Source organism: Zalophus californianus, chromosome 17 (genome assembly GCF_009762305.2).
Source record: "Zalophus californianus isolate mZalCal1 chromosome 17, mZalCal1.pri.v2, whole genome shotgun sequence".
Lineage (NCBI taxonomy): Eukaryota > Metazoa > Chordata > Mammalia > Carnivora > Otariidae > Zalophus > Zalophus californianus.
This window is the reverse complement of record NC_045611.1, coordinates 50,096,040-50,210,962: the sequence shown is the minus strand read 5'-3', so window position 1 is coordinate 50,210,962 and position 114,923 is coordinate 50,096,040. Positions and strand designations below refer to the sequence as shown.

Here is a 114,923-nt window from a genome sequence, read left to right as displayed (position 1 = left end):
TTTCTGTGCTGATTTCTTCCCCTTCATTTTCTTGCCTTTTTTCTGGAATCTTCATTATTTGGATGTTGGACCTTCTGAGTTCAGCCTTCAATTTTCTTATGTTTTCACTACTATTTTCCAGTCCTTTGTCAATGTCCCCTTACTTTCTAGATTCCCTTGACTTTAATCCTTCTCTTAAAATTTAAGTGTCATCTGTAATTTTGTTTTTTTTTTTAAAGATTTCTTATTTATTTATTTGAGAGAGAGAGAATGAAAGACAGAGAGCACTAGAGGGAAGAGGGTCAGAGGGAGAAGCAGACTCCCCACTGAGCAGGGAGCCCGATGTGGGATTCGATCCCGGAACTCCAGGATCATGACCTGAGCCGAAGGCAGTCGCTTAACCAACTGAGCCACCCAGGCGCCCAGTGTCATCTGTAATTTTGAATTCCCAAGAACCTTTCTTGTTACTTAATTATTCATTCTTGGCATACCCTCCAGCCCTTACTTTATAAATGCAGATATTTACTGTTATCTCGCAAAGTATTTCACAAAGTATTTAGTTACAGGTGTTTTGTGATTCTTTTGTAAGCTTTCTTGTTTTTTTCTGTATAATGTTTGTTTCTTCTGGGCTTCTTTATTCAGTCTGATCTCTCTTTTTCACAGCAGAGGTATGTTAGTTTCCTATTATTGCCGTAACAAATTACCAGGAACATGGTAGCTTAAATAACACAGATTTATTATCTTGTAATTCTTGGGTTCAGAAATCAGAAATGGGGACCTGAGGGGATGATTGAGCCAATTTAGGCCACTCACCTTGGCCTCTGAGTGGCTGCCAGCATGACCAGCCAGTGGCAGGGCATCTAGCAACTGCTGTGGGCTGAGAAGTGGGAGGCTGAGAAGGTGTCGGAGGCCTACAAGCAAAAGAACTGGAGGCCGAAGCAGACCAAAGAAGCTCAGACTGAAACTGAACAGTACTGCCTGCAAAGAGAGAAGGAGTTCAAGGCCAAGGAAGCTGTGCTCTGGAGTGGAGAAGGAGACGCAGGAGAAGATGACCATCCTCCGGCAGAACAGGGATGAAATCCTGGATAACTTCTTGGCCTTCATCTGTGACATCCGGCCAGAAATCCACGAAAACTATTGCATAAATAGAAAGGGAAGGAAGGAGCAGCTCTGCACGTGGCTTGGCATTTTATTTATTTTTTAAGGTTTTATTTATTTATTTTAGGGGCGGGGAGAGTGTGAGCCTGGGAAGGAGCAGAGGGAGAGGGACAAGCAGACTGTGCACTGAGCGGGAAGCCCGATGCAGGGCTCGATCCCATGACCCTGAGATCATGACCTGAGCTGAAGGCAGACACTTAACCCACTGAGCCACCCAGGCGCCCTCCTTTTCCAGTTTCTAGAGGCTGCCTGCATTTCTACCAACGATCTGTTTATGATGAGTTAGGTATTCTCTGAGATGATACAGGTTTTCTCTACCTTGCTCCTCACTTCCTGCCGAGTCCCCACCAGCAGAATTGTTAACATCGATACTTCTACTAACAGTCTGTTCAAGGCAATCGAGGCTTTTCCTATTATCTTCTCAACATTCTTCCAGCCTCTGCCCATTGCCCAGTTCCACATTCCAAATCCACATGTTTAGGTATTTGTTGCATTGACACGCCACTTCCAGGAGCAAAGTCTGTGTTAGTTTCCCATTACTGCTGTAACAAAGTATCACAAGCTCGCAGGCTTCAACAGTACAAATGTATCATCTTACAGTCTGGAGGTCAGGCATCTGACATGGGTCTCGTGGAACTAACATCAAGGCGGTGGCAGGGCTGAGCTCCCTTCTAGAGACTCTAAGGAAGAAGCTCTCTCCTTGCCTTCTCCAGCTACTAGAAGTTGCCTACATTCCTTGGCTCGTGGCTCCTAACTCCCTCTTTCACTTATAAGGACTCTTGTGCCTACACGGGTCCCACCCAGATAATCCAGGATGATCTCCCCATCTCAGGATCCTTAATCTAAATCATGTTCGCAAAGTCCTTTCTGCCCACATAAGACAGCAAAGGAGAAGAAGTAAACGAGGAGACAGGAGTCCCTGCCCTCGAATTCAAACACTGTCTGGACCTTTGAATGAAATTAATCAGTGATTACTACTTTTGTTGGAGGTGTGCTAATGATAGAGTGGTTATGTTTTTACAGAGTCTTTACTTTTAGAGATTTATTATGAAATACCTATCGTAAAATGATACGGTGTCTGGGATTTGCCTCAAAATGTTGACTGGGGGAGTGATGTGGGTGTAGATGAAGCAGGATCAGTCCTCATTTGACAATTAATGAAGCTTGGTGGATGTGGGTCTTCCTACGGTTCTCTCAACTTTTGTGTCCATTTGAAATTGTCCCTAATAAACAGTTATAAAATGACCGTGATACTAGATATTAGCTGATACTCTAGTGGAAGAGTCAGACGATAAATAGAATAATAAGCACAAAAATAATATCTCAGGTGCTGATCATTGTTATGGAAAAAAAAAACAAATCAGGTGAGGCAGATATATTTTTGCACCTGATTGGGAGGTATAGTCATTTCCTGTGGCTCCTGTAACAAATGACCCCCAACTCAGTGGCTTAAAACAACACACATTTATTTTCGTACAGTTCTGAAGGTCAGAAGTCCAAAATCAGTTTCACCAGCTGAAATCCAGGTGTTGGCAGGGCTGCGCTCCCAGAGGCTCTGCGGGAAAATCCATTTCCTCGCCTTTTTCAGCGTCCAGAGCTGTATTCCTTGTATTCTTTGGCTCTGCCCCCTTCCTCCATCCTCGGAGCCTGCAATGTAGCATCTTGATGCTGTTATGTTGCCTCTGTCTCTGTCCGGCCGTTGGATCTCCCCCCTTATAAAGACATCTGTGATTACACTTAGGGCACACCTGGATATCTCAAGCGCCTTGACTTCATCACACCTGCAAAGTCTCTTTTGACACATAAAGGAATGTCCACAGGTTCCAGAGATCAGGGCCTGGAGATCTTTGGGGACCACTACTCAGCCTACCCAGGGAGTAATGCAATTTAAATGAGTAGTCAGGAAGGTCTTGCTGAGGAAAGGACCTTTATGGAAGGCTTGAGAGAGGTGAGGGAGGAAGGCATGCAGAGATCTGGGGAAAAAGCCTTCCAGACAGAGGGACCAGTGACCACAGGGGCCTGGAGAAGGGTCTGAATCATCCCTCCCTCCTGGTGTTTATGCCCTTGAGTAACCCCTCCCCTTGCCCACGGGCTGGATGTAGGGATGTATTCTTTTTGTTTTAAGATTTTTAAAATGTATTTTGAGAGAGAGAGCACAAATGGGGAGAGAGGCAGAGAGAGAATCTCAAGCAGACTCCATGCCAAGCTCCATCCCATGACCCCGAGACCCTGAGATCAGGACCCAAGCTGAAACCAAGGGTCAGACACTCAACCGACTAAGCCACCCAAGTGCCCCAAGGATGCTTTCTAAGAAACGGAATACAGCAAAAAGTGACGGGCTCTCACTTCTGACATCAGATTAAAAAAGAAAGTGACTTCCATCTTCCTCGCCTCTCTCTTGGGCTCCTCTTGCTTCTCCATTGGATGAAGTGGGCTGCCTTCAGAGGTGCCTGTGTGGCAGGGACCTGCAGGTGATCCTGGCCAACAGCCAGCAAGGAAAAGAATCTTGCCAGCAACCACCTGGTGAGCTTAGCGGCCGATCTACAGAAACCGTGAGATAATAAATGCTGTTGTTCTCCACCATTACACTTGGGGGTAATTTGTTGTACAGATGAGCCGGCTCCTGCAGGTCTGGTGCCTGCGTGGAAGAGCCAGGAAGCCAGTCTGGCTGGGAGGAGTGGCTTGGGGGCAGGGGGAACAGTGAGAAAGTACGTCAGGCAGGTGGCAGGACGCTTACTACGATGCGACTGGCTCACGTCAGTCCAATACCCAATTTCATTTTCTTATATTCTTGGTTTTAAGATGTTCTTCCTCTCTTCCCCCTGCTTGAACAAAGTAACCATGGACAGGATGGGGGAGCCCAGAGAAGGTGCCTGACCCAGCCTGGGGGGGGTTAGGGAGGGCTTCCTGGAGGAGGGGATGTCTCTGAGACCTGGAGGAGAGAGGAATGGCGAGGCAGGGTAAGGTGGGGGTGATGGCGCTGCAGAGACAGGACACCACTGGAGACAAGTAAAAAGCAGAGGAGTGAGCAGCAAGATGGGGCTAGCTGCTGCATGGTGAGTGCAAACAGTGGGAAGGCATCACCCTGATTTACTCCTGTCCGAGATCACGTTGTGCAGGTTTTCCCCATTTTATCCTCCTTGGACGTCATACTGCAAGGAGTATCTGTGTGTGTGTGTGTAGCTTTGGTTAAGGCTCAGGGTCATGTCAGCAGCCTCACTAATGCTCAACACCTGTCTCCACCATCCACACCACTATGAATCCTTACTAGCTCCCTAGGACCTATTTTTAGAGACTTTGTCTAACTTTGGAAATATGTCCTCATTTGTATGACTGTGTAATAAATGTCATTTGTTGAGATAAGCACCAATCATCCTCATCCCACACCTGTCCCAGCCCTGCTTACTTTGGGTCATCACCGTCGGGATGGTTCTGTCTCCTCCACTGGACTATGCACCCCAGGAGGACAGGGCTGAGGCTGTCTCGGTGACCACTGGGTGCCTTTGGCTCCCCAGCTCAGGATGTGTACAGGGCTCAGGTAATACAGGATGAGTGAATGAATTAACAAATGAGAGAAAGAGAGGGAATTATGAAGGAAGTCACAACCTTAGGTGGCCCACTGCCTCCCGCTTTCTGGCTCTCTCGCTGAGCACGATGGTTGTATCAACGAAGCTCCTTCTCTAATCCTGGCTAAACAGAGAATTCGAGCCTCACTCTCCTTCTCTGCCTAGATCAGCTCCAGAAACTATCATGCACACAGACATAGACACACAGACACTGGAATAAAATGGGCTTTGGGCAACTCACCTCACCTGTCTGAGCCTGCTCTTTCATCTGTAAAATGGGGATAATCAAAGCATGTGATTTATAGGACCGTCATGAGGATTCAATGACATCATTCTCTCCGCTACCCTGGCCTTAGCCACAGACTGGCTCTGCTTGCCAGTCTTAGTCCTTCCGGTTCATGTGTCACAAGGCACTCCAAGTGACTTAGGGGTTCAGAATGCAAATTTGACCATCCCCCTGCCCCCGCTCATTCACCTCTTCAACAAATATTTATTGATTCCCCACTGTGTGCCAAGCACAATGGCAAGGACCACAGATGTAGGAGTGAGTAAAATGGACAAAATCCCTGCCCTTATGGAGCTGACCTTCTAAACTAAATAAGTCGAATATTTAATATGTCAGATGGTTAGATGGATTCTGAAGAAGAACAAAGCAGGGGAGGGAGCTACAGTGGGTAGCATATGAGTTTGTGTGTGTGTGTGTGGGGGGCGGGCTTGAATTTAATTTGGTGCCACTGAGAAGGTGACACCGGAGCAAGGACCCGAAGGATGTGATGCAGTCCAGCCCTGAGGACGTCAGGGGAAAGAGCATTCCAGGCAGAGGACATAGCAGGTGCAAAGGCCCTAAGGTAGGATGTGCCTGGAGTGTTCTGGAAACAGCATGGAGGATAATGTGGCTGAAATAGAATGAGTTAAGCAACAGAGGAGGGGATCAGAGAGATAAGGTGAGTCGGTGTGGGGGTGATGAGGGGGTACGCTGGTTAGACAGGGTTCCGCAGGCCACTCTAAGGATTTTTGGCCTGGCCCTGCCTCTCCCTGCAGCTGCATTCTCTCTACTCTGTCCTTGCCTCTGTTCTTCCACCACGCAGGCTTCCCTTTAGCCCTTTGAGGCATTAGCTTTCTTGTGGTGGCAGGACTTTTGTACACCATCTTCCCTCTGGCTGGGACACCAACACCCTTTCCCCTTCTCTCATCTATCCCCTTTGGCTGGTTAGTTCCTTCTCATACTTCCTGTGTCTATTCAAACCTCATTTCCTCAAAGAAGGCTTTTCTGACCACTCCACACCCCCATAGTTGACAGCATGTTTCCTGTATGTAGCCCTTATGGTTTTCAGAATTTTCCCATCACAGCACTTGTCATACTTGTAACCATATATTTACATATATGTTTAAAATCTGTTCTTTGAGGACACGAACAAGGGCTGTCTTGGTCACCTTTGTGTTCCCAGGGCCTAGGAATCTATTTGTTGAACAATTGCATAAAAGCTCTAGCTACTGAATGCTGAGTATGTGCTAAACCCAGTTTTAAATGCTTTATGTGGGTTAACTTAAGCATCATCTACATCGTAATCTTTTTTTTAAATATTTGTTGTTACTTTTTTTTTTTTTTTTTAAGGTACGCTCTACGCCTAATGTGGGGCTTGAACTCATGACTCTGAGATCAAGAGTCCGGTGCTGTACCGTCTGAGTGGCCAGGTGCCCCTACATTATGGATAATCTAATTGTGCCTGCTTTGCAGATGACAAGTTAATTTAACCGAGGTCACAGAGCTGGTAGACAGTGGAGCCAGGATTTGGACCCAGGCATTCCGGTTCCAGAGTCCACACCTTAGCCGCCAAGCCACAATGCCTTTGCATTACTGCCTGATGAGGACAGTATCTGGCGAACGGTAGGGGTTCTCTAAATGGGAGGAGTTATTTATCCCAGAGAAGTCTAGGACACAGCGGGCATTTTAGAGGTGCACGTTAGTCTAGTGCGACGAAGCCATTCCTGACTCGTGGGCTCCTAAGGGTCCTCAATTTCCTTGTCAGTTCCTTTAGACTCTATTCGCTGCTAGATGATCTTGGGCAGATGCAGGAAGACCAAATCCTAATGAATGGGATCGATTATCTCGGTACTCTTCCTTCAAATGCTGTTCTCGGTACTCTGTGATCCTCAGCTACGCCTGCTTTCCCGGGAGCCCGCCCCCGCATTGCCGTGCGCACGCGCATTATCCCCCGCCCCAGTAGAGTGACGGGTGGGATCAGCCAATGGAGTCGTGAGAAAGGTGGAGCGGCGCCACGAGGACTCCTCACGAATCCTGCGCTCTGAATATTTATGAGGGAGGCGGGCCGACGCCGTTTCTCGCCGCGGCCGGCGCCATGAAGTGAGGAGGGGTTCGGAGTTCGCAGTTCGCGAGGCGGCTTGGGGGTGGGGGTGGGGTCTGAAATATGGGGGGCCAAGTGGGCGCGCCCGGGGCCCCGGCGGGGCTAGGGGGTGCTGTAGGAGTCGGGTGAGGAGAGCCGCGGGGACCCGCGGGGCGGTAACGGGAATGGTCAGCGAAGAGATGCCGAAGGGAGCCGAGGCTCCCAGGGAACTGGGGGACGCCCGGGGGCGGTGGGGTCGGCGCCGGCAGGTAACCCCTCTCGGCCGGACGGCAGGAGAGTGTGGGGAGTTTGGAGAGGGGCTGCGGGGGCGGGGGACTGACCCGGCCGCCCCCTGCCGCCAGGCTGAACGTGGACGGGCTGCTGGTCTACTTCCCTTACGACTACATCTACCCCGAGCAGTTCTCGTACATGCTGGAGCTCAAGCGCACGCTGGACGCCAAGGTGGGTGGGCCCGGCCCGCCGCTTCCCACCTGACAGGTGCACAGCGGCCCGCGCGTCTAAGAACGGAGATTGCTGGACCGCGAGGTGTTAGGCATGTGAGGTCCTTGGGGAAGCCGGCGCTCCCAAACCTGTTACCTGGAAGAATAGTTCATAACAGCAGCACCTAACGTTTATCAGAGGCTGCGCGGCTTTGGAGCCGGCGCTCTGGGTTGGAATCCTAGACCCACAGCTGTGTGCCCTTGGGCGAATCCCTTAATCTCCCTGTTTCACAGTTTTCACCTCTGTAAAATGGGCTCAGTACGATTGCCTACTCTCAGAGGTTCACGTGAAGGTTATGGGAGTTAATTCGGTAAGTAAGGCAGCAGGTTTTTTTTTTTTTTTTTTAAGATTTTATTTATTTGACAGACATAGCGAGAGAGGGAACAAAGCAGGGGGAGTGGGAGAGGGAGAAGCGGGCTTCCTGCGGAGCAGGGAGCCCCATGTGGGGCTCAATCCCAGGACCCTGAGATCATGACCTGAGCCGAGGGCAGACGCTTAACGACTGAGCCACGCAGGCGCCCCAGGGCAGCAGTTCTTAAGTGGGGATGCTTTTGACCCCCCCCAGAGGCAGTGTCCAGAGACATTCCTGGTTGTCATACTAGCGGAGTGGGGGTGCTAGTGGTAGGTAGAGGCCATGGGCACTGCTAAACATCCTGCAGTGCACAGGATAGACCCCCCAAATGTCAGGGGAGCCCAGGTTGAGAAACCCCGATGTAAGTAAGACACTTAGAAGGGGTGCTAGGCACAGAGTAAGTGCTGTGGAAGTGTTTGCTAAATTAAAAAACAGGTCACTACCCATCAGTTACTATGCTAAATGTTTAACCCCCATTGTCTCAGTCCTCACAGTCATGATCTGAAGAAGTGTTTATTAGGCCCATTTTATTTATTTTTAAAGTTTGTGGGTTTTTTTGTTTGTTTTTACACGTAATCTTTACACCCAACGTGGGGGTCGAACTCACAATCCTGAGATCAAGAGTCACATGCTCTTCCGACTGAGCCAGCCAGGCACCCTCTAGGCCCATTTTAGAGATGAGGATACTGAGGCTGGATGGGTGAAGGCTCTTGCTTAAGACCACTCAACAAAGAGGTGGCAAAAGTGGGGTTCAAACCCACTGCCCTTGGAGCCTAGGCTTTTAACTGCTGTTGTGCTGGTATTTTCAAGATGGTGGCATTCTGGGAGTGGTCCCCAGAGTTTGTGTCCCTGAAGTTCTGTCTCTCTCATCTCAACATGCAGGGTCATGGAGTCCTAGAGATGCCCTCAGGCACTGGGAAGACAGTGTCCCTGTTGGCCCTGATCATGGCGTACCAGAGGGTAAGTGACCCCTGGGCCCGGGGAGGTGGATAGAGGGAAGGGGTCCAATGGGGGCTGAGCCCATTATCCCCGGCAGGCGTATCCACTGGAAGTGACTAAACTCATCTACTGCTCCAGGACTGTGCCTGAGATTGAGAAGGTGAGCCAGGGCCAATCCTGGGGCTTCCCCAGTCCCGCAGGACTTGTTGGTTCCCCTGGTGGTTGCCCTCATAGCTTTGGGGGGTGTTGGGGAAGCTGGAGAAGAGGCTGGGCCAGGCTGGGCAGGGTCTCATGCTGGAGTCCCCTCCGTCCTCGACGAGAACAGGTGATCGAAGAGCTGCGGAAGTTGCTCAACTTCTATGAGAAGCAGGAGGGTGAGAAGCTACCGTTTTTGGGGCTGGCTCTGAGCTCCCGGAAGAACCTGTGTATTCATCCTGAGGTGCGTGCCCATTTCTCCCCTTGCCCCAAGCTTCAGGGTTGGGGAAACTTTCATCCAACCAGTCCTAGATCCCCAAACCAGATCTCTCAGGGAGACAGGCAGGGACCACTCGCAGACTTCTCACACATCAAATTCTGACTTCTGATGAGGCGGTCCAAACACACCTTCTCCCCAGCCTGAGAGGTTAAAAGGCAGTTCCTGGAGTCTGGCAGGTCAGGTTTCCTGGCTTTGAAACTTAATAGTCATGTGTTCTTGGATAGGTGATTTTTACAGTGGGGCTTCAGTCTTCCTTTCTGTAAAATGAGGGTAATTAATTACTGGCTTCATACAGTTGATCAGATTGGGGCGGGGGGGGGGTCAAAATGTGCAGACTTCAGTTAAAACAAATAGGTCACGGAGATGTAATGTACAGCGTGGTGACTATAATTAATAATACCGTATTGTCTATTTGAAAGTCACTAAGAGGGGCGCCTGGCTGGCTCAGTCTGTAGAGCGTGTGATGCTTCATCTCCCGGTCATGAGTTCAAGCCCCACGTTGGGTATAGAGCTTACTTAAAGGAAATAGAAAAGAAAAATTGTAACTGTGTGGTGATGGATATTAATTAGACTTACTGTGCTGGTCTTTTTGCAGTATTTACAAGTATCAAATTACTATGTTGTACCCCTGAAACTAATAGAGTATTCTAAGTCCATTGTATCTCAATCATTAAAAAAAGATTAGGCGAGATAATGTACAGCCCTTAGCATGTACAAAATACTAAAACGTTAGAAATCATCATGGTATTAATACATATAATAACATATGACATGTAGAATATTAGTTATTATTAAATTATGTTACAAAACTGTTGGACTTGGGGCGCCTGGGTGGCTCAGTTGTTAAGCGTCTGCCTTCTACTCAGGTCATGATCCCAGGGTCCTGGGATCGGGCCCCGCATTGGGCTCCCTGCTCGGCGGAGAGCCTGCTTCTCCCTCTCCCACTCCCCCTGCTTGTGTTCCCTCTCTCACTGTCTCTCTCTCTCGCTCTCTCAAATAAAATCTTAAAAAAAAAAAAAAAAAAACTGTTGGACTCACTCCTAAACAGTGTTCTAAGCACTTTACATGTGGTAAGTCATGGAATCTAATATAATGTTAATTGTAAGAATATGAAAAACTATGGATGTGACTGGTGATAATTAGAAGTAGCATGGGCCTTGGCAACTGATGAAACAGGAAGAGAGAGGGAAAGGTCAGCAGCCTCCGAGCCTGCCCCTTGGTGAAGGCAAAGGTTTTGTTGTGGGGCGCCTGGGTGGCTCAGTTGGTTAAGCAACTGCCTTCGGCTCAGGTCATGATCCTGGAGTCCCGGGATCGAGTCAGTCCCGCATCGGGCTCCCTGCTCAGCAGGGAGTCTGCTTCTCCCTCTGACCCTCCCCTCTCTCATGCGCGTGCTCTCTCTCAAAAAAAAAAAAAAAAACTTAAAAAAAATTTTTTGTTTTGGAAAAGGGCAGCCCTGGGGTGCGATGGTGCCACCTACAGAAGGTGCAGGGCAAGGCAGCGTCTCAAACTGTACCATCAGAACCTCCTGGGGACGCCTGGGGGGCTTAGTCCGTTAAGTGTCTGCCTTCTGCTCAGGTCATGATCACGGGGTCCTGGGATCGAGCCCCACCTCAGGCTCCCTGCTCAGCGGGGAGTCTACTTCTCCCTCTCCCTCTGCCCCTCCCCCTGCTTGTGTGCACTTTCTCTCTCCCTTTCATAAATAAAAAATAGATTTATTAAAAAAAAAAAAAGAACCTCCCCTGATTCTTAGACTGGCCTAGATTCAGGGTGTTTTAGTGTTTGCAAAGATAAAGCAGTTATTCTTAATCTACATGCTAAAGATTGTTCAAGACTTGGTTTTGTTTTTTTTTTTTTAAATCGAGGTAAAATTGACATATAACGTTAGTTTCAGATGTACAGTGTAATGATTTGGTATTTGTATATATTGCAAAATGATCACCACGGTAAGTCTAGTTAATATCGGTCACTTTACGTAGTTACGATTTTTTTCTTGTAATGAGAACTTTTAAGATCTCTGTTAGGAGCTTGCAAATATGCAATATGGTATTTTGAACTAGAGTTTCCATGCTATACGTTACATTCCTAGGACTTATTTTATAACTGGAAGTTTGCACCTTTTGAATACCTTCACTCCTACCCGCTCACCTCTGGCAACCATGAATTTTTTATTTTTATATTTTTTTTTTTTTTTTTTTTTTTTTAGATTTTATTTATTTGTCAGGGAGAGCACAAGCAGGGGGAGAAGCAGGTAGAGGGAGAAGCAGGCTCCCCGCTGAGCAGGGAGCCGGACGCGGGACTTGATCCCAGCACTCTGGGATTATGACCTGAGCCAAAGGCAGACACTTAATGACTGAGCCACTCAGGCATCCCCCTTTTTTTTTTCTTTAAGATTTTTTTATTTTTATTTATTTTTAAAGATTTTATTTATTGGACAGAGAGAGACACAGCAAGAGAGGGAGCACAAGCAGGGGGAGTGGGAGAGGGAGAAGCAGGCTTCCCGCAGAGCAGGGAGCCCGATGCGGGGCTCAATCCCAGGACCCTGGGATCATGACCTGAGCGGAAGGCAGATGCTTAACGACTGAGCCACCCAGGCGCCCCAAGATTTTATTTCTTAATTTCTGTACCTGACATGGGGCTCGAACTCATAACCCCAAGATCACTGTAAGAGCCTAACAGTTGCACTGCTCTTACACCGCCCCCCCCCCCCGCACCATGGTTAAGTTCTCAGATGTCTTAACTGTTTAATAATGAAACAGTTGAGGTTTAAGTTTCCCCCAGAATTCCTTATTCTCACCCCAGACGGAACAGAACAGCCCCCTCTCCCACCTAGCTGGCAGGTGTAGAGCCCCGCGTTTGAGGAATGGTTGAGCTTCTTGGCACTAAGCTGCCCCCCACCCCCAGGTGATGCCCCTGCGCTTTGGGAAAGACGTCGACGGGAGATGCCACAGCCTCACAGCCTCATACGTGCGGGCGCAGTACCAGCAGGACCCCAGCCTGCCCCACTGCCGCTTCTACGAGGTACCTGCCGACTGGGCTGAGGGAGGGAGGGCAAGACGGCTGCAGCAGCCAGCCTCCCTGACCCGCAGGTACCCTCTCACCCCAGGAGTTTGATGTCCATGGGCGCCAGGTGCCCCTCCCTGCTGGCATCTACAACCTGGATGACCTCAAGGCCCTGGGACGGCGCCAGGGCTGGTGCCCCTACTTCCTCGCCCGCTATTCGGTGAGGAGGCTGCCGGGGGCCGGCCTACAGCCCGCCTGCCTGTGCGTCTGTCTGTTTCTGTCCGTTAGCTTCTGTCTGTCCCGTGCCCGTGTCTGTCTCGCCTTGCCTCCCCTCTCTGGGTCTGGGAGGGTGGACGCGGTGGGGTGTGGCGTGGGGGGTGGCGGGGCAGGGCGCACTCGGGTAGGCTGGGCTGACTCTGCCCACCTCGGTCCCTAGATCCTGCACGCCAACGTGGTGGTTTACAGCTACCACTACCTCTTGGACCCCAAGATTGCAGAGCTGGTGTCTAAGGAGCTGGCCCGCAAAGCTGTCGTGGTCTTCGACGAGGCCCATAACATCGGTGAGGCAGGAGCCCAGGTGGACGGGGAATCCGGGCCCTCCGCCACCGCTCCAGCAGCGCCTGCGGCCCCACTGAGCCCAGCCTCCTCCCCTGTTTTCTCTAGACAACGTCTGCATCGACTCCATGAGTGTCAACATCACCCGCCGGACCCTCGACCGCTGCCAGGGCAACCTGGAGACCTTACAGAAGACAGTGCTCAGGTGGGGGCTCTGTCCTGCGCCACCTGGTGCCCACCCTGCCCCTGCCGTCTGGCCCCCGCCTCTTCTGCCCAGCTTGCCCCCAGGGCCACCAGCCCCGTTCCCACGCCCCCACATGTCCCCCCCTCCCCCGCAGGATCAAGGAGACAGATGAGCAGCGTCTGCGGGAAGAGTACCGACGCCTGGTGGAGGGGCTGCGGGAGGCCAGTGCTGCCCGGGAGACGGACGCCCACCTGGCCAACCCCGTGCTTCCTGACGAGGTGCTACAGGGTGAGCTGCGCGTCCCCCCGCCACCCGCTCCCTGTCCCGCTCCCTGCGCTACCGTGGTGGCTGACGCCTTCCTCCCGCAGAGGCTGTACCCGGTTCCATCCGCACGGCCGAGCACTTCCTGGGCTTCCTGCGGCGGCTGCTGGAGTACGTCAAGTGGCGGCTGCGGGTCCAGCACGTGGTGCAGGAGAGCCCCCCTGCCTTCCTCAGTGGCCTGGCCCAGCGCGTGTGCATCCAGCGCAAGCCCCTCAGGTGAGGCCCCACACAGCTGGGGGGTGGTGTCGGGTCCCCACGGGGGCGTGGGGCAGACCCTGGGCCCTCCCTGAACCTCGGCCTCTGGCTGGGGCCACCACGTTGCCAGTGTCGGGAGTCAGTGATCCAGGTAGGATCGTGTGTGATGGCGCGCCGTCAGACCAGGCCGACCCGCGGGCGAGCTCCGAGCTGTTCCTGGGTCCCTGTGCTGGGCAGAAAACTGGCAGACGACACATGGCTTCCTCAGAGGGCTTACCTGAAGAGCACTTGATGGAGGGACTGCTGACACGGGTGGGCGGGGCAGAGGGTCTCACAGGGGGCCTGGGCACTTGTAAGAGCTCAGGAATTTCCACCTCAAGCCACGGTGGCATGGGAGGGAGTGGTCCTGGAGCGGGGCTCCTGACAAGACCCATCAGGGGGGTAGCTGGGGAGGGGGTAGAAATGCTGTGGATCCCCTGGACCCCTGTCTCCTCCTGCTGGTGCTTCTCTTTGTCCCCCGGAAGTCTGAGGGCAGGAACGCCCCCACCAGGCAGACTGTGGGGTGGGTCAGTCTCCCCAGCACAGGACAAGCAGAGCGTGGACCTGGGAGTGGGGTGGGGCCTTCTGTACTGCTTCTGTGGTGTTTTGGATAAGTCACGGTCTTCTCTGAATCTCCGTTTCCTCGTCTGTTGAATGGGTCGGGGGTCATCACCTTTACTCCGGTTTCTGTGGTGGTTAAATGAGAAAGTAGTGGTAGAAGTAACTCACCCTGTCTTGAGCACCAACGATGAGCTAAGCACTTGACTTTCTGCATCTTCTGGAGTCTCAGTACGGCGTCCCTGGCCACAGATGAGGACAGTGTGGCCTAGAGATGGCAAGCCATCGCCCAGGGTCACACAGCACCTCATGGAGGGAGTCGTGTGAAGCCAGGCCTGTAGGGCTCCAAAGGCCCTGGCTGCCTTGCCTCTCGGGGTGGGGTGGCCCTCGGGATGGCGTCGTTTGTCCTTCTTTGTGAGGGACTCGTGAGGGCAAAGATGGCATCCTAGCCAGTCATGTTCCCTGAGCGCCTGCTCTGTGCTCTTTGATCAAGGACCTGCATGAGATTGTGTGACCATGTGACTAGAGCGTCTGATCGCTGGTCGGTGTGTGCAGTTGTAGAGTGTGGAGTCACGGGTGACTGAAACAGCCCCAGTCTGTCCCCACCTAGCACCCAGTCACTTCGGAGAGCATGTGTGCATGCTGACGGTGGCGGAGGGGGGTCACTGTCCCATTGGCGCTCTGCCGCCCCCCTGACCCCACCTGGCCTCTGCACCAGATTCTGTGCCGAGCGTCTCCGCTCCCTGCTGCACACCCTGGAGATCGCTGACCTTGCCGACTTCTCTCCCCTCACCCTCCTGGCTAACTTCGCCACCCTTGTCAGCACCTACGCCAAGGGTAAGCTCATCTCCTGCCTCGGCAAGCACCCCACCCCCCCCCCCGCCCCGGCAGCCAGAATCAGGATCCTAGCAGAGTCCAGAGGCTTGTCTGTGGTACTGGGACATTCAGGACCTTGTAGGGCTGGGCTCAGGAGTTTGGGCTTTGTTTCGAGGGCAGGGAGGTTCCGCAGATAGGTCTTGAGTTAGCCAGGCCTCGTGCTCAGATTAGTATTTTCGGAGCCCCTGCTGGCCGTGGAGTGGAGTTAGGATGGGGGTGAGGCCAGAGAAGCTCTGGGGGGGCACTCACCCTGTAGGGTGTGGTAAGGAGTTGGCCCTTTTACTCCCGGGAAGGGGGGAGCCATGGGAGGTTCTGAGCAAGGGAGGGGCCGGGATCTGGGGCAGGATGGGAGAAGGAGAGGGGCTGGAGAGAGAGGTGGGACCCGGTGCCCGGGGTCGGGGGCAGGGAGCTGAGTGCAGTGTGCAGGTATCCAGCGTGCCAGGAAGAGGGGAAGTGGTCCTGAGGTTTCACTGGTCAGCACTCCCTCCCCTTCCTCAGCGTTAAGCTGGCCAAGGGCTCAGTCTGATCCCTGGCGATTACTGCTCTATCCCGGAAAGCAGGTCAGGCCTCCTGACACCCTGCACCAGCCCGGAGGGTGGAGAGGCTGTCCCCCAACCCCAGCACCTGTTAGCAGCAAGTCCCACGAGAAGCTTCCTTCTGTGTCCATCCCCCTGTCCCACCCCGTCTTCCTTCTGGGACTGGCTTTCTCTTCTCCTCCCCACTTCCCTATCCACTAACACTTCACATTCTTTTACCTGGAACATCTGTCCCAATATTCCTCAGGCCCCAACTACTTACCTCCTACTCTTTTTCAGTTCTCGCCTCGTTAGAGATGTCCGCTCTTCCAGGAAGCCCTCCCTGACCCCTAGGCTGGGTCAAGCTCCCCTCCTCTTGGCTCCCCTGTCCCAGCCCTGTCTACTTGGAGTGGTCACTCTCTGGGGACAGGACTGTGTCCCCATCATCAGACTGTGAGCCCTGAGAGGGGAGGGCCGGAACTGTCTTGGTTCCCGCTGTTTCCCCAGTACAGGGTTGGGCACAGAGGACTTTTTTTTTTTTTCTTCTTCTTTTTTTTTAACTAAGTGAAACTGAATATGTGAATTCATTCATTCACCTGTTTTTTCAAAAAATGGGCCAGGCCTAACACTGAGGAAGTGACAGGAACACAGAGGGACCTTATTTCTGATCTCCTGGAACTTATATTGCAGAGAGGAAGACAGGTAGCAAAGACTCAAATAAAATAATTCCAGAAAGGGATAGTTTTCACAAGAAACAAAAATGTTGCCATGTTGGAACATGCCTGCAGTGGCCCAGGAAGGCCTGAGGCGCTGACATTTGAGCTGAGTTCCAAATGACCTGGGAAAACTTTTCAGCTGTCTGGGAAAACTTTTCAGGCTGTGGGGCCAGCAAGTGCAAAGGCCCTGGGGTGGAGTGAGCCTGGTGGTTTTTGAAAGTTAGGCAGTAGGTGGCCTGTGAGCCAGGAGGAAATGGGGTCAGTGTGGCAGGGTCTCACAGATAATTTTGGACTCTGGAAGGGGCCTGGGGAGCTGTGCAGGGCTTCTGAGCGGGGCAGGGATGTGACCTGACTCAGGATTTCACAGGGTTTCTCTGGCTGCTGGGAAGGGAGCAGGGGTGGGAGCTGGAAGCCCAGGGAGGTGACTGCAATAGTCCAGGCTAGAGTTGATAGTGGGGGAGGGGGTGGGGAGAGTGGTCAGATTGCAGATAGCTTTGGAAGCAGAGCTGACCCGCCTGATGGTTTAGATACAAGGATCATGGGGGAAGGCTCCAGGCTTGGGCTTGAGTCGCGGTGTGGGAGAGTCTAAGGAGTGACCCTTTGGTGCTCTCTGCTCATGATGCTCCCTGAGTGGGTGTCAGCTCTGGGAGAAGCGGGCAGTTGGGGTGTACTTTGAACTCCCGATGCCTGGATTTAAAGCTTGAGAACTGTGGTCCACCAGTCACTAATGGGGCAGGAGAGAGTGGCCGGGTGGGCGTGGCAACATCTGGTGACCAGGAATCTCACCCGCTTGTAGGTTTCACCATCATCATCGAGCCCTTTGATGACAGGACCCCCACCATTGCCAACCCCATCCTGCACTTCAGGTGAGACCTGACCCCAGTGTTGGGGGTGTGAACGGACCACGCGGGCCCCGGCGTGGTCCTCACCACCCTTGTCTGCTTCCTACAGCTGCATGGACGCCTCACTGGCCATCAAACCTGTGTTCGAGCGCTTCCAGTCTGTCATCATCACATCCGGGGTGAGGACCCTTCTCCACCTCCAGTGCCCAGCCCTCCACTGTGGGGCTCCTGGTTTCTGCCCAGTTCTGCTAAGATCCCTCCTGCTGTCCCTGCTACAGACGCTGTCACCACTGGACATCTACCCCAAGATTCTGGACTTCCACCCTGTCACCATGGCAACCTTCACCATGACGCTGGCCCGGGTCTGCCTCTGCCCCATGGTGCGTGGGAGAGGGTGGGTGCTGGGCCAGGGGAGGTGGGCCGCCTTTCCTCCCTCTGTCCCCCCACCCTGCTATTGAGGCAGGAGAGTTTTACAGCTGAGGACACAGACTCTGGATTCAGGCAGATCTGGGTTTGATGCTACTTCTCCCTGTGGGTGTGACTCCCCAGGCCTCAGTTTCTAATCTGGGGAATTAGAATGGGAATGCATCTTCCCTGACCTCCCAGGTTGGTTGAGGGGTTAGTGAGATAGCGGGTATAAAACGCTTGTGTGGCCCAGGGCCTGGTGCCGGTCAGCACTCAGTCAACATCTTTGTTAACGTGGGCTCTGCCTAGTTTGTCCTCTGGCCATGACCTTGATGATGACCCTTTTGCTCTGCCTCAGTCTCCTTTGTAAAACAGGCATCATAACGTGGGCCCTCCGTCCCTTATCTGAATCCCTTGGGCCAGGTGTATTTTAGAATTGAGAATTTTCCAGACTTTAAAAAACAAAGCACATGCTGTGTGGTACGTGACATTCCCAGCGGGGTTGGGGCAGCTCCTGCCAGTGAAAGTCCTAGTTCAGCAGGAACATGTTTTGAGACTTCAGACTAAGGCGGGTAAGTCAGGACTCCGGATAGACTCAGGTGAGGGCAGGTTTTGCTACTACAGGAGTTGGCGCCAAAGTTAAATATCTGGAGTTTCTTGGCTTTTGGAATTGCCCTTCATGGGTTGTGGACTGGTGACGGCCACGTCCTGCATCGTGGTTTGTGGAGTTGCTGGTGGGGGAGCGGGGTGCACCCGTAGCTGGTGGCTGCCGAGGTTGTGGTGAGACACTTTCTCTGGGAACTGCCTGGCCCGGAGGCTGGGGCCAGTAGCACGTACTTGCTGGTCAGCAGTGTGGACAGACTCGGGTTCAGTCCTGCCGCCGCTGTGGATTTGCCACATGCCCTGGGGCAGGCAGCTCACCTTCTCTGGGCCGGAGGTGGTTCATCCATGCGGTGCAGGTAACGGGAGCCGAGGGTTCACTCCATGACATCGTGTCTGTAAAAAGCTGAGCCCGGCACCAGCAGTGAGTGCTGCTGTTTGCTTAGCGTGACGTCTCTTGCCCTCTGCAGATCATTGGTCGTGGCAACGACCAGGTGGCCATCAGCTCCAAGTTTGAGACCCGGGAAGATATTGGTAGGCTGCACGTGGGGGTGGCTTGCATGGGTTCTGAGAGGGCAGGTGGATCAGTGGGCTAGGTCAGGCTGCAGCAAGCTGACACAGAGCCCCAAGTCAAAGTGGGGTTACACAGAGGTTACTTCTTGCTCACAGTATGTGCCACTGTGGGTTGGTGGGGGCTTGCCCCGTGTCTCCTCCCCCTGGGGACCTTCCCCACTGGATGCGTCACTATGGGGGTAAGGGGTGGCAGGAAGGATCCTGGTAATGGTGCTGTGCCTCATAAAGGTGTGTGACCCGTGGCCACTTCTGCACTCATTGGCCAGGGCAAGTCACATGGTCACACCTAACTCCCCGGGCCGGGGGTGGGGGTGCCGTTCTCCCAGGGGCCTGGAAAGACAAGTGGAATGTGTGTGAACAGCCCTCCAGGTGGCCTCGGGGATTTCTAGGAACCCCGAGTTCAAGACGGGGCATTAGATAGGAAAGTCCCGATGGAGTGGGGAGCAGGACCTGCGCACAACCTCTGACCGTTCCCCCCCACCCCCCCCCGCCAGCGGTGATCCGGAACTATGGGAACCTCCTGCTGGAGATGTCCGCCGTGGTCCCTGATGGCATCGTGGCTTTCTTCACTAGCTACCAGTACATGGAGAGCACTGTGGCCTCCTGGTACGAGCAGGTATGCCCAGTCGCCCGCTCCCTGGGGAGGCTCCGCTCTTTTCAGCCCCTGGCTCTTCCTTTGTGTGTTGGCTTCGTTCGTCTCGTGTTTTAAGCGGTGACGTGTATCATAGGTGACAGGACAGTGTATAAAACACAAACAGTTCACGGAACAAACGGTGTATACCTTAGTCCCCCCCTGCCTTCCTCCCCCATCCAGATTAAAAACTCAAGAGCCCCTGCAGGACAGTGCAGGGGTGAGGTCACAGAGTGTTCTGGAAATGGGGCTCACCGCAGCCAGGCCCTGCGGGGCCGGCAGGATGGGGGTGGGAGGGGGCCACTGTGACCTCTCCGCTTCTCGTGCATCATGGCCCAGCTCTTGGGTAATGAAAGCAGGTGCTTCTTTAGGGTGAGATGAGAGAACTTGTCTGATCCACACTCCGGGGAGCGGGATGGGGGAGCCTTGTCCACTTGGTCAAGACCTTGGTCTTGTCCTCAGTTGGGCGCTTTCCACACCGTGGGAAAGGTGGCTGCTGGCCACCAAGTCCACATCCTGAGTCTTGTATGTCCTATTTAAGGAAGCTTTGCCTGCCCCAAGGTCCTGAAGATCATCTCCTGTGTTTCTTCTAGAAGCCTCGTGTTAGCTTTCACATCTGGTCTGTGAGGTACCTCACATCTTTGTGTGTGGTGTAAGGTCAGGGTCGAGGTTCTTTGTCTCCCCCTGTGGAACTCCAGTTGCTGCAGCCCCATTCACTGGAAAGCACTGTCCCCCCTGAATGGTATGGGTGAACCACCGGTGTGAGGGTGTGTTTCTGGACCCTCCATTCTGTCACACTGGTCTGTCCCTGCGTCTGTCCTTGGTCCCTATCACAAAGCTAGTGCAGTGTCACGGAAATCTCTGGGCAGCCTCAGCCTGGCCTACATCAGCCCCTCCACTAAGCACCAGCTGGGGGGGCGGAGTGTCCTCATGGGCCATCTTGGGCCATATGCCTGCCCCACTTGCCTGAAAGATGGGGTGCGGGGATGGGTTCCATGCCTGGAATCACAGAGCTTTCCTCCATGAATGAGACCAGCCCGCACCCCCCACCCCCCACCGAGTCTCTGCTGGCTGCTGGGACCCTGGGACAGAAGGGGGTGGCTGCACAGGAATCGGGGCAGAGTTGACTGGAGCCAGGATGCCTGTGCCCTTATGCCGCTTTCTGCCAACCCACAGCCTGACCTGCCTGCTGTCCTTCCCTAGGGCATTCTTGAAAACATCCAGAGGAATAAGCTGCTCTTCATTGAGACGCAAGATGGGGCCGAGACCAGCGTCGCCCTGGAGAAGTACCAGGAGGTGGGCATGGGGGCGAGGGGGGGGGGTTGGGGGAGGGCCAGTAGACTGCACACGGGGGGCCCAGAGGAGGCAGCTCTGGGGGACCTAGCTCCTGTCTTGGCCTCCCCTCCCCAGGCCTGTGAGAATGGCCGTGGAGCCATCCTGCTGTCCGTGGCCCGGGGAAAAGTGTCCGAGGGAATCGACTTTGGTGAGTGGGCCAGGCTCTCCCTGTCCCCAGGTGCCTGCATGGGGCTCTGGCTGTTTCCCCCAGGGGTCCCCCCCCCCCCACAGCCTGGGCTCACACAGGGACCTCTCCCTTCCTCCGGCCCCCCTCCTGTGCTTGCTCCCCCAGTGCACCATTACGGGCGCGCAGTCATCATGTTCGGCGTCCCTTACGTCTACACGCAGAGCCGCATCCTCAAGGTGAGCAGCCCCGGGGGCCACTCGGAGGGACAGGGACTGGGCCTGGGGTGGCGTGTGGGAGGGGCAGGAGGGACTGCTCTGCTCTCTTCTCTCGGGCAGGCACGGCTGGAGTACCTGCGGGACCAGTTCCAGATCCGAGAGAATGACTTTCTCACCTTTGATGCCATGCGCCACGCGGCCCAGTGCGTGGGCCGGGCCATCCGGGGCAAGACGGACTACGGCCTCATGGTCTTTGCCGATAAGGTGCGGGTGCAGGGGCCTCTGCCTACCAGGCTGTCCCCCTTTTGCAGATGGGGAAGGAGGCCCGGGCTCCCCCGCACTGGGGTCCTGATGTCTTCCCTCCCTCACCCTCCTGCTGAAAGCGGTTTGCCCGGGCAGACAAGCGTGGGAAATTGCCTCGCTGGATCCAGGAGCACCTCACTGACGCCAACCTCAACCTGACCGTGGATGAGGGGGTCCAGGTTGCCAAGTACTTCCTGAGGCAGATGGCTCAGCCATTCCACCGGGTGAGCTGGAGGGGGCCTGGCCTGCCCTCAACAAAGAGGTGTGTGTGTGTGTGCGCGTGCCCGTGTGTGTGCCCACAGGCCAGGGCTGGGGGTGTGGCCAGAGCCCGTCCTTCTCCATCTGGAAAACCAGCTGGCTTCCCTCTCCCTCCCTCAGGCCTGGCTTCTGCTTCCAGGGGCTGTTCCCCATTAGAGGGGTGTTTCAAACATCCTGCCCCTTGGCCCCTGGTGTCCCAGGGGGGCCTGGGGGAGGGCGCTACAGCCGTCTGGCCCACCCTGGAGCTGCCTCCTCTCCCCCCTCCAGGAGGACCAGCTGGGCCTGTCCCTGCTCAGCCGGGAGCAGCTGGAATCTGAGGAGACCCTGCGGAGGGTGGAGCAGATTGCTCAGCAGCTGTAGCTCAGGGTGCGGACAGGGCGGCGATTCCGGGGTCTCACCTGGCCCTGGGGCCCAGCGGCTGGGAGGTGGCCTCAGGTCCTTACAGGAAACCTCAGGCAGACAGTTCTGGCTTCCAGATCTACAGCCTTTAATTGGAGGAGAACGGGGAGCCCCATACCGTAGGTGCCCCCAAGAGGTGGGGAGCAACTCGGGGAGATGAAAGGCCACCCCTTCCCCATTCTTCCTGAGAAGCTGCAGCCACACGGTCCCGTCACCTTCAGCGGGGGCCCAGGTCCTGGGGGCTGGTGCTGAGGGTCCGCGACGCCTCGCTCGGGTGCTGATTGGGGAACTGCGGACAGGCGCAGGGGAGGGGTGGGCAAGGGGCAGGACCCGACCCCGAGGGCCACCCACCAGCATCCTCGCTACTGGCTTGTCCCCCCCCCCCCCCCGGCCCTTCTGTTCTTGGGTCCGTTCCCACCCCTCCCTTGCCTCTGGGCCTGCCAGCGTGCCCCTCAGCCCCTCTCACCTGGGGCCCAGCAGCCTTTGGCGCATCCGCATCCAGCATGTTGAGCGACAGGGCTCTCTTCATCCTGTAAAAAGAGGGTGGCAGGGTGAGTCCCCCGAGTGGCTGCTTCCCACTCTGGGCATAGACCTGCCTGGCACCGGATGTGACTGTACGGGTGGCAGAGGAGAGGGGAACTGTGGGAGGTTCTGGAACAGGACAGGGAGTGGGGTGGGTTACAGAAGCTGCAGCGGTGGGGCTCTTGCCTGCCTGGATCAGACACTCACCCGGCTGCGCCTGCCACCCCCTCGCCTCGGAGACGGGAGACCAACTTCTCACTTCCACGCCTTAGCGATTCCCGGATCTTGGAGAAGGAGCTGCTCCGACGAAGGGTCTGGGGAGGGCGCCCAGGACCCCAGTCAGTTCCCCCCCCCTTCTCCTCCGGTCCCCACCCTAGGAGCTGGAGCGAAGCCCATCCCCCCTCCTCACCTGTTCTGCGTCACCAGCTGTGCCTGGGTTGGGGGCTCCTAGGAACAGAGGGTGGGGAACAGTGCAGTGGGGACACGGAGCAGTCACCTGGGGGGCAAGGGCAGGGCTGGGGGCTCACCCAGAGGGGCAGGCAGGTCCTCGCGGCTCAGGATCTCTCGGTACAGCTCTTCTGCTTGCTGGTACTTGTTCTGTTTCAGGTAGGCCGAGGCCTGCGGGGAGGGTGGGTGATCGTGGCTCAGATCTGGAGCTCCCCCGGCACATCTCCCCCTCCCCCCACAACCTCGTGACCTAGGGCAGCTGACTGGTTCCTGCTCCACCCTGGGCTAGTGACACCACCTTTGTGCCTCAGTTCCCTTATTTGCAAAATGGGATGAAAGGAGCACCTAGCTCCTAGGGTCCTTTGAGAAATGGATGGTCCTTTCCCTTAAGGACTAAGAAGGGGGTCAATAAACATTTGACTGTCATCTGGCCCCACCAACTTGCGTGTTTCCTGTGGCTTCCAGGTCCTCTGTGCCTAGTGATCTCACGAGTCAGGGCCCAGCACACAGGCCAAGTCTTAGAGGGCCCCTGCTCCAGGGGCGCACTTGAGCCAGTTGGCTGTGTCTCCTGGGGAACCCCTGGCGCTTGGCTCCAGGACCGAGTTGTACCTGTGCCCTGCAGCGCCCTCACCAGGTTGTTCTTGGTCTTGGCCACGTTTGGGTCGTTGGGCCCTCCCAGGGCCTCATAAATGCTCAGGGCTCGGGCATAGTGCTGCTCCACCTCCTCAAACTTTCCCTGGTTCTGGCAGAGCAAGGCCAGGTTGTTGAGCTGCTTGGCCACGTCAGGGTGGTCGCTGCCCAGGACCTAGGGGTTGGGGGGAATGGGTGAGCCACGTGATACTGGTAGCCGCAAGGGGGAGGGGGTGGTCATGAGGAAAGGTTCACAGGCTCAATGGGGAGTTACATGAGGTTGTGGGCTAGAAGGTAGAGGTTAGTTACACAAATAGGATTAACCAGGTCAAGGTGGTCATATGGCATTGGAAGTTCAGGACTGGGCTGGGAGGCATATGAGGTGATGTAGAAGGACGATTAGAGTCAAGATCAGATGGCGTTCATTAAAGGTCGAACAGTGGGGTCATGAGATTATCTAGGCTCAAACTGGGGGCTCACAAGAGCAGATGGGAAGGACATCATTGGATCAGGGTTACAAGGCACGAGCCACTGAACTGAGCGCATCAGGATCAAGTGGGAAGGGGCTGTGGACCAGGAACTCGGCAGGGGTGGGGCTGGGTGGGGCAGCGGGGGCAGTACCTTCTCCCGGATCTCCAGGGCTCGCTGGCACAGGGGCTCTGCCTCCCGGTACCGCCCCCGCTTCCCATAGAGCACCGCCAGGTTGTTGAGGGTGGCGGCCACCTGCAGGGTAGGGGAGGCAGGTCAGGGTGGGGAGGGGGGAGAGGCAGGGCCCCACAGCCCTCACTCCTGGGCCCCCACTCACCGCAGGGTGCTCAGGGCCTAGCGTCTGCTCCCGGATCTGCAGAGCATCGTGGAGAAGGTCTGTGGCCTCCTTGTACTTGTTCTGGTCTCTGTGAGGTGGCCCAGGGACGGAGGGGGGGGTCAGCCATGCTGGGGTGTCACCCTTCCGTGGTCCCTTGTGGGTGTCTCCACTACCTTCCAAGTCGAGCACAGGCTCCCTTTGCTGGCAAGCCTCTGCCCCCCTCCCCCCCAGGTCTCTTCCCTGATCTGTTGGGGTCTCTTGCCCATGTTCTCTGACGACTCCTTGCCTGGGTCACAGTGGCTTCTCCAGGTCCCCGTGGACATCCCCCCCGCCCCCACCCATCCAGGTGCCCCATGCTGGCAGAGCAGGACGCCAGCTCCCCCGCCCCCAACCACAGGTCCAGGGCCGGCTGCGGCCTCACCGGTACACCAGCGCCAGGATGTTGAGCATGGTGGCCACGTCGGGGTGGCAGTGGCCTGAGCTCCGCTCCAGGTCCTCCAGGGCCTGACGGCACAGCGGTACGGCAACCTCGTAGCGGCCCTGGCCCGCGTACTGGATCACAAGGTTGTGCAGGGTCCGAAGGCGGGCCGGGATCTCGTAGCCCCCCTGCTGAGCCTCGGCAGCTCCCACTGCCTCGGGGCCTGCGGGCAGCAGCCGGGCATCAGGGCGCTGCTGGCCTCCTAGCCTTCCCACCCCGTAAAAGGGGACACCTCCCCCAGGACTATAGCTGCCCCGCTGGCCCCTGGGACGACGGGCCCTGCACTGGGCCTCTGAGATCGGGATTGCAGGCGTCTAGCTGGTCCATGGGGCCTGAACATGGGGTCGGCCCGGCCGGCGGCGCGGCAGCCACCATGCCTGGTTTCATGGCTTCCAGCCTCGGCCGTCACCTGCCCTGACCCAGCCCCTTGGCCTCATGCTTCTGCTCCCCTGTGTGGACACCCATCTCGGGGTCTCACGGTCCCTCCCCAGCCCCAGCCTCTCATCCTCCAGGGCTAAGCAGCCCCACAACTGCAGGCTCCCCCACACGCACCTTTCCTCTCTTCCTCCTCACTGGGGAACAGGGAGGCCAGGCTGTCTCGGCGAGGGGGGGATTCAGGCCGCTGCAGAGGGCAGGAAAGTGGGGGGTCAAGAGAGCTGGGAGTTTGCTTTAGAGACCGGGGTCCTGGATCTCAGGGTTTGAGGGAGGCAGTGGTTAGGAGCCTCAGGGTAGGGGGCTCCTGAGGGCTTGGGGAGGATCTGGGGGCTTTGTGGAAGCCAGGGGGGCTTCTGTGGAAATTCTAGTGGGTCTGGAGGTTGTGGAACTCTGTCAAGGGTCCAGAGCTTTGGAGGGAGGGTCTAGGGCACGGGGGGGGGGGGCACTTCCGGGGGGGGGTACAGGTCTGTGGGGTGTCTAAGGAGGATGCGGGGCCCAGTGCCCGGCCCAGCAGCACCTGGCTCTCTGCGGGCAGGTCATACTGCCGCAGCTGCCCCAGGAACTCCAGGTGGCTCTTCTCCTCCTCCAGTTGGGCCACGGCCTCCTCACTGGCCCGGAGCCGCCGCTGCGTCTCCTCCAGCTCCTCCCGCAGCCACGAGTTCTCCTGGGCCAGCCGCCGGGCCTGCGCTCGCAGCCGCTGCTTCTCGGCCTCCAGCGAGCCCACGTGCGCCGACAGGGCCAGCAGCACCTGCGCGGGCCAGGGGATCAGGGGCCCGACCCCGAGCACCCCCACTCCGCCCAGGGTCCCCCGGATTCCACAGAGACGCTTCCATGGTACTCCAAGGTTGTGCAAGGGGCTCCCAGGGCCATACCCAGATCCTGTCCGGGGACCCTTCTGATCTCACCCAGGCACACAAATCACATGCAGGGACACTTCATATTCTACCCATGTGACCCCAAAGTCTCCCAGGACCCCAGAGTTCTAGAGATGGATGCCATTTGGTTCAGGGGACCCTGCACCACACAAGGACCCCCTAAAGCTGCCCAGGAATCCCATTTCTGGCCTAGCGACTCTCCTCCCCAGGCCTGGCTCCCCTAGGCCTCCCCGACTCCAGCCTTGCCCCCCACCCCCACCGCATATCTGTCTCCCTCATCCCCAGGCCTCCTCCCCGCTCTGAGCCTCACCCCCATAGCTGGAGAGCTGGTCCCCTCATACCTGGGCCTCACCCAGTCCCAGCTCGATGGCCTCCAGCGCGTGGCTCACCACCTGCTGCTTTTCTTCCAGCAGCTCCAAGCCGGCCACAAGGCCCTGACCCGCCAGGGCCTCAGCCAGGTGCCTGGCCAGGCCATGGTGCTCGGCCCGCAGGGCCTCCAACCCCTGCACCACTTGTCGGGTCTGCCGCACCAGCTCCTCGGGGCTCAGGCGCTCTGGGCCCAGCCCCGCGCTTCCAGGGGCGGCCACCTGCACCGACATTGCTGCTCCTGGCAGGGGTGGGGTAGGGGTGGGGGGGGGGGTTGGGGAATCGTCAGCCTGTATGCCATTCCGGCCCAGCAGGACCCTTCCCGACTATCTTCCCGTCCAGCCATCCCGGCTGGCCCTCTGTCCCCGTGCCCCCCTCATTCTGGCCGGCTCCCTGTCCCACACCCATCCCAGCCAGCCGGCAACTGGAAACACCCTAGTCTAGCTCTGCCTGTCCTCAGCCCCGGGCCCTGCCCCGAGGGCAAGTCCAAAACCCCACGTATAACTAACCCAAAGAGGGCAAACAGTGGTCTCGTGGCCTCTCACCTGCCCTCAGCTCACCTGGCCAGCCCCGTCCACCCCAAGGGCCCCAGATCCCCGGGCCCAGAACACCTCCCGGCCGGGTGACCTGGACTGGAGGCCCCCGCCTCTGCTGGGCGCTGCTTGGGGCGGGGCGTGTGGAGGCGGCGGCCTCTCCGTGAGCTCATTCTTAGGGTGTTTTTGTTGGGAACCAGTCAGACCACTGGGGGGGGGGGGAGGACAGGGCCAAGGGGCTGGGGCGCCGGAAGCAGAGGAGCCCTCTAGGTTTGGGGGCATCAGAACGGGGGAGCCCATGTGTCAGCTCCCAGGACCTGAGGAGCTGACAGATCCCAAGGGAACAGGGGCTCCACTCTCCACTGCAGACAGGCTCAGCCAGCCTAAGGCATGTTGGGACACACGTGTGGCAGCCACAGCCCAGGGATTCACACTAGCCATGTGACAGCTCAGAGTCTGAGGCCTCGATGCTAATGGGTGGGGGTCTCAAGGGGGAAACTTCCTGTGGTTGTCTGTGGGTGACAAAGCAGTGACAGCTCGTGGTGCCTCCGAAGCCCTCACACACACAAGCACACACACACAGTCCCCTCCCAGAAATAGACCCCAACACACGCACACCCTCCCTTCTTAAATACACAACGCGACACATGCATTCTCCTCTCAGAAATCGAAAACATGCTTTCTTCTTTCAAATACAGTGCAATATATACTTTCTCAGAAACACACCTGCTCATACACACGCGCACACGCACATACACACGCTCCCCTCTCAGAAATACAACTCAAGGTACACACACTCCCTTCTTAAAAATATAACGTGATAGACATTCTCTCAGAAACACGACATGCTCTGGACACGCTCTGTCTCCTCTAAAAAATAAAACAATACAGTCCCACACATCCACATTTTCCTTTCAGAAAACCTAATACAGGGGCGCCTGGGTGGCTCAGTCATTAAGCGTCTGCCTTCCGCTCGGGTCATGATCTCAGGGTCCTGGGATCGAGCCCCGCATCGGGCTCTCTGCTCAGCAGTGTGTCCGCTTCTCCCTCTACTCTTCCCCTGGCTCATTCTCTCTCTCTCTCTCTCAAATAAATAAAATCTTAAAAAAAAAAAAAACTAATGCAACACACTAACTCGGGCACACACACACATATACTCTTAGAAATAACACATGTACTCTCTCCTCTTGGAAATAGAACCCAACACACAGGTCTATTTTCCTCTCAGGAATAAAAACCAACACACACAGAAGCTCTGTCTCCCCGCCTCCGCCCCCGGTGAAAAGATAACCAAATCACTCACATTCAGCCTGTCTCCTTGCACTTACCCCCACGGCACATCCCTCTCACACACTCACACGGTCCTGCAAGCCCCTAACTCTCCATCACGTGCCTCCTCCAGGCACGTGTGCACACGCACACACACTCATTCCCAGGAGTCACTGGGGACCCGTCACCTCCTTCCCCACTTCCTCCAACACCTTGCCAGGCCAGCCAGGGATTCACACACCTGTATGCAGCACGCACGCAGATACACAGAGCTCCAAATGTGGGCATATCAATGGTTCCTGAACACAGACTCAGCCGTCCTGTCCCAGGCAGCTGTGGAGACATACAGAGATCATCCACGGTTTCTGCATAGGCCGTCTAGTCCACCATAAGCAGCCCAGTGGTCTGGGTACCTCCGCACGTGCTCACCATCATATACACTGAGACACACAGTAGGGAAGGCACATAATCCATGGATTTTCTGCAGGCTCTCACTTGGTCAATCTCTACATATATGTCGGGCGTTGGCCAATCCCTCTCGCTATACGTGTATATATATGTGTGTGCGTGCATATCACACCCTACTCAGAGTCACACACGAGCCCCACAAAGTCAGGTTCACACAAGTTCATGGAGAGTCATTCTCACAGCTCCAACCCTTTTTCACACGATTTTGCCCACACTCAGCCCCGCGAACAACTCTCTTTCATGCACGCACAACCACACAGCTGACAGTGTTAATCACAGGCACACCCTGGCCATCCACGCGGGTCCCCGCACCTTACAGGCAGACAGACTGCCCCAGCCCCGCAAGCTCCGGGTCACGCACCTAATCCTATAAACAGTTCAACTCCCTCCCCCCCCACAGCCCCCACCCCCGGCATTAGACACACAATTAGAGGTCGCCCACGTGTTCCTATCTCCGAAACAGTTCCACATCATTCCCACAGTCCCTCGGCGCCCGCGCAGGGTTCCACGGACCGTCCATCTGCCTTTCTCACCGGTACCCACCGCCTGACGCCATCGCTCACACACCTGAGCCTCTTCACCATCACACACACCTGGGCTTCCTACACCGTCTCTCACACGCACCAGCTCCACTCCCACACCAGCAGGCAGGAGACCCCCATCACGGCCAGCCCCCGAAACCACACACCTTCCCCCCTGGCCGGCCGGCCCAGTCCCGCGCACCCGGGCTGCCCCAGCCCGGCCGTCACAAGGGCCCCGTCCCTCCCCCCCCCAGGCCCCGCCCCGTCTTCGCTCCTGTTTACCTGCGCCCGGGGGAGGGGGCGCGCCCCAGCAGGGCCTCCGGACCCGGGGTGGGGAGCCCCAGGGCGGGGCAGGGGGCTCCTAGGGGCCCCAAGGCCCGTCCCCGTCGCCAGGCCCGCGGGCCCAAGGGTGCGCGGGGCTCAGCCTTCACCCTTCCCCCCACGCCCATCCTCGCGGTCCCCGGGACTCCCGCCCGGCACTCTGGGGGCCCACCTGAGGGCGGGCGGCTCCGGGACTCTCTCCGCCGCGATGCGCCCGGCCGCCTCCCGCACACCGCTCACGCCCCGCCGCTCCCAGCTGCACCCCTGGTCTCGGGCCGCGGGCGGCTCCTCCGAGGGGCGGGACGGCCGGGAGCCCCGCCCCCGCAGGTGAGGCCAACCCCGCCCACCGCCCGGCTCCACTGGAGCCCCCGCGGCCCCCGCCCTGAGGCAGTAGCAGAATCCGCGCCGATGAACCCGTGGCCTGTCGGGCCGGTGGAATCCGCGGACGATTCCAGCGCCCTGGAGTCTGGAAAGCCGGCTTTCAGCGCAGCTGGAATCTTGGAAACTTTGGATCCCAGACCGACGGCTTTCTTGCAGGGCCTGCCGCCCGGCCTTTCCTTTGGCTGTACCCCCTGCTTGGACCTCTCTTCCCACAGATCCCATTCGTTAGTCTGGGAGCGTCTCAAAGGCCGCTTCCTCCGAGAGGCCTTCCCTGACTGCCCCTCCCAAATTACACCGTCTCACCAAAACACTACCGCTTTCCCCTGCTTGATCTTGTTCACAAAACTTTTCAGGGCCTAAAATTATTTTATGTAACGTCATATTATGATGTTTCATCACATTATTGGCGAGGTAATTGTAATGGCTTAAAATTGGACTCTGGGTTTGAAGTTGATTCCAGCACTTACTGGCTGTGAAGGCCTTGGGCAAGTAACGTAACTTCTCTGTGTGTCAATTTTCTGAATCTGTAAAATGGGGAAGGTCAAAGGCTGCGAGGATTGAATGAGTTAGTGTATGGATAGGGCTCTGTATTGTCAGCACTGTATCTTTAGCACTAGAACGGAGCCTGGTGCAAAGTACGTGCTCAGTAAGAATTTGCTGAGCGGTTGACTGAATGAATCAAGTCTTAGAAACGTAAATTGGCCAAAGCCGGGCGCACGGGATTCTCACATCGTAGAATTTGGTTCAACGCGAGGCTTTTCCAAACTCCTGCAGTACCTGGGTCGCTGCACTGCGGGATGCTTCCAGCAGAGGGCGCTGCTGGTCCGTGGTCCAGACCTCAGACTACAGCGCAGATCCGCACCTTTCCCCAGAGCCACGGCCAGCCTGCTCTCTGCTATCTTGTTCTCTGAGCCCCAGAGCAGATGTTCCCTCCTCCAGGAAGCCCTCTCCGACCCCCAAGGCTGGATGAGACATTCCTTCCCGGCCCTGGCAGCCTCCTGGCCTCCCATGACTCAGCCCTGCCACTCTGGGTCATCGCAGTCTTGAGGACGGGTCTGTCTCCAACATTGGAATGCAAGTCCCAGGAGGGGACGGTCTCAGGCACCATTGTGTCCCCAGGGCTACCCAGCACAGGCTGAACACAGAGCGAATTGTTGGGCGGAGAGCTGTTGATTGAATAATGGGAAATAAAACTCAAACTCACACTCTAACTCCCCCAGGTATTTCTAGGGAACAGGGTAGAAGGGGGCAGACAAACCCTTCCCTCCTCCCCGCACTGGGTTGGCCTCAGGGCGCTGGACATCAGTTCTGGATCTGCCACATGCTTACGAAGAGGCAGTGCAGGGCCTGGAGCCGGGTGCAGGTCTCAGCTCCATCATTTGCGGGCTGTGTGACCCCTGAGCCAGGAACGAACTTCTCTGGGCCTCAGGTTCCAGGTTCGAGGTAACCTACTTTGTGAGGCTCTTGTGGGGATTAGTGAATAATCCCCGTAAAAGGCTTAGAACAGAGTAGCACGTGGTAAACACTGTGTGTATGGGGGATGGGGGTGGGGGTGGCAATTGGAGCCAGGCAGAACTGAGTTCAAATTCTGATCTTGCCATTTCCTTTCCATATAACCCGGGGCAAGCAATGTTTCTGAGCACCTATTTTCAAGTCTATAAAACCTGAATGATCACGCTCCCCACATAGCATAGTGCTGAGGATTAAATGGGATCAAGGCTGAAAGGAGACAGTGTTGACTAAGGTGACCATTTGTTTCAGCCGGTCTTGTGCCAAGCACTTTTGCACACCGATGAGGGCTGGGGGTTCTGAGTTCTTACCCAGGGTGGGCCCTATGCCACGTCTTGTAAATTAACTTTGTGAATGTACACCAACTGGATAGGGTAGGTGCCATGATTATCCCCATTCCACAGGTGAAGGAGATGAGGCACAGAGAGGCCAAGTGACTTGTCCAAGATCACACAGCCAAGGATTAGCAGAGCCCCTGAATCCATACAGCCACCCCCTGAGGTAGGCATTATTACTAGCCCCATCTAAAGATGAGGAAGCTGAGGCTCAAAGGAAAATCCGTTGCCCAAGACCACCACCAAGAAGACACTCAACAAAACCCCCGTCCCATCACTGAAGGCCTCATTTCGAGATGTCAGGAAAATGGGTGGATGAGTTGGGGGATTTTTCTCTTCACCTCCTGGCCACAGTTTTTATTTTTATTTTTTAATTATTTTTTTAAGATATTATTTTTAAGTAATCTCTACACCCAATGTGGGGCTCAGACTTAGAACCCTCAGATCAAGAGTCTCACGCTCTACTGACTGAGACTCTATTGAGCTGGGTGCCCTTTTTGGCCATAGTTTTTAAAAAGCTCACCACTTTCTTTTTAATATGAAAAGTTAAGCACTGTCAGAAACAATATTCACAGAGAACAAGAGACTATAGACTGAAAAGTAGGTCTTTGTCTCCCCTTGATCCTGAGACGCCCTTCCCAGAAGCAAACATGATTACCAGTTTCTAATATCCATCCAGAAATATTTCATGGATATGAATTGTGTGCGTGTGTATGAGCATGAGTGCCCATTTCAGAAAAACACAAATAAAAAGAGCCTTACCTGTGGAGGTAGGCTGAATGATGGTCTTGACGTTGGGTGCAGTCATGTGACTTGCTTTGGCCAATGGCAGAGCGACGGTCCTGCTGGGTCTGAGCTTGGACCTTCAGAGGCTGAGAGTGTTTCCTTTTGTGACTGACACAGGCGTGAGAAAGGCTTCCCTTGTGTGGTTGCCCCTCTCCGGCCCACACCCCACAATGTTCAAAGAGAAACTGAGGCATAATACACATTTTAAGAGTTTATTTGAGCAAAAATCAATTTGAATAGGGCAGCATCCAACATAGCAGATGGAAAGGAGCTCCGAGGAGCTGTTTGAAATGAAACACCTTTTAGGCAGAAGGGAGCAAGAACAAGGAATTTAAACTATGCCAAAGAGTGGGTTGATTATTGCAAGGTTACTTTTTCCTTTAGGGACTGGCAGGGGTCTATCAGGCAGAAGACCTCACTCGTGCTGATCAGGTGATTCCTGACTGAGTGGTTTAAGATTCCATTTCTGGGAGAGCTGAAACTGTCTTAAGTCCCAGTTTGGTGACATGGGGCTTAGCATATGTGATTCCATTTTGTACCCCGGTGTCTTGTTTTTAACAACATGGGGCAGAGCTTCCCAGCTGAGCCCAGCCCTGATCAGCCAACTCTCAGCCAACCCCACAACTGTTTTAGAGCTACTGCACTTGGTGTTTCATGGAATTTTTGTGGCAATAGATATATATTTTTCCAACAGCATACCTTGGTGCTATGGTCTGAATGTTTGTGTTCCCTCCAAATTCATGTTGAAATCCTAACCCCTAAAGGTGATGGTATTAGTGTGTGGGTCCTTTAGGAGGTGATTAGGTCATAAGGGTGGAACCCTCATGAATGGGATTAGTGCTCTTAGAAAAGAGACCCCGGGCACCTGGGTGACTCAGTTGGTTAAGCATCCAACTTTTGGTTTTGGTTCAGGTCATGATCTCAGGGTCATGAGATTGAGCCCTGCGTCAGGGTCCCCACTCATTGGGGGGGGGGTCTACTTGGGATTCTCTCCCTTCCCTCTCTCTCACTCTCAAGTAAAAATAAATAAATCTTAAGGAAAAAAAAAAAAAGGAGGCTCCACAGAGCTCCCTGGTCCCTCCTCCCATGTGAGGGTACAAGAAGTCTGTGATCTGGAAGAGAACCTTCACTTGACCAGGCTGGCACCCTGATCTCGGACTTCCAGCCTCCAGAACTATGAGCAAAAACCTTCTGTTGTTTATAAGCCATCCAGTCTGTATTATAGTAGTCCGAATAGACTAGGACACTTGGCAATTGTTCTAAAGCAGTACCTATAGATTAGCTTTATTCCTAAAAATATTTATTTATTTGTTTATTTATTTATTTAGAGTGTGAACAGGGGGAGGGGCAGAGAGAAAGGGAGAGAGAATCTCAAGTAGACTTAGCGCTGAGCGCAGAGCCCAATGCGGGACTCCATCCCACGACCCTGAGATCATGAGCTGAGCCGAAATCAAGAGTTGTATGCTCACTGGGGAGGGGATGTGTTGTAATGAGCACTGGGTATTACATAAGACTGATGAATCACAGACCTGTATCCCTGAAACCAATAATACATTATATGTTAATTAATTGAATTTAAACTTTAAAAAAATCCCCCCCCAAAAAAAGAGTTGGACACTTAACCAGCTGAGCCACCCAGGCAACCCAGCTTTATTCTTTTTAATAGCTGCATATTATTTCATTAGGCGATGCCTCATCTTTTATCCATGAATAGAAATATATATTTTTTAGTAATCTCTATACCCAACATGGGGCTTGAAATCACGATCCCAAGATCAAGAATCACATGCTCTACTGACTGAGCCAGCCAGGGGCCCCAATAAAAAGATTTTGTTAAAGCCATTCCTAAGACAAAGAAGAAATCATAACAGAAATCAGAAAATATTTAGAGATGACCAATAATCAAACTATGTAACAAAACCCGCTAAAGAACAATTCATTGCTGCAAATGACAACATGAATGAATCTCAATAGACAGAATGTTGAGGAAAAGAAATCCAACAAAAGAGAAGATATCCTGTACGATTGTATTTATATGAAGTTCAGTAACAGGCAATGCTCAACTATGGTGTTAAAAGCCAGGATAGTGGTTCCACTGAGAAGAGAGGGGAATGAGAGAGCTTTTTGGAGTGCTTGGTCTTGGTGGTGGTTACTCGGTTGTACATATACATAAAAGTTCATTGATCTTAAGATTAGCGCACTTTGTGGTATATAAGTTATACCTCATTAAAGAGGTAAATTTAAGAGACTAATTTTTTTTAAGAAAGAAAGAAGAAAAAAGGAAGAAAGAAAGAAAGAAAGAAAGAGAGAGAGAGAGAGAGGGAGGGAGGGAGGGAGGGAGGGAGGGAGGGAGGGAGGGAGGGAGGGAGGAAGGAAGGAAGGAAGGAAGGAAGGAAGGAAGGAAGAAAGAAAGAGTGCACAGTGGACCGGGGAGGGGCAGAGGGAGAGGGAGAGAATCTTAAGCAGGCTCCACACCCAGCGCAGAGCCCAATGTGGGGCTCGATCTCACAACCCTGAGATCATGACCTGAGCCAAAACCAAGAATTGGATGCTTAACTGACTGAGCCACCTAGGTCCCCCCAAGAGACTAAAATATTAAGAAATGTGACCATTCATACACTCCAAATATAACATTTTCAAAATAAAGGATAAATTTGAAATAATTGAATGCAAAAACAACCAAAAAACAACATTAAGAGATTAAGATGCAGGTAAAGCAACACCTAGAGGAAAATGTATAGCTATGTTGAGAAAGATCGGTTTGGAGGGACTGGAGTGGGCCTGGTGGGGAGTCATGAAAGACCATCTTATTTGCCTGTCTTCCCACCACCACCACCACCACCACCACCACAACCACCACCGGGGGCCTGACATCCAGTTGATTACAGGGCTGCAATGGGCTTGCTCTTGGGGAAAAAGAAGGAGTGGACAGGTCCTTAACTCTCTGGCTCTCTGATTCTCCAGTTCTGGGGCTGCCTTTGATTTATAACTTGTCTTCCCTGAACCAGTTGGCACCATGGACTGCCAGAATTAGGAGAGGAATTTTGGGGTTGGGGGAGGAGAGCATTCTGGGATGACGGGCCATGGGGGTGGAGTGCTGCCTCCCAGAGTCTCTCCTGGAGTGGGCAGCCTCATCCCTAGGGGAGGGGCAGGGACAGGGGAGGCGGTGGATAAAAGGGAGTGTTTGGGAGCAGGGTTGCTCTATAACACCAGGGCTTGGGGGTGAAAGGAAAAGAGTACAGACTCTGAAATTCTAGAATACTAGTTGTCGCCTTGGGCAACTCCTTGCCTTTTTGAGCCTCGGCATCCACCTTCTGTAAAATGGGGCTTCAGCATGAAGAGGTGGGATCGGGGAGGGATGAGGAATACAAACTCAGGGACTAACTATGTGGTCCCATCTGATTCTGTTATTTCCCAGCTGGGCGACTTTGGGCAAGTGACTTGATCTCTCTGGGCTTCACTTTTCTGATGTGTAAAATTTGCAGTCCCCACCTCATAGGACTGGCGGGGAACGAAACTGTTTAATACACATAAAGTGCTTGGGCCCTGAAGCCAGATGACCGAGGAGATGAAGGGGGCATGGGGAAGTAGGTACAAATTGTCAGGGCCTGAAGACCCACCTGGAAAGGAACGCTGGGATGACAGTATGACTTTGCTGAGGGGCCCGTAAATTGTCTTCACCAAAGCCTGAACCCACTCTTGGCAGCCCTGTGCCAGTTTGATTCCCAGCTCATCCCTTCCCCCACTGCGTGACCTTGGGCAAGTCATTTTACCTTTCTGAGCTTTATTCTTGGCAGTGTTCAATGTGTTAACATATGTAAAGCACTTAGCATTTTACTTGACATATGGGAGTGCCCCATAATACTTAACAATTAGGGTGGGGACTGTGGAGTGGCCCCTCAACATCCATGCTAACCTCTTTCTGGCAAGTCCATTTGTCCAAAGGTAGCATGGTTCTGGGGGCGAGAGATGTTCCTGGTGGCCTAGTGCAGAGCGTGCTCCTTCAACCCTTCCAATGATTTTGGAAGCACCTAATAACTCATAGTAAGGCCCTTTCTGCATAAGCTGGGTAGGGTGGTTTCCAATTGACTGATAAGGTTACTCTTATTTCCTTAGTCAACAAATACTCATTTATCCTCAGGGCACTGGGGAGCCATGGCAGGTTCTAGAAGGAGCAGTCAGAAGGTAGGGAGTAGGTAGGAGGGGACAGACTGAGGCAGACCAGGGAGGAGGCTAGGGCAGAAGGGAATGTGGAGGAGGAGGTGAGCTAGGGTAGCAGGAGGGATGGACAGGTCTTGGAGACTAATGGCTTTGGAGGGTTGGGGGTTGGGATGAAGACACACCATGGGGGTCTTGGCTCCCCCCAGGGCCAACTGTTTCTATGAGACTCAAAGATAAAGGAGTAGAGCTCATGATGCAAGGTCCTGCTGGAGTGTTTGGGCCCCTCAGTCCAAGTCACGTGGCGGGAATATTGCTGCAAAGGATTCTGGGAAACTGAATTTCTCACCTTTTTGGCTTCTGTAAAGGAGGCTGTCATAGGGTGGGAAATCCCCAAACACAGAAAGTGCTTCCTATGCTCTATGGCCAAAAGGAATGTCAAATATCCCCATGAGCGGTTATGAGGGCTCCAGGGGAGTGGGCTGGGCTGGATCCTGTCCCTCCCCTGCTCACAGCCCTCAGGGGGCTCCCATCCATTCGCAGTGGGATGGAAACTCCTTCATGGTCCCTAGGGTCCTACAGGTGGGCTCCTATCCCTCATCTTCTTCCTCCCACTCTCCACTCTGCCCCATCTGCTCCAGCCTTCCAGCTTCTTCCCTCTCAGATTTGCCAAGCCACTCCCACCTCAGGGCCTTTGCACCTGCTATTTCCCTTCCAGATCCTCACATGGCTGGCTCTCACCTCTCCCTCAGATCTCCGCTCAGATTTCACTTCCCCTGAGAAGCCTGACCTGCCCTCCCCTGCTGTGCCACCACTCTGACCCCTTACCCTTTTTGATTTTCTGTCAAAGCCCTGTCGACCCCACCACAACAGCATATATTTACGTGCTTGTGCTCACTACCATGTCACCTCCCTGAGACCAATGGTTTTGTTTTCTGCTGTGTCCCCCATAAGTGCTTAATAAAGAATTGTTGGGGCGCCTGGGTGGCTCAGTTGGTTAAGCCTCTGCCTTTGGCTCAGGTCATGATTCCCGAGTCCTGGGATGGAGCCCTGAGTCGGGCTCCCTGCCCAGTGAGGAGCCTGCTTCTCCCGCCACTCCCCCTGCTCGTGCTCTCTTCGCTCTCTCGTAAATAAAATCTTTTTTTAAAAAAATAAAAGAATTGTCGAAATGATACATGCCTCTCTATTCCAGTCTTGTTCCTTTTAGTTCTCTGAGCCTCAGTTTCCCTAGCCACGAAGGAGAACTTTGCCACTCCGACCTTGGTGGGAAGGGACAGTGGGTGGAGAGATCAGGGGCTGGGCCCCAAGGAGAAATTTTCTAAGCACCTCCTCCCCACCAGGAATCCGGGGAAAGGCAGGGAGGGCCCCCTTTCCCTAGATCAGACCCCTCCCGCCTGGGAAGAAATGGGGACATGGGGGAGATCCGGGAGGAGGGAGGAACCCCCGAGAGAAAAGGCCGGCCTCTTCCTGGTTGTAATCCTGGGCACTCCCTGGGCTCCTTCTGCTCCCTGGCCTCGTCCGGCTTGCCCGGCAATCTCGGCGCCTCCCAGGCGGAGGAAACGGCTTCCTCTAGCCGTCCCCGCGTGCACGGAATGCCCTCCTCAGCCCTTGAAGCCCCGGTCCGCGTGGAGAGCTCCTGCTGCGCCCGGATCTGGAGGTGCGCGAGTCGGGCGGGCGCTCTGCCCTGACCCGAGCGGCCGCCCAGCCCCCTTCCCCTGCGGGCGGCCTCCCCGGACTGCTGCTGCCCTTGTAAGGAGGCGAGGCCGGGGACACCCGACACGCCTGGTTATAATTAACCCAGACACGTGGCGACCCCGCCCCCCAACACCTGTCCCTGCCTAACACCCCCCCCCCCCCCGCCCGCCCCAGCCCCTCGGGTCTAGGTCTTCGAAAAGGCGACAGCGAAGCGCCCTCTAAAAATAAGCTCCCTTCCAGAATGAGTCCCTCCCTGTCCCCTCCGCCCGGGGAAATCTCCCAGCGTCAGCCCGGGGCGGACTGGAGTGGGGAGGGTGACGGCCACCTCCAGCACCGGCCTTGGGTTTGAATCTCTCAGCTCAGGCGACCCTTCGTTTCCCTCCCACTCACTCCCAAGGAGGAAAGCGCGTCCAAGCGCGGGCTTCTGGGGTCAAGCTGTTCTGCGTTCAGTCCTGGGCTTTGGCCAAGCGCTCCCCGTAGTTGGGTGACGAGGGGCGAGTCTCTGCAATACCAGAGACTTGGCCCTCTTGGGACTATTGCCAAGGTTTCCCCAGGGGCGGGGCTCAGGACCTGATGTTTATCCAGGTCAAGGCCACTGGGGGCTGAGGAGAGGCCTGGCCACCTGAGGGGCTGGTGGCCTAGTGGTGTGGCTTCTACGTGCCTGGGACGTCCCCTGCCAGGGTCTCATGTCCTGGGCGGGGGGCCAGCTGTCCCTGCCAGCCCGACTCAGCACTTGGTGGGGGAATCAGCTGGATGGGGGAGGGGGGCTGGGCTCAGCCCCTGGGGCAGCCCATACAAGGCCATGGGGCTGGGCGCGAGGCATGCCTGGGTTCAGGGTGGGCACAGTGCCCAGGCAGTGAGGTGAGAGGCTCAGCTGCCCTCCAGTTCCCTTCCCCGGGGGCAGCCCCTCCCAGCCAGTAACACAGCCCGGCCTCCCTATATAAGGCCGGGGCTGCAGGCCCTTCCTTTGGGTCAGTGTCGCGTCCAGGATACAGACAGCCCCTTTCCGCACAGCCCAGCCAGGTACCGCTGGGGGTGGGAGTCAGGGTGGGGTCCAGACTGGGGGCCCCCATGGTGCCAGCAGTGCATCTGGTCTCGGGAGTCTGCCCCATATCCTCCTACACGCAGGGGGGTCAGTGTGTGGGAAGGTTGGCCCCACGTCTGGGAGTCCCCGCTACGTGTGAGCCGCCCCCCCCCCACCCCCCGCCACCGACCTCCCACAGGGTCTGTGGCACAGGCTCATGGGGAGGGACCTTGGAGACAAAAGGAGCCTTGGCAGCTGCCAAGGGGCTACAGGCTGGGCCTGTGTTCATGATGGTTTGTCCCCAGCACGGGGCGCCTGGAGCCGTGGGCGGTGTCTGCCTGTCATCCGTCTGTGGGGTCATTGCATTTGCGGGGTCATTGCATTTGCGGGGTCATTGCATTTGCAATTCTGTGGGTCCCCGGTTGTGTCCCACACAACGGTGTGACCTTGTGTCTGACTTTCTGTGGCACCTGCTTGGGTGACTGTATCCTGGGTGTGTCCCTGGGCTTGGAGGCATGTGTGTGACTATTTACGGTGTGATCTGGGGGGTTATTGGTGATGTGTGTGTGTGTGTGTGTGTGTGTGTGTGTGTGTGGCTCTGGGGCTCTTTCTGTTTGTACCTCTGGGGCTCCCCCACCTTGCCTCAGTGCCCTCTGCTGAAAGTGTCCCTTGAAGGGTGGGGGTGGGGCACCCTGAAGGGGGGTTTCTGGGCTGGAAGCCCTTGAAGCCCCAGGCCTGGATGCATGTCCTCCTGGCCACCCTGGCCCACCCATCTCCAGCCTGCTGACTTGGTGCAAATGGAGCCCCAGGAATGTGGGGGGGTGTGGTGGTGGAGCAGCAGCTGGGGAGGGGAGGAGGAATCGGCCAGACTCTATAAATAATCCCCAACCCTGGATAGTAGCTCCAACGACCTTTCATGAATCCCATCGCCCCTGGCCTGATGCTTCAGCCTTCAGCTCACCCTGGTGCCGATTTCCTTCCCACCATTCTACCTGCTTCCTGTACCTGGAGCTGCCGGTGAGCTCCCGCTCCTACCACCACCACCACCACCAGCAGCAGCACCGAAGCGTCCCTCTTCCTTCCCGGGTCTTATGAATAAAAGTAATAATAACCGCCACGGCAGCCACCCCTCCAGATAGCAGGCCCCGACTCCGTGTGAGGACGTGTGCCCGGCTGGCTACGTGCCTCGGCCAGAAGAATCCTCTTGGCAAACCCCTGGGCCAGGCTCAGTTTCCAGGTGACAGAGGCTCAGAGAGGCTGAGCACCTGGCTTGGGGTCACAGAGCAGGGGAATGGCACAGGCGGGATTTGAACTCAGCTCTGATGACTCTGGCTGGGCTTTTCTTCTCAACTGAGCCCTGCCAGAGAGTTGTCAGCAAACAGAGGGGACAGCCACCCAGGCTTCCCTTCTGCCCTGCTCCTCATCCCTTGACTGAGCACCCAAGAACCTTCGTGGAGAGAATGTCCTTTCTCTGCTCAGACACTCGTTCTCAGCAATACCCCCCACCTTCTCCCCCGCTCCTCACACAGATCTTTAAAATAATAGCAACGGTAATCACAATAATAGCTAAGCAAAATAATGCTTATCATGTGCCGGGACTATTCCAAGCGCCTCACATATATGAACTCCTTTACGCTCCCGAGATGAGGGCTATTATGACCCTCATTGTACACATGAGTAATCTGAGGCACAGAAAGGTTAAGCCAGGTGCCCAAGTTCACACAGCTATTGTACAGACTGAGCTGGAATTTAAACCCAGGCTGATTCCAGAACCTACACTCTTTTTTTTTTTTTTTTAAGATTTTTATTTATCATAGAGAGGGAACACAAGCAGGGGGAGTGGGAGAGGGAGAAGCAGGCTTCCCGCCGAGCAGGGAATCATGACCTGAGCCCAAGGCAGACGCTTAATGAATGAGCCACCCAGGTGCCCAGAACCTACACTCTTATCCATGCCAATATTACTGCCCTGTCCCAAAGGCATCTTTGGGCTGGAGAAACAGTCCCCAGCAAGGTTACTAGTCCGGGGTCACCTGTCAGGGTGTGGCAGAGCTGGGATCTTAACCAGAGTCCTGATGGCCTCCTGTCAAGACACAGGGGCTCAGAGACGGGACCCTTCTTGTTCCAAGTCACACAGTACATCAGTCAGGGCTGTCTGACCCCAAAGCCTTGCTCTGTTCCCTTGCTGGCCTCTGCTGGATGCGAGATAACCTTCCCCACCCCCACCCCCTGCCCAGCAGGCCCCCCACACCGCCACCATGCCTTTCGGTAACACCCACAACAAGTTCAAGCTGAACTATAAGCCTGAGGAGGAGTACCCTGACCTCAAAAAGCACAACAACCACATGGCCAAGGTGCTGACCCTTGAGCTCTACAAGAAGCTTCGGGACAAGGAGACTCCATCTGGCTTCACCCTGGACGATGTCATCCAGACAGGTGTGGACAACCCAGGTAAGCCTCTTTGGTGGAGCATGGACAGGGACTCGGGTCCGGGGGGTGCGGTGCTCTGGAAGCTGCCTGCCACGCCTTGATCCCACCTCCCCAGGCCTCAGTTTTCCCATCTGGAAGATGGGGGCTATACCCAAGGGACTGTTGTGAGAAAAAAATGAGGCTACACGTGTTAAGGGCTTGGGACAGGACCCGGTGCGTGGCAAACCACTCCCAAACGCACACGAGTAAAATGTGGGGAAATCATTCAATCGCCCCGAGGCCTTAGGTTCCACTTCTGAAAAATGGGCACCCATGGGGTGAAAACAAAAGAGTCAGCGCACATACAGCGCTCGGAGCAGCCTCTGGGACAAAGTGCGCACTCGGGGTCTGGCGGGGGATATTCCTTCTCCAAGGACACCGGAGCCCCGAGAGCGGATCCTAGCCTCCAACTGATTGTGTGATTGAGGAGGGAGGCCCCCTCGCTCTGGGCCTCTGGTTCCCCATTTGGGAATACGAGGGTCTTTCAAGTCTCTTATTATCTGTGGGAGCCAATAGTCTAATACGTTTCTGAAAATTTTTTGGTGAAGGAAGAGTCCGTGATTTGGGCATTCTGAAGTGGTAATATTTTTAGTACCTTGTAACTGGCCTCCTGAGACTCTTTCTCCTTTGCCCTGCCCCCAGAGCCTTTCCCTCAGCCCAGATGCCACCTCGATCTCTCCCAGCCTTCCCTCTCCATCCCCATCAACCCTCAGCCTCTGCAGTTCTGACCCAGAGGTCTTGAGTGGCCCCCTGCCCACGCACACGCGCACACACACACACACACGTGTGTGCATGTGCACATACAGTCTACACTGGACCCAGGAGCCTGGGCCTTCCCTGCTGGGCACAAGCACCTCTGACCTCACCCCGAACTCCCAGGTCACCCCTTCATCATGACCGTGGGCTGTGTGGCCGGTGACGAGGAGTCCTACCAGGTGTTCAAGGATCTCTTCGACCCCATCATCCAGGACCGGCACGGCGGTTACAAACCCACTGACAAGCACAAGACCGACCTCAACCATGAGAACCTCAAGGTCAGCTGTCCCCAGGCCAGGGGAGGGACGGGGGAGAGAGGGAGAAAGGACTGAGGTGGGAAGGAGCATTCAGACAGACAGAGATGGAGGGCAAGAGGGACAGAGAGGCACAGAAGACAGGGAGACCGGGGACGGAGCAGCGAGAGTCGGATGGGAGGAGGGACAGGGAGGGAGACGAAACAGGAAGCGGGGACAAAGATGGGGAAAGAGATGTATGGAGGGAAAAAAAAAAAAAAGAGGGACAGACGAGGGGCTGGGAGAAAGATGGAGGGAGAGACAGAGAAGGAAGAAGCGGAGCCAGGATGGCGGTGGGAAGAAGCCAGTGGACAAGGAGGAACCAAAGGAAGTAGCAGAGAGTCAGAGCCGGAAGCGTGCCCAGCCCTGACCCCCCCACTCCTGCCCTCCAGGGTGGAGATGACCTGGACCCCAACTATGTGCTCAGCAGCCGCGTCCGCACGGGCCGCAGCATCAAGGGCTACACACTGCCCCCCCACTGCTCCCGGGGTGAGCGCCGGGCAGTGGAGAAACTCTCCGTGGAAGGTGAGAACGCCCACCCTTGGGGCCACCCAGCTCTGGTTCTGCTCCTTCATGGAAAGAGCTTGGTAAATAAATCAAGGGTGCTTGGTACCCGGCAGCTGGCAGCATTAACCCTGGTGGGAGTCAGGGGGTGCTGTCAAGGCACCCTGAGCAGATCCATGCAGACCCTCAACTGTACCAGGGTCCTGACCTCCATCCAGCCAGCCAGTCAGCTAGCCAGCGGCCGGCCAGGCAGCAAACATTGACGGTTGTTATGGTCCTGAGTAGGGAGCTGGGGCTCCCATGATGAATAAGATGGACAAAGTCACTGCTCTCACAGAGCTGTCAGTCTGGTGGGGAGATAAGAGGAAACACAGAAACCAACAAAAGAATGACTAATCCCAACATGCCATGTAGCCAGGAAACAAGGGTGCATCATAGCATGACTGGGTGGAGCGCTCTTAGAAAGGAGGGGTTGAGACCCAGTTGACAAGAAGGAGCCTGGGGCGCCTGGGTGGCTCAGATGGTTAAGCATCTGTCTTCGGCTCGGGTCATGATCGCAGAGTCCTGGGATCGAGTCCCACATCGGGCTCCCTGCTCCTTGGGAGCCTGCTTCTCCCTCTGCCCCTCTCTCTCTGTCTCTCATGAATAAATAAATAAAATCTTTAAAAAACAAAGAAGGAGCCTGAAGAATTCCAGGCGGGTGGAGTGGCAAGTGCAAAGGCCCTGAGGTGGGAAAGTGTGCTGGAGGAACAGCAAGGAGACCAGTGTGGCTGGAGCTGAGTGGACCAGGGGAGGAGATGTGGTCAGAGGAATATGGGTGGCCAGGTTGTTCAGAGCCTTGTGGGCCGTCCAGAGGGCTTTGGCTTTGACTCTGAAGGAGATGGAAGCCTTGGGAAGATGGTGAGCAGAGTAAGTCCACAGGACTTACATGGAGTTCTCTGGCCGTTGAGTGGAAGTGAACAGACTGTGGGCAGAGGTAGAAACAGAGGGACCGTAAGGGGGCAACCACGGTGGTCTGGGCTCCAGGGTGAGGGATAGGCTGTGGGATGTAGAGAAAAAGCGGGTATGTTTGGGAGGTAGACTCATCAGGGCTCCCAAGCATGTTGTCCTAGTAAATGTTTAACAACCAGCTCTCAAAAAAAAAAAAAAAGCCCCAATTTGCAGCGACTGCCAGTTTCCATGGTATAAATTCTCCTACCATGACCAGTCTTAAGCTATGAACATGATGTCATAGAGAGATGGGAAAAGATGCACAGTAACACATCGTTACATAGTATTCCCATCATCAGATAGAGATGAAAAAGCTTCAAGAACATAGATAATAAAGATGTAGTAAAATAATTAGGAAGTGATCATTTTGAATATTTACTACCTGTGGGTTTTTTTGTTTTTTTTTTTTTAGTGAGAGAGTGAGGAAGGGCAGAGGGAGAGAGAGACTCTTAAGCAGGGTCCACACCCAGCACAGAGCCTGACATGGGGCCCAGTCTCACAACCCTGAGATCATAACCTGAGCTGAAACTAAGAGTCAGATGCTTAACTGACGGAGTCACCCAGGCGCCCCTTATTACCTGTGTTTTAAATATAATTTATTTAATTGGAAGTTTACATAAATTATTATTATTATTTTTTATGTAGGCTCCACACCCAACATGGGGCTCAAACTCACTACCCTGGCATCAAGAGTCACATGTTCTACTGACTGAGGCAGCCAGGCGCCCCTAGATAAATTATTTTTTTTAAGATTTTATTTATTTATTTGAGAGAGAGAATGAGATAGAGAGAGAGCATGAGAGGGGGGAGGGTCAGAAGGAGAAGCAGACTCCCCGCTGAGCAGGGAGCCCGATACGAGACTCGATCCCGGGACTCCAGGATCATGACCTGAGCCGAAGGCAGTCGCTTAACCAACTGAGCCACCCAGACGCCCTAGATAAATTATTTTTAACAGTATAATACAGTAGGGGCACCTGGGTGGCTCAGTCGTTAACCGTCTGCCTTCGGCTCAGGTCATGATCCCGGGGTCCTGGGATCGAGCCCCGCATCGGGCTCCCTGCTCGGCGGAAAGCCTGCTTCTCCCTCTCCCACTCCCCCTGCTTGTGTGCCCTCTCTCGCTGTGTCTCTCTCTGTCAAATAAATAAATAAAATCTTAAAAAAACGAACAATATAATACAGTATATAGTATGTGACATATAACATATAGTACACTATATTCAAATGTATAACATGCATAGACATACATACAGATTATAGATATTATGCACATATACAAACATATACATAATATGCATTTATTCTCTCTATGAATATATACAAATCCTATAGATGCTGTTTTATAATAATTTTTACTGATGGCTCCCCAAATTCCTAACATGTTGGCTGTCTGTCTTGTTGGCCCGCCGGAGGGGCTCCAGCACCCTGTGGTTCACAGGGGCCTGGGGCGTGACCGTCAGGGAACAGGAGAATCCGTGTCTCCTGGCTGCGCACATGGCCTGTCTGTTCAGGCAGGGGAGGAGCGTGCTTTGGGGAGAGCGCGGGAATTTGGGTTTCGCCCTAGTGTTCAGGCACCATTAGTACCCCTACAGGACCAAGCCCCAGGCTCTTTAGGGGCAGCAGTTTGGGGTCCCCAGGCCTCCGCGCCCAGGGTGCGGTGGGGCAGGCTGCTGACCGCTCCCTTGTGTGGCCCCTTAGCCCTCAACAGCCTGACCGGCGAGTTCAAGGGAAAGTACTACCCTCTGAAGAGCATGACGGAACAGGAACAGCAGCAGCTCATCGATGATCACTTTCTGTTCGACAAGCCCGTGTCCCCGCTGCTGCTGGCCTCAGGCATGGCCCGCGACTGGCCCGACGCCCGGGGCATCTGGTGAGTTCCTCTCCCCCAGCCCCTGCCAGTCCCCCTTCCCGGCCTTCCACTACCCTCCCATCCCTCTACCAAAGCCAACACCATAAAAACGATGTTTCCGGGTGCCCCTGAAAAATGACCCTGCCTTCCACCTCCCCTGTGTGACCTTGGGCACATTGTTTAACGTTTCTCTGCCCTGGGTTCCCCATCTGTAAAATGGAGAGCACAGTAATTGAGAAGGGTGTCTGGGATATAGTAAGTGCCCGACGTCTTGGCTATTAGCTTTATCTTTTATCATTGCTGGTTAGGTTTCTATGAACCTTTGAATCCCCGATCGTGATAGTCAAGGATTTTCAAAGGTTTTGGAAACTTAGGTTTCAGACGATTTGGAGAGCGTGAGTTCTAAGATATACAGATGGGATGATTCTAAGGTTCCAAGATTTGAGTGTTTTTAGGTTCTCGGAAGCTAATTCCAGGTTCTGTGATTCCGTGGTCTCAGACATTTCTAGATCGAAATGTTTTGTGGTTCTAAGACTCTGTTTCTGAGACGTCACAAGGTGAAGGCAAGGTTGCTCCTGAGACCAGATGTAGGACTTCCAAGATTTATCAACTCTGATTCCCAGCTTCTGTTCTTCAAAGATTATGAGAGTCTAAGGGTCTGGAATTTAATGCTGTTTAAAGACCGAACACCCTAAAAACCCTTGATCTTAAGATTGGCAATTTCTCAGATCCTGTGACGTTGGGGTCTACGGGGGTAAAGCTTCTGCGATTTTGAGGAGCCCGTGCCACCACCTCGAACTCCTCAGGCCCGCTGCCCCCTAGCGGTGGGTGAGTTCTCGAGAGGCCGGGAAAGGGGTTGCCACGCGGAGCTGATGCCTTGGCCTCTTCCTGCGCCCCACCCTAGGCACAATGACAACAAGAGCTTCCTGGTGTGGGTGAACGAGGAGGACCACCTCCGAGTCATCTCCATGGAGAAGGGGGGCAACATGAAGGAGGTTTTCCGCCGCTTCTGCGTGGGGCTGCAGAAGGTGGGTAGCCTGCCCCTCGCGGCGGACCTGGGACTCCCCGTGCACGCCGCACCCGCTTTCCAAGGCCCCGGCCCCCGGGGAACCCGGCTCCACCCTATGCCCAAGCCCCGCCCCTAAGAGCCCGCCTCCGAAGCGTCCTCCAGCCCAGCCCCCGCAGCGTCAGGCTCCACTTGGGTGCTCCTTCAGAAGCCCAGCCCTCGCGCGGTTTTCCAACCCCGCCGTCTCGGAATCCGCCCCCCACCCACGTCCTCACGCCGTCTTCCTCCCAACCCCGTCCCGGTTGCGGGTGCATTTGGGGGCGCCCGCTGGCGCTGACCCCAGGTCCTCTCCCCTTACCTCAGATTGAGGAGATCTTCAAGAAAGCCGGCCACCCCTTCATGTGGAACGAGCACCTGGGCTACGTGCTCACCTGCCCGTCCAACCTGGGCACCGGGCTGCGTGGAGGCGTGCATGTCAAGCTGCCGCACCTGAGCAAGCACCCCAAGTTCGAGGAGATCCTCACCCGTCTGCGCCTGCAGAAGCGGGGCACAGGTGCGGCTCTGCATCCGCGCACCGCGGCGTCGGGGGCGGGCCCTTTGCGGAAGGGGAGGCGGAGCATCCGCGCGAGTTCTGGGGTGGACAAGGGCTACCCCTCTGTGAGCCTCAGTTTCTTCCTCTGTAAATGGGCGTCAGCACGCTTTATCTCACAAGAATCGATAGGATGTCAGGGTTGTATGATATACATTGTGTATGTCCCCTGCCCCCTAGGGACCTCGGTTTCCCATCTGTAAAGGAGAGGATGGTCAGGGTTCAACCCCAGGCAGCCTGGCTCCGGGGCTCACTCTTACCCACTATGCTATATTTTCATGTTGGATGGTTGAGGGGTGAGGTATCTAAATTAGCCGGAGACGTGAGCCCGTGAATAGACTTCTAGGAGACTCTGAATGCACGTAACCTGTTACACAGTAGGCACCCAGTACGTGCGGCCGTCTCCGTTGGCACGGGGGCAGCATCCTGGGCCCCGCTCCTGAACCTCTGCTCCCTCCTTATGCTCCTGCTCCTTCAGGTGGTGTGGACACAGCTGCTGTGGGCTCAGTGTTCGACATATCCAACGCCGATCGGCTGGGCTCGTCCGAAGTAGAACAGGTGCAGCTGGTGGTGGACGGTGTGAAGCTCATGGTGGAGATGGAGAAGAAGCTGGAAAAGGGCCAGTCCATCGACGACATGATCCCCGCCCAGAAATAGGCGTCCAGCCCGCTCGCCGCCGACTGCTGGAGCCCCAGCTAAAGGGAGAACTCGGCCCATCGGGGGCCCGCCCCTTGCCCCCCGGAGCTCCACGTGTAACGGGTTTCGGCCACCTGGGGGCTCTATCCACCCATCTCGGAATTCCATTTCCAACCAGAGTTCCAACCAATGGGCTTCAGCCTCTGAGTTCTGGCCAATGAAGAACCTCCTCACACCTTCCTCTCCTTTTCCCGGAGCTCTGCCCACGACCAGGAGCTCTGGCTCATGGAGAGCTCTCCAACACGTCCGGAGCTCCTGCTTTTTCTACACCCAAAGCAACAAATAAAAGCAATGGCGGCCCTAACTTTTGTGCGATAGTTACTGAGCAAGAGGAGGAGGGACGTTTGCAATGGCCGCTGTGCGATCTCGAAGGGGCCTGCCCTCGCTACTCATGTTTTATCCCATCTCTAAAATGAGGCCAAGTTCGTGAACAGTCTAATCCAAAACCGATCAGGTTCTATGAGGAATCTGAGACCCAGAGACGTGTGGCCCCCTTCCCAACCTCAGCGCCCAATCACTCATACTCAGATCTCAAACACGGGGTCCACACGGGGGAGAAACGTAAGCCAAACAAAATGTCTGAAACTTGAATTTGGCCCGCGGGCCTTCAGTTTGTGACCTACCGTGCGTCTCATCCCATATACCTCACGCTATTTGTCACTGGCCTCCTTCCGTGTGATCTCCCTTCACCCTTCTTTAGCTGCTACCGCTCCTTTAAACTTCCCTTTCTTTGTTCAAGAACCTGCCATAGCTCCCCACATCTCCCAGCATGCGCTCCTATTATTTGCAATTCTTCAAGATCAAACTGAAATGCGCACCGTTCACTGAGGGCTCATCTTTCCGGTTCCTTCCCCATTATTCCTCTGTACACTCTTGCTCCTTACACCCTGCTACTCCCACCCTAACGTCTTTGCTCATGCCCTTTCCTCCTCCAGACTGGGCCTTGGCTCATAGCAACCCCATGAAGTCTTGAGGGACCCGCCTTTTGGAGAGCTTGGTCCCAGGATGGAGGTGGGGAGGGGCAGTGGGGTGGGCAGGTAATCGAAGTCCGGAAGCATCTGAACACGTATTGGGTGTTGGCTACATCAATCACCTGTACTCGACCCAATACGCTGAGGCCTCCGTCAGCAGGGGCAGCGTTGTGGCCTCAAAAAGAGACAAAGGTTTCGGAAGGAAATGTGAAGCGGAGTAAGTGGAAGACAGAGCCCCAGGGACCTGGAGGAGGCACTTTTTCAAACCTGAGGGCCCTTAGAGATCAGGAAATATGCTGTTCTACCGAGGGGAAACTGAGGCCAGGGCATGTCCCCAAGCGTTCCCAGAGAGATTACTGAAACAGGAAGGCTAGAAGAGAAAGACAAGACCTGTCAGGTATCAGGATGTCCAACACTGTCCCCAAATGAAGATTGCATCACTAACCCCAGCTCCACCCGCCTACCCCATCCCTGAGGCCACACAGACCACAAGCACTCCAGTGGGACCGTCTGAGCCAAATCTTCCCATCAGCGACCATGCCTGTCCCGCCCATCTTGCCTCATAAGCCTTAAATGCACCCCATTCTCTCCCCACCTTCTGTCCCACTCTGACCTCCTCCCTACTCTCCCGACCTGTCTCCTTCCCTCCCTTCGCAACATAAACCTGTCTCTTCCTCCCCCTTGCTCACCACCTCGCCATGGCTCCCTAGTGTCCTTGGTAGAAAGCGTGGGCCCCTCTCCACTACCTTCAGGGCCCTGCCAACACCTCCAGCCTCACCTCTCCCAGCGACTCCACTCACGGTAGTTTTTTTTGCCATTTGCTATACTCTCGCTCTCCTGCTTCCCAGGCATCGTACCAGCTGTTCCGTCTGCCTTGAACACAAGCCCCTGCCCACCATGTCTAGCTAGCTGTTCATCATTCTCCCAGTGGCAGTTGGGCTGTTCCTCCTCTGGGAAGCGCTCCCTGCCTGGGACAGGCACCCTCTTGGCCTTCCCCGGCCTTTGCCCTGCCTGCCCCCAGCCCTGCCCACTCTGGATCATCACCGGTGCACCTAAATCCAGCTTTCTCCACTGGACTGAGCCCCCCGAGGGCAGGGGTGGGGCTGCCTTGGCCACCACTATGTCCCCATCACAGGACCGGGCACACAGGAAGCCCTTAGGGATTGAGATTTCCAGCGTGGTTGGTGCCCGCCACCTGACTCAGTAGAAACACCTGTCAGCAGATCCCTATTCTGGCCTCACTCATAAGACAGTAATGCGGTTCTGTCCCAGACCCTGAATTTTTCAACAGTGACCACTCAGTTTCTACCCCCCTTTCTTTCTCATTTGACTTTGCTATTAGCCCCAAGACTAAAACAAGACAAGGGTTGACCCTACCTTGCCCCAAGTGGGCACCTGAGGCACAGTAGACTAAGCCTCTTCCCTACATACAACCCTCCATGGCTCCTTAGTGCCCTTGGATGAAAGCCCAGCTTGCTCGCTTTGGCCCTTTGGCCTACGAGACCCTGTGTGAACAACCCCCCACCCCCCGCCCCGCCGTCTACTGCTTAGCTCTATTGAGCTTCTGTTCCCTTCCTCTGGCTAAGGACACCTTGACTTTCCTCTGAGCAACCCACCTAAATCCAGCTCCAGGGTCGCCTGGGTGGCTCAGTTGTTAAGCGCCTGCCTTCGGCTCAGATCGTGACCCCAGGGTCCTGGGATCAAGCCCCGCATCGGGCTCCCTGCTCGGCGGGAGGCCTGCTTCTCCCTCTCCCACTCCCCCCTGCTTGTGTTCCCGCTCTCGCGGTGTCTCTCTCTGTCAAGTAAATAAAGTCTTTACAATCAATCAATCAATCAATCCCGCTCCAGGCAGGGGCCTGGCCTCTCCAGAGCAACAGGGACTGGGTCAGGGATGGTCACATGACTTCTCTGGGCCAATAAGAGTCCATCTTGGGACTTTTGCCAGAAGTTGGCAATGAGGAACTTTCTGCTGCAGAAACTAGGCAAAGGGAGGAGAGGTTGGAACTGCTGGGGTCATCTTTGCCATCAGGGAGTGCCTGATGAAACTACAGGCTGAAACTATTAAACTCACACTGAAAAAAGCCAAGATGAGATGGCCGGCTGCCTGGATTCAGCCATACCTGAAGTCAGGCACCCCACCCTATTAAGGAACATAAGCAAACGAATAACCTTTTTGCTGAAGTGTAGCTGGATTATGAGTCCTAATACAACATTTCTCTTGTTAATTCTCCACCACCCCCAACACAGCAGCCACACCGAAATTACCCACAGTTCTCTGAAGGTCTATCATGCACTCCCACCCCCAGGCTTCTGCCCAGGGCATACCCCAAACCCGGTCAACTCCTATTCATCCTTCAAAGCCCATTTCCCCGACTCCCTCCCGCTCTCTTCTGGGCTCCACAAAGCAATGGTTTCTCTAGTGTTTTGTGTCAGAACCCACGTCCGCCACAGACAGGGGCTCCTTGCGTCTCCGTGTCCAGCACTGGGCCTGGCACGGAGTAGGCACAGGTCAATGACTGTTTATTGAATAAATGTACTACTGGAGTAAGAAGTGGCTTAGAGTCCGGTATAACATGTGGGTGGGCACGTGAGTGGATGAATGGGGGACCGATATAGGAACCGGGGGCCTCGTGGACGAGGCCGAGTTCTGGCCTGCCCTCCTCCACCATCATCCTTGACCCTCACACCCCCACTACACCCATTCTGCAGCTGAGAAAACCGAGGCTCAGAAAGGAGGAACCACTGGCCCAAAGTCACACACCACCTCCTCCTCGTCTCACTCGCAGGTGAGGGCAGGGAAGGAAAAGCCCGGGGTCAGCGTGGGGGAGGGGGACTCTCCTAAGTTTATTGGGCGACAGGCTGCAGGTGAGGGGGCTGACAGGAGGGGGCGGGGTGTAATAACTTAAAAACCGGAGGTGACAGTGGCAGCTCCTTGAGAGATCTCTGCAGAGGGGAGGGTGTGGGGGTATTTACAAGGATTTGTACAAAGTGCCCCGCGCCAGCCTGGGGCAGGAAGGGGGGTGGGGTTCGAGCACGAGGGGAGGGGAAGGAATCTGCCTCTCTGACTCCCACTCCCAGCCCCCCCCCCCCATTCTCCAGTCTTTAGGCTCAGCAACCCTTCCTGCCCCTGCCCAAGGCCTAATTCTTGAGCTCTTGGGGGTGGGGGGTGGGGCAGGGATGGAAGAGTCTCCTCAGTTTCCCTTTCTGCCCTTGCCGTGCCCCCGAAGTCTCCTTGGGGGGTGCCCCCTGGCAGGGTGAGGGAGGACAGGACCGGCTGGAGGCTCCAGGAAGGGGCCAGCTCCCCCCCGCTCGGCCCCCTCACTCTCCTCTCACGCCCAACGGCCCCGGAGAACAGCGCAGGGGCACAGTCTCTGTCCCCACGTCGGACTCGCGGGAACCGAGGTGACGACAGAGGGAGACGCCCCTCCCTGACCCCTTTCCCTGCTGCGGAGGTGAAGGGGACGAGCGAGAGGAGGAGGAGGGGACCCGGGCCGTGGCGGCTCAGAGCTCGAGGTCGTTGGAGATGCGGGTGACGAGGGTGCGGAAGGCCAGGGCGGTGCCCGCCACGCGGCGGAAGAGAACTCCCCGCAGGCCGGGCCGGGGCAGCTGGCAGACCTCCACTTCGAAGTGGGACAGGGGCTCGGGCCCGCCCGCACCCCCGTGCAGGCAGGCCAGCAGGAACGGCTGTGGCTGGCGGCAGCGGCAGCGGGCGGCCGCGGTGGCCTGGCGGAGAGCTGCCATCAGGGCCTCGGGCGGGCGCGAGCTGGTCAGCTTCACACTCCAGGGGAATCGGAGTAGCCGGGGGGCGGTTTCCGTTTGATCCCAAGGTAGATGGCAACTGGGGCGGGAAGATAGTAAGCGGTCAAAGACCGGAGAGGAGGGGGAGGCGACCCACTGTTCCCACCCGGGGACAGACTCCTAGACGTCCCTCACAACCCGCCACCCTCTCTCACCGCAGGGACAGTGACAGAGATCCAGCCGTACAGATCGCTGGCCAGCTGGAGGCTCCATTTCCCAGCCTCCGCGGCCCCCAGGCGCCGCCTGGTCTCTCAATTCCTGGATATGAGTGGAAGTGACGCCTGCAACCTCCTTCCATCACCTGCTCCCAAGGGGTATGTGGAAATTTCTGGGGGCTTTTTGATTAGCGCAACGTCTTGGGATGCGGGTGCCGCTGGCATTTACTAGGTTCAGGGCGGATACACGTTCTGCAACGTGCGAGAGGCCCCGCACAACAAAGAAACGTCCCGCCTAAAGTACCAAGAGCGCTCCTCTCGAGAACCATCGCACACTTAAGTCTTCTGGGTTTCCTCGCGGCTGACTCCGCCTCTCAGCTCCGAGCTGAGTACGTGAGTCGGTTCTGGCCAATGAGAGCAAGCCACCTCCCTGGCTGCCATGATTGGTTCAAAGGGGAGGGCATGACCAGGTCCCACCAATCAGAGTACGCCACCCTTTTGGCCACAGGCATTGGCTTGGGGATGGACATGTGACTCGGTTCCAGCCAATGAGAGTCCGTCCTGGGACCTTTGGGACTGGTGGGGAGGTTCTTTACTTGCACGGAGTCAGGGCCGGGGGGGGGGGGGGGGGGGGGGGGGGGCGGGGGGTGGCTTTACATCGGGGCATTGTGTCAAACTGAAGCAGGGCCAGTGAGGTACAGGGCTGCCTGCTTTTGTAAATAAGTGTTACTGGAACCCCGCCACGCCCATTAGTTTTTGTACTGATTGCGGGACAACGGCAGAGCCGAACAGGCATGACAGAGATTACCCGGGCCTCAAAGCCTAAACTATGTACCATCTGGGGCTGTACAGGTAATGCTTGCTGCCAACAGTGGTGCCTCGGTGGATGAGAGGGGGAGGGAGGTGTGGTGGCAACAGCAGGAGCCGGTCACACATGGAAGAGGCTGGAGATAAGGACGGTCAAGGGACAGTGGGCACAGATGGGGGTGGAAATAAGAGGAAGTCGTGGGGGGCGGGGCATAAGAGGCCCGGGCAGAGGAAGGAGGGCCCGAGGGAGAGTTCAGGAAGCTGGCCCGGAGGAGGCAGCTCAGGTCCCATCTAAAGGTATGGGGATGGTGGCTAGGGGAGGTGCAGACAGACGTGGGGTCTGAGGCACACAAAGCGGGAGGGGCTGGTGTGGCGGCCAGGGGGGTAGGCACAGGCACTCACCTTGTGACCTCAGGTCCCCCGATTCTCTCAGGTTCGTCTGTGACCCTAGAGGAGGGGAGGGGGACAGAGTGTCTAATCTGCACATATGGCGCCCCCTCCCCCAACCCACTGCCTCCAGAACTCTGGGCAGCCCGTGCCTCAGCCCTGGTCCCGGTCCCTCCCCGCCGGCTGGAGCTGGGCTGGGGAGGGCTGGGAGTCAGGATCTGAACTCCCTCTCCATGCCCAGAAGGGGAGCCCCTTCTGAAATGGTTAGTGCAGGTCAGAGGAAAGATACTGAAGAATTTGGAAGACGAAAGAGAAAGGGGTTGGGCAGAGACACACACCTACATGTAGAAGGACACGGACACACACACGCACCCCTCCTTCACGCTTTGCTCAAATGGCACCTCCTTAGTGAGGTCTGCTCCATTTAAAACTGTACCTCTCTTCCCTGCTCTAGTTTTCTTCTCAGTACTTATTTACTGTCTGGATCTCCGAGGAGAATGTCGGCTCTGCCTGGGCTCGGATTTTATACATCCTGTTCACTCTACTCCAGGGTCTAAGATGGGGCCAGGCACACAACAGGCGCTCAGTGAATAAACAAATCATGTTCCAAGGCGGCATTCTAAGCTCAGTCCATATATCACCTCATTTAGTCCACACGACAACCCTGGGAGGAAGGCACTGTTATTTCTACCCCCACCTTACAGAAGAGGAAAGCAAGGCCCGGAGAGGTTGAGTGACTTGCCCAGGGTCACTCAGCAGAGGTGGGGTCTGAGCCTTAAGAGTCTGGCTCCAGAGGCCAGACTACTGTTTATTAAATGAGTAAAATGAACAGCCGGACCCCACAACCAGTCCTCCTCCTGCGCGCGCACAGTCCGCCTCCCCCACCCCTGTACACACAGGTCTGACATGCAGACGGGGAAGCAGAGCCAGGGGCAGCAGAGGGTGGACGGGACTTACTGATCTTGGATCCCTGGGGCAGAGAGGCGCCCGAAACGCAGCGGTTAGAGTTCTGCCGTTTAGAGGGATCGAGGGTAACCCTGTAGTGTGAGGAGGGAGGTGAAGGGTGACGGAGGAGGAGGAGGAGGAGGAGATGATGTGGGGGTACAGGAGGCAGAGCAGAGCAGAAGACAGGTTAGGCCCCATTTCCCCCCACCCCACCCCCACCCCCCACATCCCATGGGGCTCACCTTCGGGTCAGTTTGGAGGTCAGCTTGGTGAAGAGGTTGGTGGTGGGGCGGGGCCGCCCAGTGGGCAGGGGTGTGGCCTCGTGGGCCAGCGTGGGAGAGGCGGGGGGTCCATTCTGCACACCCCCGCCTCCCCCGCCCCCTGCCCTCCGGTCCCGGACCTGGCCACCGTGGAACGTGCTACGGATGGTGGAACCGCGTGCCAGACGGCTCCGCTCCCCCGATGGGGGAGCCAGGCTGTGACTAGAGGGAGAGGCGGGGGGCACCCGTGGGGTACCCGAGCTGTGGGCAGAAAGGAACAAGTCTGAGTGGGGCCTCGAGGCAGGCCAGGGCCCCAGTCCCTCTGATTCTTCACTGTCCTGTCTTGAGATCAGAAACATTAAAAAACAGAGCTCAGAGACAGGGCTGCCATGTACAGTTTGGCAGGCTGTGTACTATACAACCCCAGCTATTTTATGGACTCTTCATTCTTGCTAAGTCATCCCTCCTTCAAACTGTCCTTTCTTCAAATCCTACCCACTCCCGACGTATCCTAACTCTCCTCTCTGCAAACTCAGCAGTGGAATAGGTTCAGATATATTTTTTGATGAGTCCCTTGCCATTTGCCATCCAAACCTCAGGAACCAAATCAACTTTGCAAATACTTTGCTATCTGAACTTTCATTTTTCAAACTCGGGATAGGAATAGATGTGAACATCAAAGGTACTTAAACTCATTATGGTAATTTTTTGACAGGTCAGAAAGGACCCTCTTCCCAGTTGTCTCAAGACGTGGTGTGGACAGTGGTGGCTCCAGCGTCCCGGGACCCTCCTCCAGACCCTCCCAGTCCTGACAGGAGGGGCCAGACCTACAATTTCTATCCTTCCAAGGACCCCAGGACCAGCCTGGATCTCAAAGAGGAAACTCTGACTGTGGCAGATGCCACTACCTCTCCCTTGGAATCTGTCCTCCAAGTTTTACTTTTAGTAACCAAACTTCCTAAGGGTGTGAGTGTTGCACATGGCCACCCAGCCAGAGACTACATTTCCCAGCTCCCTTGCAGTTAGGGATGGTCATGTGACTATTCTCTGGCCAATGGGATACAAACAGAAGTGCTTTGTCCCATTTCTGGGTCAGGCAGGCCCCTAAAAAGCATGCAGCTTGCGCTGCACTCTTCCCATCCTCCTTGCTGGTTGACAAATGGTGGCGGCTGGTGCAGTGGCCTCAGTCCCAGAGCTGGAGCCTCGGGCTGAGATGGGCAGGAACAATCTGGGTCCTTGGAGGGCCCTGCCTGCCTACCTCTGGATGGCTCGATCAGAGAGACCTAAACCTCCTTCTCATTTAAGCCACCGTCCCTTGGGGTCTCTTCGTTACACCAGCTGAGTCTACAATCCAACTGCTACACTGTCTCTCGACCAAAGCTGGAAGGCTATGCACTATAGTGTTTACAAACACACACGCTGGAGTCAGTCTGGAATCTTTGCTCCTTGACTTACCAGCTGTGTGGCCTTGGACGAGTTACTTAACCTCTCTGAGCCTCATTTCCTCAACTGTAAAATGGAGATACCGGGATCTACCTCACAGAGTTGTTAGGGCCATTCAACCAGCGAATACACACACAGCCCTGGCATACAGTTCCTGCTTGATGAATACTCACTATTATTTTTATTTAACGACCACGAAATAAGCGCTCACTCATCGAATGCCCTCTATGTCACAGACCCTGTGCCCGGCACAGGACGCACCTGATCTCCAACCGGATCCCTCTAACGGGGCCTAGAGGCAGAGAACATCAGCCCCATCTTACAGAGGAGGAAACCGAGGCTCAGAGACTCGCCCGAGGTCATCCTGCTAGCAGAGTGCAGAGGCAAGATTTGAACACAGAACGCAGTAGCCACAGAATTACTACTCTCAACCACTCCACATCCTGTCCCCACCAAACAGTAACACGCGTTTGTCAGGTGTTGTCCAGAGTGCACCTTGGTGTCGCGCCCTGGAGTCCTGGTGGGCGGGAGTATCATTATCCCGAAGCCCGCCCCACTCCTCACTCCTGGACTTGAATCGTGATGTGAACTAATTCAACCTCCCCCCCGCCGCCCACGCCAGTTTTTTTAAGTAGGCTCCACGCCCCACGCGGGGCTTGAACTCCCGACCCTGAGATCAAGGGTCACGTGCTCTACCGACTGAGCCAGCCAGGCGCCCCTGATTCATTCCCTTTTTATGCTCCAGCCAGTCCGCATTGGTTTCCCTCACTTGCCAGCTGAAAGAGACCGAACAGACTCAGGAAAACTAGTCTGAAAACCAGCCAACAAGAGGATGTTGAAGCTGTGACATTCTGGGGCTTCTCTCAAGTTCTAAAAATTGATCACTCAAAAAAAAAAAAAAAATCAATTCAGTTTCCCAAGGCTCGTAGGCGGAGAACAGGGCAGACTGCTTTCCTGGGGCCAATGACTAACTAATTAATTAAGAGGGGAAGATTTTCAAGGGGGTCGGGTGGCGGGCGGAGAGGACATTGGGTAGATTCTGCCAAGGGAAGGGCCGACACACACTCCCCAGTCCCCACGGCACCCCTTCCCCACAATGGTTATCATCTTCAATCAAGGAGGGCCCCACTCCCCTACACCCTGCTCCCCGCTCCCCTACCCCCCACTCCCCGCTGCTGCCCCCTCTCCATACATACCTGTTCTCTTTGCCATTTGGCAACAGGGAGGGGCGCTCAGCCCCAGGGCGTTCTGTGCAAACGTAGGTGTTTCTGCGGGTCATCATGCTGGGAGGGAGGTTGTTCTGTGGGAGACATGGCCAGGAGGGGGTGAGGGGGCAGAGGGACACCCCTCTCTACTCCCCACTTATCCTCCCTGGCCTCCGTCATTATGATCGAGGCTGGGGCCAAGACTGAGCAGGTGATGGTTTACTCCGGGAGAAAGGAAAGGTTAATGAGCCGGCCCAGCAACTCAGGCTAAGGGTCACGGAGCTGAGACAGGGGTGCTGAGGGAGAGCGGGTCAGGGGCGGTGCCCCGGGGACAGCCTTGCCCACTCCTCTCCCAGCTCTGCCCGACCTGGGTACAGGCCAGCCACGTGAAGCTTTCCGTAGCATACTTATCCATGGCACACGTGGAGTCTCCTGGCCTTTGCACGGCCGGCCCGCCTGCTTGGATATTCCTCCCACCTTTCTCCTCGACTCACACCTATGTATCTTTCAGGTGTCAGTTCATGATACAGCCGGCTGAGTCAGGTGCCTTCCTGGGGCCCCCACTGCCGCCTCGATCACTTTCCATCCCCACCTGCCCTGGACTATGACCCCCCTCGGGTCAGGGAGTACACGTCGGGATTATGCTGCCTCCCCAAATGTGCTGGGAAGTGATCCCTCATTTTCTGTCCTCTGGAAGTTTCTCTAAGGTTGGTGTTATTCCTTCTTTCAGTGTTTGGCAGAATGCCACCACTTAGAGCCTGGAATTTTCTTTGTGGGACAGTTTTAAGTTATGGATTCAAGGTCTTGGATGAGAACATAAGACTGTTCAGATTTTCTGTTTCTTCTCGAGCAAGTTTAGTTACTTGTGTTTTGAATGACATCTGTCCATTTCACCTAAGATGCCACATTTATTGGCATAAGGTGGCTCCTAATACCTTCTTACTGTCTTTTTTTGTTGGGGAGAGTTTTCCTTTTGATCTCTGATATTAGTAATTCGTGGGGTTCAATGACTGTATTAATTTTTTCAAGAACCGGATTGTAGCTTTGTTGGTTTTCTGTAGTGTACCTCTGCTTATTCCTTTATTGACTTTTATTTCCCTCCTTCTACTTTTGGTGGGGGGGCTAATTTGCTGTTTTTTGTTGTTTTTTTTTTTTCACCTTTTTAAGGTGTGGCTTTACCTTAACAACAACCAGAGCCTTCATGTATTGAGTGCTTACTGAGCTGGATGCCGTGGGCGGTTAGTTTATGTCCAAGATCTTACGAGAGCCTCACAATAATCCAAGTCCTCTGATGAGCCCATTTCACAGGGTGGAACACTGAGGCTCAGAGGGGTGAAATCACTTGCTCAAGGGCACACAGCTCACCAGTGCAATTCAAGCTCTGGTCTTAACACCTCCTCTTTTGAGGAGCTGCAGAAGCAGGAAAGCCAAGTAGTACATTTCCCAGATTCCTCTGCAGCTCAGGATCCGCATATGAATGGGTTCTGCCAATCTTTGCACTCGGGAAGATCTGGAAGGTGGCACTGGGGTGGCAGTGGCCTTTCTGTCCCCTGTGACTCCTGCTTACACGGGCAAGGTCATGAGATGAGGGTCTTTGCCTCAGCAGAGCCTCAGTGCCCGTTATTAGAGTTCCTGGCATCGAGGGGCCCTTCTGGGAGAGAATAGTGTTTCTGAGTCTTGAATTACTTGAAATAGTCAAGACCATGTGTTCTGGAATTCAACAGTGCTAGGGTCTGCCTCAGAGGTGGCAGCCTCCTCAGTGGGTCAGTTCTGCGGTGGTGATGTGTCACTCCTACGGGTCTAATCCACTGCCTGCCCCACCAGCCCTTCCTACAACTTTGTAAGTGCCTCATTCCCTGTATGAAATCCCTCCTACCCAAAGCAAGGAGAGTGTTTCTTTCTGACACTGAAGGCTAATTTATATGCTAGCATCCAGCACAAGCTTGGGCACGGAGCGAGCACTGAAACGTCTATGGGATGAATGAATGAACAGATAGAACAGGGAGTCCTGTGTGGTGGTCTGGGGAACAGGATGGGGAACAGCAGGGTCCGAAAAGTGTGAACCAGGCGGTCACATCCCCCAGCCCTGGTCACTCACGGGGGTGCTCGTGCTGTCCTTCCGCCGCTCTGGGATCTCTGCCTTGTTGGGGTTGTGGGCGCTGCTGACCATGGGGCTGGAGGGGGGCAGTCCCCGGCTCCCACTTCCGGCAGCACTGCAGCCCGCCTTCCGGCCTGGCAGGCGCTCCTCCTTCAGCTCCGCCTCCCCGGTGCTGGTTGGGCTGCGCTTGGGGTGCAGGGGTGCGGGGGATGGGCCACCTGGCGGAGGGAGGGGACAGTCAGGGCTCGCGTCACCTGGAAAGGCCAGAACCTACTCGGGGTGATCCTTAGGACCTCAGAATTCCTCACATAGGCTACAAGCTCTGTGTGGGCCAAGCTGACATGATCTGTCCCAATGACAGATGCACACACTGACCCCTCCCCCCCAACTCCTTGGAAATGACATGATGCACATGTAGGTTATTCACTGCATCGCTGTTTTTTTTCTAAGATTTTATTTACGAGAGAGAGAGAAAGCATGTGGTGGCGGGGGGAGGGCCAGAGAGAGGGACAAGCAGACTCCTTGCTGAGCAGGGAGCCCGACGTGGGGCTCGATCCCAGGACCCTGAGACCATGACCCGAGCCGAAGGCAGACACTTAACTGACGGAGCCACCAGGCGCCCCGCATCGCTATTTTTTTTAAAGGCCAAAAGACTGGGAGCAGCCCAAGTGCCCCTTAGGAGGGGAATGGCTAAATGAAGTCAAGCTATTTCTGTATAAGGAGGAAGCTGCTTATATACCAAGACACAGTGATCTTCAAGACAGACTGCAAAGCAGAAAAGGCAGGGCCTGATGTCTAAGGTGTGCTGTCATTTGTGAAAGGGGAAACGTACAGATTTCTATTTATCTCTATTTACTTGCTTATATATGAACATTTAAAAGGCTATCATTTGTCTTAAGAAGTGAAAACATTACCTTTATGGTATGTGAATATGTTAGTATTGTATTTATACATCTTTATCTCTCTCTCTTTTTTTTTTTTTAACTTTTTTTAGTGGCAGAGGGGCAGAGCGAGAGAGAATCTCAAGCAGACTCCCCGCTGAGCATGAAGCCCGACGCAGGGTTCGATCTCACGACCTGAGCTGACCTGAACCAAAATCAAGAATCTGACGCTCAAGCGACTGAGCCACCCAGGCGCCCATTTCTTTTCTTTTTCTCTATCTCCTTTCTGTATCTTTCTTTATACACAGTCAACCCTTGAAAACACGGCTTTGAACTCCGCCGGTCCACTTCTATGTGGACGTTTTTCAATAAATACTGTACAGTACTGCAGAGGTCTTTTCCCTAAGATTCTCTGAAGGACATTTTCTGTTCTCTAGCTTGCTTTATGGTAAGAATACAGTATATAACACATACAACATAGAATGTGTTGATGGACTACGTTATCAGTGAGGCTTTTAGTCAATGGCAGGCTATTAGCGGTTACATTTAGGGGAGTCAAAAGTTATCAGTGGATTTTCGACTGCACAGGGGGTTGGTGCCCTAACCCCTGCCCTGTTCAGGGATTAACTCCATTTATTTATGAATAAAATCTCTCCCAAACTGGTCACAGTGGCTGCCTCCAAGGACAACTGGGGGCTGGAGATGGGTGTTCAATGAAAACTTCTTTACTGTCTACCCTCCTTGTACTATCAAATTTTGAAGGATGTGACTGTATTCATCTCAAAAACAAAACAAACAAATCTGCTCCCTTGGAACATCTTAGGAAATTATCTTCTTAGAACCAGTGGGTTTAAGTATGTTCACGAACTTCGGACAGTCGAAACTTCTATGTGTTACATCCTCAGGAACCTTCATGCTCCAAAGTCCCAGAACCGTAACAAGCTCTGCAATGACGGACACGGGGCACCCGTCGACAATCCTCTGAGAACCCCGGAAGCCCAGAAAGTTTCCATGTGGGTGTTCTTTAAGGTGATATGTTGTAACCAGGGTCACAAGCTTCTTAGCGACTTTCTGTGCCAATCTGGCTATTTTATAGGTGGATAAAGGAAATCCAGGGAAGGGGAATGACTTGACCATCCAGAATCCCACACTTCCTGCTTAGGACCGACGCTTGGGTTTCCCTGACACCCCCCTCCCCATGCTAGGGCCTGTCGCAGAGTAAAGCATTTCGAAGAAGGGCTGCAAAAAAGTGGGGAGTCGGACACCATGCTGGCTGTTCCTCACATGGCTAAACACGGCGTTACCACGTGAGCCGGCAAGTCCGCTCCCACCACATGCCCAAGAGAAACGGCCACATACGTCCATACAGAACCCGGCACGCGAACGGTCACAGCAGCGTTATTCACGAGCGCCAAACGGCGAAAACAATGCAATGTCCATCAGCTGACAAATGGAAAAACAAAATGTGGTAGATCCACGACATGGACTATTACTGGGCCATTAAAAGGGATGAAGTGCTCGTCCATGCTAACATGTGGATGAAAACGTTAAGTGAAAGAAGCCAGACACAAAAGGCCACGCATTGTATAATTCCTCTTACACGAAATGTCCAGGATAGGGACTCTGTAGGCGTAGGGAATGGATCGGTCGTTGTCAGGGGCTACTGGGTGGTGGATGTGGGTTTGGAGGTTGATGGCTAGCTAGGGTTTGTGGAGTTTCTTCCTGGGGCGATGCATATGTGCTAGAGTGGATCGTGGTGATAGCTGCACAACTCTGTGGATACTAACACCACTGAATTGTCCGCTTTGAATGGGTGGACTGTACGGTATGTGAATTATTTCTCAAAAGAGCTGTTTAAAGAATAGTTGGGAGGGGGCATCTGGGTGGCTCAGTCGGTTAAGTGTCTGCTTTCAGCTCAGGTCATGATCCCGGGGTCCTCGGATCGAGCCCTGCCTCGGGCTCCCTGCTCAGCGGGGAGCCTGCTTCTCTCTCTGACCCTTCCCCCCGCTAGTGCACATATGCACTCTCTCACACAAAAATAAATAAAATCTCTTAAAAAATTAAAAAAAAGAATAGTTGGGAGGATTCACATTTGAGGAGGGTGTGGGTAAGAGACCTCTTGGGAGTTTCCACGCCTAATCTGTGGTGGTGGTGGTCTGCTCTATCTTCTGTGGGTGATATCTTTCAGTTACAGAATGTGGGTACAGGTGGGTGTCTGCCCAGCCCCTTTCCACTAGGAAGGGCCTTTCAAATTTTCAGTGTGGAGGAGAGCCAGAGGGCAGGCTCTCAGCAGCCACTTTGTGCAATGTGTCCTCCTATGTCCTGATCCCAAGTGGACCCTGACTGTGAGAGCTCTATCCCTGACAGGTGGAACAAAGGGATTCCAGCTATCACTTGGGCGGGTCTTTAAACTGGAGTTGGGAGACGGAAGGGGAGAGACTGGGAAAAAGATAAGGTGAGATACGTAAGAGAGAAAGGAAAAGCCAGAGGAACAAAGAGGAAGCAAGAAACAGAGAGTATCTGCTCTGGCTGCTTTTTCAGTTTCCAGTCCCTTCCTGACCCTGGCTGTGTGTTCCCGCCTCCAAGTTCCCTATAATGTCCCTGTATCTTAATATGAAATTCCTCCCTTCTCTGCAGCTGGCTCGAGCAGGGGTTTCTGTTGCCTGTGGTCCAGACAACCCTGATGTAATACAGGTCTGAGGCCTTGGGGCCCAGGATGGTGTGTGGGGGAGCGGGGCCATACTCACAGAAGTCGCTATGCCTGCGCTGGCGGTGGTAGGTGGAGGAGGCACTCCGTTGTCCTTTGCTGTGGCTGGTGCCTTTGCTAGAGCTTGTTCCATTGGTGGTGTCGCTGGGCGCCCGCACCCGTGCCAGGGCCAGCCCCGGGGTGCCCCGGTCCCCACCCTCCTGTAGGAGGATGACAGACGAGGAGCCTCAGCCTCTGTCCCCTCTGCCCCAGAAGTCCCTCCACCCCGGGCATCGCGCATCCCAAATGCCCCTGGCGCCTTCTGACCTCAGTCTTCCTGCCCAGCAGGAGGTAGGTGGCGGTCACTTCGTTGTACTTCTGGCTGGTCAAGGCCTCTTTGATTTCTTCCCGCGTGTAGCCCATACCCACCATCACCTCTGGGAGAGGGGGATGGAGAGGAGGTTCAATCTCCCCAGACCCTTCCCTTCCACTCGTTTCTGCATCACATAGCAACGCCTGCTCTTTGGCCTGCTCAGGACCCGTTCCCCCTTCTGCCAGCAGCACCCTGATTTCCTTGGAAGAACATTTCTTTCCTGCTCACATCACCTGGCAGATTCCTGCCTGCGCCAAGCCCCAAGGGCAGGTACATAACCCAGGTCTGACCAGAGTCTTCCACCCCCAAGGCCACACTGATTGGCTCAGGGCAGGCAGATGACCCAGGTCTGGCCATTCAGAATGCTCCAGACCCAAAATCACGTTGATTGGTTCAGGGTGGGCACATGACCTGGCACTGGCCAATCAGAGCATTCCGTCCCCAAAGCCAAACTGACTGGTTCAGGGGTAGCCAATGGGCACTAGTCTAGAGCTTCTATTGGCACATTCAGGAAAGCGGCTCCTGTTCTCGAGGGGGTATCCAGGTGCTACGATATGCTATTGCCAGCTTGTTCCTGTGGCCAGGGCTTCCTGGGGAAAAAAGCCACACCAACGACTGTCTCTGAGCACCTGAATCCAGCCGTGCCTGAAGGCCACCATACCCTGGCCTTTTTAGCTATGCGAATGAATCAGTTACCACGATTAGGTTATAACCACATAAAATTGCTGATGTTAACAATTTTTGACCTATAAAAATGGCAGTTTCAAATGGTTCAGCCTATTATTATTCTTATTGGCTTAAGCTAGAAAGGCTTGGGTTTTGTCTTCTGTACAACCACAAAAATTCTGATTAATGCAGCCAACTCTGATGGCGGCCTTGAGGGTTACTGGACAGTTCCTAAGGGACTCTTTCAGGGCTAATGCCTTAGGGATCAAGAGTTCAAGGGCTCCAGGCTGGAGTGAGGATCTGGGATCAAAGGGTTGGTGGGTGAGGCACATGCCCACATGGGGGTTTTCCCCAAACATGCGGGTTACCGATGACTTGTGCCCAAATACTTCTAGACGTGATCCGTAATTTCTTTTTGTGTCTTAACAGTCACAAACTAAGTACTTTACATAGATTAACTCATTTAATATATTCACAACAACCCTATGATAGTTTCTACGATTGTCCTGTTTTACAGATGAGGAAATAGAAGCACCGAGAGAAGAAGCCACTTGCCCAGGGTCACACAGCTAGAAAGGAGTTTCACAGGGATGGGAGCCTAGACTCCTCTGCTCTCCCTAATCGCCTTGCAAACTTCGCTCATGCGCTGACCCGAGGGGCAGCTGCTGGGAAGCTCCCACCCCTGGCTCCGTGGCCCATAGCTCTGAGGAGCTGGGGCACCTGCTCTCCCTGACCCTCACCGATTCGCTTGGTGTCCCCGAAGTCCTCCTCGGGCTCTGTGTATGGCTTCAACTCCTCACCCTCATAGCCGATGTTGATCCATTTGTCTTTCATGATTTGCTGCAGGAGTCGGGGGTAGGAGAGGGAAAGTGGAAGACAGAGGTCAGAAAAACTGGGGAAAAATACAGCTCCCCACTGCCCAGGCAGGCCCCCAGGTAGGGCCACCTGCCCTGCCCGCCCCCCCCGCCGCCAAGATCTAACACCTCAGAATCGAAGGCTTCCTGACAGCTAGCACCTCCTCACCCGCACCCTCAGCATCCCTCCCGATGTCACCTCCTTCCTCCGCATCATCTGGGTCCCCCAGCACCCTATAATCAGCCTAGGAGCTCATTAGCTAATTACTGGCATGGCGGGGAGTGGGCGAAGCTGTTTGGGGGGTGGCGTTGAGACGGGCCCGGGAGTCTTTTCCTGGGCTGCCTGGCTCCCCTCCCCCTCCCAGCCACCATCTTAAGCAGATGGACACAGGAGAGGAGAAGTGAGAGCACAAAGGTTGAAATGGGAGGGGTGCGGGGCTGGGGCTTACCTCGAGAGTACAGCGTTTAGCTGGGTTCAGCACCAAAAATCTCCGCAGGATGCTCTCACAGTCTGTTGACATGTAGAAAGGGACCCGGTACTTCCCTCTGAGGACTCTCTCCCGCAGCTCCTGGGGGGACGGGGTTACTGGGGGAGGGGTCCACCCCACCTCCCCGTGGGGTGGACCCCTCACTCACTCACACGCACGCATGTGCGTGCGCACGCACATCTTTCTCCCAATCCCCTCACAGAAGCCACAGGTGGCAAACCTCCCCCCCCCCCCCCCGCTCCTCACCACAATTCCCCATCTCTAAAATGGGAGCCCTGTATACGACTTCATTCCGAGGAAATCTCACAGAGAAAGCGCATTCTACAAGCCGGGTCAGACACGAGTCAGCATCCGGGGCCTCAGTCTCCTTCTCTGCACCCAGGGCTCCCAGCACCCACTTGCCAGGCCAGGGTGTGAGTGAGTTTAAGTAAAATGCCCAGCACATGTCTGGCCCAGGGCAAGTGCTACTTCAATATGAGGCCTATGAAGGGTGAAGAGTGGGGGTGGGGGGCGGGATCCTGCCCACCCGCCTCCCACCCCTCAGGTCCCCCCTCCCCTAGGCATGCCTGTCTTTCCAGAGAACTATGAGACCCCCCTGGTAGTCCCAAAGAATGAGAACTGATTTACACGCAGACCTGTTTTTTGGTAAAGGGCCTTTTAGGAGGGGCCCTATGAAGACAGAAAATAAATCCCATGCGCCACGCCATGGCGGACCAGGGAGAGCCCCTTCCATCCTCAGGAAATGGAGGGACACAGGTGATGTGGGCGGGTTGGGGCGGGGGGAGTCTCTGCATGGAGCTCTGTGCTGGGGACTGGCCTGGGAGCCCTCCTCCCCGCATTCTCCTCAAAGGGCTGGAAGAGGCATGCGCCTGGGAGCCTCCTGGGTCTGCAGATCCGCGCAACCCCGAAGGGTCGTGAATATTTAATAATACTGAGTATCACTTTCAGAGCAGAGCACTTACCCCGAGGCTGGGCAGTGTTCTAAGTGCTTTATGCAGGGCCCATCTGTGCTCACAACAAAGCTGTGAAGCAGGACTATGATGCCCATTTTTCAGACAAGGAGACTGAGGCCTAGAGAGGGTAAGTCACTTGCAGGAGGAGCCTGCGGCCAGAAAATGGCAGGGCCGGTGCTGAACCCCAGGCAGTCTGGCTCCGGAGCCCATGCTGTGTAACCACCGCACCACACTTCTCACCTCAAAGATGGTGAGAAGTAGCCACCGGGCCATCAACACCCTCAACGGTGCAGCTCCCGAGTCTAACGCCCTGGCCAGATGCCAGGTCCCTGGGGGAGGGCTTCAGACACCCAGTTGGGCCCTCAGTGAATACTCTTCACCTCCCCATCTTACAGGTGGGGAAACAGGTTCAGAAACGGGGGTATGTCCCAGGTTGCTTCGCAAGGAAATGACAGAGTGGGGACCCGCCCCCAGCTAGCTGCCTGTCTCCTTTGCCCGGAAAGGTTTCGGGGGGCCTGGTGGGGGAACCAGGACAGCAGGAGGCAACAAGGGCCTGGGGCAGGTGAGACGCTGGCCTTGCCCTCAGAAAAGGTCTCTTGGCTTCATGCTTGGGGTTCAGATTATCCTGTGATCGTGAGCGCTTTGCACACCTGATCTCAGCGAGCCCTCCAATCGCGGCTACAAGACTGGTTACCTTAGAGATGTGGAACAGAGCGGGAGCCTGAGGCTTAGAGGGGTTGGCCACTTGGGGGGCTCCCTCCTCCTCATCACTCAGGTCCCTGCTCTTGTGGACTGTCTTCGGCAGCGACTTCCCTGACCTCCTGAGTGCTCCTAGCTCATGGGCCACCTCGAGAGGACTGAGCGTTCCTGCTCGCACCACTGGAACCCCATCGTGAGGAAACGCCGCTCACCCCAAACTGAGGGGGGGGCCCTGCAGCACAAGTGGCCCGAGTGCCACAAAGCTCCACAAAGCCACGCCATGAAAGACAGAGGAACTGCTCGAGATGAAAGGAGGCTTTTAAGACACCAGTCAACTGTGGGCAACTCAGAAGCCTGAATAAACAGTGGAGCGGGAGAGAAAGAGCTACAGGGACAGTCTCAGGACAGCTGAGGACATCGGAGCATGGCTAGGACTGACTGCACCACCATGGTTCTCCCCGAGTGTGGCTGCAGACAGGAAAATAACCCCGTCTCAGGAGGTACCTGCTGTGTGTCCCCTTCAGGGACAGAGGGATGTGGTGCCTGCCACTAACCCCCAAACATTCCATCAGGAATGATGCGCCCGGACAGACCGACGGGGCCAACGTGCCCCCACGCTCGCTACCGGAGCGCCTTCCGGAAGGTAGTTCTCCGTCCCCACCCCCACCCCCCAGCACTGGCCAGATTCTGACATGACGTACGTTTTGCTTATTTATTTTGTTTTCAAAGACCAGGCCAGTCCCCAGTCCCCAGCACAGAGCTCCACGCAGAGACTCCCCCCGCTCCAACCCACCCACATCACCTGCTCTGGTCTTCCCCGTGAGGGCAGGGATTTTTCCGTTTGGAGTGCCCGATTCAAAGGTTGTGAGTATGTTATGGTACCATAGAGTTATGTGGCCATCACCGGGTAGTTCTAGAATGTTTCCATCCCTCCAGAGAAAGCCTGTTCTCCAACTCCCCCAGCCTGGGGGCAACGACTCATTTGCTTCCTGTCTCTGGATTTGCTCGTTCTGGACATTTCGTAGAAATGGCATCACACAACAGGTGGCCTTTGTGATTGGCTCTTCCCACTTAGCGGGCTCTCAAGGGCCAGCACGCTGGAGGGCAGAGATTTTTGTCTCTTTTGTTCACACCGTATCTGTAAAACCTAAATCAGAACCTGACCCGGCCAGCCCCGCCACCCCTCTGGCCCTCTACAGAGCAGGTGTGTGGGGAGGGGCTGGGGGCCCAACTGTAGGGGGACGGGGAGACCCTCCCAGGAGATGAAGACCTCCACTGCCGGCCCCGCCCAGCACCTTGAGGTTGTGCCCATCGAAGGGCAGGGAGCCACTGACGAGGGTGTACAGGATGACGCCGAGGCTCCAGATGTCCACCTCCGGCCCGTCGTACTTCTTGCCCTGGAACAGCTCTGGGGCGGCGTACGGGGGGCTCCCACAGAATGTGTCCAACTTTGAGCCCAGCGTAAACTCGTTGCTGAAGCCAAAGTCGGCGATCTTGATGTTGGCCTCGGCATCCAGCAAGAGGTTCTCGGCCTGGGAGTGGGTAGAAGGTGGATGTGTGTGGCGGACGGCAGCTCGGGCTCTGGAGCCGCCCCCCCCCCCCAACCCAGTACTGACTGTGACCCAGTCCCCTACCCCCTGTGTGACCTTGGGCAGTGACTTTATCTGTCTGGGCCTCGGGTTCCTCATTCAAAGAAGGAGGATAATCATAGCTTCTACCTCGCAGGGCTGTCTGAGCATTAAGTGAATCCTAAAAGGTCTAGAACAATCTTTTGTACCCAGTAAGCACTATATGACATTAGCCATTATTATACCATGAGATATGCAGAGCTGGGGGTCCTCAGGCAATCTCTTGCCCCTTTTTGAGCCTCAGTTTACCCAGCAGGGAAAAAAAACCAACATGAGCACTGACTGCTCAAGACTCATAAAAATGAAAAAAAAAATCAAGGTTCTGTCTACCTTTGGTGGCACGCGTTCTTATAAATGCCATTTTGCGAGCAAGGAAACTGAGCCTTAGGGAGACCACCTCGTGCCCACAGCAAGACTCCAAAAGAGGCCTGACCTCACTATGGCTTGAGCGTGGAATGAGCCTCCAGCTTCCTACCTCTTGTAAATTTGGATACACATAACCCTTCAAAGTGTTCCACGTCTGGCTGGTCCCAGCCACGGCCCTTCTCCGGCCAGGCCACCTGCACGTCCAGCTTCCTCATGGTCTCCCTACCTCCCTTCCCCACCTCCAACCCAACAGGGGCAGAGAACCCATAAAGACACACCTCAACGTAATGGCATCTCAACCTTGCTCAGGGGTGACACTTCCCTTCCTAGTGTTTGAAGCTCCGCCACCCAGCCACAACCCCGTGCCTGGGTGGCTCCCTCAGGTCAGGTTGGCCCCCACCCCCACCGGGGGGCACTAATCAGATCCCCCAAATCTCTTTCAGCCACTTCCAGGACTCTCCACCAGGGGGCGTGCCTCCTCCAGGTGATGGCAAACTCCCAAACCTCAAGGGGCTTTCTCAGAGGGTGGGTACAGACAGGGCGTGTGTCTAGAAACTTCTAGAGCAATTTGACAGTCGATTTTTATGATTTGGTTTTTTTTTTTAATGTAATGATAGTTTTAAAAAACTGGTCTTGTATTTTGGACATCCTTTTTTTTTTTTTACCCACTTCATTTTTATTGTACTTCACAAAAGTATTTGTCACAGCAGATTGGGACTTGAAAATATTAAAACAAACCTGGTCCTTCACTACTGATACCTTGAGAAGACCTTCCTTAAGGCACGGCGCCTAGCACACAGGAGGTGTTCCAGAAACAGAGTCAAGACAACTCGACTGAGCAGGACAAACATTTCTCTCTCCGGTCTGGGTCGAGAAGCCCAGAGATGTGTGGTTCTCAGGGTGGGAGGTGTGGAGCGGGCGGCGGGGGGGGGTGGTGGTGTCCAGGCTGGCTGAGTCCCTTCCCTGCCTGGAGTGGCCTCAGGGGCTCGCGCTCTCTCTCTCTCTCTCTCTCTCAAAGGTCCTTCTCAAGTTCGGAGATGCCTGCGATTCTAAGGCCCAGAGGCCATGTGACTCTGGGGCTCTAACGCCTCAGTTCTCGAAGGTTCCTGAATGTCCTAAAGTCTGAGAGATGCCAGGGCTCCAGGGGCTCTGCGAGTGTCGAGTCCTCGTTCAGCACACACATAATCGTAATCGTGTGGTGCAAACTCGGACGTTTTGTTTCTTTTCCTTTGTTCTCTCCTCCTGCCCCAACCTCCCTACCTGCTCCCCCATCTGCTGGCCTTCCTCTGCCACAGAAGCTTGGGAAAGAGTCAAGGGCCCCTGGATGCTGAGGGAGAAGGACAGGGAGAAGAGCGAGGGAATGTGGAGGCTACAGGGGACCCGCAGGGGGCCTGGAGGCGGGACTGGGGACAAGTGCGGGCTGAGGTGGGGAGCTTGCCGTGGGGTGGGGGCTCACCTTCAGGTCCCTGTGTACAATGTTTTTCTGGTGACAGTAGTGCACAGCCGATACAATCTGGAGTGGAGGGAAGAGAAGGTCAGTGACCCGTGGCCCCAAACCGCTCGGCCTCTCTCCAACCCCATGAAGCTACTCACAACCAAGACCCAGAGCCCCAGGCCTCCTCGCTTTAGGCGTAGGCCAGGATGCCGGGGCCTCATGCTCCGATTCAATCACTGCGGGAAATGCCACGGGCCCTGCACGGACCCACATCCCCACTCGGACACCTGGACACCCTCAGACCCCTGGACACCCTCCCGGCAGGGGCCTCGGAACCAGGACATCACAACTAGTCCCCCCCCCCCCGACTTTCCCATCTGGAAACACACATAAGAACACTGCATACCCGTAGACAGACACTCTGCCCCAATACACCCAGTATAGCCCCATCAGGGCATCTGGACAGTCGTGGACCAACACCCTGGCTCAAATCCCTTCCCCCGTTAGACACGCACCCCTTAGCCAGATACCTGGACCCCCTCACGCATACACCTGAACCCGCACACCTACACCCTTCATATCTGAGCACCCAAATACCTATTTCCCCCACACCTCATCTGCACTGTCCCGCTCACAGGCTTCGGGATCCTGGCACCTGTTAGCCACGCTCCTACACACTGGGCCCACCCTCGCACCCACACGTCTGACACCCGCACACCTGCATCAGGGCATCCTCACACCTGGGCGTCTGCAGGCTTGCGGACACCTGGACTTACGCCCCCAGACCCCCTCCTGCCCAGGGACGGGGCGCCACTCTCAGCCCTGCCCACAGCCTTGACCGCCCCCACCTGTCGGAACTTGGCTCGAGCTTCCTTCTCCTTCATGCGGCCGTGGGACACGAGGTAGTCAAACACTTCTCCTGCAGGGCAGAGGCCAAGCGGGGTCAGCGAGGGGCGTGGGGGGCGCAGGGGGCAGGGCGGGGAGGGACGCCTCACCGGCACTTGCGTATTCCATCACCAGGTACAGCGTCTTCTCCGTCTCGATCACCTCGAAGAGCTTCACTGCAAGGACCCGGGGGGAGCAGGGTTATTTGGGAAGAGAACCCCCCAGCTCCGCCCACACTCTGTAACTACGCATGTGCTGACCAGAACACCCCTTACTCAAGAACACTCCATGGCTCCCTACTGATGGCAAGATTTCCCAAACTCCTCAGCCCTACTTCACCACCTCTCCTACTTTCTCTCTCACAAGAAAGTCGGCTCTATGAGGCCGAGACTTGTGCCTGCTTTCTTTCCTGCTTATGCCAGATGTCCCCTGGCATAAAGCAGCCACTCAATAAACACTTCTTGAGTGAACAAACACGTGGATGAATAAATATTGTGGCCACATCCAGGCCAGGCTAAATCCTGTCTCCCCTCTGCCTCACAATGACAAGGACAGTGCTCACTGCTGCTGATGGTAATCAGACCAGGTCCCCCAGCTTAGTTCTGAATGGAGTGTTTCGAATGCTCAGTCTTATCCAAACCCCACAATGACCTTGAAGTAGGCCCTCTTATAAACCCCACTCCAGAGGAGCAAACTGAAGCTCAGAGAGGTTAAGTGACTTGCCCAAGGTCACACAGCCAGTGAGCAGTGACACTGCTAAGAGAAAACAGGTCTAACTGTGAAAACTGCCAATTCTTCTGTCCCCCAACTCTCTCCTCTGCCAAGTGCCCCGGTTGGTAGTCTCTGATCCCACACTCTTCCCCTCCTCACCGATGTTGGGATGGTTTAGGCCCTTCATGATGCGGACCTCCCGGAACAGCTGGGCATGGCCAGAAGAGAAGAAAGAGAAAGATGAGGGTCGGCGGTTTCGATGACCCTCTTTCCCAACCTTATCCCCACCCCGCTCCCTCTCCCTAGGCCTCACTTTCTGCAGGCTGCTGGGGTTCAACTGGGTTTTGTCAATGATCTTGATGGCGACCTGGAGGTGGAAGGAACGGGTAAAAGATCAAGGTGCCAAGGGCTCGAGTTGGGAAAGGCCCTCCCAACCCAGATCACCCAGGAGTGTCCTTCCTTTGCCCCCTCACAGGAAGCCCTCAATCAGGGCCGTTCCTGGTGGATGGGAGATCTGGGCCTCAGGACCTTTGCACAAGCCACTGTGTCCAGTGCTCCCTGACTTCTACAGGGAAATATCCCCTATTCCACAGCGGGGCCTGGGTGGGACTGCTCAGCGGCCTGTGTGAATGCGTGTGCGAGTGAGACCTTTTGAGGGCCCCTCTGTGAGGGCATCTCAGACCATTCACCCAGCATGTCTTCTTTGTCTTGCATGCATGAATTGTGAAACAATAAATAACTGTAGCTAACATTTCCTGAGGAGTCACCGGGCCTCAGTCCGTGTGCTTTACAAACGAGAACTCTTTCAATCCTCACAGCATGAGTGTTAGAATTATCCCCATTTTACAAACTGGGAAACGGAGGCACAGAACTGTTCAGGCAGTTGGCCAAAGTAACATGGCTAGTAAGTTTGTGGGCTGGGGTTTGAACTCATGCAGCCTGATCAAGTTTACCTCTTAAACATCTAAAACTGAAGAAAATATGTACAGTTTATTTATTTTTTAAATTTTTTAAAGTAATCTCTATACCCAACGTGGGGCTCGAACTCACGACCCTAAGATAAGAGCTGCATCCTCTTCCAAGTGAACCAGCCAGGGACCCCTAGTTTCAAAAAAGCTTTGAGCAGTGACCATGGGGGAAGAATCGGAAAGTTAATGAACTCTCCTTATATGCATCCTGCAGTGGGGTTAAGTTTTTATTTTGAATGGCACTTTGGGGCAGAGCCCCATAACTTTTTCAGTAGTGATGGGCCTTTAAAAGTCTTAACTCAGCTCTAGGTCTATAGTTTTCCCAAAGGGTTTTGGGGCCACCCCCAGATCCCCTGGATTACAGAATCCTTCCCCTGGGAGGCCCTGTTTCCTTAGAAGCTGATCCTCTAGGAAGCCCCTGGAATCAGGTTCAAAATCCACACAAGGGGAACGACGTATTCTTTGTGCAGGAGAGGGTCTATTAGCTTTTCTCATATCCTCACGAACAGGTTTTTAATTTTGTCAAGCACTTTTCATGCCAGTATTGAGACGATCATATGGTTTCCCTCCTTGAATCTGGGAATGTGGTGAAGTACATGAATAAATTGTCAATTTGAAAAGAACTGTGCATTCCTGGGATGAACCCAGCTCTGTCATCACATGGCTTTCTTTAACTGATACAGCGGGTCTCTTTGCTAATATTCTGTTTGAGATTTTTGGATCTATGTTCACATGTAAGGCCAGCCCATAACAGCATTTGTATCTCGTTCTGACGTCTTGGTCATCGTTCAGCTAGCACTTCCAATCAGCTGGACAGTGGAACCTCTTTCGTTAATCTCTGGAAGGATGGGCATAAAATCAGAATGTTTGGTAGAACATGCCCATAAAACCATAGAAGCCTGGTATCTTTTCTGCGTCTGGTGTGGATGGCGTGCGGGCAGGAGAGAGTTCATCCAAGGCAGTGGAAATCACTCCAGCCACGTCCTTTAAAATTAAAGGGGGGGGGGGGCGCCTGGGTGGCTCAGTTGGTTAAGCGACTGCCTTCGGCTCAGGTCATGATCCTGGAGTCCCAGGATCGAGTCCCACATCGGGCTCCCTGCTCGGCAGGGAGTCTGCTTCTCCCTCTGACCCTCTTCCCTCTTGTGCTCTCTATCTCTCATTCTCTCCTCTCAAATAAATAAATAAAATCTTAAAAAAAATAAAATTAAAGGGGAACAGAGGAGTCCCCCCACCTCTGGCGTGAGTGAGAGGCTTCGTATCTAGGTTATAAGGTCAGGTCTGTGTGGGCGCAGTAATGTTGCCCTACTCTGGGGGCAAGGAGAATGGGACTGTGGGGAATTGAGAACTCCAATGAGTTCTTATGTGGTCCCATGAAGATCACTGCAAGATTTGACGGAACCAAAGCCCACCACTGCAACAGGGAGGTGGTCTGGGTTTAGACACAAAAGCCGTGTGAATTCTTAGAAACACAACACACGGCTCTGCCTGCGATCTGAGAGTTCCCGACGATTCCAGGGACGATGACTGATATTTAATGAGCACTGGCCATTAATGCGCCATCATCCTTGTTTTAAGGTGGGGAAACTGAGGCCCAGAGGTGAACACAGTTTATTCTAGAGCTGATGTCCTTCACCATCACCTCATACTCCGTCATTTTTTTTTTTTTTTTTTTTAAGCTCTAGGCCCAAACGTGGGGCTTGAACTCATGACTTGGAGATCAAGAGGCACATGTTCTAGGGCACCTGGGTGGCTCAGTCGTTAAGCGTCTGCCTTCGGGTCAGGTCATAATCCCGGGGTCCTGGGATCGAGCCCCGCATCGGGCTCCCTGCTCAGCGGGAAGCCTGCTTCTCCCTCTCCCACTCTCCCTGCCTGTGTTCCCTCTCTGGCTGCGTCTCTCTCTGTCAAATAAATAAACAAAATCTTAAAAAAAAAAAAAAAAAAAAGAGGCACATGCTCTACTGACTGGGCCAGCCAGGCACCCCACCCACATGGTTTTTTATTAAATAGCCTTTACCACGGGCCAAGTCCTGGGCTAATAAGGACCTCATCTACATTTAATTCCCACGGTAGCCCAATTCTACTTGGATTCTTCTGGACAAATCTGAGATGTCCTGACCTGTCCCGGAGAGAGTCAGGGACTTAACCTGAGGTCACGAAGCAAAGCGAGGGCCAAGTCTGACTTCGCCCCACCTCCCACAGTGCTGGTGCCGCAGGACCGGGCCCCGCACCCCGCCCATCCCCCCACTCACCTCCCGGCCGGTGAGGATGTGCCGGGCCAGCTTGACTTTGGCAAAGTTGCCCTTCCCAATGGTTCTCAGCAGGCGGTAGTTGCCCACGTGGGGCTGCTCCTCGGGACAGGAGGCGATGGAGTTTCGGCAGCGGGCACCCAGAGAGCGGCTGGACCAGGATGGTCCCTTATCCGAGGAGCGGCCACTGCCCAAGGTGCCATGCTGGACGGGGGGACAGCGCGTGAGTGGTGGGCAGTGCCCATCCGATCCCGCCTTCGGTGGCTCCCGTGGGTTGGGGTGGTTGGCTCCAGCCACGGCCACCGGCCCCTTCCATGGTCCTTCTCAAATGCAGGCCAGAGAGAAGCACACTGCCTTTGGGGGTCCCCATCTCTTGCCACAAGAAGACGCCTCCAAGAACAAAAACGCTGGGGCCCCCCAACTCTGCAGCATCTGGGGTCCCAGACATCAGGCTCCTCCCCCACCCCCAAATCCCGACATTCACTCTACGCCCAACTTCCTTTTCCAGGTGCTGGGACCACAGTATTTTACTCTAAATGCTGTGGCCCTCAATCCCAATCTGTGTCCTCAATCTGGGTTCAACTCCACCCCAGGTCTCTCTTGCTGCTCTCGACTGCCCGGATCACCCATCACCTCCCCATCCGCCGGCCCCCCCCGCCCCCCGATTCTACTCTGAACCCCAAGAGCAGCATTTTATTCCCAGCTTACTGCCCCTAACCTTTTCTCCCAATTCTTCTTGCCCCAAATTCGACTCCAAACACTGTAACCAACACTCTTTCATTCTGCCCTGACCTTCCAGCCCCACTCGGTTACCTTCCTCACGTGGAAACACTGTTGCCTCCCCTTCATGGCCCGCCCACCACCCTGGGAACCGCTGTCTCCCACACCCGCGCTCCGATCTGGCCCCGACGTTCTGTTCCTGCCGTCCTGTCTCTCCTGGGCCTCTCCCCCGTAGGTCACTGCCTGCTCCTGACTGTGAGCCCCAGGGGCTGTGCCTCCCTTTCAGCGCTGGGGCCCAGGGTGCAGGCTGCGCAGGGAGCCAGAGGCCCCAGCAGAGGCGGCTCTGCTCAGACCCCGCGCCGCCCTCCCCGCTTCCCGGGGCGGGGGTGGAAAGCGCGGGGACAAAGGTTGCTGAGGGGGAGAAAGGCCAGGTAGGCAACAGGGAATCCGCATGGCTACTGTCCGATTCGGTCATCATCCCCATCTTAAGGTGGGGAAACTGAGGCCCGGAGCAGGACAGAGTTTAGCCCAGAGTTGCTGACCCTCACCATCACCGTATCACGCTGACTCACACTCCTACATGTTTTTATTACGCTGCTTTTACTACGGGGCCAAGGCTCGGGCTAGTAAGCACCTCATCTCCATTTAATTCCCACGGGAGCCCACTGAGGGCGGAACCGACATCCTCATGCTCCAGAGGAGAAACTGAGGCTTGGAGACAGAAGGTACCATGTCAAGGTCACAGAGCTCCCCCCCAAGGCGCAGAAGGACCACCACCACCGCTGAGCCCCTAACCATACGCCCGCTGCCCACTGTGCCCTCACCCGGGGCCTCCCGCCTGGGTCCAGTTACCATCCACACTCTCCAGACAGGGACCCCCAAGGCTGAGGCAGGGTGAGCACCTCGGCCAAGGTCACAGGGCTGAGAAGCAGAGTGCCAGGGATTTGATCCCGGGCCTGGTGCCTCCTGAATGCTGAGCTTTCCCACATCCCACTGAGCCGCTCACAACCGCAGGTTTCCTCCCAGGGGAAGGAGGGCAGGCAGGGAGGTGGAGATCCTGGCTGATAAGGCCCTGATCTCCACTGAGATAAGGTCTTGGAGAAGAATCCCCATCAGGTGGCACCAGGGGAGCCAAACTGAGGGTGGGCTGGCACCCCACTGAAAGCAGCATGCTAGAGGGACCCCGGCAAGGGGCCGCTGGGGCAGTGGGTGACAGAGCCCCCAGGGGCCGGGGGCGGGAGCTAAAATTGGCCCACACCACCAGCTGGCCTGGCTCCCTCCCTCCCGCCCGACTGGCGCCCCAACACGGGGCCTGTTGCTAGGGAACCTCCAGAGAGTTCGGTGGTGTCGGGGCGGGGGGGCTGGAACTTGGGGTGGGGGAGCATGACCCCACATGGCTGTTGTCATGGTAACCGGGTGGCAGGGGAAGAGCCTGAGACCTCCAGTTCCAGAGGGAGAGGTGAGCCCCAGGCAGGACAGACAAGCAGGACTTACACACTAGTTGGGAAGACAGGAGACAAGAGGAGAGAAGGGGACTGGCCCTCCTCAAATGCCCACCAGGCACAAGTCTGGACCACGAAAGAGGAGGAAGTGCTCGGATGAGCCCCATTTTACAGATGAGGACACCGAGGCTCACGGCAGTGACGTCACTTGCCTGAGGTCACACAGCTAGGGAGGGACAGAAACTAGATTTGAAGTGCATCTTACTCACATCGTCTCCTTGGCTCCCTAAAGCATCCCTAACAGGGAGGTGCTACCATCAACCCTATATCGAGATAAACTGAGGCTCGGAGCACGGAGGGGATCCGTGAGCTCCTGCCACGACCCGATGACAGCCCCCAGGTGGAGCACGCATGGCCCGTCTGACTCAGAGCCATAGTCACAAGAGCAGCAGACAAGTGTGGAGCGCGTCCTATGTACCAGGCCTCCCCCGTGTCATCTCGAGTCATCCTCTGAGGGACTCAAGTGATCATCCCCACTTTCCAGAGCAGGAAACTGAGGTACAGAAAGGAAGAACGAGTAGTCTGAAGACACAGCGCCAACCGGCTGGCAGAGAGAGCCAGCATTTGAACCCGGGCCCGTGGGCTCCCTGGCACTTCCTGAGGGACTTGGGGGAGGGGTGGGGAATCTCACCGGAGACTCCAAATCAGAGTCTGGCCTATTGTAGGTGTGCTGCAGCGGTGGCGGGGGGGGGGGGGGGGGGGGGGGGGGGGCGGGTTTCTGTGAAGGAGAGTCTTGCAGGATGAAGGGGCGGAGATCAGTCTCTCTGGTGGGGGATCTGGAGTGAGGGTGGCTGGGTCGGGGTACAGGGACCTAGCAGAGGCCTAGGGGAAAAGGGACAAAGACCCCAGCTGGGGGTGGTAGGAGGCCCTTTGGAAGGGCCAAGAGTATTCAGAAACCGGGGAGATGGGAAGGGGGGGGTCTCCCAGGATTGTTCTGGGCTGTGGTATAGGGACAGGGGGCCTGGGAATAATGGGAAGGATTAACGCCATGGGGCAGTAGAACTCAGAGGAGCCAAGGAAACTCCTAGAAGTTAACGGAGGGGGTTTCTAGGAGTTTCTAGTCTTTGGAAGCAGAGAAAGGTCCAGGAGCATGTGAGTCCTGGAGAAGGGGCTTGCTGGGCAAGGGGCAGCCCAGAAGAAGAAAGCCTGAGCCTTGTGGATGTCGAAAGGGCCTAGAAGCTTGGGGAGGAGGTTTCCAGCAGACAGACCCCAAGAGAGGAAGGCTTACAGCCAGGCCAAGACCCCAGGCTTCGAGTCTGGGAGTCTTCTGGAAGGAGGATCTGGGGCCCAGCCTTGTCAGCGGGGAGAGGCCTCCGAAGCTGAGGAGGGGGTTTCCCTGGGAGGCCAGACCCCCAGGAAGGAAGGGGGAGGCCCTGGGGCAGAAGGGATGGGGACCTGGAGATGAGGGGAAGAGGTGGTGTCCTGGGAGGAAGCTCCTGGCCTAGGAGGGGATCCAGGGGTTGGGGGCTTGGGGAGGGGGCTTGCCTGAAGCTGCGGAGTTGATACAGGGAGGATGAGGCCTGGAGCCAGACTAGTCCAGGGCCTAGAAATCCCAGACTAGGCTAGGGGCCTGGAAGTTGGAGGCCAAGGCCAGAGAGGGCCCGGGGAGTACGGGGGCGGGGGGGTACCCGGGGTACTGGGAATCCAGGTACAGGGCTGCTTGGACGATAGGGGCCAGGCCTGGGAGTGGAGAGACCTTGAACAAGCTAGAAAGGGCCCTGGGCCCAGGAAAAGGTAGAAACCGGCTTCCTGTGAGGGGGTGCCCACAGGATCTGGGAGGATCCAGAGGGGCGGAGGGCTGAGAATGAGAAGAGGGGGGTTCCTGGGGAGCCCGGCACCCACATCCAGATGGGGAAGGCCGGAGCCAGAGGCAGCACTGGGCCAGGCCTTCCTGGGAGAGGGCCAGGGCCGGGCCTTGGGGTCAGGAGCCCTGCAAATCCGGGAGGGGGCGAGTTGTCGGATGCGGGCGGCCAGGAGGGGAAGGGGCTTAAGAACACGCCGGAGAAGGGAGGGGCTCCTGGAAGGCAGAGGAGGGGGCTTCCTGGAGGGAAGAGACCCGAGCGGAAGCGGTCTGCAGACGGACAAGAGAGGGGTCCCGAGAGAGGGGCGCCCCCGGGGGTCGGGCTGGGCTGGCGTGGGGGAGGGTCGAGAGGCCTGGAAGTCCGGGCGGGGGTCGGGAGGTGGCAAGCTGGGCCGGGCCCGGGGAATGCAGGCAGGGGCTCGCGCGGCGAGGGGCACACCAGGACGAGGGGTTCGGCGGCTGAACCCGACCGGCGCTCCCCAAGGGGCCGGGCCCCACTCACCGTGTCCGAGTTCCGATCGTTGCCCGGGGCCAGCGCCGTCCGCGAAGACATTTTCTCCGGGTCCCGGGGGACTGGGCGGCCGGGTGGGGGGGGGCGGGGGTCCCGGGGTCCCCTCTCTTCCCCTCCCCCCCCGCTGGCCTGGGGACGCGAGCTCAAAAGCTGGGCGCCGTGGACACCCGGGTTCGCGCCGCGGGAGAGGGGGGCAGGGCGGGGAAGGGAAGGGGACGCCGAGGGTCCTAGTGTCCCCGTGCAGTGGGGGCCCGGGGCGCCATGGGGGCGGCGGGCAGGCGGGCGGGCGGGCGGGCGGGGGCCGGGGAGGGGGCGCGGAGCCGGCCCGGGCGGCGGCGGAGGGAGGCGGTGGAGGGGCCGGGGAGGAAGGGACGTCAGGGGGAGGGGCGGGCAGGGCGGGGCCGCCGAGACCCCGCCCTCTGCCGCCGGCCCTTAAAGGCGCAGGCCCGGGCTAGCCGGGGGCTCTGGGGGCGGGGGCAGGTCGGGGCGCGTCGGTAGGGAGCGTGTTCTCGCAGGAGTGTAGAGACTCACCGGAAGAGAAGGGGAGAAACGCCGGGGCAGAGGGCCAGAGACGCAGAGAAAGATACTGAGAGACGGAGAGACAGGGAGAGACAAAGAGACACAAGGGGAGAGGGACAGAGGTGGAGGAGAAACCCAGACACACAAAGAGATGTAAAGGGAGCCAAAAGATCGGAGCGTCAATAAGAGAAAGAAAGAGGGAGAAAACACAGGAAAAGAGACACACACAAAGAGTCAAGAGATTCAGAGAGAACAGAGACACAGAGAGCGACAGAGCCCGAGAGACCCACACACGGACACGGAGGGAGAGGCAAAAAGAGACAAAGGGAGACAGAGACTCAGAGACCTGGGAAGAGAATGGAGACAGCGACAGAAGCAGAGAAGCCCCCAGGGACGAGAACCAGGCCGACTGCGCTGTCCACCTTCTGCCTCCCAGCCCACCCTCTCTCTTGGTCGAGGGGCCCAGGAAGTTCTTGGGAGCGCAGGGCTAAGGGTGCTGGGGGCAGAGTGTGCTAGGCAAAGCCACTGCCGAAGCCTGACCACCATCTCTAGCCAGGTTGCCTCCCACCTCCCAGAAAACTCCAGAGCCCAAGGTCGTAGCTGCCGGTTCCTCTCCTGTGCACCCCAGCTGGGATCTGAGGACTCTCCCTATAGCTCTGTGACTCAGGGCGGACCTCAGTTTCCCAACCTATAAAGTGGGGGGAAGGACAGACATGTTGCCTTCCTGGCAGGGCTGAAGCAGGTGTCAAAGAGCCCTGTGTAAGTATTCACCTGCAGGGTGCAGCTGCTGTCGGGATGGGCAAATTGAAAGCAGAGAGGCAAGCGCTCCGCTGAGGTCATCCAGTACTGTGGGGACCACCCATGCCCTCTAGACCAGAGTGGGATGAAAGAACTAGGGGCATTGCGTAGCCCGCCCTGGCCCCAGAATCCCGCAGCCCTTGGAGGGATGGGGTCCCTGCCCTGCCCCTGCCTGACCGATCATCTTCTCGAGCCTCAGTTTCCCTTTCTAAAATAGGGATGTGATGCCAACAGCGGTGTGTTGGAGTCAGCCCGAGTGAGCTGACTGTTAAAGTCGCAGGAATTTTGGAACTCGTTGTTAAACAGCCATTATAAAAAATTGAATTATGCAAACATGTAATTAAATCAATTATACTGAAAACAAAGGTAATAAATACTCATCACAACCTAATTATTTTACTACACTTTACTATTATCTGTGATCCTGAGGTTACTTACATCTATTGTACGTTCATAGACATACAACTGTGTAACGTGCTACTGTGCATCTCTTCCCCCCAAAACTCTTTCAATGACATCACTGTAGCTTGACGTCACTGAATTCAAGCTTGAATTAGTCATGGTGGGAATATTTACACCATGGAAATTGGCACACGCCACAGATCAAGGCTCCCTGCCCCCAACCCCCCAGAGAGCTGGTTGTGAAACATTTATCAGCACATCACTGGTTGATACCATCAGCTACATGGACTCACAGAGGCTTCCTTTGTGCCAGGCTCTGAGCCCTTTATCCTTTCTGCCACCCTGTGAGATTGGACCATCTTTATCAGCCCCACTTACACACGAGGAAGCAGAGAGCCTAAGAATTAGAAAAAAAAAAAATCACAGGCTGAAGGTCACATGGCTGGTGAGCAGCAGGACTGAGATTTGAAACAAAGTGCCTCCAAACTCTGGAACTTGGGCTCTTGACCACTATGGCTTCCTGTCCCTGAAAAAATCATAGCAGCATCCTCAGTCTGCAGTAAATTAATGAGACCGTATACGTAAAAGCTCCGCGTGTGAACAGATTAGAACTTTATAAGTGGATGACATTACTGTTGTTACTCAGCAGATGGGGCCCAAGGAGTCCCAGGGATGGTAGGATGCAGAGAGGGAGGAGTTCAGGCTGGAGTTCTGGAAGTTCTGAGATCCCAAGGGCTCTGCAGGGTGAGGGGTAGGGTCTTGGGGATGGGTTGGGGGAGCTGAGTCACTCCTTCCCAGGCTTAGCAGGGAGAGCTGCAGTTCTCCAAGGCACCACGAGGGGGCAGCAGATCCCCTCCCTCCACACACCTGCCCACCGCACCTCAGGCCCCACCCCGGCTCCCCTGACGCCAGTACTGGCCCCACCCCACTTTCCAGACGAGGGCACGGAGGCTAAATGAGGAGGGAAGCTACAAAATGCTGAACCTTAAAAATGATAAGCCTGCTTCTCCCTCTGCTTGCTGCTCCCCCAGCTTGGGCTCGATCTCTGACAAATAAATAAATAAAATCCTAAAAAAAAAAAAAGAGCTCTCTCTGCCCCTCCCCCCTAAAAAAGGGTGAATTTTTATGGCATGTGAATTATATCTCAATAAAAAATTAAATTGAAAAAAAAGAGGAGGAGATCTGACACCTGTCCCCGCCCACAACAGGCCGGCTGGTTCCAGCCAGGGCTACTCACCGTCTTCTTCTGATTACCTCGATCCACACCGACCTGCTGAGGACAAAGCCTCCCCCTCCCCTCTTGGCCACTCAAGAGGCTCCTTTCCCAGGGCCCATTGTCTGGCAAACCGAGTCCTTGATCGGAAGCCTTCAGACCTTGGAATCTTAACCCCTGACCCACTTCTGCCAGCCGGAGTGTCTACAGAGCCCTTCCTGGGGCCGGGGACAGAGCAGTGATCCCTGAACCCAGCCCTGACCCTAATCCCACACCAACCCCAACTTTGTCTAGGCACGTGATCTCTTGTCCCAGGCCTAACACCTGGGATGCTGTGCCTGAGCTCCTGAAAGACCCCCTAAACCTAAAACCTTAAAAGTAACCCTAATCCTGCATCTAACCCCACCCAATCCCCAACCCATTCCTAGCCCCCACTGCACCTGCTTATACGCATCCCCAACTTCCAATCCTTAGCTCTAATCTATCCCCATGTGTGCACTTGGTTAATAAATCTCTAGTGAGCACCTACTATGTGCCAGGCACATATCTAGGGATATAAAGATGAACAGGGTAAGCAAAATATGCTTCGAATTCACATTCCAGTGGGAGAGTCAGAAACTCTACAACGGAGGGACACCTGGGTGGCTCAGTCAGTTAAGCGTCTGCCTTCAGCTCAGGTCATGATCTCAGGGCCCTGGCATCGAGCCCTGCTCAGCGAGGAGCTTGCCTCTCCCCCTGCTTGTGCCCTCTCTCTCTGACAAATAAGTAAATAAATAAATAACAAATAATAAAATCTTAAAAGAAAAGAACTCTACAAGGGAGACAGAAAGCTTATCATTCAGATTGAGGAAGGTGATATAAAGGAATTGACCAATCAGAGCCGGTCCCTGGGAGAGAGAAGGGATGGGGGGCGTTGTGGAGAAGAGCTGCTGCTGCTCAGGGAATGTCTCCTTTGAGGAACAGATGCTGGAGCTGAGGCCAGGATAATGTCGAAGGAGGGAGCCATGCAGGGACCCGGGGACAGGGCCTTTTTAGGCAGAGAGAACAATTCCAAAGCCATGCCCAGTGCCACCCCCTTTCGGCCTCTAATCCCAGCTTCTGGGCCAGCAGAACCTTCCTCCCTGTCTCTACTCCAGAGCGAGGACCCCGAAGGAGAGCTCTGGGCCCGTGTCCAGCATTGGGTGTCTCCCCAGGGTGCCCAGGATGGTGTTGTCACCTTGGAAGGCGTGAAGAGCAGGCAGGAGGGGGGGCCGATTCCGGGTGGGGGCGAGGGTAGGGGCCGGGCTGTGGCCTTGTCCTTCCCAGCCCAACCCCAGCTTGGCCTAAAAGGGCAGACAGATAAAGAGTCCTTCCCGCCCCTGGCCCGAGAGAGGGAGGGGTTTCCTGACAGGAAATTGACCTCCTCTAACCCCCCCCCCCAGTTCCAAGTTCTAAGCAGTTCTAACTGAAGTGTCCTCAAGGCAGGACAGTAGCCTCAGGGACAGAAGGACCAAGGCACTGACTACGAGGTGAGTGTGCTGGAGGAGGGGGCAGGACCCACATGCCCCCAACCCGGCCCCCCCCCCCCCCCCCCCGATCTGGGCTGGACCAGAGGTGGTGAGAGAACACATGCCCTGGAGCCAGGAGAGGCAGGGGGCAAAGAGAGAATGTGGGGTCTGACCTCAGGAGGGTGCCAGCGAGAGGGTAGGAGGAACTGGGAGCAGGAGGAGGGTGCAGGGAAGAATTTGGGGGCCCTGGGGATCCAGAGAAGCTTCGAAGAAGCAGGGAGAGTTTGGACCATCAAGGGAGACGAGACCCGAGCCATGGCTGGGTCTGATGCCCTCTGAGTTCAGGTGGGAAGACCGGCCAGAGAGGGATGGGTACTTTGCTCCATCCCCAAGAGATGGGGGCTTGGACATGGGAGAGAAGACAGGGCTGGGATGGAGAAGGAGCAGGAGATGGGGTTCAGAAGGAAGGTGTGCGTGAGCTTGAAACAGGCTGGGCTGGTGACAGCATTGTTCTGGGGCAAGGTCTGGGTGGAGGTTGTGTGGTTGGGGTCCAGTGTGGACAGAGTGTGTGAGGGCTGTTCTCTGATACAGACTTGGGGACTTCTGCAAACGGGTCAAGCTGCCCGCCGAGGGTTTAGGGCTTTGGGGGAAAAGGCTGGCAGCACGGAGGAGGAGGGGGGAGGGGAGGGGGAGGAGCCGGAGCCCAGAGAGGGAAGCTGGTGGCCGAGACATCCTGTGGGAGGTCGGGAGGCTGGGGGCTTGAGGGATGCCTCGGAAGTGAGTCAGGGGCCGGGCACTGGGAGGCAGATGAGGGGGCTGGAGGGGGCAGGATGTCGGAGCCAGTTTGCAGGGGCGGGTGTTGGAGCCAGGAAGGGGAAAGGCGAGGGGGCCACTTTTCAGAAGATGTTCCAGTGGGCTCTGAGGATGTTGGAAATGGTTTGGGGGTATGGGATCCAGTTTGGGGATGGATGTGGGAGCCAGTGGGGGAGTGGCAAGTCCAGTTTGGGTAATGTTGACTTCTGTTAGAAGGAAGTGGGAGCCCCCTGTTTTGCGGGGGAGGTGGGGTTTTGGGGGATGATGGAGGCAGTTCCTGGGGACGGTGAAGCCATTTGGGGTATGAAGCACAGAGAAGCCTGTTTGGAAAATGAAAGGCAGAAATCGGCGTGTGGCTTGTGTGTGTGTGTGTGTGTGTGTGTGTGTGTGTGTGTGTGTGTGTGTATGGGGGGGGTAGTATCGATTCCCCACAGCCATGGGGGCTCCAGGCAAGGGTTGGCATGGTGACTGCCTCCCTGGGGGACAGCGGACCATGGAGACTGGAGAGAAGCTTGCGGGACAACAGCTGAGGTCTAGAGGCTGAAGTCAGGGAGGAAAGAAGGGGGTCTCCACCACGAGAGGAGATGCTCTTGCTCACAGCCCAGCCAACTCAGGGCCCTTTGAGCATCCTTCCAGATGATCCACGCAACCCCCCCACCCCGACCCCCAACGCCTGCCCAATCCTGACCCTGTCCCTCACCTGCTCAGAACCCGTCCCAGTTCAAAACCACCTACATGGCCAGCAATAGGGGAACGTGTGAACGGCTGACAGCCCATACAGGTTTGCCACAGCCCTACGGTAGAATAGCACGCAACAATTAAGAGAAATCAATTAGAGTCGCAGAGAGAGGCATGGCTACATCTCACTTGTGTGTGAGCCAAAAAACAGCCATCGGACAGCAAGTTGCCGGATACGCATAGTATGATAGCATTTATAGAGAGCTTGAAACCACGTGAAACAATGCATTATTTCTGGCTGCAAGTCTGCGGAGGCATAGACTAAAAAGTCGGCTTGGATGGGGAGACGCACATTCCGGATCTGCTCTCCTTGGGGGAGGGCTAAGGGCACGCAGGGTCAGGAGGAGAGTCGGGGGGCTTCGGTGCGTCTGTAATGCTTGATTCTTAAATAAATAAATAAATAAATAAATAAACAAACAAACAAACAAACAAATAAAGCCAACCTGAACCAAATAGAGAGCATGTTTGCCTTAGATGCTGCTAGGATTGGAGGAACAGGGGGTGTTTGTTTTCTAATTTTTTCTGAATTTCTGAATGTTTGAACTACTTCATCGTTTTAAAAAGCGCCCTTCCGTGGCTCCCCAGTGTCCTCGGGAAAAAGCCCAAGTCCCTCCTCATGGCCCTTTGAGGCCTTGCATGTCCTGCACTTTACTGACCTCTCCAGCTTGACTCCTCCTCACCCCCAAGGAATGAGGTCCTTCCCTCCTTCCCTTGTTTCCTGTTTAGCACCCATTCATTTCCTGAGCGCCTGCCCTGGGAGCTGGGGACACAGCAGTGACTGAGACAGCCTGACCCTGACCTCTTGGGGCTTCACAGTCCAGTGGGGGACACAGATTCATCCCCAGACAGTGACAACTCAGGGTAGGCAGGGCTGGGATGGGGGAAATCCCGACAGGGGCGACTTGACTTAGCCTGGGCATCAGGGAGGGCTTCCTGGAGGAGGGGGCTTTGGGGCTGAGTCCTGAAGCATGAATGGAGCGGGGAGAACAGGTCTCCCTGTAGAAGGATCAACACAAGTGCCGGCACCCAGGAGCCTGGAGCAAGGAGGAGGAGAATGTGGGATAGCATTGGTGAGGAGCAGAGCTGGCCCAGGAGGGCAGCTGAATTTTGTCCTGAGGGCACTGGGGAGCCATGCAAGGTTAAGAGAAAGAGAGGGAGCTGGCTTGTGCTTTAACGAGGTCTTCAAAGGTGGGCTGGGGGGCAGGGGCAAGACAAGAGCCTGGAGACGAGGGAGGAAGTGGAGAAGCCAGAGGGGGCTTGGACTGGGGCAGGGGGCCATGGAGAGGGAGGAGATGAGGGACTTAGGAGGTGGGATGGGCAGAACTTTGGAGATTTTAAGCCCCAAGAGGGCAAGAACTGGGTCTGCCTTGGCCACCACTGTGTCCCCAGTGCCTTCACCGGGCAAATACCTAGTGAGGTTTTTTTTGGGGGGGGCAGGGGGAGGGTAGTAAAATATATAAAACATAAAATTCACCATAGGAAGCACTTTAAAGTTTACAATTCAGTGGCATCTGGTGCATTCACAGGGTTGTCAACTGTCACCTCTCTGTACCTCCAGAACATTTTCATTTCCCAAAAGGAAACCCAGACCCATTAAGTAGTCACTCCCCAGCCCCCCTCTCCCAGTCCCTGGCCACCGCTCGTCTCCTTTCTGTCTCTATGGATTTGCCTGTTCTGGACATTTCCCAGGAAGGCTTTGCTCAAGGAATGCACAGGGTGGGCTGGCGGGACGGAGGAGACGAGGCAGGTGCGTATGTGTGTGACTGGCTGTCTGGGTAGGTGGTGGGGCCCGAGTGCCTCTGCAGCTCTGCCCTTCATGGGCTGTGCCAGCTTGGCAAGGACCTTTCCCCTCTCTGAGCCTGTTTCCTCATGGAGTAGGAGGGTCCACAAAGATGATGAACCCTCCAGGCAGGAGTAAGGCAGGGAAAGGGCCTGAATGCCAATGCTCAGGGCGGGAGGGCGGGGGGAAGAACCCCAGCCCCCGAATCAACAGGTCTGTGTCCGAATGCTGGCTTCGTCCCTGATTCGCTCTGGGACCTTGGGCATCATCTGCAAAATGGGCACGATAATAGCACTAACCGCATGGGATTGGCGGGTGCTCAGACTAGGGACTGGCATGCGGAGGCCTTGTCGTCAATCATCAACACCACTACTGTCCTCAATCCTACTGATGGTCTGTTATGTTTTCCCCAGGTCCCCACCTGTCAAAATGCCCATCCTGAAGAACCTAGGGGTGGCAGACTCCAAGGTGCCCAGGGCGGGGACCCTGCCCCTGAGGTCCTCTCGGAACCCCTTTGAGGAAGTTCCAGGATTGGAAGAAGAGGAGGTTGGGGAGCTGGGGACCCTGCCCAATGGAACATCTTGTCGCCGCCGGGCCACCCTGGAGAAGCTGGCTGGCCTGGCCCCCTTCCGGTTGGGCTGGACCCCTGGCCGGCGGGCAGGCAGCCCAGGAGATGGGCAGCCTCGCTCTTTCCTGGGCCGCATGCTGACACCGGGGATTCGCAGGAGCTCAGCAGATTTTGGCCTCCTGGCCAGGCTTCAGGGGACCCGAGCCCAGGGCGACGAGGAGGCGGCTGGGGAGGCTGCCCGGAGACTGGCCTTTCTGAGACTGGGACGCGGGCCCAAGCCCCGCCGGGCGTCCCTGGCCGAGAGGGTGGTGCCCGCAGGCGAGGCGGCTCCTGAGCCGCCGCCCAAGGTCCCCGAGCCCCTAAAGATGAAGGAGCCTCTGTCAGGTGAGTCGGGAGCCCCTCCCCACACCTGACCTCCACCTGTGACCCCACCTCCGTTCGCTTCTCCAACTTCTGTCTGCCCACCTCCATGTAGGACACCAGTCCGCCCCCCGCGGCGCTCCTGGCCTCCGTCACCACGCCCGGGCTCTAGCTCCGTCTCCACACCTACCCCCAATCCATCCCACTCTCCAGCCACCACCGGCTTCAACCTCACCCCCATGTCCTGTGATAAGCGAATCACCAACTTTGGTCCCATTCCCTCCCAATCCCTTCCCTACCCCCAATTTCAACCCTCCTTCCCTCCCTCCCTTCAAATTTTTTTTAAATGTTTCTTTTCTTTTATTATTATTATTATTTTTTTTAATTTGAGAGAGAGAGAATGAGAGATAGAGAGACAGAGAGAAGAGGGTCAGAGGGAGAAGCAGACTCCCTGCTGAGCAGGGAGCCTGATGCGGGACTCGATCCCGGGACTCCAGGATCATGACCTGAGCCGGAGGCAGTTGCTTAACCGACTGAGCCACCCAGGCGCCCCCTCCCTTCAAATTTAACCTCCAACCCGTCTCCTTTCAAAGTCGCCACATCCAGCCTCGACCTTCTGCCTCTCCCTAACCTCCACACCCCACCCCCTTCCCATCCCCAGCCCCAACCCTGGCCCCAGACCACAATGCCCACCTCAACCTCCTCCTTCACCCCCATTCTCTTCGCCTTTTCCATCCCACTCTGAACCCCAACCCTAACTCCATCCCAGTCCCAAACCCCCAGCCTCCATCTTTAACTTCATCCCTACCTCAGCTCACATCCAAGCTTCATCTCAAACTCACTGCCATGCCCAGTGCCTACCTTCCACCTGCATCTGCCAGCTATGTCCCCCACGGCCTGTGTCCGGTTCCTGGGGCCCCCATAGTCATCGAGTCCCACATACCAGGTGGCTTAAACTATCGAAGTCTATTCTCTCGGTTCGGGAGGCTGGAAGTCTGAAATCAAGGTGTCAGCAGGGCCACACATCCTCAGAAACTCAGAGAGGAACCCTTCCTCACCTCTCCCTGCACCTGATGCTTTGCCAGCCAACCTGGGAGTTCCCTGGCTCGCGGCCACCTCACTCCTGTTCCCTTGTCTCCACACGGCCTTCTCACTGTGACGTCACATCATCTTCCCTCTGTGACGTCACATCATCTTCCCTCTGTGTGTGTCTGTCTCTGTGTCCAAATCTCCCCTTTGTATCTGAACACCAGTCATACTGGGTTGGAGCCCACCTTATGACCTCATTTTAACTTGATCACCTCTGTAAAGAACCCGTCTCCAGATAAGGTCCCCATTCTGAGGCATGGGGGGGCGGTTAGGACTTCACACTTCTTTTTTCTTGGTGGGGGGGTGCAATTCAACTCAAGACACCATTCTCAACTCCAAACTACCCCAAGCCCCAGTGTCTTCTTCAATGTCTTCTTGGTTTCCACCCCATACGTATTCCAACCCCATCAGCCATCTTGGGACACACCCATGTGCTCATCCCCAAGTCATCCCTTTGTCCAAACACCATCTTTAACCATCACTGTGCCCAACGGCACCAGGACAACCACCCACCCACCGGGCCAGTGCTGTCCCACCTACAGCCGCAACTGGGTCCCCAATTTAGTCTCCTGCCCAACCCCCAACACCGGCCCATCTCAGCACCCATCTTCAACCCCAACCCCAAGCTAGCCTCTCCCTTCATTCTTTTTTTTTTTTTTTTAAGATTTTATTTATTTATTTATTTGAGAGAGAGAATGAGATAGAGAGAGAGCATGAGAGGGGAGAGGGTCAGAGGGAGAAGCAGACTCCCTGCCGAGCAGGGAGCCCGATGCGGGACCCGATCCCGGGACTCCAGGATCATGACCCGAGCCGAAGGCAGTCGCTTAACCAACTGAGCCACCCAGGCGCCCATCCCCCTTCATTCTTAATCCCATCTCTACCCCGACCCAGGGTCCCCGTCCGAACCCCCCATTCCCAACCTCCACCCACGGTCCTGGCCCCAACTCATGTCCAGATTTCATCTTCAAACTCACATCCATCCCCACCTTCATTCACCCCCATCCTCACTCCTAGCCGCCCCCCCCCCCCAAGGCATGCTGCCTCAGCCCTGGGGACCTCAGGAGAGCCCTTTCTGTGCATCCTCTACATCCTGGCCAGAGGCTATTTCAGCCCCGGCTCCCTGGGGACTGGGAGGGCACTTCAGGGAGGTGAGGAGGGGGTGACTGGAGCCCCCGCCTTCTGGAAACGGATGGGCAGAAATAGCGCTGGCCAGGAAACAGTTTCTCTGCCAGGGAGGAAGTGGAGGGGGGTGGAGGTGTCGGGGTAACCCTGGGCCGCCAGGACCCTCCCTTTGCCTTCACTCAGAGGCCTCCCAACCCCATGGGGCTGGCTCTCGGGGGAGTCTGAACTCAGAGCCTCAGATCACCCCCACAGCTATCCCACCCCCAGAAGACCCCGGTCTCTGGTCTTGCTAACCTCTCCCCACCTCCAAGCCTCCACTCTGCCCTCTGATCTGCTCTGCCCTCCAAGCCTTCTCTCCACCCTCTCCCCCCACCTGGCTCAGACTGGCCTTCCCCCAGCCCTCCCATTGCCCGGATCCCTTTCTCCAGCTCTGACGCCCTTTTCCTGTCCTCGCCCCTCAAATATCCTGACCCCTTCCCACATCATACCCCACTTTCCAATACCCTCTGCCATCCCCTGCCCCTCCCCCTTCTGCCTCAGCCCCTTACCCCCCCTTCCCCTGATCCCTCCCCATCGTCCTCCCCCTCCCAACCTCTTCTTAGTCTCCGGATGACGCTCTGGTCCTTTGACCTAGCTCCCTTATCCAGACACCTAACCCACGGCCCACCCCCCTCCGCCCGCCCCTAACCCTCTCCGGTCCCCTGTCCCAGGTCCTGGCCCTCTCCCTCACCTCCTCCGCGGCCCCTCTCTCCCCGCTCCTCCCCTTCTCCTACCCCTCCCCGGTCTTCCTGTCCCCACTCTCCTCTTCCCCCCCCCCCGACCCCCGGGTTCCCCTCTCCCCCCCCTCCCCCCGACCCCCTTCCTCGCCCGACACCCTTCCCTCAACTCCTTCTCCCGGAACGTCCCCGACTCCTTTCTCGGCCCCGTCCCCTCCCCCCTCCCCTCCCCCCCACCCCGCCCGCCCGCTCCCCTCCCCCTGACCTCCCCGCTCTGCCCCCACAGTGCTGGAGATCCTGAGCCTGATCCAGCAGCGCGAGCTCTCGCGAGCCGACGAGCACATCTTGGAGCTGGAGGCCGAGGAGCTGGCGTCGTCGGGGGGCGGCGCGCCCGGGCCGCCCGGGGCCGAGGGCGCGGGCGGGGGCCGCCGGGCGCGGGACGTGGCGCTGCTGTACGAGGCCCTGCAGCGCGAGCTGTGGGCGCTGGTGCGCGAGACGCTGGCGGGCCCCGGGCCGGGCGCGGGCGCCGGGACGGGCGCCGTGGCGCAGCTGGGCCAGGTGCTGCTGCAGGAGGAGGCGGCCGACGGGCGCCGGGGGCCGGGGGCCGCCCGCAAGCTGCGCGCCCGCTGGGCCGAGGCGGTGGGGCGCGCGGCGCGGGAGCGCCTGGAGGCGGCGGCGCCCGGGGCGCCCGGGGGCCTGGCGGGGCAGCTGGAGGCGCTGCGGGCGCGGCTGCTGGAGGATATGGGCGGGGTGCGGGGCCGCCTGGCGCCCGCCTACCCCGCCGGCCTGGGCGCCTTCGGCGTCTACCTGCGCGGCTACCACGGCGCGCTGGCCGAGTGGCTCGGGGCCGCCGCCCGCCGGAGGCTGCCGCTGCCCGACCGCTACGCCCTGCTGCACTGGCACAACCAGGTGTACCCCAGGTGAGGCGGGGCCGGCGGCCCCCGGGTCGCCCAGAAGCATCCCCCCCTCCCCCGCCAACACACGCACCCCCAGCCCCTGGCCTCTTCAGTTGCAACAGCTGGCTCCCCAATCCTAGAATCTTAAAACCGTTGGCCCTTCCGGTCCTCGGCGCTGGTGACATTGACAATCCGAGCCTCCGAGCGCTGTCCACCGTGCCCGTGCTAGAACCTTAGCGACATCGGTCCTTCCAGTTCTCAAACCTCAGCACCTCCCAGTCTGAGAACCTTTGCCCCGTGGACCCTTCCAGTCCAAGGACCTCAGCGTCATCCCCACTGCCGTCCTTGGACGTGTAGCCCCGCCCACCCTTCCTTGGCCTAGAATCGTGGCACTGGTGATCTTTCCAGATCTAGAACCTTCGCATGGTGGACACTTACACCCCTAGAACCTTAGCACTGTGGACCTTTCCGGTCCCAGAACCTCAGCACCATGCCACTCCTGCATCCTTAACCCATCGATCCTTCCAGTTCTCAGCACTGTGACATTTACAAGCCGAGCCTCTGTGCGCTAGCCACCCTTCCGCGCTAGAACCTTAGCGACATCAGTCCTTCCAGTTCTAACACCTCGCGACCCCCAGCCCGAGGACCTCAGCGTCTCAACACTTCCACCCTTGGAATCATAGCGCTGCTCACCCTTCCAGGCCTAGAGTCTAAGCATCATGGATCCTTCTCGTTCTAGAAGGCTTGCGTTGTTATCTTTCCATTCTTAAAATCTTAGCACCATTGACACTTCCAGGCCTAGGACCTTCCCATCATTGACACGTATACTATTAGAATCCCAGTACTGTTCACCCTTCTGGTCCTAGAATTTAGCACCGTTGACCATTCTCATCCTAGAAGCTTTGTACCATTGACCCTTCCAGTCCTAGTACCTTAACACCACTGACTCTTAAATACTAAAACCTTAGCACCAACATCCCTAAAATCTTGGCAGAGTCGACCCTCAGAATTCTAGAACTCTTACACTGCTCTCTCTTTAGACCCTAGAGCATTAGCCCTGTTGATTCTTCCAGTCTTAGAACTTGAGCACTGACACTTTCAATCCTAGAACCTTAGCACCAATGAGACTTCAAATCCTAAGCCTTAGGCTCATTCCCTCTTTAGAGTCTAGAACTTTGATACTGTGGATCCTTCCAGCATTAGGACTGTAACGCTCTTGGTCCCTTGAATTCTATGACCTTAGCACTTAGAACCTCAGCACCATCGATGCTCCCCGTCCTAAAATCTTCACACTGTCGAGACTTTGGATCCTAAAACGTACCCATTCTTGTGGCCGGGGGATGGAATATGATTAGCCATGACTTGGTCACCTACGGACTCTGGGGAAAGGGAACTGGCCACACCCAAACCACATGTTGGCGAGCCAGTGGGGTGGGTGGTTCCTCAAACAAGATCATCCTGCTGTCACTAGAAGAATGGGGAAGCAACAGCTAGTGACATCGACTTCCTAGATCCCCTTTGGGAATATGTGTTAAGGACACTCTCACACCACCTATGAGAGACGAGGCAGGACAGGGAGTCTGGAAAGCTTCCTGGAATGGCGGGGCAGGAGTAGGAAGATGGTGCTTCTGGCTGAGAAGATGCCACGGGCAAAAGCTTGGGGTGCGTGTGGGTGGTGGGGGGCGGATAGGGAGAGTGACGGTATCACACAGGGCAGTGTGCAAGACTGTAGCATCGGGGAGTGAGAGCTAGACCCGGGAGGCCTCCAAGGCCAGGTGAGGTGGTAGGGACAAGGAGCGGAGGCGGGAGGGAGGTTCTGTCTGGTGAAGCTGATCATGGGAGAGATCTTGTGTGCCAGACCATCAAGCCTGGACTTGACCCCTGCAAGTCTTGCCCGGACACCATTCATCAGGGAGCTGACTCAGACAGCTGGAGCCAGGGGAGCAACAATTCCAGAGACTTCCTTTGAGGGATGAGCAAAGCTGGCCCCTAGAGAGGAAGGGAGGAGCCCAGGGTCACAAACACCCTGGGTGTGGAGGGTTTCAATTGCCCAGATCCCCCTCTCACAGACCTCCCTGTCTCTTGTCCCCCACTCCCAGAGAGGTCCTAGGGCTGGTGGACCTGGTAGCCCTGGAGAATGGGGAGCTGGGGCCCCTTCTGTCTCCCGGCACCCTGCGGGGCTTGGAGGATGAATGTGTCACAGATGTTAAGGTACTGGGGAACTTGGGAGCAGAAGGGACTCTGCAGGGAGGGAAGGGTCGCACTGGGCTTGGGGGCCTCTCCTCTCCCCCTTTGGCTACTCCCATTTCCCTTTTCCCTTTGTGGACTTCTGAGTTCTGCCCCCAAGACACAGAAACGCAAACCCGTACCTATTACTTGTGCCTTGGGTTCAATGTTGTTACCCAAGCACGCAGCCAGGCATAGAGAGCATCAGTAAAGGTTTGATACATTCTGATACTTCAAATCCAAATCGTAGAGCAAGAGTCAGTCACAGAAACTCAGCTCACGGTCCCAAAGCCTCACGGAAGGAAGGCATCACAGCAAGCCCTGGACACAAGCAGGGCAGCCGGTCAGCATGGTTAATAACTGGCCAAGTATGGGCACCAGTCCGCAGGATGGTCCGGCCACGAGCACCCAGCCTGGCCCCAGGGCTGTTTCCCACCTGAATTCCAGTCCTGCCTCAGCCAGAGAAATCAGAATCTTTGTAACCTGAGAGCCTAGAATCTCAGACTCCAACATACCTAGATTCTCAGATTCATTGAAGGGAACAATGGACCAGTGAATCAGAGATGCATAAATCTTAGGATCCCAGACCCTTGGAATCCTGGAATCACAGAATCTGACTCTCTTGAGCAAATTGTTTTGCAGAACCTGGGGAGATCATCGAATAATGAGAGAATAGACCCTCAAAGTCTCTGGCTATCGGAGGAAGCTTAAAACTCCAGACTCTTTTTTTTTTTTTAAAGAATTTATTTATTCGAGCCACAGAGATACAAACGGAAAGAGAGAGCATGAGCAGGGGGAGAGGCAGACAGAGAGGGAGAAGCAGGCTTCCCGCCGAGCGGGGAGCCCGATGTGGGGCTCGATCCCGGGACCTTGGGATCATGACCTGAGCCGAAGGCAGATGCTTAACCGACTGAGCCCCCCAGTAGCCCCAAAACTACAGACTCTTAATATCAAGCTCCAAATCGTAGACTTAGGGATGCAAAGTGCTGGGGAGGTTTTCTGGTCCAGGCTCCCTCCTCAGCGTAACCTTTACAAGCTCAGGAGTAGAACCAAGAGCTGCTTGGGGCTAAGGTGTAGGGACCAAGGGGGAGGGGGAGAAAAGGAGGGAGAGGGTCCCAGGCGCCCCTGACTCCTGCCTTTCCCCCACCTTCCCACTCCAGGCTCAGACACGTGCAGCCCTGCTTCGGGTGCTGCAGGAGAATGAGGAGCACTGGGGGAGCACGGAGGACCGGCCCAGCAGCCTGGCGCAGGATGTGTGTGAGGTAGGGGGTGGGGAAGTGGAAGGAGAATCAGCAGGAAGGGTTCCCCCCCCCCCCCGGGTGGGAAAGCAGGACCTCTCCCCTCCTCACCCCTTCTCCTCTCCAGCTGCTGGAAGAACATACAGAGCGAGCACCCCGCATCAGCCAGGAGTTTGGGGAGCGGATGGCCCACTGCTGCCTGGGGGGGCTAGCAGAATTCCTTCAGAGGTATGGAGGGCTGGGGGCAGGGGGACAGGGCTGGGGTGGGGAGGCATCAGTACCCAGGATCAACAGAGAGAGGAGAGATGAAAGGGAACCAAGTAAGGATGGGCAGACGCTCTTCAGTGAGGATCACAGGCTTTGCGGGGCTGAGCGCCCAGCAAGAGGCCCTCCTCCAGCGGCGCTCCATCTGTCACGCACCCTCCCTTTCTCCTGTCACCAGCTTCCAGCAGCGGGTGGAGCGATTCCATGAGCATCCAGGAGTGCGGGAGCTGCTACCTGACACCTACATCAGCAGGACCATCTCCCTGGTCAATTGCGGCCCCCCACTGAGGTGAGAGCGCCCAGTGTGTGTGTTGAGGGAGAGGGCCAGTGGCCGTGACAAGCTGAACTGGGGCAGGGATCCCAGAGCTGGCCCAGAGTGACAGGCACATGGGGCCTTAGAAGCATAAAACCCTAGGGAGTCCTGGAAAGGACCTAAGCATCACAGAGCCCTAGAATTACGTACGGAGCGGAGTGATCAGAACACTGGAGTGTTCTAATTATAGGAACCTAGAAGCCAGACTCACACACTCTAGGAATTACAGATTTTTTTTTTGCCTTTTTATCTTACTCTCCTTTTTTTATTAACTTATTTTTCATGCATTTGAAAAATCGGGAATGCATTTACATGGTTCAAAATTTGAGATACAATAGGGCATAGAGTGGAAAGCCGCCCTCCTCCACCATCCCCACCTTCCTTATTGCTAGAGTCTGCCATATCTTTGCTGGGGCGCTTGATATATTTACCCGTAAATACGTGTAAATAAGTGTATGCATGCATATGCATACTTCTTGCATATGCATATTCGTGCACATTCATATGCACATTCCATATATATATATATACACAAGTAAATATATTCACTGTGTGAATACATACTATTCCTTTTCCTTTAAAAAAAACCCCCACAAATGGTAGACTATTGAACACACTTTTGTGCTTTCCCCTTAACAGCTTGGAGACCTTCCTGTTAGCACGTGGAGTTCCCACATTTCCTTTTAGATCTGAACTGTGTTCCACTGTTTGGATATACCATCACGTATTTACTGTCCCCAGTGAATGGAGAGTCAGCTCCACCCTTTGGCAGAGAAAAACCTGGCACACCTGTCAATTCCCACAAATGTGGGGACTCTGAAGGACACATGCCTGGAAGGGGGCTCGCTGGGATTTTGGGCAGAAAATGCCAAGTTGCCCTCAGACCATGTTAAGGTCCTTTCAGTGATGGAGGGTCATCATTAAGAGAAGTGGGAAAGGTAGGATTTTAGAATTAGAGATGTTTAAAATCACATTCTACAGAGCTTCCATATGCCCCTAGCCTCCCAGACACCCCCTGATATTGCTCAGCCCCTGGATTCTCCCCAGAGCCCCTGACTTCCCCCAGCTCCCCATCTGACCTCTCATCCCTGTCCTCACAAAATAGAGTCCATCTAAGGAGGAAGAGCGGTCCAGGCAGTTGAGCAGAATATTGGAGCTCCTTGACTTGTGGCTCCTCTGATCCCCACAGGGCTCTGGCAGAGCGCCTGGCCCGGGTGGGGCCCCCCGAAAGTGAGCCGGCCCGGGAAGCAGCTGCCAGTGCTCTGGACCGTGTGACCCGGCTCTGCCACCGAGTCCTGGCTGACCTGCTGTTTCAGGAGCTGCAGGTGAGTGAGGCAGGGGGCTGGCGGGGGGTGGAGTGTGCCAGGACAGGGGAGCACCCCGCCAACCTGCAGTTCCTCTCAGCCCATGAGTCAGTGTTCAGGAAACGGGGGGGGGGAGGGAGGTAGTAGGGGGTGATGGCCTGTCATTTGGGGGGGTAAAGGGGGGTGCAGGAAGGAAGAGAGGGGAGGATATGGTCAAGGGGAGGATGGAGAGCCACCAGCAGAAGGGGCCTTGGGGATTGGGTGGAGCCCCTCCCCACTGAGGCCCCCCAAATCCCTGCCCAGCCTCTCCTAGATCCCAGAGCCCTATTTACCTCCGGGCTCCTGCGCATGCCAGAGGGGGGCTGCGGTCGGGTCGGAGGTGGGTGAGAGTATGTGGGGAGGGCGGTGGGAGTCCCCGGGAATGAGAGAGGTGTGTGTATGCCTGGTTGTGACGCGTACTCAATCCATGCCGTGCACCCAGCTCCCTCAGAGCAAGAGCCAAAGTCCTTGCTGTGGTCCCCAAGTCCCCGGATGATGATGAGCTGACCCTTCCCTCTCTGACCTCGCCTCCTCCCACCTGTCTCCTCACTTACTCCGTTCCCACCCTCCCAGCCCCCTCACGGTTCCTTCACACGACAGAGTAAAGCACCCTTGCACTTGCTGATCCCTCTGTTGGGACCCCTCTTCCCCCCCAGGAGCCACATCACTCGCTCTCTCCCCTCTTTCAAGCCTTGACAGCTGAGTCTCACCTTCTCACTGAGACCTCCTCGGACCGCCCTATTTAAAATAGAAGGCCTAGGGGCGCCTGGGTGGCTCAGTTAGTTAAGCGTCTGCCTTCGGCTCAGGTCATGATCCCAGGGTCCTGGGATCGAGCCCCGCATCGGGCTCCCTGCTCGGCGGGAAGCCTGCTTCTCCCTCTTCCACGACCCCCCTGCTTGTGTTCCCTCTCGCGCTGTGTCTCTCTCTGTCAAATAAATAAATAAAATCTTTAAAAAATAATAAAAAAATAAAATAGAAGCCCTGAGAGGAGACTCCCTTCCTCACTCCCTGCGATGTTTTCCTCCAAGCACTTGCGGCCACCTGCGCTCTGCTATGGCCTTTGCTTTTTTTTCTTTTTCTTTTTCTCCCCCTCCCCAATCCAGCTCCTCCCACAGGAATGCTAGCTTCTCAAGGGCAGGGTTTGTTGGAGTGTTTCTAAAATAACTTTTTATTATGGAAAATTTCAAACATACACAAAAGTAGGCAGAATGATAGAATGGCCCCCTGGTGGACCGGTTCCAGCAAGTTGTCAAGGCCTGGCCAGTCTTGTTTCACCTCCGCCCCCGCCCCTCGCCTGCCCCCAGATCCCCGGCATCCTGTCATCATCCATCAACACTTCAGCCGGCATCTCCAAAAGATAAGAAATCCTTTTTTAAATGAACATAACCACAGTGCCGTTTTCATACCTAACACAGGGAACAATACTTCCTTAGTATCAGCAAATATATATATAATATATATTAAAAATATGTAGCAAATACCAGAGAAGTATTCAGGTTCCCCTGACCTGCTTACAACGACCAAATGCTTAGAGTTTTGTTTGTCTCCTTCCGCGCTGTGTCTCGCAAGTGTTCTCCATGTGTCCCCAGCCACCCCCCCATGGCTGAGCCATAGGAAGGGCTCACACAGTGTTTGTTGAATGACTACATGGATAGGTGTGTGCGGGAAAGTGAGTGAGTGGGGGGATTATGGGGGTGCTAGGAAACGGGTACGGTCTTTGTTCCCGGACTGCCTGCGCTGCTTCCAAGTAGGGGGACATGGGGCAAGTTACTTGTCCTCTTGGGGTTTCAGTTTGCTCATCTGGAAAAACGGGCACAGGAATTCCAGGCTTCTGGGGGTGGTGGTGGGCGCCGGGGCAGTGGCTTTGAGGAAGCAATGGGAACATGGCTATAGAATGCTTAGCTCCATCCTGGACGGCGCGTCCTGGCTGATATCTTGCGAAGAATACAGGGTTTATAGCAACAGTGACACGCCCTGAGCCAGGCACATGAGCTTTGGCTCATTTAATTCACACCTGCTTTTCAACAAAAGGCCCCATCTTGGGAGGTTTGGGCAGCCGGGTTACTGTTGGAATGAGAGAGCAGGAAGCGGATGCGGGGCAGAGTTGGGGTAGGACCTGCTTTAGACACCGTGGACGCCAACCCCGCATGTCCATTCCCCAGGGTCCACCCAGATCGCAGCATCTGCCCCCACGACCCCCAGATCCATCTCAGGGACAGACCCACTGCCTGCCCCGGCTCTTGGATCACGTTCAAGTGCCTCCCTTCCCTCCCCCCAGAGACATCCTACGAGTTCTATCTGGGCTCTGCTTTCTCCCTCCTCACCCCTCTTACTTCTTTCCCTCTTTCCTCTCCTTCCAGCACCCCTCATTTCCGCCTCAGCCTGGCCCCTCCCATTGAGATCTCCGTAATGTATAAGCCTGACCCTCTCTGTCTGCTCCCAACCTGCAATGGCTCCCCAGTGCCCTCAGGAGGAAGCTGGGACGCCTTACAGCCCTCTGTGCTCCAGCCCCAACCACTGGCTTTGCCACATCTCCGTGTCTCCCTGTCACCTGTTCCGGCTCCGGGGGTCTGTGGAACCGAGCAGTCCCACGGGACCCCCTGCTTGAAAGAGCCACGGCTTGGTTTGCTGCCCTGCCGCTGCTGTCTTGAAGTTATCAATAACTTTGAACAAGGGCCTTCCCTTTTCATTTTGCTCTGGGCCCCACAAATTATACAGATGATCTTGCCAGCCACACTGACCTTCTTTCTGATCCTCTGACATGAAGGCTCATCTGAAATGTGATCCGCCTTCACAGGCTGATGGAGCCACTCCCTCCCACACCCCTCACCCGGCTAACTGTGACCATCCTCCTGGCCCCAGCTCTGGTGTCCCTTCCTCCAGGAAGCCCCCCTCGACCCTCTGTGCTGACTCAGGCACCCGCTCTGGGCTTCCTAAACTCCCGGTTCCCTCGTCCCAGCCCTGACCGCTCTGGGTCCATCTTTGGGGATGGTCTGCCTCCCTCCCTGGACTGTTCGCCCCAGGAGGGCACAGCACAGCACTGCGGGTCCAGCTCTCTTCTGTGGAATTGGTAAGTGGAGAAAGAGGGTGGAAGGGAGGAGAGCTAAAACCATGCCCCATTCTGTCCCACCCAGCCCCACTTCAACAAGCTGATGCGCAGGAAGTGGCTGAACAGCTCGGAGGCCCTGGATGGCATTGTGGGCACGCTGGGCGCTCAGGCCCTGGCACTGCGCAGGATGCAGGATGAGCCCTACCAGGTGCGCGGGCTCGTCGGGGTGGGGGGGGAGGGATGGGCGTGAGAGTGGGGGAGCGGGAGCGCGCCGCAGGGGGAGACCCCTTGAAGGTGCGGAGCGGCTCTCTCAGGGTGAGATAGGCGGGGCTCTGCGCGGGGTCTGCGGATTGGCAGAGGCGCGGGTACTGGGGTGTCGGGTGCGGCGCGCCCAGGGTTGGGGCCTCTGCCAGGGAGAACTCCGGAGAGTGGGGAGAGGGCTGGGACGCCGCAGCCTTTGGGGGCCGGCAGGGGGTGTCGGCGAGCCGATTAGGGGGCAGAGAAGGGTGTCATCCGGCAGGACAGAGGTCACCCGTCGGGAGTCGCGAGGGCTGCTTGGGGGGCTGGGGGCGACGAGTGGGCGCGGCGCCCTGTGGGGTAGGAGAGGGGTGCCCGTGGGGTGCCCGGGGTGGGCGCGGGCGGGTGAGGAGCGGGGGAGGGCGTCACCGGCTGCTCACCAGCCCTCGCGTCTCCCCCGGTCCCCAGGCTCTGGTGGCCGAGCTGCACCGGCGGGCGCTGGTGGAGTACGTGCGGCCCCTGCTCCGAGGACGCCTGCGCTGCCGCTCGGCTCGGACCCGCAGCCGCGTGGCCGGGAGGCTCCGGGAGGACGCGGCGCAGCTGCAGCGCCTGTTCCGGCGGCTGGTCAGTGCGGCCCGGGGGCGGGGGGCTCCAAAACCCCGGGAAAACCTGGGCTGCCGGGAATCCCCGGACCCGATAGCCGGGGCGGAGGGCTTTCGAGGAAGGCCTTCACCCAACTTTCAGTCCACAGTGACACTTTGATCCTGGCCCTGCGCGCGTAAAAATCGGCTTGCTCCCGGGGAAAGCTGGTCTCCGGGCGCAAACCGGCATCGTGTTCCCTGTGCCTGGTGGTGGGGATTCGATCAGTTCAGTCCTGCGAGGTGCTTAGGGCCCTCCCCGGCCAGTGCTCCCACTCCCTAAAACAGGAGCTGTTCTAAGCACAGAGAGAGGCTAAACGCAACAGAAACCCGAGAATCTTGGCGTTCCCAAATCCAAGAATGTAAAATGACCAACTCTTATTTGTACCCAGTTGTAATCAGCAGGACCGGAAGGGCTTCACTCATCCGCATTTCCAGGACTTTCTAGTCTGCAGTACTTGGAATCGAGGGGGGGGGGGGGGCGAGGGCTGCGTCATCTTACTGAGAACGCAGGGAGGCCTCTCACACAAGTAATCCAGTTTCCCCTAAGGGTCACCTTTTGCAAACGAGGACTAGGTTTGGAGGGGTGTCCCCGAGCCCCAGATGGTCTGCAACACTGGGAGTAGATACATTTCGATTGCATTTGTCTTCACATTTCCGAAGCTTCCAGGTCCTCCCAAACCTCTGATCAGGCCTGTCCTCTGCCCGGCTTTACGGACAGAAAGAAGGCCAGGAGGGGTGCCGTTCACAGGGAGCGGGACCTAGGGCCAGAGTATGAGCTTGGAGCCTTCCCCTGCAGGAGTCCCAGGCCTCGTGGCTGGACGCTGTGGTGCCCCATTTGGCCGAAGTTCTGCAGCTGGAAGACACGCCCAGCATCCAGGTGGAGGTGGGGGTGCTGGTGCGGGACTACCCCGACATCAGGTGAGAGCCCCCAACCACCCCCAGCGCCGGCCTGGGTCCCTTGTTGCTGGTGCGGCCGCCGCCGCCAGGTCGAGGACTCCGGGCCTTGGCATCCGTCCCGGCGTTTCCTGCTCTTGGGCAAGGGAGGGAGGCGGCGAGCGTGTCTGATGGCCGTTTCCTGCTGGAACCAGGGCATTATTAATACGATTTCCCTCCTCCTCCTGCCGCCGCCGCCACCAGGGCTCGCAAACAAACAGGCAGTCACAGGAAGCCCAGGGCAGGGGGGGCTCGGGGCCGCCGGCGGCAGGAAGGGCCGGCCCAGCCGGGGAGCCGCGGAGGACACGGGGACACGCACGGGCACACGGGCGCACACGTACTGGGGACAGTGGCAGGCGCCGCTCAGATCCTGGTGGATCATTTCCTCTCTGTGGGACCCTCTCCGAGCCTCTCCCAGGGGGATAATAGCCCTCTTCCCATAGGATTGGCCGGGGGTGGAATTCTCCATCATCCGGCCGCATCAGCATTACCCTCATCATCCACAGGGGCAGCAGGACCAAAGACCAATTCTTGTTTATTGAGTCCTTAGGTCAGACCTAAGAAAGCATGGTATCAGCCCACTCTATAAGTAAGACCTATGATAAGTTATTTTAGAAAATGATATGCAAGTAAAAGGCAGTGCTATTCTAAATGCTTAGCATCCTCTGAGGCAGGCAGGAATTAAGTAGATTACCCCAAATGCTACAGCTAGCAAGTCGCCAAGCTGGGACCTGAACCCTGGGGCAGGCTGGCTCAAGCTGGTGCACCTGATCACCGCCCCCCACCCAAATGCGATTGGTGGTGGTAGCCCTGCAGAGCTCTTTGGGCTCCCAGACGTTCTGTGTATGGGGAGAGACAAAACCCCACACCACCAGGGAGTGAGGCCCCAGCAGGGTTTAGGCTCCAGGGCTGAGGACTTGGGGTGGAGGGTGAGGATTCTGGATGCAATGCAGGATGGACAGGTCTGGCTCTGGGGTGTGGGGCTCTTTGTCCTTGGGAAGACACAAAGGCCTGTGGAGTCCTTGGCGGGGGTGGGAATCCCAGCCTTCCTCCTGGATTGGGGTTTCTGATTTGGAATCTGCACTTGAACATGAAGCTCAGTTTGAAAGCTCTCAAGTTTTGGAGTGGTTCCAAAGCCGACTTTGTGGAGCTTGTCTGAGCTGGAAGTCTCTTGAGCCACATTTTTGGATGAGCAAATTTTGGAGCTGTGGTGATTCCAAACTGGGGATGTGGGGAAGAGAAGACGCCGAGCTGCGTTTGAAGGGGGTAGTGAAGGCCCCAGCGCTCTGTCTGAAACGAAAGTTCTGGAAATGACTGTTCGGTTCAGGCTCTTGAGTTGAAACGTGGTGATGGTCCTGCAGTTTTGGACCCGCCATCTGTTGCAGAGATACGCGTGAAGGGAAGGCTTGTTGTGTCAGATTTAAGGGCAAGGGTTGGAAAATAGAGTTAGTTTTGAGACAGAGTTTCTGGTTGAGGGCCCCCTGCCCCAAGGTTAATTTTAGTTCCGGAGTGGAACTTTGGTTGCGCAGGATTCTGGGGATAGGATGGGGCGGGGGGGGGGGGGGGGGGTGAAGCGAATGTTCCAAGGGGATGGAGGTGCTCTCATGGATGGGCTCTGGGTTGAGAGCTTGAGTTCGTATATACGGGCTCTGGAACTGCAGGGGTGGAGAAGCTTCCAGACCTGGCCTGGGGGTAGGGGGGAGGTGAGGGTTCAGATGGGAATGTGGACGAACCCTTCTGGGCAGCATCTGAGTGATGGTAGGGGGCTGTTGGAGGTGTGAATGAAGATGAAGTGAGGGTTGCTGCTGATTCTGGGGCTTAAGCAGGTGTGAGGGGACCAGAAGGAAGCCCAGAAGCAGTCTGAGCCGAGTTGGGGCTGAAGACTGAAGGCTAATCAGGAGCTAAGACCAGGGTGCAAAGGAAGACTCCTGTGCTGGGTATAGAGGTGCGGGTTCTGGAGTCAGTTTGGAAATGGTTGCTTAGCGAAGTTCTGGAGGGCATGCTGGTAGGAGGAGGGGCTGGGAGGACTAGAAATGGGGAGGGAATGGGGGCTGGGATGCGGGGAGGGCTGGGGGGCTGCTGGTCTGGGGAAAGAACCTGGAAGGGGGCTTTAAAGGGGCTCCAGAGCTAAGACAGGTTCTGCGACGGATGGGGGCCAGATGGGGCTCACGGGTGGGCTGGTGTGCGTCTCGCACGGAGAACCCCATGCACCTGTCCCTTCCTCTCTCCCCAGGCGGAAGCACGTGGCAGCCCTCCTCGACATCCGAGGCCTGCACAACACAGCCGCCCGCCAGGAGATCCTGGCTGTGGCCCGGGACCTGGAACTGTCTGAGGGGGGAGCCCTGTCACCCCCTCGGGACCGCGCCTTCTTCTCAGACATCTCCGTGCCCCGCCCACCTTTCTGCCTTGGCCTCCCTCTCTTCCTGGGCCGCCTTCCCCTCTCCCGGCTGGCCAGGCCTGATTTGGCCTGCCTGCCCCGCCTTCGGCCTCTGTCTCCATCACGGCCCCCTACCCAACGCTGAGACTGTCCCAGCCCTCCACCTCAGTGCCCCCCATCTTTGCTGCTGACAAACCGTCCTCCTGTATGGGCTCGCTCTTGACTCCCTGCCTGGGACCACAGACCTCCCCCCACGGGGGGGATGGAAAGATCCTCAGAAGTCTTCTCGGCCACCGCTACACCCCCGGAATAGAAGAGAAGCAGGCCGGAGGGAGCAAGGACTTTCCCAAGGCCACGAAGCTCATTCCCAGCACCAGCTCCCGGCCCAGTGTGCAGTGGGGGGCATTTTGGAAGGCTCTGCAGAAGTATCCCAGGCCCCCCCTTTCCCCTCACCTCAAGGTCTGGCCCCAGTCCAACGTATTAAGGAATGTACGATACTTAGAATAAAGAGGTTTCTATTTAACACAAGGAAGGGCTGAGTCCCCAGTGTGTGGGGGAGGAAGGACCGGGGGCAGGGCCCAGGGCCAAGGGCTTCTCACACACCCGAGGCTGGGCTGGGGTCCAACTCCTGGGCAGGGCAGGGGAGGCTGAGAGAGGCCCCACAGGCCAGAAGCAGACAAGGTTGTCCCATTTACCCCGAGGCCCCAGGCTGCGGGACTCCGGGGCAGGCCCTCGGCCACTCTTGGCCAGGGTCCCTCGTTTCGTAAATCCCAAAGTGCCTCTCCTTCGTTTCTGGGCCTGGTAGTTCCACCTTGGCACACCCCACCCCCCTCCATCCATCCTTAGCCGGGAAGCTGTGTCAAGAGAGGAAGGAGGTTGGGGGCAGGGCTGGCGGCATCCAGGGCGCCCTCCTGGGTTGATGCAGGAAAATCTCAGGGTGGGAAAAATTCCAGCCTGATCCTGATCCCCATGGAGACCTTGAGGTCACCTCCCTGCTGACCCCTGCCTCTCCGGCCTTGTTGGACAGCCTATGATGGATGCTTCCTGGTGTGTGTGTGTGTGTGTGTGTGTGTGTGTGTGTGTGTGTGTGTGTGTGTGTGTGTGTGTGTGTGTGTGTGTGTGTTCTCCCTGAGAAGTGGGAAGGAGGAGGCAGCCAGGGGTCAGCTTTGGGGCTGGGGTTGGAACCTCACCCACATGTGAACTCAGGAAGGTGGGGACTCAGGACTCTTAGAGCCTCTGGGCTGTGTGACCTCGGGCAGGAAGCTGCCCCTCTCTGGGGAACCACTTAACCTCTCTTTCCCTGGGCCAAGGTGAGCCATCCAGAGGACGTACCCCCCTCACTTCCACTCCTAAGAGGACACTCTCAATGTCACTGATGTACAACAGAGGAGTTGAGGAATGAACAACGGGTTGCAATTTGTAGGCATTTCACGAAGGACCTGTGAACCTCAGTGTAGAAGTATTCTTTCCAGATTTGGGTCCCCCATTTAAAAACAGCTTTATGGAAATGGGATTTGCATGCCAGACAATTCATCCCTTTGAAGGTTCGATTCAGTCACCCTTGGTATATTCGCCGATTTGCACAACCATCACCACACTCAATGTTAGAACATTGTCATCATCCCCCAAAAGACACCCTGTACCCCTTAGCTGTCTATCCCCCTCAGGCCCTGGTGACCACTGGTCTACTTTTTGTCTTTATAGATTTGCCTATTTTGGACATTTCATATAAATGGGATCATAGAGTGTGTGTGTGTGTGCGCGTGTGTGTGTTAAGAACACTTAACATGAGAGGGTCGTCTGGATGGCACGGTCAGTTAAGCATCCAACTCTTGGTTTTAGCTCAGGCTGTGATCTCAGGGTCCTGGGATCAAGCCCTGCATCAGGCTCCATGCTCAGCGTGGAGTCTGCTTGAGATTCTCTCTCTCTTCCCCTCCCACTCGTGCTCTCTCTCTCAAATAAATAAATAAAATCTTAAAAAAATAAAGAACACTTAACATGAAATCTGCCCCCTTTTTTAAGATTTTATTTATTTATTTGACAGAGAGAGACACAGCAAGAGAGGGAACACAAGCAGGGGGAGTGGGAGAGGGAGAAGCAGGCTTCCCGCTGAGCAGGGAGCCCGATGCGGGGCTCGATCCCAGGACCCTAGGATCATGATCTGAGCTGAAGGCAGACGTTTAATTGGCTGAGCCACCCAGGTGCCCCGAAATCTGCCCTCTTAACACATTTTAAAAAAAGTTTTATTTATTTGAGTCATCTCAACACCCAATGTAGGGCTCAAACTCACGACCCTGAGATCAAGAGCCACACTCCTCCGACTGAGCCTGCCCCTTACATGTCTGACACAGTATTGTTAACTACAGGCACAGGGTCATGCAGTGATCTCTGGAGCTCGCTCATCTTGTATAACTAACATCATCTCCACTAAACAACTCCCCATATAACCCGGCCCCCTCCCCTGGAGTCACCCTCCTCTCCTCTGCTTCAGTGGGTTGGAGGATTTGAGAGAGCTCATAGAAGTGGAACAATGCAGAATCTGTCCTTCTGGGACTGGTGGATTTCCCTAAGCAGAAAATCTTCCAACTCCATCCATATTGTCACAAAGGGTCAGGATTGCCTACTCTTCAGTCTGAATATTATTCTGTTGTATGGAGAGACCACATTTTCTTTATCCATTCGTCTGGTGATGGACATTAGGGGCTCTTTCCATAGTTCGGCTCTTTGTGAATAAACCCATGGTCTTTTGCGTCTCCCTTCTTTCACTTAGCATGATGTTTTTGAGGTTCACTCATGTTGTAGCCTGCATCAGTATGTCCCTCCCTTTCACTGTCAATGATATTGCAGTGTATGTATGCACCACATTTTATTCATCCACATATCGGTGGATGGACATTTAGGTTGTTTCTTCTCTTTGGTTGTTATGAATATGGTGCCCCACTTTCTTCTAGATTGCACACATTTTCTTGGTTCCCTGAGCAGCTCTGACCTTACTCTGAGCCTCAGTTTCCACTTGGATAAAACAGGAGGAAAGGTCCTAACAGCTGCATTAATTCAGCTCCTACTGCATGCCAAGGACCATGCTCTTGAGGATTCCCTCAGTGCCCCTTCTCCACAAACATGCAGGTTTGGAAACAGAGGGAGAAGGAATGCAGTCAGAGTCACCACCCAACCAGTACCAGGGGCAGGACCCCACCTGTATACCCCAGGCTCATACTAACAGCCACTCCTCTGAGCCAGCTGGCTGGGAGGGCACAGCGAGGTGCTCCTGGCTGAGGCATCCAGGCCAGGTCCTGACCCATGGGAAGTGCTAGGAAAACATTAGCTGTTTGGACTCAGATGGAGGTGTATTCAGTTCTGATTCCACATTTTTCTGGCTGTGGGACTGGGACAGCATTGTACCTCTTTATTGTAAGGTGTTCCTTGAGGGGCGCATGGGTGGCTCAGTTGGTTAAGTTCCTGACTCTTGATTTCAGCTCAGGTCATGATTTCAGGGTTGTGAGACTGAGCCGGGCATCGAATCCCACATTGGGTTCTGCACTGCGTGTGAAGCCTGCTTAAAATTCTCTCTCTCCCTCTCCTCTCTAGAAGAAGAAGAAGAAGAGAAGGAGGAGGAGGAGGAGGAAGAGGAGAGGGAGGAGGAAGAGGAGGAGGAGGAGGAGAAGGAGGAGGAGGAGGAAGAGGAGGAAGAGGAGGAAGAGGAAGAAGAGGAAGAAGAGGAAGAAGAAGAAGAAAAAGAATTAGAAGAAGAAGAAGAATTAGAAGAAGAAAAGAGGAAGAAGAAGAAGGAAGAAGAAGAAGAAGAAGGAAGAAGAAGAAGAAGAAGAAGAAGAAGAAGAAGAAGAAGAAGAAGAAGAAGAAGAAGAAGAAGAAGAAGAGAAGAAGAAGAGGAGGAAGAAGAAGGAGGAGGAGAAGGGGGGGGAGGAGGAGGAAGAGGAGGAGGAGCTCCTTGAGTGTGTCCCAGATGGATAACATCTCATGGCACTAACATGGAACCCATGTGCAGTGTGGTGGGAATTCAAAATGGTGCAGCCACTATGGAAACCAGTATGGGGGTTCCTTGTGAAGTTAAACATACAATTACCATAAGATCCAGCATTTCCACTTCCAGTTATATGCTCCCAAAGAATTAAGGGGCTCAAACTGAACTTGTACACCAATGTTCCTAGCAACACTATTCACAATGGACAAAAGGTGGAAGCAGTCCAGGTATCCATCGACAAATGAATGGATAAACAGAATGTGGTATGTCCATACAATGGTATATTATTCAGCCTTAAAAAAGAAGGAAATGGTGATACCTGCCACAGCATGGATGAACTTTAAAAACGTCACGCTAAGTGAAATAAGCCAGACACAAAAGGGCAAATACTGTATGATTCCACCTAGATGTGGTATATAGAGCAGTCAAATTCATAGAGACAGAAAGTAGAATAGTGCTATTCAGGGGCGGGGGGGCAGGAGGGAATAAAGAGTTGTTGTTTAATGGGTACAGAGTTTCCCATTTGGGATAACCAAAAAGTTCTTGGGGAGGATGGTGGTTAAGGTTGCATAACAAGATGAATATACTTAATGCCACTGAAATATGCACTTAAAAATGGTTAGGATGGGGGCACCTGGGTGGCTCAGTCGGTTAAGCATCTGCCTTCAGCTCAGGTCATGATCCCAGGGTCCTGGGACTGAGTCCCCCATCGGGCTCCCTGCTCCGTGGGGAGCCTGCTTCTCCCCCTCCCACTGCAGCTACCCCACTTATACTCTCTCTCTCTGTCAAATAAATAAATAAAATCTTTAAAAAAATGGTTAGGATGGTCAATTTTATGTGTTGTATATTTGACCACGATTTTTAAAAATTTAAAAACTTTAAGAAACTGAAGGCCAAAAAGACTTTTCTTGACATTCCAAAGCTTAAAGAATTTATCATCAGCAGACCTGCAAAACAGGAAATGTTACAAAAAGCCCTTCAAGCAGAAGGAAAAAGATACCAGATGGAAATGTGTATCTACACGAAGGAATGACAAACACCAGAAATGGTGACTATTTAGTAACCACCAGAAATGGTGGGTAAGTACACAAGCTGTTTTTTTTTTTTATTATTATTATTCACATCTCTTTAACAGACAATTGATTAAGCAAAATTAATTACGATGTTGTTGTGGAGTGTTTAACATATGTAACAGTAAAATGCATGACAACAGCACAAATGTAGGGAGGGGAGATGTGCAAAGGTCCTGTCGCAAGGTTCTTACACCATATGTGAGTTTTAGTAGGTCACTTGAACACAGTCTGTGATAAGTTAATGTTATAACATAAACTCTAAGCAAACACTAAAAGAACAAAACAAAGAGCTATAGCTAATGAACATTAACTATAGTTAATATACCTAAAAGCATATAAAATGGCATCATAAAAAATACTCAATCCAAATAAAGGTGGAAAAAGGGAACAAGGACCCCATAAGACAGATTAAAAAAAGAACATCAAGATGACAGATTTACCCCCAACCATACCAATAATCACATTGAACCTAAATTATGGAAACACCCAATTATAAGACAAATATTGTCAAGCTGGACTATCTGTTATGAACTGTGTGCTGCCTACAAGAAGTATACTTTATTTTTTTTTAACATTTTATTTATTTGAGAGAAAGAAAGAGGGAAAGAGTGTATGCACAAGCGGGGGCGGGGGGGGGCAGAGGGAGAGGGAGAAGCAGAAGTTGGTTCTTTGAAAAAGTTAATAAAATTGACCGATTTCTCATTAGATTAAATCAAGAAAATAAATGATAAAATTTTCTAAATTCAGGAATGGAAGAAAGGACACCACTGCATTTTCCAAAGAAATTAAAAGTATAGAAAAAAGAATATTATGAACAATATTATGCCAATAATTTGACACATTTGTTGAAATGGACAGATTCCTTGAAAAATGCAAGTTATACCAAAATTCACACAGAAGAACTAGGATATCTCAATAGCATTGTAACTATTAAAGAAATCAATTAATAGTTCAAAACCTTTCCACAAAGGAAGTGTAAGAGACAAATGGCTTCACAGTTGAATCCTATTAAACATTTCCGTAAGACGTAATATCAATCTTACATAAACTCTTTCAGAACAGAGAGGAGGAAAGAGTGCTTACCAATTCATCTTATGGGACCAACATTACCTTGAAATCAAAATCAGACAAAAGCATTACAATAAAAGAAAAACAGAACAAATGTTTATTTGAATGAATAACCATGAATATAGATATGAAAACCCTTAACAAAATATTAACAGATCTACTAAAGCAACATATAAAAAGGAAAACACTTCATGACCACTGGGGTTTATTCCAGACTGCAAAGTGGATTTAACCATCACAAATCTATCAGTGAAATAGCCACATTAATAGAATTTTGGAGAGAAGCCACATCATCTCAATAAATGACAATTTTGTGACATAATTCAACATTCATGGTAAAAATTCCTAGGAAACTAGAAACAGTACGAAATTTCCTTAACTTAAAAAAAGGCATCTACAAGGAGCTACACTAACATTTTACTTTTACTGTGAGGGACTGAACACTCTCCCTCTAGGATCACCTGATAAAGATGTCTCCTGTACACTTTTATTAAATATTGTAGTAGAGATCCTGGCCAGGGCAATAAGGCAGGAAAAAGGAAATAAATGGCAACAGACTGGAAAAGAGGAAGTAAAATTCCACTTGTGATGACATGATTATGTAGATAGAAAATCCCAAGTATTCTAGCTAAAAAAAATAAAACACTGAAACTAATAAGAGATTTTAACAAGGTTGCAAGATACAAGGTAAACATTAGAAATTAATTGCATTTTTATTTATTTTTTTGAAGATTTTGTTTATTTATTTGACAGAGAGAGACACAGCGAGAGAGGGAACACAAGCAGGGGGAATGGGAGAGGGAGAAGCGGGCTTCCCGCGGAGCAGGGAGCCCGATGCGGGGCTTGATCCCAGGACCCTGAGATCACGACCTGAGCCGAAGGCAGATGCTTAACTGACTGAGCCACCCAGGCATCCCTGTATTTTTAGATACTACTAAAAATTGTAAAACAACATTTTAAAATACCATTTACAACAGTGCCACAAAACATAAAGTACTTACACTAAAGCTAACAAAATATGTGCAGCATGTGGAAACTAAAAACTATAAAACATTAATGAAAGAATTTAATGAAAACCTAAATAAATGGGGAGATAGACTATATTCATGAATTTCAAAGCTCATATTGTTAAGATGTCAATTCTCCTCATATTTACCCATAGATTCAATGCGATCCTAATAAAAATCCCAGCTACTTTTTTTGGTAGAAATTCTCAAATTCACACGGAAACACAAAGGACCAAGAATGAATGGCTAAGTCAACTTCGAAAAACAACAAAGGTGCAAAGCTAACACTATCTGATTTCAAGATTTTTTTTGCAACTAGAGTACTCAAACAGTGTGTTGTTGGCAAAAAGAAAAATAGATCCATGATACAGAATAAAGGGTCTAGGAATTAACGCAATCAAAATCTCAGCATCTTCTTAGGGAAAATGACAAACTGATTATAAAGCTTATATAGAAATTCAAGGACTTAAAATATTAAAGATGGGACACCTGGGTGGCTCAGTTGCTAGAGCATGTGACTCCTGATCTTACGGTTGTAGATTTGGGCCCCACATGGGTGTAGCGATTACTTACAAAAATAAATAAACAAATATTAAAAAAATCAGAGATGGAGAGCTTTTCTAGTTGATTTCAAGACTTTCTATAAAGCTACAGTATTCAAGACAGTGTATATAGATCATACAAACAGAAGAAAGAGCCCAAAATAGATCCAAAGTTGATTTTCTATAAATATGTCATTATAATTCATGGGAGGTAAAGATAGTCTTTTCAGTAAAACGTGCTGAAACAACTGGATATGTACATGAACAAAACTGACCCTGGCTCACACAGTAATTTTTTTTAAGGCCTTATTTATGTATCTGAGAGAGAGAGAGTGAGAGACAGAGCATGAGTGGAGGGGGAGCATCCGAGGGAGAGGGAGAAGCAGACTCCCCACTGAGAAGGGAGCATGACTCAGGGCTCAACCCCAGGACCCCGGGATCAGAACCTGAGCTAAAATCAAGAGTCGGACGCTCAACCCACCAAGCCACCCAGGTGCCCAGCACACAGTAATTAACTGAAATTAATCATAAACCTAAGTATAAAAGCTAAAACTATAAAACTTCTAGAAGAAAACACTGGAGAAAATCTTTGTGAACCTGGGGTAGGCAAAGATATTTTATTTATTTATTTACTCTTTAAGATTTTATTTTTAAAATAAACAGGCAAGGATATTATAGACAAGACACTAAAAGCACTAGCCACAAAAGAAAAAAAAAACGGGGGGGGGGGTGGGGACTGGCTGGCTCAGTTGGAACAGTAAGCAACTTGTGATCTTGAGGTCATGGGTTGGGGCGCCTGGGTGGCTCAGTCGGTTAAGCCACTGCCTTCAGCTCAGGTCATGATCCTGGAGTGCCAGGATCGAGTCCTGCATCGGACTCCCTGTTCGGCAGGGAGTCTGCTTCTCCCTCTGACCCTCCCCCCTCTCATGCTCTCTCTCTCTCTCTCTCAAATAAATAAATAAAATCTTTGAGGTCATGGGTTCAAGCCCCATGTTGGGTGGAGAGATTACGAAAAAAATAA

The 114,923-nt window shown here is 55.0% G+C and overlaps 5 protein-coding genes and 1 pseudogene across 20 annotated transcripts; 4 read left to right on the top strand and 2 right to left on the bottom strand.

The window, feature by feature from the left end:
* Nucleotides 1–816: 816 nt before the first annotated feature.
* On the top strand, nucleotides 817–1,183 carry LOC113936346 (annotated as a pseudogene).
* Nucleotides 1,184–7,038: 5,855 nt separating this feature from the next.
* Nucleotides 7,039–21,972, top strand: ERCC2 (ERCC excision repair 2, TFIIH core complex helicase subunit). 3 transcript variants are annotated; one of them, XM_027619893.1, is made up of 23 exons: nucleotides 7,039–7,068; nucleotides 7,411–7,510; nucleotides 8,784–8,861; nucleotides 8,938–9,000; nucleotides 9,166–9,279; nucleotides 12,217–12,333; nucleotides 12,419–12,535; nucleotides 12,752–12,875; nucleotides 12,979–13,075; nucleotides 13,209–13,342; nucleotides 13,423–13,591; nucleotides 14,886–15,004; nucleotides 17,071–17,140; nucleotides 17,226–17,295; nucleotides 17,395–17,496; nucleotides 18,592–18,655; nucleotides 19,189–19,310; nucleotides 20,529–20,621; nucleotides 20,736–20,808; nucleotides 20,953–21,023; nucleotides 21,123–21,266; nucleotides 21,386–21,529; nucleotides 21,831–21,923. In XM_027619893.1, exons 1-23 carry the CDS (start codon nucleotides 7,064–7,066, stop codon nucleotides 21,921–21,923), a joined length of 2,283 nt encoding a protein of 760 aa, XP_027475694.1. In that variant the 5' UTR covers nucleotides 7,039–7,063. The 3 variants fall into 3 exon arrangements, with proteins under 3 accessions (XP_027475694.1, XP_027475693.1, XP_027475695.1); XM_027619892.2 differs by lacking the exon at nucleotides 7,039–7,068 and adding an exon at nucleotides 7,083–7,194 and having other exon boundaries at nucleotides 21,831–21,972; XM_027619894.1 differs by lacking the exon at nucleotides 7,039–7,068 and adding an exon at nucleotides 7,243–7,317.
* A 112-nt stretch (nucleotides 21,973–22,084) lies between these two features.
* Nucleotides 22,085–29,924, bottom strand: KLC3 (kinesin light chain 3). 10 transcript variants are annotated; one of them, XR_003524288.2, is made up of 13 exons: nucleotides 29,805–29,924; nucleotides 28,564–28,655; nucleotides 26,496–26,761; nucleotides 25,797–26,027; nucleotides 25,397–25,466; nucleotides 24,788–25,007; nucleotides 24,367–24,454; nucleotides 24,183–24,284; nucleotides 23,563–23,736; nucleotides 22,894–23,102; nucleotides 22,692–22,798; nucleotides 22,429–22,492; nucleotides 22,114–22,251 (listed from the first exon to the last, which is right to left on the bottom strand). XR_003524288.2 is itself a non-coding variant. In XM_035725313.1 (13 exons), the coding sequence occupies exons 3-13, from the start codon at nucleotides 26,751–26,753 to the stop codon at nucleotides 22,180–22,182; spliced, it is 1,692 nt and encodes a 563-aa protein (XP_035581206.1). In that variant the 5' UTR covers nucleotides 26,754–26,761; nucleotides 28,564–28,655; nucleotides 29,805–29,924; the 3' UTR covers nucleotides 22,148–22,179. The 10 variants fall into 10 exon arrangements, 7 of the variants coding, with proteins under 7 accessions (XP_027475698.1, XP_035581206.1, XP_035581209.1 ...); XR_003524287.2 differs by having other exon boundaries at nucleotides 22,692–22,931; nucleotides 23,012–23,102; XR_003524286.2 differs by having other exon boundaries at nucleotides 22,429–22,798; nucleotides 22,894–22,931; nucleotides 23,012–23,102.
* Nucleotides 29,925–39,385: 9,461 nt separating this feature from the next.
* Nucleotides 39,386–48,970, top strand: CKM (creatine kinase, M-type). 2 transcript variants are annotated; one of them, XM_027617383.2, is made up of 8 exons: nucleotides 39,386–39,519; nucleotides 41,758–41,968; nucleotides 42,866–43,020; nucleotides 43,428–43,560; nucleotides 46,225–46,396; nucleotides 47,280–47,403; nucleotides 47,745–47,934; nucleotides 48,449–48,970. In XM_027617383.2, exons 2-8 carry the CDS (start codon nucleotides 41,776–41,778, stop codon nucleotides 48,625–48,627), a joined length of 1,146 nt encoding a protein of 381 aa, XP_027473184.1. In that variant the 5' UTR covers nucleotides 39,386–39,519; nucleotides 41,758–41,775; the 3' UTR covers nucleotides 48,628–48,970. The 2 variants fall into 2 exon arrangements, with proteins under 2 accessions (XP_027473184.1, XP_027473185.1); XM_027617384.2 differs by having other exon boundaries at nucleotides 39,393–39,519; nucleotides 41,755–41,968.
* Nucleotides 48,971–52,620: 3,650 nt separating this feature from the next.
* Nucleotides 52,621–90,843, bottom strand: MARK4 (microtubule affinity regulating kinase 4). 4 transcript variants are annotated; one of them, XM_027617380.2, is made up of 18 exons: nucleotides 81,100–81,397; nucleotides 76,578–76,778; nucleotides 73,674–73,727; nucleotides 73,520–73,568; nucleotides 72,760–72,825; nucleotides 72,613–72,683; nucleotides 71,786–71,842; nucleotides 69,631–69,867; nucleotides 66,645–66,764; nucleotides 66,082–66,181; nucleotides 64,630–64,739; nucleotides 64,364–64,523; nucleotides 60,736–60,953; nucleotides 58,629–58,732; nucleotides 55,972–56,250; nucleotides 55,742–55,821; nucleotides 54,800–54,844; nucleotides 53,260–53,475 (listed from the first exon to the last, which is right to left on the bottom strand). In XM_027617380.2, the coding sequence occupies exons 1-18, from the start codon at nucleotides 81,148–81,150 to the stop codon at nucleotides 53,411–53,413; spliced, it is 2,067 nt and encodes a 688-aa protein (XP_027473181.1). In that variant the 5' UTR covers nucleotides 81,151–81,397; the 3' UTR covers nucleotides 53,260–53,410. The 4 variants fall into 4 exon arrangements, with proteins under 4 accessions (XP_027473183.1, XP_027473182.1, XP_027473180.1 ...); XM_027617382.2 differs by lacking the exons at nucleotides 55,742–55,821; nucleotides 81,100–81,397 and adding an exon at nucleotides 90,730–90,843 and having other exon boundaries at nucleotides 52,621–53,475; XM_027617381.2 differs by lacking the exons at nucleotides 55,742–55,821; nucleotides 81,100–81,397 and adding an exon at nucleotides 90,648–90,838 and having other exon boundaries at nucleotides 52,621–53,475.
* Nucleotides 85,480–106,811, top strand: EXOC3L2 (exocyst complex component 3 like 2). Its single transcript, XM_035724889.1, has 12 exons — nucleotides 85,480–85,548; nucleotides 89,272–89,810; nucleotides 93,000–93,633; nucleotides 95,709–95,820; nucleotides 96,996–97,097; nucleotides 97,201–97,301; nucleotides 97,516–97,626; nucleotides 98,840–98,975; nucleotides 102,128–102,250; nucleotides 102,748–102,903; nucleotides 103,717–103,838; nucleotides 106,087–106,811. The coding sequence occupies exons 2-12, from the start codon at nucleotides 89,288–89,290 to the stop codon at nucleotides 106,373–106,375; spliced, it is 2,409 nt and encodes an 802-aa protein (XP_035580782.1). The 5' UTR covers nucleotides 85,480–85,548; nucleotides 89,272–89,287; the 3' UTR covers nucleotides 106,376–106,811.
* The last annotated feature ends 8,112 nt before the right edge of the window (nucleotides 106,812–114,923 follow it).

Coding starts and splice junctions, on each gene's coding strand:
- KLC3 (XM_035725313.1), bottom strand. CDS start 26,753: ATGTCGGTGCAGGTGGCCGCCCCTGGAAGCGCGGGGCTGGGCCCAGAG. Junction 23,103..23,562: donor CCAAGACCAAGAACAACCTG/GTGAGGGCGCTG, acceptor CCCTCCCCGCAG/GCCTCGGCCTACCTGAAACA. Junction 22,932..23,011: donor GGACCTGCCTGCCCCTCTGG/GTGAGCCCCCAG, acceptor CTCTGTTCCTAG/GAGCCCCCAACCCAGGCACA.
- MARK4 (XM_027617379.2), bottom strand. CDS start 81,150: ATGTCTTCGCGGACGGCGCTGGCCCCGGGCAACGATCGGAACTCGGAC. Junction 76,779..81,099: donor ACGATCGGAACTCGGACACG/GTGAGTGGGGCC, acceptor CCCCCCGTCCAG/CATGGCACCTTGGGCAGTGG. Junction 66,182..66,644: donor CTAAACGCTGTACTCTCGAG/GTAAGCCCCAGC, acceptor CGACTCCTGCAG/CAAATCATGAAAGACAAATG.
- EXOC3L2 (XM_035724889.1), top strand. CDS start 89,288: ATGCCCATCCTGAAGAACCTAGGGGTGGCAGACTCCAAGGTGCCCAGG. Junction 97,627..98,839: donor AATTGCGGCCCCCCACTGAG/GTGAGAGCGCCC, acceptor TGATCCCCACAG/GGCTCTGGCAGAGCGCCTGG. Junction 102,904..103,716: donor AGCGCCTGTTCCGGCGGCTG/GTCAGTGCGGCC, acceptor CTTCCCCTGCAG/GAGTCCCAGGCCTCGTGGCT.
- ERCC2 (XM_027619892.2), top strand. CDS start 7,133: ATGGGGGGCCAAGTGGGCGCGCCCGGGGCCCCGGCGGGGCTAGGGGGT. Junction 7,195..7,410: donor GGGGGTGCTGTAGGAGTCGG/GTGAGGAGAGCC, acceptor CCCTGCCGCCAG/GCTGAACGTGGACGGGCTGC. Junction 9,001..9,165: donor CTGTGCCTGAGATTGAGAAG/GTGAGCCAGGGC, acceptor CGACGAGAACAG/GTGATCGAAGAGCTGCGGAA.
- CKM (XM_027617383.2), top strand. CDS start 41,776: ATGCCTTTCGGTAACACCCACAACAAGTTCAAGCTGAACTATAAGCCT. Junction 46,397..47,279: donor CCCGACGCCCGGGGCATCTG/GTGAGTTCCTCT, acceptor GCCCCACCCTAG/GCACAATGACAACAAGAGCT. Junction 47,404..47,744: donor TCTGCGTGGGGCTGCAGAAG/GTGGGTAGCCTG, acceptor CCCTTACCTCAG/ATTGAGGAGATCTTCAAGAA.